At 41.4% G+C, this 140,284-nt stretch overlaps 11 protein-coding genes across 20 annotated transcripts in view; 6 read left to right on the top strand and 5 right to left on the bottom strand.

Annotated features, from left to right (window-relative positions):
• The window catches only part of slc25a51b (solute carrier family 25 member 51b), a 4,187-nt gene extending 499 nt beyond the window's left edge, over positions 1 to 3,688 (bottom strand). Inside the window, exons 1-2 of the mRNA XM_030738866.1 lie at positions 3,563 to 3,688; positions 1 to 2,082 (exon numbers count right to left, since the gene is read on the bottom strand). The exon at positions 1 to 2,082 is cut by the window's left edge and continues 499 nt beyond it. Coding sequence (XP_030594726.1) covers positions 1,095 to 2,030 — 936 coding nt within the window. The 5' untranslated portion in view covers positions 2,031 to 2,082; positions 3,563 to 3,688 and the 3' untranslated portion in view covers positions 1 to 1,094. The remainder of the gene's footprint in view (positions 2,083 to 3,562) is intronic.
• Positions 3,689 to 3,695: 7 nt separating this feature from the next.
• Positions 3,696 to 12,573, top strand: ints10 (integrator complex subunit 10). Its single transcript, XM_030738865.1, has 17 exons — positions 3,696 to 4,351; positions 4,452 to 4,519; positions 4,599 to 4,702; positions 4,796 to 4,935; positions 5,031 to 5,112; positions 5,191 to 5,331; positions 5,529 to 5,703; positions 6,799 to 6,968; positions 7,095 to 7,234; positions 7,397 to 7,550; positions 7,711 to 7,793; positions 8,918 to 9,073; positions 9,832 to 9,940; positions 10,406 to 10,485; positions 10,694 to 10,856; positions 10,955 to 11,048; positions 11,986 to 12,573. The coding sequence occupies exons 1-17, from the start codon at positions 4,223 to 4,225 to the stop codon at positions 12,140 to 12,142; spliced, it is 2,145 nt and encodes a 714-aa protein (XP_030594725.1). The 5' UTR covers positions 3,696 to 4,222; the 3' UTR covers positions 12,143 to 12,573.
• Positions 12,535 to 16,605, bottom strand: tlr1 (toll-like receptor 1). Its single transcript, XM_030738864.1, has 2 exons — positions 16,494 to 16,605; positions 12,535 to 15,189 (listed from the first exon to the last, which is right to left on the bottom strand). The coding sequence occupies exon 2, from the start codon at positions 15,181 to 15,183 to the stop codon at positions 12,775 to 12,777; it is 2,409 nt and encodes an 802-aa protein (XP_030594724.1). The 5' UTR covers positions 15,184 to 15,189; positions 16,494 to 16,605; the 3' UTR covers positions 12,535 to 12,774.
• Positions 16,606 to 18,071: 1,466 nt separating this feature from the next.
• klb (klotho beta) lies at positions 18,072 to 24,311 on the top strand. The gene is made up of 6 exons (XM_030739345.1): positions 18,072 to 19,015; positions 19,913 to 20,426; positions 20,532 to 20,800; positions 20,911 to 21,167; positions 21,289 to 22,220; positions 22,609 to 24,311. Exons 1-6 carry the CDS (start codon positions 18,251 to 18,253, stop codon positions 23,028 to 23,030), a joined length of 3,159 nt encoding a protein of 1,052 aa, XP_030595205.1. The 5' UTR covers positions 18,072 to 18,250; the 3' UTR covers positions 23,031 to 24,311.
• Positions 24,312 to 26,170: 1,859 nt separating this feature from the next.
• On the top strand, positions 26,171 to 32,575 carry ube2ka (ubiquitin-conjugating enzyme E2Ka (UBC1 homolog, yeast)). Its single transcript, XM_030739346.1, has 7 exons — positions 26,171 to 26,528; positions 27,069 to 27,162; positions 27,332 to 27,390; positions 27,508 to 27,590; positions 27,939 to 28,038; positions 30,991 to 31,119; positions 31,222 to 32,575. Exons 1-7 carry the CDS (start codon positions 26,466 to 26,468, stop codon positions 31,294 to 31,296), a joined length of 603 nt encoding a protein of 200 aa, XP_030595206.1. The 5' UTR covers positions 26,171 to 26,465; the 3' UTR covers positions 31,297 to 32,575.
• Positions 32,576 to 34,240: 1,665 nt separating this feature from the next.
• LOC115787170 (neuronal acetylcholine receptor subunit alpha-9-II) lies at positions 34,241 to 43,203 on the top strand. The gene is made up of 8 exons (XM_030739749.1): positions 34,241 to 34,326; positions 34,582 to 34,649; positions 35,025 to 35,170; positions 36,738 to 36,892; positions 38,258 to 38,438; positions 38,777 to 39,128; positions 40,057 to 40,821; positions 43,061 to 43,203. The coding sequence occupies exons 1-8, from the start codon at positions 34,241 to 34,243 to the stop codon at positions 43,201 to 43,203; spliced, it is 1,896 nt and encodes a 631-aa protein (XP_030595609.1).
• Positions 43,204 to 45,860: 2,657 nt separating this feature from the next.
• Positions 45,861 to 68,026, top strand: LOC115787056 (putative methyltransferase NSUN7). Its single transcript, XM_030739630.1, has 13 exons — positions 45,861 to 46,191; positions 47,502 to 47,882; positions 53,733 to 53,791; positions 56,091 to 56,221; positions 56,745 to 56,897; positions 57,555 to 57,738; positions 58,362 to 58,596; positions 59,063 to 59,206; positions 59,647 to 59,748; positions 60,936 to 61,071; positions 62,104 to 62,227; positions 66,624 to 66,873; positions 67,317 to 68,026. The coding sequence occupies exons 2-13, from the start codon at positions 47,531 to 47,533 to the stop codon at positions 67,739 to 67,741; spliced, it is 2,295 nt and encodes a 764-aa protein (XP_030595490.1). The 5' UTR covers positions 45,861 to 46,191; positions 47,502 to 47,530; the 3' UTR covers positions 67,742 to 68,026.
• A 55-nt stretch (positions 68,027 to 68,081) lies between these two features.
• Positions 68,082 to 102,176, bottom strand: apbb2a (amyloid beta (A4) precursor protein-binding, family B, member 2a). Of its 7 annotated transcripts, XM_030739407.1 has the most exons (15): positions 101,980 to 102,176; positions 98,063 to 99,339; positions 97,349 to 97,551; positions 96,779 to 96,931; positions 96,338 to 96,423; positions 96,118 to 96,178; positions 94,563 to 94,709; positions 93,911 to 94,038; positions 78,071 to 78,076; positions 75,177 to 75,291; positions 72,612 to 72,687; positions 70,547 to 70,627; positions 70,328 to 70,443; positions 70,039 to 70,221; positions 69,623 to 69,799 (listed from the first exon to the last, which is right to left on the bottom strand). In XM_030739407.1, the coding sequence occupies exons 2-15, from the start codon at positions 99,306 to 99,308 to the stop codon at positions 69,623 to 69,625; spliced, it is 2,778 nt and encodes a 925-aa protein (XP_030595267.1). In that variant the 5' UTR covers positions 99,309 to 99,339; positions 101,980 to 102,176. The 7 variants fall into 7 exon arrangements, with proteins under 7 accessions (XP_030595268.1, XP_030595266.1, XP_030595270.1 ...); XM_030739408.1 differs by lacking the exon at positions 78,071 to 78,076 and having other exon boundaries at positions 68,082 to 69,799; XM_030739406.1 differs by lacking the exon at positions 101,980 to 102,176 and having other exon boundaries at positions 68,082 to 69,799; positions 98,063 to 99,308.
• A 396-nt stretch (positions 102,177 to 102,572) lies between these two features.
• Positions 102,573 to 109,020, bottom strand: dele1 (DAP3 binding cell death enhancer 1). Of its 2 annotated transcripts, none has more exons than XM_030739392.1 (12): positions 108,840 to 109,020; positions 108,182 to 108,299; positions 107,066 to 107,168; positions 106,487 to 106,631; positions 106,113 to 106,319; positions 105,924 to 106,006; positions 105,699 to 105,792; positions 105,419 to 105,591; positions 104,930 to 105,088; positions 103,964 to 104,056; positions 103,540 to 103,693; positions 102,573 to 103,411 (listed from the first exon to the last, which is right to left on the bottom strand). In XM_030739392.1, the coding sequence occupies exons 1-12, from the start codon at positions 108,868 to 108,870 to the stop codon at positions 103,176 to 103,178; spliced, it is 1,596 nt and encodes a 531-aa protein (XP_030595252.1). In that variant the 5' UTR covers positions 108,871 to 109,020; the 3' UTR covers positions 102,573 to 103,175. The 2 variants fall into 2 exon arrangements, with proteins under 2 accessions (XP_030595252.1, XP_030595253.1); XM_030739393.1 differs by having other exon boundaries at positions 105,419 to 105,561.
• Positions 109,021 to 112,297: 3,277 nt separating this feature from the next.
• Positions 112,298 to 122,132, top strand: LOC115787473 (protein bicaudal C homolog 1-like). 3 transcript variants are annotated; one of them, XM_030740199.1, is made up of 19 exons: positions 112,298 to 112,574; positions 113,685 to 113,731; positions 114,130 to 114,199; positions 114,318 to 114,397; positions 114,518 to 114,679; positions 114,761 to 114,814; positions 115,068 to 115,283; positions 115,365 to 115,616; positions 115,738 to 115,869; positions 116,165 to 116,354; positions 116,493 to 116,626; positions 116,714 to 116,922; positions 117,522 to 117,627; positions 118,106 to 118,145; positions 119,540 to 119,703; positions 120,816 to 121,020; positions 121,115 to 121,281; positions 121,455 to 121,554; positions 121,666 to 122,132. In XM_030740199.1, exons 1-19 carry the CDS (start codon positions 112,298 to 112,300, stop codon positions 121,794 to 121,796), a joined length of 2,736 nt encoding a protein of 911 aa, XP_030596059.1. In that variant the 3' UTR covers positions 121,797 to 122,132. The 3 variants fall into 3 exon arrangements, with proteins under 3 accessions (XP_030596059.1, XP_030596060.1, XP_030596061.1); XM_030740200.1 differs by lacking the exon at positions 112,298 to 112,574 and having other exon boundaries at positions 113,605 to 113,731; positions 116,517 to 116,626; XM_030740201.1 differs by lacking the exon at positions 112,298 to 112,574 and having other exon boundaries at positions 113,701 to 113,731; positions 114,130 to 114,215.
• A 3,922-nt stretch (positions 122,133 to 126,054) lies between these two features.
• The window catches only part of LOC115787475 (testican-1-like), a 43,439-nt gene continuing 29,209 nt past the window's right edge, over positions 126,055 to 140,284 (bottom strand). The window contains exons 6-10 of the mRNA XM_030740206.1: positions 131,006 to 131,125; positions 130,405 to 130,626; positions 129,902 to 129,964; positions 129,194 to 129,331; positions 126,055 to 127,424 (exon numbers count right to left, since the gene is read on the bottom strand). Coding sequence (XP_030596066.1) covers positions 127,228 to 127,424; positions 129,194 to 129,331; positions 129,902 to 129,964; positions 130,405 to 130,626; positions 131,006 to 131,125 — 740 coding nt within the window. The 3' untranslated portion in view covers positions 126,055 to 127,227. The remainder of the gene's footprint in view (positions 127,425 to 129,193; positions 129,332 to 129,901; positions 129,965 to 130,404; positions 130,627 to 131,005; positions 131,126 to 140,284) is intronic.

Here is a 140,284-nt window from a genome sequence, read left to right as displayed (position 1 = left end):
TGGGGAGAGATACATAAATAAAATAAATGGCAGTAAGTTTTAAAAAAGGAAACAAACACTGAGGAACACTTTGTTTTATAGCCAATAAAAGAGCAGTAGTGATGCAGAGCTCTACCACAGGTCGAGCATCCAGATTAACCCCCTGTATTCGAATATTATTTTAAAAAAATGACAAGATCTGCAACTACACCACAGGGCACTTGTCAACACACACACACACACACACACACACACACACACACACACACACACACACACACACACACACACACACACACACACAAAATAAAAAACAACAAACAAACAAATCCACTGGCAGTAGCACTTCAGAAAATAAATCAAGACAAAACAGTATTTAACAAAATATTTCAATTAACCAAATCATGTGAAAACAGAGACCATTAAAAAAAAAAATATATTGTCTTCCTTTTGTTAGAATTTGCGCAACACTGATTTCAACAGCCACTTCCTTAAACATTCGTCTTCTGATGTCTTAATTTACTCTGAACTTGTGGAGAGTTAGCACAAGAACAATTCTCTGAACGTTTCAAAGAGAAAAAAGAAAAAAAAAAAAAAAAGCACAAAGCTGTTTTAGTGGCAGAGCTTATCTTCACAGAGGAGGCGCTCTTGGTCAAACAAACACCACAGCAAAAAGCACATCTAAATAAAGGGCTTTGTTCACAAAACAATGACTCAGTCAAGTTAAAACTTGACTCAAAGTTTAAAACTTTGAAAAAGATCGCAGGAGTTTTGTTTGCGCCCTCAAACTTTACAACACGGAGCGAACATGGGTATATCAATTGGACCCTGGCACAAGTTCTGTGTGAGCCCTGCTTTTAATACTTTGACAACAGCAGAAATGAACAATAGCAGGTAGTTATCTTACAGTGACTGTTGCCCCCCCCCCCCCCAGCAGAAGTGCAGCTTGACTCTTATCTTTCAGTTCTGGAAATGTTGGACAGCAAGTGCACTGGCTTTACTTTACAACCTCTCGTCACTTCAGACTGGCTCTGTACCTCCGTTCATTCCCCTCCCACACTTTAAACACTTCCTCTTCCACTCTAGACCTCCGTTTGTCCTCTCCATTCCTCTTCTCATAAGAGCTTCAACAGCAGCTCGTAGGTGGCGTTGATGATCCCCCAGGAGAGAAGAGAGCGGTGGTAGTTGAGGTGGGCTCCTCTGAACAGCATGGCTATGCTGCCACCCCTCTCTCTCCACACTGTTAACAGCACCTCTCTGCAAGGCTGGAAGGCTCCACCGACCTGAGACTGAGCCCGCGATTTGACCACATTTAATGGGTAGAACATGATGCCAAGGGCTGCCCCCAGCACTCCTCCACACACAAAATCATTAACCAAGTTACCTGCCTTGCTTGTAGCTTCAGGTAGCTGCTCTTTAATAGGCCCCCTGAGCCCAAAGAAGAGAACATTGCTAGGGCCATTACGCAGTAGTATGGGCACGAGGCCACGGTAGCACTCTGTCATGCCATACTCTGTCAGGAGTGTCCGAAAGGTGTGTGCTGTGTTGTTGAAGCGCCCGTGGTGTCGGTGGTCTTGTAGGAGAGTCTGCACGCGCTCAAACGGTGTAAGGATGGCCTCTGCAGTTCCTGCCAAAGCTGCAGCAAAGCTTCTTGTAATCAGCTCTGGCACACCACTATTCCCAGCCTGGTCTAGTAAGACTCTAGAGAAGTCCTCATACAAGCCAAACATGATGGCTACTGTAGTGCTCTTTTGGAGAAGTGGGGGAAGCAGGCCACGATAAAGATTCCTCAGCCCATCCCTTTGGAGCTGCCGCACCGCGTCAATGACCAAGACGCCATGCAGCTGTTGGCGGAAGAGCACTTTCTGGATAGGAAAGGTCACCACAATATTGGTAAACGCTGCAAGGGAACCGCAGACATAGTGCTTCCCATGAGGTCCCAACCTGGTGGTTAGAATGCCAGCAGACAGCAGGGAATGGCCTCCTTTTCTCAGGGCAGCTTGGGTCTGAGGTGTCCGTGCTGACTCGGAGTCCATGGTGCTAACAGCCATTGGAGGCCCAGTGCACCACAGCCTTATCCTCCAGCATCACATCAATGCACTCCTGAAAGTTTATAAACCACATAAGAAAGAGGAAATATCAGAATCATTGTTTTGTTTTTTTAAAAATCTAATTTCACCCAAACAAATACAAGATGCAAGATATTAATGATAATGTGAGGTTTGTCAAATACCAATCAAAAATAGATCTGCAGCTCAGACTCACTAAATGTGGCCTAAAGCTGGCTGACCTGTTCTTGACTCAATAACCTGCCTTAAACTTGTACAATTACACTGCCCCAACTGCCAACTGATAAGAGTATTACACAACTTAGTGGCCTGATACGTGCAGGCTAAGCCACAGGGGAGGCAAACCTGTTACTGTAATGTGCATTGTGTGTACTGACTATGCCCCTGTATTCGCCACGACCACTGTATTAACTAGTACATCATGTGACATACAACAGCAGTTAAAAAAAACAAAAACAAAGTGCCTAAACAACTGCAAGGTCCTACCAAAATTATCAGTAAATGTCTAAACGTCTTCAGTATATAAAACCCTGTGAGGTTATCAGAGGTCACGCACATCAACCAAAGAAATCTTGTATGAAACCGCATCATGGCATTTAAAACACTTTCGAGTTTAAAGTAAAGAGAATTTTTGTGTCTCAACCCCTGTTGATTTGCCAAACCAAACCAAAATACACCGCAAAAAAAAAAAGATTGTATATGTAAGTGTACAGGTCAATGCCAGAATTTTGGCATTTAATCAAAAATACAGGGTCCAAAAATCCCTTTTATTATAATACTTGCATGTTAGCACAAAACTATAACAGAGTGCGTTAGGTTATTTATTTTGGATATTTGACAACACCTCCTTCCAGAAGGTTCTGCACTTACATTAAAATAAGTACAATTCTAATACAATAATAGGTATTATAGTCCCATTACATATAACGTTACACAAAAATATTATTGATATTTTCCACTCAAATTGGAGCAGAAGCTCATCATCCTATCACAACTCAATCTTAGGCGAACACGCCCTCTGTGCACCCATTTCTCAGGATTCACTAACGTGTTGTGCCACGTTTGTTGTGCCAAAACAGTTTCTCCAACTTTGACACACATAGCAAGACATCAACAAGACACAAAGACGCCATTAGATGTTTTTCTGTGAATTACTTAGGAAAGATCAACACATCACTAACGTGTTAGCACGCTTAGCAACAGCCACATACACAAATGCTAGACTGGTTCGCTAGCTGAGCAGAGCTAGTGCCTGGGTCTCCTCGCTTACGTTTGTATCACATGATCGGACTCATGTTTAAGATAAATGGAGAAAGAGGTGCGAGACATAATGACTGCATGCTACGCACAGACTTCTGTGCAACTAGCATGCTAAGTGACTAGCAAGATCAGAGTCAAACGGACAAGTGTTGGTCCATGTTTGGTTGGAGACATGGTCCGCAGCAACTGAAAGTCAACAGGCAAAAAAAGGTCGCGCAGTTTTGCTCACACAAAGCCCACAATGGAGTCTTTACCTGCAGTGAAACCAGCCGCTGTCTTGTCCCTGGAGAAGGTAGAGTACTGTTTTCTGCTGTAGGTCGTGTCTGCAGCCCTAAGAAACGCAGGTGTCAGGAGAGCGTTTGTGCGCATGCGCACTGCTGTCGCCCTTAGCGCGTAGACACGGAGCAACGGCCGATTTGGAGACAGTTTTTGGATTTGTTTCGGAAATTATTGTATTTAACAGTTAACATTTAACAACAAAAGTGAATTTTTTACATTGTTTAATTGTTCCACATTTTTTTGAAGTACAGCATATTAGAATATTATTTTTTTTTTTAAATTTTTGTACAACTAGCTGATCCGGTAGTAGTTTTGTGTAACTGTCGTAAAACAAGACGAAGCGTCGTGACTTTTTTATGGTAATGTTAGCGGGTGCGTCGATAAATAAACGTTTATCTTTCTTAATTGCTTGTGCGTGTCTTCGCATGCATGGTTTTTATATTTGAGTAGGATAGATGGATCATAGACGGCGGTCTGGTGATTAGTTATTGCAAATATGTCAGCTGAAAACCACATAGCTGACGCTAGCTAGCTAATGTTGCTATCTGTAGCGTTACATTTTCCTGCTACGTTAAAACACACATGCATATGTTGACATTTTGCTACATCCGGCACAAAGACCCTAAAAATATAGGATGTCAGCTCAAAAGGACTGTGAATTTTTGGTGAAAAGAGCCCGGGAGCTGGTCTCTGATGATCCCTATGCGGCCAAAGCCTGGCTCATCACTGCCCGGACCCTTTACCCTGCAGACTTCAACATACAGGTAATGCTAAGCATCTCCTTCAGCTGCTAAAGCACGTCAGATAAACGAGTTTCTCCCAGCATCTTTACACATTGCGCTTCTGGATCTCTCGTTTTCGCAGTATGAAATGTACACCATTGAACGCAATGCAGAAAAGACAGCTTCAGCAGGCCGGCTGCTGTATGACATGTGAGTTACACTTTGCAGCGTTAATGTCAAGTTGCCTATGCTTAGTGTGAGCTCTCACTTACCAGTGATTTTTCTTTAGGTTCATAAACTTTCCAGATCAGCCCATTGTTTGGCGTGAGATCAGTGTCATCACAGCTGCCCTGCGGAGTGACTCTCAGGACAAACATGCACAGTTTCTAAGAGGTGAGAGGAGTTGAACCTCACATTCCTTGCAGTGGAAAGTGTGACAATGAACAGTGCTTGTGTTGGAAATCTAACAGATGCTTTTGTTTCCAGGACTTTTTGAGACACTGCCTGGTCGCGTGCAGTGTGAGATGCTGCTGAAAGCCACGGAGCAGTGTTTCAACACTTTGGAGAAGGCAGAGATGCTGCTCCTTCTGCTGAAGCGCTTTCCAGAGTCTGTGGTCCAACATGGGGTGTGTAATATTACTATGAGTGCTGTCTTTTGAGAACTGAACATAATGTAAAAAGCTGTTAAACAGTGAGTACTAACAATCTGATGTACTGTTAGGTCAATTTGGGAGAGACATTGTTGGAAGCAGAGGCATCAGAGAATTTGGAGACTCCTGTCAACTGCTTCAGGAAGCTTTTTGGTGAGTAAATATTTTATTTAAAGCCATTTTAATTTATTTGACAAAAGCACTTGCTTCATATAATTTTTCTTCCTACAGTGTGTGATGTGCTTCCTTTGGTTATAAACAACATGGACATGCGCCTGCCAGCCAGCCTAATGCAGAAATACATGCTGAAAGCAGCTGAATTCTATATTGGCTATGTTACCCGTGGACCCTCACCTGATGGACAGATACAAGGTAAAGATGCGCTGTGATGAACTTGTTCTTCCTTTTCTATCTCAGTGCTAACCCAGTGGGATCATTTTGGCCATTAAAATGTCTTATTCCACAGTCAACTCTTACATCTTTTTTTTTTATATATTTACTGCCTGCCTCATTGATTTTTTTTTTTTTTTTTTTTTTTTTTTTTTGTTTGCTCTTGTTTTCTGTTTCAGGCTCTCAGGAAGGTGGGACTCTGAAGTCACCCAGCGTATCCCGTGCCTCCCAGCGTTATGTGATTGATGGCCTGACAGAAAAATCGTCAGTGGTAGCAGAACCTTGGGAGAGGCTGCTGGATATCCTTGCTGTGGTTGGGGCACGTTGTGAGTGGCAGGGAGACAAGGGACAGAGGTAATCTGTCACTCTGCTTGTTACATCGTTACTGCTGTTTTTTTTTTTTTTTTTTAGGGATTTTTTTTAACACAGAGGTGACATACAGTTTAGAGTAATTTGCTTAAGGATGCCGGATGTCGGATATTAAGCAGGGTCAGGCCTGGTTAGTACATGGAGAGACTGCCTGGGAATACCAGGTGCTGTAAGCTTGGGCAGCTGTGGCTCAGGTGGTAGAAAGGGTCATCTACCAATCGGAAGGTGGGTGGATCGATCTCTGACTCCATCAGTCTGCGTGCTGAAGTATCCTCGGGCAAGATAATAAACCTTGAGTTTCCTCTGATGTCTCTATCGGAGTGTGAGCCTGTATGAATGCTAGACAGCACTTAGGCATAGATGAAAGCATCTTAAGAGTGTATGTGCGATTTGAGAAAACCCTTTGAGTGCTCAGCTGGGTAGAAAGTCGCTGTATAAGTACCAGTCCATTAGGTTATTAAGTACACTGACTGTAGCCACTGCCAATACAAGTTTTGTGGTCATTTTTAAAAGGAGTTTTTATTATTTTTCACATTGTGGAATTTTATTAATGCATGAAATATGATACAGGAATGCTCTTGCACATGTTGATTATGGTTTCTTTTGATTGTGGCTTTTTGGTTTTCTGTTATAAAGTAGTTTTTATGTTCTCTACATAATTTGTTAGAGGATTGTTTTTTATGTTGATATGTTGTGAATGTTAGATTGAGTGGGTAAGGAAGAAGCTAAGGCCGTGGCCAACACTAATCCTAATTAAATAAACAAATTTACAGAAATATAGGATTATTCAAGGATGATTTTTGATTATTCAAGGATGATTTTTTTTGTTTTTTTTGTTTTTACATATTTGATACATAGTGAGTAATTAGTAAAAATCTTAACACCTTAATTTAATCAAAAATACTTAATACAACAAAAGTATGGCCAAATGTAAAATTTTAAAAATAAGAAGCACTGAGAACCATATATTCTTTACAGATTTTACAGATACACCCAACAGTTCAGTGACTTTGAATGTGATGATTAAAAATGACATTTTTTTAAAGGAATATGTCAGGAATGTGTTTATTTGCGCTGCAGGAGTTATATAGACATGCTGCAGAGAGTGAAGGAGCTGTGTCGCTACCTGCCCGGTCTAGAAGGAGAGACGAGGTCCCGGTGCTGCAGTCAGGTGGTCATCTGTGCTGCGCTTGTCCTCTTCCGTAGTGCCTTCTTCTATGTCTCAGCTGTACAGCCTGCACTGTTCCAGGGTCAGCTTCTACCTTTGCAAACACTTGTAGATCTCATTTTCATTTAAGCATATACATTATCTTTTCAGTCAGGTGTTGTGATCAAATTGCTTGATTTTTTTTCTTTTTTTTTTTTTTTTTTTGTAGGAATCAGTGGGTTGAGTTCAGGGCCGTGGATCCTTGTAGAGGATTTGAGCTCAGTGTACAGTGATGTGGAGGTGGAGCGAGGAGCACTGAAACATGCGCATAAGAAACGCAAACTAGCAGATGGAAGAGAGAAGACTATGGTGAGAATAGTTTAGAGATCATTTATGGTATGATACGATAAGACTCATTTATACCAGATTTGGAAATTCTTTAGATTTTAATTTGGGTGTGTGTGTGTGTGTGTGTGTGTGTGTGTGTGTGTGTGTGTGTGTGTGTGTGTGTGTGTGTGTGTGTGATTATAGAGCTCAGATGATGAGGAAGGTTTGGGGAAAGGCCGCGGTCGACACATTTTAGTAAACAAGAATGAGATGCCCAACTGGTCAGAGACCTTGGAGAGCTTTCGCACAGCGAGAGAAAGCTGGGATCTCCTTCACTCCCACGATGGTCTAGAAGCTGGTAAGAAACTTTCATGTCCAGTCATATAAAGGTTGCTGTCAGAACAGCTGCATTATTTGTAGATGGATTCTTAGTGTTCTATCTATTCAGGAACATTATCTAATTCTGTGTAAGGATGACAAGTTTTAATCATTTTATTGAACTTTTCATTTTCTTTCAGAGTTCAAGAAGATCTGTGCTGCATGGAAGACAGACAGCTGGCTGTGGTTCAGAATATTCCTCACCGACATGATTATATACCAGGCAGGAGTTGTTTTTGATTTACCTTTTCTATTTACATCACCGTCAGCACCTGTGGTCCGTATTACCAGCGTGTGCTTATGCCTCATTATCTTACCTTTAGAATCAAAGTATGCCATCTTTTTATACTGGATTGAATCAAATTGTACTAATTAATGTTGGGAAATACAGTCATTGCAATAGTAAAGAACAGATTATACAAATACTGACACTCACTGGCCACTTCATTAGTTACATCTTGATAGTACTGCATTGTACAAGGTACTGGAAACATTCCTCAGAGATTTTGGATCATATTGACATGATAGCATCACACAGATTTGCTGGCTGCACATCCATGATGCAAATCTCCCATTCCACCACATCCCAAAGGTGCTCTGTTGGACTGAGATTGACTGTGGAGGCCATTTGAGTTCAGTGAACTGATACTGAGCTGTCATATTCAACAACCAAGTATGATATGATTTGAGCTTTCTGACATGGCATGTTATCCTGCTGGAAACAGCCATCAGTAGATGGGTATACTGTAGTCATAAAGGGATAGACATGGTCTGCAACAATATTCAGTTAGGCTGTGGCTTTTAAATGATCCTCAGTTGGTACTAAGAGGACCAAAGTAAGCCAAGAAAATATCCTTTACATCATTATACAACTACCATCGGCCTTACCATTCAAATGCCACATCAGAAATTGAGACACAGCAGACCAGGCAACATTTTTCCAGTCTTCTGTTGTCCAATTTTGGTGAGGCTGTGTGAACTGTAGCTTCAGTTTCCTGTTCGTAGGTGACAGGAATGGCGTCCAGTGTGTCCTGCTGTAGCCCATATGCTTCAAGGTTCAGAGATGCTCTTCTGTATACCTCAGTTCTAACAAGTGGTTATTTGAGTTGCTGTTGCTTTCATATCAGCTCAAATCAGTCTGGATACTCTGTGTCTAATAAAGTGGTTGGAGAGCATACATTTTAATTTACAAAGTATATAGAATGAGGCAAATGAAGACAAGCACAGCCCAACTGATTACACTTAAGCCAACACATGAATCAAAGTTTGGATATATTTTTACTTAATAACATCTTTCTAAATTGCGTGTGCTCATATACTGATTATGTGTGAATGTGTTGTCTCCAGGGACAGTACCGTAAGGCCCTCTCTAGCCTGCACCAGATGGCTGCAGTGCAGCAGCCTCAGCCTGGGCCACAGAGTCCCTCAGGTCAGGCCAGTCTGGAGCACCACAGGGCCCTCATACAGCAGGCATCCTGCCACTATGCCCTGGGAGAGTACAGGGTACACATATGCACACAAACACACGCTTAGTATATATTGTGTTGGTAGGTGTCAGGAGACATGCATATGCTTACATGCCTTTCTGTCTTTTTTTTTTAATCATATCAAATTTATTTATATAGTATGATTAGTGTGTATATATAGTATATGTTTAGAGAGTGTGTGTGTGTGTGTGTGTGTGTGTGTATATATATATATATATATATATATATATATATATATATATATATATATATATATATATATATATATATATATATATATATATATATATATATAATTACATACACACTGACCATTTTTCCATTTTAATTCATTTAAAGCTGTCAAAAAATATACTGTATTATACCAACATATTGATTATAGGTGTTCAAATATTCCCACTTATTTTTTCTTCAGGCATCATCTAGACTGTATGTGTTTGCATGTATTAGTTTGTTGTTTTTTTAACATGCATATTTAATAAGTGTGTCATTACAGAAAAGTAAAATGTTCCATGCACAGGCCATGCATGAAAAATAAATCAGTCACACCAACTTGCCTGAAGGTGGCAGTATAGTTAAACTGGGTCACAGTTTCCCAGATTAATTTGACATGTTGCTCACAGGGCTCTCATTTATTCAGTTTTGTGCTAAATTCTCTAGAATATGGCCATCAGTAAAAAATGTTGACAGTGTATTGGCCTAACAATAACAATACAGTCTGTTTATTTTGGTGACATTTTGTGTAATAGAATTGTGTGGTGCTGTTTCTATCAGATGGCCTGTGAGAAGCTGCTTGAAGTTGTCAGTGGACTAGTACCTCCAAACCAAGAACCACCAAAAGCCCCAGAAGATCAGGTTAGAGTCAAGACCAAAACAAGGAAAGGTAAATGCTTCCTGTGTTCACTCACTGATTCTGTTTATGAACAGTTTGAATTTGTTTTTGCAAATTTGAAATCTGAATACTTTTTTTGGTCTTTTAAAACTGGCTTAACCTCCTGAGACCCTGCGTCCACATATGGGGACATTACATTTTGGCTTTGCTGCACCTTATACTTCATCTGCTCAATAGTGTTTTATACTTTAAGTCATGTTGTTTTTGTTGTGCTATGCTATAAAATAATCCCATTGTACACATCTGAGGACATTTTTTTTCCATAAAAGTGTGTAACAACCATGTAACAAAATACAACTTCCTGTTCCAAGAGGAAGCTTAGTTTATATACATATCAGGTCCATCTAATCACAAATATCTAGGAGAAATTAAAAATCTCAGGTCTCAGGAGGTTAATGTTGTGTTTCCTCTTGTTGCTGTAAGTATTATTAACATTTCCTCTTTTGCTTTAACCAGGTAATGACCTGAGATTGCTTCCCTGCACCAGCAAAGCTGTGCTGCCGTTCTGTCTCCAGCTCATGCTTGCCTGCTTTAAGGTACTTAGACCAGTAAAATCTGTGGAAATAAGTGGGTGTAAGGGTTTTGATACATTTTTATAGGCGGCCTTTGAGAAGACATGCTCTGTGCAGTAAGACTGAGTGAGACTGAGATACAAACCCTGACCAAACACGCTTTCTTTTCTTTCTTTTTTTTTTCTTTTTTTTCCTTTTGCTTTTTTCTTTTTTTTTTTTTTTTGCCAATCAGCTCCGTGCCTTCACTGACAATCGTGACGACCTGTCCCTCGGTCATGTGGTGGTGCTCCTGCAGTATGACTGGCCACAGGGCGAGATGCTGTTTTTAAAGGCAGTGGACAAAATCTGCCAACAAGGCAGCTTCCAGTATGAGAATTTCTTCAACTATGTCACCAGTATCCTTTTTGCTTTGATTTTGTTGTTTATAGACTGTTTCTTTCTCTTGATCTTATGTGTTGGATGTTGGTTTCCAAGAACTCATGATTTTTCTCAGACATTGACATGCTGGAAGAGTTTGCGTACCTGCGTACTCCTGAAGGAGGGAGGATTCAGCTGGAACTGCTGCCCAATCAGGGAATGTTGATTAAGTAAGCAGCCTCTTCTGCATTCTGAGCCTTTTCAGTTGGCATCGTGACTGCACTCTCCCGTTCTGTTGGTGTGTTTTAAAAGAGGACAGTGCTACTGACTGATCTGCATAGACAAGGCCTGTGGGGAAAATTTACCTTTTAAACTGAAAAAGCTGTAAATGGAGTGGGCATTTATAAAGAGAAGGGGTTTAAGGTTTTAAAAAACAACTGTAATCAGACTCCTTCGTTTATTATTGTAGAAGTTTAGACACTTGAATGCACCCTCACTGACTGTGAGTTGTTGAATGTTGCTGTCCCTCAGGAACCCTAGCCCCGCCCTGGGGGTGGAGTTAAATACTCTGCTGCTACAAGGGGTGCAGACGATGGACAGGTACCCCAGGCCCCTCCTCCCACAGTCCCCATCCCGCTCTCCCACCCCACCCCACCACTCACCCTTCCTTCATCCCCAGCTTCAAGGCTTGCCATCCCCCAGTTTTAATTTGGGCCTGTCGTCATTTTACATCAAGAGTTAGTCGTTCTTTGATTTCTGTCGGCGTTTGTTTATTAGAGCCATTACTCGTCTTTCTGTGGTCATCATTGTTGTTACTGAGGACGATGTTGGTGTTGTTGTACAGTGGATTTAGTTATTTTGCCTTTTCATAACACTTGATCTCATTTCATATGTGGACATGTTTCATGTGGTTTTGATTATTATAATGGAATGTTTTTTTTTTTCTTTTTAAGTTGGAAAAGTAAAAATACTTTTTGGCTGTTGTGTGTGTGCGTGTGTGTGCGTGTGTGTGTGTGTAAGGATAATGTAACGTGCAGTACATATGATTTGTTTTTACTGCGTAGGTCATATAAATCTAAGCCTCTGTTTATTTTAAGTCAGCTCATAAAACCATATTTCTGACCACGTCTATGTTTGCATTTATTTTTTATCTTCTAACTCTTCCAGACACCACACAGTGACTCGAGGAATCACCAAAGGAGTGAAGGAGGATTTCCGTCTGGCCATGGAGAGGCAGGTTTCACGTTGTGGAGAAAACTTGCTCGCTGTGCTTCACCGTTTCTGCATTAATGAAAAAATAATCATCATCCAGTCTCTCCCCTGACACCTGGACCGTAAGCTTGTGATGTTCCAGGCACAATTTTAATGCAGTTGGACGGACTTAATGACTCTGAGCGCTGTTCCTCAGCAGAAACATTTCCAGCTCTCTTGTCTTTCTCAGTCATCATTGAACTCTTAAGCAGAATACACAGGCTTATTCTTTGACCTTCATGGTGGACTTCTCTTTTTAGAGTGTTAGCAACAATACTGATATTACAGCTGCTGTCCTTTTTACATTACAGTATGTGTAGTTTTCTTCTTCACTGGTATACAAAATTGAGACGGTAACAAATAACCATATTTGCAGGAGTCAGTACTGAGAAAAGACTCAAAGAGCATTTTTGATACTATTTGTTAGTTTAATGTTTTTGTTATGATCTTCATCAAATTGTTAGTTTGTTTGGATGTTTCCATTAAATGTCACTTGAATGGTTTAAACAAGTTTACATATTATTTCATAACGTATATATTGCAGTCATATCACATCCTTATCTCCTAATAAAACAAAATTAAAAGGTAGATGGATATAAAAGGTAACCATATCTTCAAAGAAGCAAGATAGCTAAACATCATTTTTAGTGCATTCAAATGCTTTTATGGCCCCTTTTTACTCCGTTACCCAGTTTCCCTCTGCAGTCACTCCTGTGTTTGTGTGACTGGAGCATTTGGCAGGTCAGTCTGTAGGGCAGCTCTGAGGTTAGCCCAGAACAACCTTTGTTTTGCCCTGTCCTGAGGCCACTCCAGATACGTGTGGCGGTTCATCATGGACTTCAGCTGGTAGTACTTGGATGGGATCAGGTATTGAGGCAGAGGCTCGAGCAGTACCAACACAATGCTGTCTGTGCCCAGAGTGAGATGTTGATGGCTGGCGAAGTAGAGCTCATAATGACACCACTCGCTCTTGACAAAGTGAGCAGAGAGCACAAACACGGAGCGTCTGCATTTCTCCACGCAGCTGATGATGTTCTCGATGATTGTCTTTCCTGGCACAAAGTGTTTCTCGTGATGGCAGACTCTGAGCCCTCCTGCAGGGCCTTCAAGGTTGGGAAGGAGGAAATTGTGCACCCAGTCTACATCATGCTGGCTGTAAGACACAAATGCATGGAACTCGAGGCCCACCAGATCTTCAGGTCGAACTTGTTGCATTCTGGCACGGTGTTTGGCTCTCGTCCACTGCCAGATCATACCTGTGTACCAGGGGACATCTAGATGGTAACACAACATCACAACAGTGATAATCAGAATCCCTGCTGGGACCAAAATAGTGGCAGCTAGAAGGCCGACATTGCAGGAGACCTCTGGGATTGAGATGTCTCTCAAAGTTGAGTTTCTAACATCCTCAGGGTATGAGCAGTAATAGCCCTGTGGCCAACCCAACAGCTCAATTCCTGTTGGGCTGCTGGTCGTTTCAGACTTGATGGCGAGCTTTATGAAACTCCTGAGAGCGCAGGTGCAGGTAAAGGGGTTAAAACTGACATCTAGGAAATTAAGTTTGGGACAGCTTTCCAACATGTTCACAGATGGGGCGTGGAGAGCATTTGACCGGAGCATAAGCCTCTGAAGTATAGGGAAAGCATCACATACTGGCAGGTCCCGCAGCCGGTTAGCATTTAGATTCAGAGATGAAAGGTATCTCAGTTTGAAGATGGCTTGTGGCACCACAGAAATCTGGTTGTTCTGGAGGTCCAGTATCTGCGTCCTATTTGGTAGACATTTAAAAACGGAGTCAGTCAGACTATTAGAAGACAGACTGATATTGGTGATGCTTGATGGCCAGATGCACTCTAACAAGCCGTCATATCCTATGGAGTTGACGCTGAGGTCCAGGTTTTCCAAGGACGACATGTATTGAAGACGTTTGCTCAGTAAGTGCAGGTTTTTAAGATTGTTGCCTACCAGAGTCAAGTTCTTCAGGTTACTCAGATTCTCACATTCAACAATCTTTTCACCCACTACACTTGAGAAGATGGAGTCAGACATAGCACAATTAGAAAAATCCAACTTGCGTATGTTACTCTGTGTCTGGGGACAGGTCATGTGTATAAGTGGAGACTCCGTAATTGCTACACTTTCCACTGGCATGCTGATAAAAAACTTGTATAAAGCCTCCTGTGAGAAGAGGAAAGATGATACCGCTGCCCGTCTGGCTGTGAAAGACTTCACCTTTGATGTTTTGGTCACTTCAGTTTCATGTTGAGGAGGATTCATTATGTTCACATCAGAGGCGCCAAGATGTTGAAAAGATGTATGCAGAGCCACATTCACATATTCGGTGAGGTCTGCCCATTCAATTGATATGTTAGTGAGATAAAAACCTGACGTTTTGATTGCCACTCTCTGTCTTAGATGCTTACTTAACTCTTTGTAGCCATATTTCATATTCATCATCTCCACTTCATCAAAGATGGACAGAGCATCATCAGTCAGATTATGGTCAATTTTCTGATTACTTCCAAAGGCTATCTGCAGCTTTTCAGCACGAACACTCTCCAGACTGCCTGCTTCATAATAAAGCTCATCCTCCAGTGATAGGGTCAGTATACGCAGTTTCACCTTAGCAATGTTCTTGAAGTCACCCACGCTGATGTTTTTTGCTCCAACTATTAATTTCTCCAGTTTTACAAGACCACTGAACTCACTCCCCAGGGTCATGGTAAGAAATGTGTTAGAGCTCAGGTCCAGCATCAGGAGGTTCCCTGTGTGTAACAGGTATTGTTGCCCTGACAGGTTCTTAAGCCTGTTGTGTGAGAGGTCCAGATGTTCCAGGAGAGGCGTGTCAAGAAATGTCTCCGGATCGATCTCCTCCAAACTGTTCCATGACACATTCAGGAACCTAAGGTGAGCGGTGTTTTTAAAGTCTCCTTTGTGAAGCTGATGTATGTAGTTGCATGAGAGGTCTAAAAACTCAGCGGTCGGCGGCAGGTCTGTTGGGACGGAGGAGAGGTTTTGGGATGAGTGGTCTACAAAGTTGTCAGGGGATGAAGTGCTCGTCTGGAGTCCCACCAACACAGCTGCTGCCCAGAGTACAGCTGTCGTGATCCTCATTGTTGCCTGCATAAAAATATAGCAATTAACTTCCATGTTATTATTATTTATTTGTATTCACTTGTCAGGCTGTTGGGTACACAACATTAAAACTAGTGCTGCCTACTTCAACAGTCCTCCAGTAAATCCGATGTCTGTGGTGGTTACAATGTTCAGAAACTGCCGTAGAGAAGTGTGGATTTGACTTTCTGATTATTTTGAAGAATGAAGTGTGTAATGCCTTTGAACTGTATTTGCATTAATCAGTTGGATTCTTACTGTGTGGAATCATTTCTAAACATGATCAAATAGGGTGGACAAAAAAGATAAAAATAGTAACACACACATAACAACATTGCGATTAATCAGTAATGACATATGTAACCCTTCTTAATTGTAGTCATAATAAAAATACTCCAGAGGTGTATATTATAAGCACCAAGGCTAAAGAAACATTGGGAACACAGAAAGGTTAAAGAAATATGAGGAAGTCCAGAGAGACGTTCCCCTGGCCCAAGAATTTTTTTTTTTTTTTTTTTTTTTTGGTTTGTACCCAGAAGAACACACTTCTGAAAAAAAAGGAACAAATAGTTTGTTGGTATTTTTGGTTTTTGAACAGCACTAACATGAGAACAGAAAAAACCAAAAAACCAAAAACTAATACTACAGCTTACACTCTAAATAAGTCAAAGATATAAAAATATAAAATCTTCCTCTAGAAAGAACAACACATAAACTGAAAGAAAAAGTGTTTCAGGGCTCTTTTTGAATTTTTTAGGGGAAGTGGATCTAATGCAAATTCAATTTGAATAACTATTTATTTTCAGCTATTCAGTTTTATTTTGTTGTTTTAATTAGATTTGGTTTGTTTCTCCTTTTTTCAGGAGAGGACTTATGTTTGATTTGAGAATATGGATTTTGTTTTCTTCCACAGGTTTACTTTGTGTTTTGTCTTTTTTTCAAATTAATCTTTGTTGTTGATGTTGGTGTTGGTGTGTGTGTGTGTGTGTGTGTGTGTTTGGGGGGGGCATTAGTTTCTGGTGACATACACATTTACTATGTAGTTGTGTTGGACCTAATTAAAAAATAAATTGACCTTGATCAGTTATGAAGTTAGGATTATTTACACATTTACAAGACCCACAGAAACTTTAAAAGCAGACATTTGAATTTGTTATTTTCATAGTTACATTTCAAACTGCTTTCACTTGAGCCTGTGTATCATAAGTGGCGTAATCTCAATCTTAAAATAAATCAAATCCAAAATCACATTAAAAAACCACAACTGAAAACTCCATTTAGTTCACAGAGAGATAAGAGAGTGCACTAACCTGTGTTGTGGTCTGACGGTCAAATTTTTAAGTCTCAAGTACAAAAATATCAGAGACACAAAGATTCAAAATCTCCGGATATGGAACAAAAAAAGAAAATCAGACAGAGCTGACTGATGGAGAAAATTGCACCAGCAAATATAATGTGGATCAGTTATGAGATATGCTGCTGGAGTTGCTGCTAGTAGTGTAAATCACAGTAAGGAAAAAAAAAAAAACCATGAAGCTGAGCGGAAACCGGCACAGAAATGAATTCCCAGACTATTTATGCTTTTCTCATAACTACATCCTCTTTTCACTTCCCTTTTTATGTAACAGTGTATTTTATAGAGGGAAACTGTGATGATAATGTGTAAATAAGTGGATATAGTGAAAGTGCTAAAATCTGTTACTTGGATTCGATATGCTTTATTATAAGTAAGTGAATGCTCGGGGGATTCTGATTCTTCTTTGTGCCCTGAATTCAGAAGACATCAAACAGAGTTCTAGAAATCCATGAAATGTGCCTTTTACTAAGTAACACCAAGATAATATGTTTATTATGTTCTACTATGCTGTGAGATGTATGAATGAAAAGGCTGAACTACAGCTCATTGTTTTTGAGGTATCTCTCTCGCAGCATCATAGTGACCACACTGAGGTCGCCTGGGTGCTACATGAACATTTTCTGACTCTATTGACTTAGCTCGCTAATGCCTTGAGGCAGAGTGGCTCCGGTCCACTATGTTGTTTACTCTAGACAGTGTGTTAATGAAGGAGGATGAGAAAGGTGTTTTTTTTTTTTTAAGTTAACTGGCTTTTTATTGTGATAGGGAAGCTGTGTGTGCACAGACAGATGGGCAGACACACACACACATGCACGAACCCACTTCCAAGCAATGTTTTAGTCTGACAGTGCCAATCTTGCCTTGGGTCAGCGACAGCTACGCATACAGCAAGTGGAGCTTAATTGAATATTGTCTTATAAGCCAGTGTCACAAATCTCACCTGGCACAGTTTGATCAAATCCTAAAAGAACACTGCTGATTCGATTAGGAGCTTCTGGCTGTAAGATAACAGAAAACAGCCTGTTTTTTCAGCATCGTGCTCTTATTTAATAAATGTGTTGAAAACATGCTGATGTTAATTTGTTAGAAAGCTGAAACCCATTAACTTAAGTGATTTAAAAAAAAAACTCATCTGTGTGTGTTTGCAGTGTGCAGTACGTTTTGGTTATGAAGGTAAGATCAGAGTACAAGCTAATTATTGACACAAATGTTCTTTACAGCAATCAGCATGTGCCTGTGAGCTTTGTGCCGGGCTCTATACACCCTCACAAAGATAGCTCACTAATATCCACCTGTGTTGAGTTGTGACTCTATTTTTTGAAATCTGTCAGTAAGATCTGAGAATAATGAAGTGCGTTTTGAAGGACGGGTTAAATTAATCAGCTGGAATGGGCCTGGTAGTAATACAAGCATGTGAGGACGTGAGTCAACCTTTTTATGTGTGAACATTATGTCGTAGGGAGGGGTTGAGCGGGAGCAGAAGTACACAGAGGGAGAGATAGGAAAGCAGGGTGTCAGATGGACACTGCAACACCTCGGAGCTGGAAATGTTCCTCTCTGCTCGCTTTGATCATTTCACCCTCTTCATTACCCACGTTATGGATCCCTTTTCGGTCGTAAGAGGATGCATTATTTTGACAACTGCGCTGACTGACTGACATCAGCTGTCTCCTTAAAGTGGATTTTGGAATCAAGATAAAAACCTTCAGCATGATGAACCATCCTTCTCTTCCCACATGTCACTTCCTCTTGTTCTCTGTCCTGTTATTTATATATTGTTGGAACAAGGCAACCTGTTCTACTGGGGAGGGCAGGAATATTTGGCAGCAGCCCAACATGGACCCCATCCTCAAACAACAATCTTTCCTACATGAGACCTTCCCACCAGGTTTCCTCTGGGGCTCTGGGACTTCTGCTTTCCAGACAGAAGGAGCCTGGAATCAAGATGGGAAAGGTGCTTCGATTTGGGACAGTTTCACTCACAACTATGTCAGTGGCAATTTGGCCAGCCAGGCCGCCAATGTGGCAAGTGACAGCTACAATAGATGGGAAGAAGATGTGAAGGCACTGGAGTATGTAGGTGTAAGATCATACTCTTTTTCTCTCTCCTGGCCCAGACTCTTTCCTGGTGGAAATGCCAGAGGTCAGCCCAACACAGCTGCTGTGAAGCATTACCGCCGCCTCATAGAGAGGCTTCTGGAAAAGAAGATCGAGCCCATTGTCACTCTCCATCACTGGGACCTGCCACAGGTGCTGCAAGAGGATTATGGAGGCTGGAAGAATGACACTCTGGTGGAACTTTTTGAAGCGTACGCTGCTTTTTGTTTCCACACTTTTGGGAGTCGTGTGAAGCACTGGCTCACAATGCATAATCCATACCTGGTGGCTGTGCAGGGATATGGCACAGGTGCACACGCTCCTGGAGAGACAGGTGGTCCTGCCGCCTCTCTCACTGTGGCACACAATCTGATAAAGGTCAGTTATTCAGGGGAACCTAGCAGGTTTTGTCTAATTGGTCATGAGTGTGTTTTTTTTTTTTTTTTTTTTTTTTTACTCTTAGTGTGCGTCATCTCTTTGGTTGAAACAGCAGTGACATGAAGAATATCTCCAGTTATACACATACACACACTGTGTAAACTTTGAACTCTCACAGCTTTATCACTTTATGATAGTCAGTGAATCTTTATATCTCTAGAGTGATTTTAGGTCACAGGACAGTGAGGCAAAAGGAAAATGTTCCCTGATAGTTTGTTGTAATACAATTAAATTTGTCACAAAAGTCTAATTTTAATTAAAACATATAAATAAAACTAGTGCAACCAGGTGCAAAACCTTCCTGCTTCTCTTTTCTTTTTAGTCTCCCTGATGACTAGTCAATGTTATTTATATTGATAGACTCATGATAAACAAGACAGTTAAAGAGACATTGTGGTCAAAGTCCACCACATCAGCACTTGTGTGCTGGGGAGAAATGGTGTGTGTCAGGAAGTCAGGGAGATATGCCTCATTAATAATCACTTTCAGTTTATGCAAACAAGCACAGATGGTGTGCCTGCAGCTCCAAGTGAGCAAATAAAATTAACAAATAGTCATTTATTTGTAATTGTTGTCATGATTACTTCCTTACATTTTCTATTCCCACTCCTGTTCCCATTTGAACTTTCTTGTTCAGTCATGCTTGATTTTATACATCTTTGAATGTGTGTATGAACAGAAAACAGAAAATCAGTATTTATACATGTGCTTTTTATAAAGACACAAAAAAATTACTAAGTCAAAACAGACTTATTATACAGAGAATATGCTGAAGATAAAAAAAAAACAAACAAACAAAAAAAAACCATCAACTAATATGTCTGCTGTTATTTCTAGGCTCACGCCAAAGCATGGCACACCTACAACACCAACTTCCGCAAAGCTCAAAAAGGTAAAGTGTCCATTGTTTTAGGGTCCCACTGGGTGGAGCCTCAAAGAGGTAAAGCTGCTGATGCAAGTGTTGAGCTCTGCCAGGAGTCAATAGAGGCAGCTCTCGGTTGGTTTGCCAACCCCATCTTTGTTGATGGGGACTACCCAGTCTCCTTAAAAACCAAGTACGGGGCTCTTCTGCCCACATTCACCTCTGAGGAGCAGCTCTGGGTGCAGAAGACAGCTGACTTTTTTGCCCTGTCCTTTGGGCCTAACAACCTCCGTCTGGGACAGAACATAATTGGCTATGGGCAGACTGTGACCCCAGACCTGCGACAACTCCTGGGTTGGATAAAGCTGGAGTATGGAAATCCGAGCGTGCTGGTAGCTGAGGGAGGCTGGTTCTCTGAAGCCACTGTGGGAATGGAAGACACAGTTGGCATCTATCTGATGAAAAGCTTTGTCAACCAAGTCCTGCGAGGTAAGCAGAACGCTGGGAAAAACAAACAAAAAATGAGTTAGACAATAAAATCATTATGAAACAAAAATTTGTCAATCTTGATCAGTAATCTGTTTCCTTTCATAGCCATTAAGCTTGACGGTGTACAGGTGTTTGGATACATGGCCTGGTCATTAGTGGATGGATTTGAGTGGAATTATGGATATAGTATTAGACGAGGCCTTTTTTATGTCGACATCAGCAAACCAAACAGAACCAGGAGCCCCAAGAGCACTGCTCAGTACTACAGACAAATAGTTAAAGATAATGGATTCCCGAGTGATGAAACCTCACAAGAGGTGAAAGGCCATTTCCCCTGCAAATTTCAGTGGGGTGTTGCAGACTCCACTTTACAGGTAACAAGAGTTCATTTTCATACCTATGGGAGAAGTACAATAATGCTCCAAACACCTAAAGAACACATTTTTATTATGGTTTTTTTTGTTTATTTGTTTTGCTTTTCTAGGTCCAGTTCTACCCTTTCTCCCCACAGTTTACTGACCCTCATCTGTACAGCTGGAACCTGACAGGCGACGGCTCGTTGCATCAAGTCCCAGGTGTGAAGCTCCACACTAGACAGGCCCAGTGCACGGACTATTTGGCTATCCGTGATCATCTTCGCCTGTTGGCATCCACTGGGGTGTCACACTATCGCTTTGCTCTAAACTGGTCTCTGATTTTACCCCAGGGAGACCTCTCTGATGTAAACACTGAAGCTCTGAGGTAAAAATGCACACACACACACAAAATCAAAATTCAAACAACACAATTCAGGTTACAGCTGTAACTTCACCTGCACCACACTGACTCGGTCTCTCTGGCTACACTCTTTACTTCTATAAAGGTACTACCGATGTATCGTGACCGAGCTCAAGAAGCTGGACCTCGAAGCTCTAGCTGTCATGTACTACCCAACACACAGATCTCCAAATCTGGGCTTACCTGTGCCACTGCATGCCACAGGTGGTTGGCTAAATTACAGCACAGTGAACGCTTTTCAGGAATATGCAGCACTTTGCTACCAGGAGCTGGGTACCTGGGTTCAGAACTGGATCACCATTAATGAGCCAAACAGACTTATAGATGCTTATTCCAGTGGGGAAGACAAGCATCAAGCAGCTCATAACCTTCTTCTGGCTCATGCAAAAGCCTGGAGGTTATATGAGAAGGAACATTCTGGTCAACAGCAAGGACTGGTATCGTTGGCACTACATGCTGACTGGGCCAAACCTGCAAACCCCTTCCTGGAATCACACACTGCAGCAGCAGAGAGATTCCTTCTGTTTGAACTTGGCCGGTTCTTAGACCCATTGCTGGGGACTAGAGATGATGATGAGGAGAACAAGGGGGACTACCCACAAGAAATGAAAGCATACTTGGAGGAGAGAGCTCGAGTAATGGCCCTCCCCAGATCCCCTCTTCCTAATTTTACTGAGACTGAGAGGAAGGAATTGAGAGGGGCATTGAGTTTTATCGCACTGAACCATTTTACCACCCGTTTGGTCTCCCCACTTTCCCACACACAGGACAGTTTTCAGCAGAAAACATCCCCTGATCATGACTGCTTGATCCTTTCTGATCCCACGTGGCCCTCCTCTAGCCTGCGGCAAGCTCTTGTGCCATGGGGCCTGCGTAAGATGCTGAACTGGGTTAGTCAGAAATATGGAGGAACTCTACCTATCATTATCACAGGCACTGGGATTGATGATCAGGCTTCTGTTGAGGATAAACTCAGGCAACACTACCTACGGAGTTACTTGCAGGAAGCACTCAAAGGTGGGTCAAACATTTTAGATAATTTTCCTCCTGAGTCCAGGATGTGCTGTGTCACAATATTTGGCAAGGGACAAAACAGTCTGCAGTGTTCAGGATGTTGAGCCAGAGGTACAGTCAAATGACCTTATTGCTTCCTATTATAAAACGCCATATATACTGAGCAACCATGAAGACCATAAATACAGAAAGGAGGGACAAGGAAAAACAATGCAGTGACAGTGTTATGTTCATGAGTAGTGAGCCATAAAGGTTAGTATGCCCTTTATGGCTCACCTGTATTTGCACATGCAGGCAGTCTAGTTTTCTAACACAGTCAAAGGTGGTGTTTCAGTTTTTGTGTGGTTTTGTTTTTTAGATTCATCTCACTTTTACGTCTATTTGTTTGCAGCTTACCATCTCGATGGAGTCAACTTGCAGGGCTTCTACGTGTGGAAACTCCAAGATCATCATGTACCGCAATATGGCCTCTTCACCTCAGCCCAACACCAATCCAAACCTAAAGCCTCCATCGCTGTGTACAGAGAAATCATTGCTAACGGCGGTTCCCTTAACAATGACTCAGTGCAGCCCTGCAGGTTTAGTGAGCTGCATGAACCTTGCTTTGTATGCGCATGGATGTTCAAGAACAAAGCGATGCTGGTCTTTGGGGGCTGCTTGCTAATAACAGCTGTAATGCTGGCAGCACTGGTCGTTTTTGTCACAGTCACCAAAAGAAACCGAAGACGTAGCAGAGGGAGAGGGAAGGTTGGTTTGAGCAGGAGGAGAAGAAAGGAAGGAGCGTGTTTGTGTCCACCTGGTGTTAAGCGATAACACTAGGAAAGACTGACTCATTCATATGTCATAGAAAAAGTGCGTAGCCCATTAACAGGGAAGAGCCACAGCTTATGTTTGCTCCGTTTGTGTTTGTTTTTGCTCTTATGACAAATGTGTGATTAGTTGGGACACTGTGGAAAATGTAAATAAAAGCAGAATTCGTTGATATGAAAAGCTCATAAATCCATATTTTATTTACAACAGAACATAGAAAACATCAAATGTTTAAAGTGAGGCAATATACCTTTGTAAAACAATATTCACTAATTTTGAATTTGATGTCAGCAGCATGTCTCTAAAAAGTTGGGACAGGGCCATGTTTACTGCTGCGTAGCATCCCTTTTTTTCTATTAACAAGATTTCATGAACATCTGGGAACAGAGGAGACCAAAGGAATGTCCCATTCTTGTCTGATATTGGATTCTGGCTCCTCATGATGGGCCAAATATTTTCAGTTGGTGAAAGGTCTGGACTGCAGGCAGACCACTTTAGCACTCAAACTCTTCTACTATGAAGCCATGCTGTTTATAGCTAAAGTATGTAGTTTAGCATTGTCTTGCTGAAATATGCAAGAACTTCCCTGAAAAATATGTCACCTGGTTGGGAGCATATGTTGCTCTAAAGCCTGCATATAACACTGATGGTGCTGTTCCAGATGTGCAGGCTGCCAATGCCATAGGTACTAATGCACTCCCGTACCATCAGAGATGCAGGCTTTTGGTCTGAATGTTGATAACAAGCCAGATGGTCTCTCTCGCTTGCTAGTCAAGAGGAGGCAGTGTCTATATGAAAAATAGTTTCAAATTTGGATTCGTCTGACCACAGAACAGTTTTCCACTTTGCCTCAGTCCATTTTAAATAAGCTTTTGCCCACAGAAGACAGCAGCATTTCTGGATCATGTTCACATATGGCTTCGCCTTTGCTTTAACCTGGCTTTAACCTGGATTTGCAGATGGCACGTGAACTGTGTTCAGATACTGATTCCTGGAAGTGTTCCTGAGGCCATGCAGTGACTCATGCCTGTTTTTAATGCAGTGCTGCCTGAAGACCCGAAGATCACACGCATCCAGTGCTGATTTTGGGCCTTGCCCCTTGTGCGCAGAGATTTCTCCAGATTCTCTGAATCTTTTGATTATATTATGTACTGTAGATGAAGAGATATTGAAAGTCTTCACAATTTTACCTTGAGGAACATCATTTTATTAACATAAATAGCTGCAAAATGTTTCTTTGGATGTTTCTTTTTAGTTCCACTTACTTTTACAACCTTTTTTGTCCCTGTCCCAACTTTTTAAGATGTCTTTTAACATTTGCTTTCTATGTTTTATTGTGAATAAAATATGGGTTAGGAAATTTGCAAATCATTGCATCCCGTTTTATTTTCATTTCACACAGCATCCCAACTTTTTTTTTTCAGAATTGGGTTTGTAAAAGCTGTTTTGTTTGTATGTTTCTACATATTTAAAATACTATGAGATTGTGTATCAAAGTGAAAGGCTAGTGCATGCATCACTGTTTTACAAACTTATATAAGTGAGCTTTGAGGTTTATAATAAGTAAATACAAAAAAATACATCACATAAATATAAACTCTCATAAAACATGAACAACATCAGTTTTATAAAAGTGAGTCACTTTTCAAAGTTTTAAAAACACATATTTTAACATGACATGCTTTGACCACAGAGTGAACGTTCATGGGACAATGATGCCCCCTAGTGAGACTGCAGGTATGATGAAACGCTATGAAACGTTCGTCTGTCTTTTGTTAGAAAAAAAATGTATATTTTCTCATGTGTGTCCTGTGATAAAGCAGCATGGCTACAGAACTATGTGTCTAATTGTTGCTGCAGTTTAATTGATTGATTGAGTGACTGATTTAATTAAAGTATACAGACTAAAAACATCTGGGACCTTCCTAACATAATGGCCTGTCTTTTTCTCTTTTTTTTCACAAAAATTTTCTTTCTTTCTTTTTTTTTTGCCTAAATCACCATATTTTCGATATTTGGTTCAGTTTTTGTGTTTTCTGGAAAAACCTGAAAAAATGACTTCAATATATCAATATATGAATGAAGACCATTCATATATTGACACCCTTGTTATTGGCTTGCGCATGCAAGCCAATAACAAAGTCAACTAGAAAGAATTAAAAAACAACAGCCAAAACATTGTTTAACCATCATATCAACTTAACACCTTGTCTAAAAAACACAATGAAAATTATGTAGGAAATTCACTTTCTACAATGGTTTGGGCACAATATCTGATTCTTTCTCCCTGTGGTTTAACTATCAAAATGACATATGGCAAACAGGTAGTGTAACCATGATAAAAAATTGAGAGAAAAAACACCCCACAAAAGTTTAATGGTGCTGTGTGTGTGTGTGTGTGTGTGTGTGTGTGTGTGTGTGTGTGTGTGTGTGTGTGTGTGTGTGTGCTACGTGCTGCATGTGTGATGGGTTAAATGAAGAAACTGAATTTCAGTGCATGTATGTGTATGTGACAATAAAAGTTGTTCTGTTCTGTTCTTTAATAACAGATGTAGCCATGGTGCAAAGTTATGCCTAGGTACTATACATTATCAGCTGAGCTAATTTTAACTGAGTTACATTTGACTGACAGGTTTATGACTTTGTTAAGTTTTTGGTTATTAGTAAAAAGAACCCTTCCCTAAATGAAGTTAAAGCTTATTTTCATCAAGCCAAAGGCTAACAGATTCTTCCTAAGAAAATTTAAGGTCAATATCCTTAGGACCACCCCCCTCCCCAACTAACTATAAGAGCAGAATTAGAATACAACTAAGCAGGACCACATCTGGATGACAGCTGTGACCCTTTTCTGGTCATTTCAAAGTAAAGGATTATTTAAGCATATCTTTGTGTCAACAAAATGCATATAAGCTGTGATCTTTACTCTGATGATCAGATGAAAAAAGTCTTACTTTAATACTAAAAACTGCTAACAACAATGTTACTTAATTTTAAAGTTTTTGATTAAAACTAAGCTTTCACACGGCCCTGATTAAATGTAAACTTAAATACATATACCACCCTACCCTAATATAGTCGTTGTAAGCAGATGAACCAATAGGAGGAGGGATTCAGGATGGCAATACTGATCACATGACCCCTCTCCTCCAGACTGCATGCAGTTTGGTATTAAAATGTTTTCAGAACCACCAACCATTGTGGTCTTACACATTTGAGATGATAGATAAACTTTGAGGCTTTTTTTTTTTTTAAGCGAATTATAACTTTGTATAAATAGCGAGGACTGACGGCGCTCGGCAGCCAGCAGCGTTACTGTTATTATTTTTCAGTGTATTTAAAACGTGCAGAGCTACTGTAGGCAGAACAAGCTAGCTTTAGCTAACGTTAGTCAGGTCGGACGGCGACGAGGCCCCAGCCGGACGGGAACACGGGTGAACCATGGCTAACATCGCAGTTCAGAGGATAAAACGGGAATTCAAGGAAGTGCTTAAAAGTGAAGAGGTCGGTTGTCATGTTTGCCAGTCGAAGCTGTGGCTTTAATTTTTTTTTCCTCTTTCCGTGACTGCGGGGGCTGAATGAGAGTGACGCGTCGCTGGCTCAGCTGTCAGATTGCTAAATCACTGAGCTGCTAGCTTGAGCTAACAGCCTGACTGATAGTTTCTAATATACCACAACGTGGAAGCTAAAGTCGAGAAATTAACTTCTGCTCCAATTTGGGAGCATTGCCGTTTTAAATGAGCCCCAACTTCATGTTGCTAGCAGTACTCGATAGCTTACCGTGCCTTCAGTTGTCGCAAAGCTAACCGGGATAGCCATAGCAAAGAGTGTTAGGTGTTGTCCTCGTGTATTACTGAAGGTATTCTTTGCACATGTACCCCCATATAGACACGTCCCTATTTAGGTTAGAGCGTGTATTATATATAGATATATAGGATTTGTGCAACAAGTTGATCAACTTTGGCTAATGCTGCGGGGGGTGTCCAACTTGTGCTGGATAGTCTTGGTTTGTGTTTAACGCTCATGTGGTTTTCAACCTTTCAGACTAGCAAAAACCAGATAAAGGTGGATCTGGTGGATGAAAACTTCACAGAACTTAAAGGGGAGATTGCAGGGCCACCTGACACGCCATATGAAGGTGATGTGCCTTCCCTGTTGTCGTGAATGCATGGTTGTGAAACTTTGTGATATTTGTCATCACTGACAAAAAGTTGATTCTAGAATCACACTAACTGTTTCAAGAGGCTTTAAATCTGCATGCTTGAATGTTATTTTCCTTGTTTTGATAACCACCTAATTTCTTCCAGGCGGTAGATATCAGCTAGAAATTAAAATTCCAGAGACATATCCATTCAATCCACCCAAGGTAGGTATTAATGACTCGTACTTATAATGATAAGTTTCTCTGAGCGTATTTGCCCCAGAAGTTCATTTTACTGTAAGAATCCAGTAATGATTTGCTTGGGCATGTTTCTCGTCTCAGGTTCGGTTTATCACGAAGATCTGGCATCCCAATATCAGCTCAGTCACAGGTGCAATATGTCTGGACATTCTTAAAGACCAGTGGTGAGTAAATGTGCTCCAAGATTCTTGACATTCTTCATTCATCATGCATCCATTATGAAATACTTTTCTAGAAAGTAAAGCTGTGGCCAATTCCAGGTTTTTTTTTCAAGCCCACACACACAACAGTTAGGTGATAGCACAAATGAAAAAGTGGATTAGGGACCTTGATAGGTTGACAATACATTTGTTGTCATTATTAAACCACTTTTAAAAATGAAAGAATAATGTAATTGTTTATTTTTTGAATCCGAATATTTAAGACTGTCAAGAAAACTCGTCTGTGTCAGAGGCCGTGTTGTCAGAGCACTATCAATAGTGGTTGCTTTAAAAATGTGTATGTGGTTTCAGGGCAGCAGCTATGACACTGAGGACGGTGCTGTTGTCATTACAAGCCTTACTGGCAGCTGCAGAACCAGATGATCCACAGGATGCTGTGGTAGCCAATCAGGTGGGTGTGTATTTGTTTTTACTTGGAACTTCTTTTCCTGTTTGAACATGGTACATTACTACTAATGATTGCAACTAAATATGAATGGACATGTAATACTATGATTATGATTTAGGAGTTATACTGGCTGATAAATATACATTATGTTAGAGTAATATTGAAAATGAAAAATGTTGGAGTTATTGTGTAACTTTGTAGCAGTCTATTTCACAAACTCTTTAGTGACTTACTGGGAAGTCTGCACTCCACTCTCTGATCAGCTATAATACGTGCAGTGCTGTGAATATTGTGAAGTCACTCTGGACAGGATTTACAGGATGCAATATTCAACACACAACTTAGAATAATTGTTAATTTTTGAATGAGCTTCTTTGGTATTTTATCAGTATACATGAGATTTTTTGCTTTAGGCATTTGTGTCAGTTTCACAGTCGGAAGCCCCTGGATTGGTCCCACAAATGGCTATACACAGTTTGATGCATTATGCTTTCTTGCTGGTTGAGCAATAGAGAGTGGTGTACAAGTACTGCATGTAGGGCTGCTGCTATTATTTATAATAATAATAATAATAATAATAATAATAATAATAATAATAATAATAATATTTTTTATATTAACAGTTTGAATTAGAAAATAATACTAAACATGCCAAGAACAAGAATGGAAAAGGGGGAAAAAAATGTATCCCAAACCCCCAACCATAGGAGAATGCAGAAGGACAAAACTTTAAAAATAAGTAAATGATTGACTTCAACTTATTCCACCTATTAAGATGACATTCTTCACATACAAGATAAATGGCTGCCAAACCCTATAAAACCTAATACGGATCTCAGTTTTTCTAAGTGTAGGAACTGCATTAGTTTTCTGATCCAATGAGTGTGAGCCACTGGGTGTCTCATCTTTCTGGTTTTATAAGACTTAATCTTCTATCTATCAGTGTATCAAAGGCAGCAGGATCCCGCCTGTATTTTCGAAGGCATCTTGCATCTGTCTTCTAGCCGCCATTGCTTCTGTGTCAAAACATTTTCATTAATAGTCATGTTTTAACATTTGTGGATGTTAACTTTGAGATTAACTTTGTTCATGAAATTAATAACATGGTAATGCTGGGAGGGGGAAAAAAAAAGCATGACGTCTCTTCTGCGTCAACATGGCTGACATTTTTTTTCTAAGTCACACTGGAAGTCCTGTCCCCTTCACCTTTGCACTGTGATGCATACTGTATCTCCTCTAGTGTGTTAAACCAGCTTAACCTTCAACTAGGAGGAAGTGGAACTAACAAAGAGACTAGTTAAGAAAGCTGTGGCAAGTGTTGGTCCTGGAGGGCAGATTCATGGCATACAACGCTGAATGTCAACACACACACACACACACACACACACACACACACACACACACACACACACACACACACACACACACACACACACACACACACACACACAGGGCAAGCCTTCTCCTGGTTTCACTTCTGACCTGAACTGCTGCCTTCTGTCAGGTTTAGAAACTGGAATCTCATAACCAGAGACCTGACTCTCCTCACCAGCACCAATCATCTACATGTTGGTTGGATTAGTTTAAAAATTGTGAATAAGTACAATGCCAACATTGTACTTATTTATTTTTTATAATGTTTGATATCTGGATAATTTTCTCTTGGCATTGATGAACTGCATACAAATATAGAATTATGAGGCATAACATTATAACTACTTACAGGTGAAGAAAATACACTGATTATCTCTTCATCATATCACCTGTTAGTAGGTGGGATATATTTGGGAGCCAGTGAACATTTTCTCTTAAAAGTTGGTGTGTTTGAAACAGGAAAAATGGGCAAGCATGAGGACTTGAGCACGTTTGACAAGGGCTAGACAACTGGGTCAGTGCAACTCCAAAACTGCAGCTCTAGTGGGGTGCTCCCAGTCTACAGTGGTCATTGGTTCAAGGAAGGAACAGGGGTGACCCAGCAACAGGGTCATAGGTGGCCAAGACCCACTGATGCACGTGGGGAGTGAAGGTTGACCCATGTGCAATCCAACAGATCAGCTACTGTCAGTCTGATCCATGGAGGCCCACCTCACAACTTACAGGGCTTAAAGTATCTGTTGTGAACATGGTGCCAGATACTACAGCACACCTTCAAGGGTCTAGTGGAGTCCATGCCTCAACTAGTCAGTAGGGGTGTGCGATATACACAAAATATAATATTTTGTCCAACTATAATAAATGATATTTTGCATTATTTAAAAATGTGTTCATAAAAGAAGCGCAAGCTAGTAAAATATAAGACTTAGTTTAAAGTTAAAAGTTTGCTGAGTGCGTGCTTTGCCAGACATCTTAGCTGATTTAGGTTCGTCTTGGACAGCAGGTTCCCGAAATTTTTCATGGTCCTCATACTCGATGATGATGGAGCAGGTTCGTTGTTGTCGAGCCATCCGCTTTCTTACAAAGTCTGCAAACTGCCATCTTTTGAGCAATGTCAGTCTTTTCAAATCTAAACCACCTCCTCGCCCAGGAATTAAATCTAAGACTGTAGACGTGAGGCTGGCAAAGTCTGAATTTCTGCCCCTGGCACAGTGTGTTCACTCATTTCCAGCTTTACGTGTGTTGTTTAGGCAGTTATGCTAGCACACAGTATGTGCACTCGCATATGTGAGAGTGCAGCAGCCTATATTCAAGCATAAAGTAGTGAACGCGTGAAGCTGAGGAGTCCCCCCCTCCAGTCATTAGCATACTTGATAATGTCAGCTCGCACATCGGTAACACGGCAATTAAGATATTATTGTGGACGATATATATCACACACCCCTACTAGTCAGAGCTGTTTCTACAGCAAAAGGCGAACAACACAATATTAGGCAGGTGGTCATGTTTCTGTTATCGACAGTGGTACAATTAATTTTTAACACAATGTAAAGCTGTCTTTCACATTTGTTTACCATGCAGTACAAGCAGAATCCAGAGATGTTTAAACAGACAGCAAGACTCTGGTCTCACGTCTACGCAGGCGCTCCCGTCTCCAGTCCGGAGTACACACGCAAAATAGACAAACTCTGTGCCATGGGCTTTGAAAAAGTAAGCTTTTCTAAATCTTTCCTCTCCCCTGCTTTGAATTGCTGTGTTAAACTCCAGCCGAATGAAACGGTAGTTGTGACGGGTTTTTTCCTTTCTCCTCAGAATGCAGTAATAGTGGCATTGTCGTCGAAATCCTGGGACGTGGAGACGGCAACAGAGCTGCTGCTCAGTAACTGAATTCTGGCACCTCCTTCATCTTCCTCTTAATCCCAATCTTGCCCTCCTCACACGCATCCTCTCTCAAATTCCCACTGTCTGAAGGTGTCTCTTCCCTTATCATACCCTCTGTTTCAAAGTGGACTCCTCACATCTACACTTGCCCTCTTCTCCAGCCCCACCTATACCCCTCCGTGCTGCATCTCTCATCTGCACTCGTCACCATCTGCTGTACTACACTCCGATCAGCCGCTCTGTGAGCTCTTATCTCTGGTTTCTTAAATTTCATTCAACATTCCGCTCAGACCTACAATCAGAAATCCACACCTCACCACCTTTGAAGCAAATGCCAGACTTAAGACCCTGCCCACATTCGCCAATCTGCCAGATTTTCTGGCTCTGTGTAAGAAGCGGCTGTCCGTGGCTTATCCTTGCCTATGCAGTGCATTTTGTTTAATTTGTGACCTTGCTGGAAGATGGTCAAGCCATTCAAGGGGACTCTTTTGGACCTGGTCCTGATTTAACACACTTTTGGTGCTGTTTTTCTGAACAAGGATTAAGCTGAGTTTTTGAACTTTCTAATTTCTTGCACTGTCTTCAAACCTTACTGTAATCTGTTCACTACTCCAAAAATAAAGACTTAGTAGTGTTAGGGTAATTTCTAACAAAATGGAGTGCTCAACAGAGGATTTAAAATTTGAGCTTTAATATGATTATTTCCTAAATTTCACAGAGCACCTAATTTACTGGAAAAATTTAGGTGGCAAAGTCAAACATGGATGTATTATTTTGGTTATATTGTGGGAGTTTCAGGGCAGTAGCAGTGCATTATTTAGACACACAAAATTGAGGGGAAAGTCACAAAGTGCAACAAGGCAAATGCAGCCCATCGGCTTATTCTGTGTTCTAGAAATCAGTTCATGAAGTGTAACAAAGGTGTTCACACAGTAGCCATATTCATTTTCATGCCATATTCTCCCCTCTTCAGCTGTCTGACAATTGACCCAAAATCCAAGAAATCTTAAGTTACTATCCTCACACCTCTTCTTCACATGGCTGACTTCATCTCTCCCTTTATCCCCACATTTTAAAGTTTTATTTGGATATGACTTCTACAGGAATACATTTTGATTCTTGTTTTTAAACGGAGAGAAAAACCTGTTCAGCAGTAACACAACTTGTCACAAGTCTGGATGGATAATGGTTCAAAATGATAGAAAAATATTGCATCAACCTACCTAGGTCAACAGATAAAATGTCAGTGATTCATCTGTAAATAAAATATTGAAGTCTGTGTAAATTAATCCACACTGTTGTTTCTGTGTTGCCTGACATACATGCGCACACACACACACTACCTGACCAAATTTAGTATGTCATTTTTTTAATGCATAAACATCAGTCATATATTGAAAAATAGAGGAATTATTTTCCAAGATTTACTCACAAGCTCATTTTGCTCTCTGTAAAATGGAATAAAAATTAGGGTGAGCTGCTTAAATTCCTAGACTTAAGAAATGTAACCTGTTTACATTAAAGTGATCCACTTTAAATGAAGGTTTTTCACAGTGTGTGCACATTGGAGTCTTTCTGTGCATTAGTACTGCACTGCCTATTTAATTTCTTGCTGAAGAAAGCAAATTTTCTGTGCCGCTAAAGCTTCAACAAGGAATGCAGGCATGCTGATAATATTCGGATCAGCTTTCTCACAGTGAGGAGATGCAGAGAATGAGCATGATAACAGGTGGCCTGCTTGGTACCATGTTGTGCCATGTTGAACCTATCCAAGAAACCCTGGCAGTAATCTGAGGACTATTTCAGCCTGCACACTTATTTCAAAAATGGGGAAAAAAGCAACCTCTGATAAGTATGTTTTGTATTGTAGATTAAACTGTACAGCACCCGCTGCACACTAAACCAGCCTCAGGCATCCCAAGTATCTCAAACTCCTCTTCGATTCTTTCATTAAAAATTGACGTGTCTTTTGTATCTACCATCTGGAACTCTTCAGAGCATCGCAGAGTCGACTACAGCGCTCTAATTTGAATACGTGGCATTGAAATAGTATGCTTCCTGGCTCAGGTAATGGCGCTGAGATAATCATCTTGTGTTATTAAAATGACACAAAGTAAAGTAACTCGTTGCATTATTAAAGTCCCGAAGGCTCCAAAGTGGCTGACTTTACCACAGCTACGTCACTTTCTGTCAGCCACACGGCAACAGATAATGATCAGCTTGATATTCAGGTGCATTGGAAGCAAAAAGCCTTTTTAAATATTTTATTATGGAAAAACTGTGAACCACACAGCTTTAAGAGTTAGGTTTATAGCTTATATAGGTCAGTATTTCCGGTGTGATCATCTACTTTGAGTGAAAACTGCAGCTTTTTTTTTCATGGTGTATGAAAGCCCTGTACCATGCTTTGTGTGGATGCCATATTTCTGGAAAAAGGCCGTATCACATCAATTCCACCTAAGTATTAGCAACATGAAAACTGTAGGAAACACCTCTGTTGAGTGAGAGGTGACTTTTATTCATTGTGATGTTTGGGTGGGGTCAGTGAATACTAATAGGACCTCAAGCATCATTTCAAGAGTGTTAATAGAAAAACATGAAACATTTACACATTTTTCTGTAATCAATAATGAAAAATCCCTATTTGTATTGTAAATATTTGTTTAAATTAAAATGAGTATGCAGTTCCTATTTAAAAGGTGCCTTCTCCATATCTGGGTCTTACTAATCTGTAAGCTAGTATAGCTTCAATCAGCTGATTGATGCTCATTTTAATGTAGAAAATAAAACTCAAACTTGGGAAAAAAAAACTGGCAGTTTATTTTTAAGCCCTTATCACTTATTTCATTATGTATTAATTTATATCAATGAAACGCCACACAGTACTTTGCTTTATCGAATGGTTGACAAATCCAAAATCCCATCTTTTCTCCTCTGTATATTTCTCATAATGGCCTTATGTTGCAAGAGCAAACCAGCAGCCCACCTGACTCCGCAGGTGAATAGCCCCGTGTGTGGTGAGCCGATGATTCGCAGGCATCCTGTTTCTCTTTGTCTGCTGCTGCCATGTGATAGCTGGAGTTTTATTCCATGTCTCAGTCAGCAGACATGTTGCCTCCCCTGCCAAACATTAGGAGCTGGCCTTGCAGCAAAGACGACCAGAGGAAACGTCTTCCTGCTATCTGCATCTGAGTTCAATTGGGGTTGAACGGTCATCGTGTAGATCTCAGGGAATGAAACCAAAGCCTGTTAGATTACTGGTTGAGGTTACCTTTAATTTCTTTTTTGAAGATATGAGTTAACAAGAAGCTTGCTAAAGATGATCCCAATAATCTTTTTGGTGATGCTGCTTCCCAAAGGTGAGTCAAATTTAAGCCTGTCTTCCCTTGCAGAAAAATATGAACCTCTCCATATTAGACTAGATTATACCATTATTTTTCATGACTTTATAGTCATAAATTCTTGCAGTATTACCAGTCATGAATGCTGAATTTTGCATGCGACTTTTAAACTGATCGTGACAAATAAAAAATATATTGTTAATGTATATATATTTTTCAATTGATTATACTGAGATAGTTTGACAGTTTTCTTCACGTGGCCTTAAAATATATTGTTTTAACAAATGGCAAGAAAAAGGAAACACATCATGGAGACTCATTAAAAGCTGCAGCTACAAAGAACTACTTTAACCTCCTGTATAGTGACAGGTGACCACTTGTTTCTCCCCTCAGTGCTTCTCTCTGCTCAGGGTCACTATGCCCAGAAGCTCCTGAATGATTTGATGGAGAATTACTCCAGTGCCCTGCGGCCAGTGGACGACACAGACAGAGCCCTCAACGTCACCTTGCAGGTCACCCTCTCTCAAATCAAAGACATGGTGGGTGCTCGTTCATTAGCAGGTCTTGTTTCATGCGCTGGCGCAGCAAGGTTAGAGGCAAGTTGTGGATAGAAGAGGTTAATTATGTCCAGTCATGTCCACAACTAAGAGTCAGAGCATTTCTTTTAGCTGCAGAAACTTAAAAATTTACTTTCAAAGATGATATCAACGTCTGATTTATGTCTGATGAATGATATGTGAATATTGCTTTGCTGCAATATGTGATAACCAGTAAACATGTTCCGCTTACAACATCATTGCACAATCAATAGTCTGCATAACATGTATTGGCTAATCCATTAGCCACACTGCAGTAAAACTGCCTGGTAGTAAACTCTAATGACACTGATTTAGCAGAAAACATGAAATGAACTGTGTTTTATAACTTGGCACTGAACCGAACATGAAGCAAAACATGGAGATGAACAGACCTGTTATTTTGAACACTGTCCCTGAATGACAGGCAGAGCTTTTACTGTACAAACTGAACTGACTGTTGGCTTTTTTCAGCTGGTTCAGGTTCCCATCTGGGTTCAGTGTTCTGTCACCTCACAGTGAATCAGTAATTGCCTCGTGAGTGTATGTTTGGGCGTAGCTGAAGAGAGAAAAAATCAGCTGGTGAATGTAATGTTTCCGTACAGTTCCGGGGTATTTGTTGTCGTCAGTCTGTCGTATCAGGGGAGAAACGAGTGAGAGCCAGACAGCAAATGAGTGTATGTATGTGTGTGTGTGTGCGCACTGGAGTGTCCTGTTACCTGAGTGGATGTGTGTTCCCCCAACCTGCTTCACTGTGCTCATCCACCTGATATTTACAGCCGGGTCTGGATTTCAGACATTGTGAGGCTTTGTATTTGTCCACATGGTGTTGTTGAGCAGAGAACTGAGAAGATAAAGAGGTTTTTTTTTCTTCTTAAACTTAAGGTTAGCTCATGTCTGTGTGTAGATATACAGTGGTATAGACCTTAAAAGGGGCTAAGATTTGTGGATTTGACAAGTGTGGCAGAGTGTGGTTAATTCTTTGACTTTTGGTGATGCTCCACAACAATGGGTTCCTCTAAACACCTGAGTGAGAATGCTGTGAGAAATTCACAAAAGAGGGCAGTGACCATAAGCAGGCCTCATAATCCACCACAAATTACTTCAGGAAACCTAAGCTGTAGCTGGTGGAGAGTTTCTCACAGCCGCCCTGACATGACCATCAGTGGAAAAAAAAAAAAAGTGTAGGCAGATCTTAAAAACATCGTATCACATGGTTTAAAAATATCTCAGAGCTTTAAGTGATATGCAACTATAACAGTGTGAGAGAATTATGTCAACAGGGGAAATACCACATTTCCTCTTGTATCTGTAAATGTATGTGTTTTGCATTATAAATCATAAACGGAAATTGTGAATGCAGTAGCATTTAATTTCTCAGTGTGAGCTGCAGAGATTGTTGTGTGTTTATTTCCTTACAAGAAAATGTGCAATTCTTCCAGCAGCACCAAAACTGTTGCATGCAATTTTGTATTTGCATACTTTTTTTTGACTAGTACGATTGTGACTGTGCATGTATGTGTGTATGAAGGATGAAAGGAACCAGGTGCTGATTGCCTACCTGTGGATTAGGCAGACGTGGCACGATGCTTACCTGAAGTGGAATAAGGAGGACTATGATGGACTGGATGTCATCCACATCCCCAGCAGCCTCGTGTGGAGGCCTGACCTCGTCCTCTATAACAAGTACGCCCACACAGATGACTTTTCTGCTCTTTCTTTCCATAAACAAATACAAAATTTGGGTAAACCCTTTATTTATTTATTTTGTTTAATAACTACATGGTTATTTTAAGACTACTATAAAGAAGCACCATTGCACGCGACACACATACACTGATCAGGCATAACATTATGACCACTTAAAGGTGAAGTGGATATCACTGATTATCTCTTCATCATGGTACCTGTTAATGAGTGGGATATATTGGGGAGCCAGTGAACATTTTGTCTTCAAAGTTGATATGTTAGAAGCAGGAAAAATGGGCAAGTGTAAGGATCCGAGCAAGTTTGACAAGGGACAAATTTTTATGACTAGACGGCTGGGTCAGAGCAACTCCAAAACTGCAGCTCTTGTGGGGTGTTCCCAGTCTGCAGTGGTCAGTATCTATCAAAAGTGGTCTAAGGAAGGAACAGCAGTGGTCAACCAGCGACAGGGTCATGGGCGGCCAAGGCTCACTGATGCACGTAGGGAGTGAAGGCTGGCCCGTGTAGTCTGGTCCAACAGACGAGCTACTGTAGCTCAGATTGCTGACAAAGTTGATGCTGGTTCTGACAGAAGGGTGTCAGAATACACAGTGCATCACAGTTTGTTGTGTGTGGGGCTGCATAGCTGCAGAGCACTCAGGGTGCCCATGCTGACCCGTCACTCATTGAAAGAACCAACAATGGGCACGTGAGCATCAGAACCGGACCATGGAGCAATGGAAGAAGGTGGCCTGGTCTGATGAATCACGTTTTCTTTTACGTCACATGGATGGCTGGGCACGTGTGTATTGCTTATCTGTGGAACACCTAGCACCAGGATGCACTATGGGAAGAAGGCAAACCGGCAGAGCCAGTGCGATGCTTTGGTCAATGTTGTGCTGGGAAACCTTGGGTCCTGCCATCCATGTGGATGTTACTTTGACATGTAACCCTACCTAAGCATTGTTGGAGACCATGTACACCCTTTCTTGGAAACAGTATTCCCTGAGAGCTGTGGCCCCTTTCAGCAGGATAATGCACCCTGCCAAAAAGCAAAAATGGTTCATGAATGATTTGAGGTGTTGACTTGACCTCCAAATTCGCCAGATCTCATGTCAATCAAGGATCATAAAAAAATGATCAGAAATACAGAGATTATGTAGAAATACTTGATAGCTTTTATCTTAAGAAAATTCCTATTTTATTGGCTTGGCAGAGTGTACAGGTGTGTAAATCAAATTTAAAATTTAGCTTAAATGCTCCATTCTCATCATTTTAGCAGCATCAGAGACTGAATCTCACCACCATTTAACCAAATGACACGTGACTCGCACGTTTCTCTCAACTTGTTTCCACCCCCTCTAGAGCTGACGATGATTTCTCAGGGCCAATGGACACCAATGTGAAGCTGCGCTACAATGGAGAGATAACTTGGGATGCTCCTGCCATCACCAAAAGCTCCTGCGTGGTGGATGTCTCCTACTTCCCCTTTGACAGCCAGGAATGTAACCTCACCTTTGGTTCCTGGACTTACAATGGAAACCAGGTCTGGAGAAACACTTGCCCATACAGTATGCGACCATGCTCAGTTTAACACTACAACACAAAGTTGAAACTGTGACATGCTGTGGAGGACAATTGATATTAATTCTGTCTAGTTTACATTTCTTTAAAGTGGTTAAATGACACAACACCCGACTCTTGCTGTGACTCTGACCTCTGTGTTAGACTGGTGGTAACTGAGATTGACCTTTTTGAACTGTAAATCACATGCACATACAGTTTTGCTCATTGTATTTGTCTTCATACATTTGTGTGTACATACATTTTTCTTGGTAAATGTGTCCTGCCCGTCTGACTACTCCTCCGTTCCCATATTTCCAGGTAGACATCATTATGGGCATGGACAGCGGTGACCTGTCAGACTTCGTGGAAAATGTTGAGTGGGAGTGCCGTGGAATGCCTGCCACCAAGAATGTCATAATGTATGGCTGTTGCTCTGACCCGTATCCAGACATCACCTATACAGTTCTCCTGCAGCGCCGCTCCTCCTTTTACATCTTCAACCTTCTCCTGCCCTGCTTCCTCATCTCCTTCTTGGCCCCTCTGGGTTTCTACCTGCCTGCAGACTCTGGAGAGAAGGTTTCCCTTGGAGTGACAGTTCTTCTAGCGCTCACAGTATTCCAGCTAATGGTGGCTGAGAGCATGCCACCCTCAGAAAGTGTGCCTCTTATAGGTAAGAGAGGTTTTTTTTTAAGGACCATATTTATTAACCTTTTGTTGTTGCATGTTTTATGTTTCTATCACTCTATCACTTCCAAAAAAAAAAAAATTGTACTGACATCTATGGATCTATGGTCACAATGCTCTATAATTAATCTATGATCTAATGATGCAAGGGCATGCTACTGTAAAGTTAACATTTGTGGTTTTCAATTTAAATGTATCCCTGGGAATTCACTGTTTTACCTTAGGTGATATTTATCTAATGTACCGTATCACTGGCTATACCTTTAACATTTAAAAGGGTCACAGAGACAGACATTTAATGAGTGGCAGGCATACATGCTGGAGACGTTGCCACTCAATTACAGGACTAATACACATGTCCAAATATTTATAGCACATCCAAAAGCCTGACCTGGAATAGCAAATCTTAGACTGTGGACATAGTTAAAGAGGGTGAACATAGTACACATTACACCTATTAAACATCAGCCTTCTCAATATGATAGAGGTATGCAGACATTAGTGTTTAGCTCAGAGACGTGCTGGCATTACATTTGAGTTAAATCTCTGGTTCCAGCTGTTAGACAGTGATAACCTGCACCATCCTACAGAGAAGCAGGGGGGTGTAGTTATTACTGTCACCTCATAGCAGGAATGTAGTTTAAATGTCTTTGGTTTCAGAAAGGGACTCTGGCTTCCTCCCACAGTCCAAAGACCTACTTGTTAGGTTAATTAGTGATTCTAAACTGCCTGGAAATGTGGATGCAAGGTTGATGAAGTGCATAGAATTAAGTGGCATATGAATGTGTGAAAAAGGTAAAGTGCTTTGAGTGCTCAATAATATTAGATGAGTGCTATATAAATGCCAGTCTGAAAGTACCTATCTTAACAGTCAGCTTCTCTTCCATCTGTTTTTGTTCCTTTCTATTGCACAGGGAAGTACTATATTGCTACAATGACAATGGTCACAGCCTCCACATCTCTCACCATCTTCATCATGAACATTCACTTCTGTGGCGTCGAGGCCAAACCAGTTCCACACTGGGCAAAAGTCCTCATCATTGACTACATGTCGAAAATTTGCTTTGTTTACGAAGTGGGTGAGAACTGCGCCTCCGCCTCTTCTTCGTCTTCTCACACCCCCCAAGACGAAGTCCGTCACCAGCAGCTCAACAGCCACATTCATTCAAACGGAAAACCGGGGAGCCAAAGTAGCCGAAAGGATCGGAAGAGCGACAAGTACCCCAGACCGCAGACTTCCAAACTGCAGCAACATCCAAGAATAAAAGTTCAGCACCACATCACCAGAGATGAGAGCAGCCACCTATCTAGTTTTGAACCTGGAAAGTATGAAAGCTCTAATGGTAAAATCCTGATAAACGACTACTTTAAAGAAGAGCATAAGGTCCCGTGCTATCCCGAGGACCAGAAGATTCCCTGCTGCCCTGAAGACAAAAAGCCTCCGCCTCAAGGGCCCACTGTAACTTTTGGCCCCTGTGTCTTCTGCACCCATGGCAGTGGCCTCCCTGGTATGGACACTAAGCTTGTGCGCAATGTTGAGTATATAGCAAACTGTTTTAGAGAGCAGAGAGCCACATGCGCAAAGGGAGCAGAATGGAAGAAGATAGCAAAGGTCATGGACAGATTCTTCATGTGGATTTTCTTCATCATGGTTTTCCTAATGAGCATCCTCATCATTGGTAAGGCACCATGACCAAGCAGTGGTTCTCCAGATTTTTTTTTTTTTATTTGCTTATTTATACAGAAAGTTAACCGGGACTATTTTTATAAACAAATGGAACATTGACACTTACATGAACTTTGCAGTTTTTCTTTATTAATCATCAAAAACAACTTTCAGTTTGCATTCATTGTTTTGTCCACATACATTCAAGCCACTCAGCATCGGTTTGCTTTAAAAACATGTTTAATCTATTATGTCTTAAGCACAATAATATAGTGTACTGTACATAGTGACAAAAGTTCTTTGGTGTTCATCTAAAATGTAACAATATGAGCCAGACCATGACATATACAATATGTGCAGGCAATGCCAAATGAGGGATCTATTCAAACCATAGTTCATAAATCACTGTTTTCAGTTTACTTCATCTCATTAATACATTTGATTTTACTACTTTTCCAGCTATACAGTCGATAGGATCTTAGTGTGCTGCTACAATCTCGATCAGTCATGCTTTTGATGTAAGAGTACTCCATCATCTGACCATTGAATACATGTGAGGGGATCAGCTGTCTAGTTAAAATATGACCAGTGGAGACAGCGCATGTCTTATTCACAACTGTGTAATCAGACGCCTGGGGCAGAGAGACGCAGCATCAGTCAGTGCTCGCTGTGGATCAGCAGAATCATTTTTCTGTTCAAAATCATTCAGTGAATAGTTAATGAGCAAGCTTTGTTTGTAGCACAGCCAGGGCAGGCAGGATGTAAGGTAATATGGAGCATCAATTATGTAACACAATGTGCACACTCTGACACCCCCATTCTCCCAAAGGCCCCATCCCTTTAACTTTGAAAGTCAAGTGAATGCGCGCGTGTGTGCGCGCGCGCGTGTGCGTGCATGCGTGTGCATGTCTGCACACAGGAAAGAATAGTAGAAAACGAAGAAATAAAAGTGGTAATGACAGAAGGAATGCAAGAACAATGAAAGGAGAATGAAAAGCAAAGATTTCCAGTAAGAGTTTGAATGCAAATAATTGTATTAATTTTCTGAGCCTTGTGCACTTGTATCATACTCGTTTAAATTTTTGTGCAACATTATATTTCCTCACACTATACATGGAAATAGTCTTCCAGAGTTCTCTCCATAATAAGTAGAAAGTATTATGGTGATTCAATATTTTAAGAGTTTCTAAAATCAACAACTTGTTCTGTCCGAGTTTACTTTTTTGACTTTCCTAGCCTGTGTAACATTCAGGCCAAATTAACCCATTCCTATTGACGTCTTGAAAAATGGTCATAAAAATATAACAGCTTCATTTTTACAATTCATTTGGTTTGTTTTTAAAGGCAAAGTTATTTCCTAAATCAGCTGGGAACTGTTGCTTTTTTAGATAAAGATTTTCAACTGCTTCTGGTAAGTTTTCAGTCTGCTACAGTGAGTATGTGTTACAGCTCAATACAGTATGTGGGATGGAATTAAAATACGCAATACAACATCCACACTCAATACAGTTATGCATTATGTCAGCCAGTACAATGAGAATGCCCATTAATGAGTTTTAATAACTTCTGGACACCTTTAGAGCCGTGGGCCAATATTCCTAATATCTGACACTTTGAAATAAACTTGCACTTTGTGATGAACTTATTTAGGTATGCAAATGATTTCTGCTTCCTTTCCCAGTGCGTTTTCTCATAAGTGTGTTTTTGTTCTTCCAGCTAAGAACCGCAAATATGCAGAAAAATGTGAACAGGATTAAAGAAAAATGTGAATAGCATTAAAGACAACAAATCTTTTGTTTCACATTACCATAAGATCACAGTAGAGGGCGCTCAATTCTCACATACCAAAGCTTACTGCTGAAGCTGCGTGTGGTAACGTAAGTGCACAAGATTTGCAGCTGTGAACCATTCCCATTCATTTTTCATCTTCTGCAGAGATCTGCTCGCATAACTTCACTACTGAGAGGAGAAAACTTGGGGGGGGGGGGGGGGGGGGGGGGGGGGGGGATATTCATTCCTCTAGTGCTCCAGGTTTTTGGATGGCAAGAGGCTGTGGGCCTGTGTCATACTCGCTTCCATTCTGTAACCAATTCTTTAATTTTAATTAACCTGGAGGCTCTTAACGAAATTAATTTGGTAAGTACAAATGTTTGGGCAGCAGGGGGCATAACTTTTGATTGTTCTGTGGGCTGTGTTCGACAGAATTTGACTATGTTGTGTTTTTTTTTTTTTTCCCCTCCACCTCTCCACAGTGATTGTCATGGTGAAGCAGGAGAGGGGTGAACCATGTAATCTGGACAAGCTCAGCAGCTCAGGCACTGTGGGAAACACTGCTTGGGAAATTACCAAGAGCTTGGCAAAATTTCACTTGGAAGCATTACTTATCTGTAGGTAGAAACTGAAGATTGCTGTGAAGATACACTTATTTCACCAGTGAAAAGGAACTGCTTTCATGCAATTTCTTGCTATTTTGAGGCACTTTACAAAAGTCTTTAAATCTTGTGCGTTTTCAAAGACTACAGCGCTTCTTTCTAATAGAGCTGTACACAAATTATGCACCAAAATCCATCCATCCATCCATCCATCCACCCATCGATTTTCTTCCATTCATCCAATTCAGGGTTGCACGGGGAGCTGAATGAAGTCTATCCCAGTTGTCAGAGGGTAAGAGGCAGGGTACTGGTCATTAGTTTATTGCAGGGCTCAATAATGACATATAATACTTTTATTTTTAAATGTTATTCAAAAACACTGATGATAAATAATCCATGACATTTACATCAAAGGAGATAATATGGGTTATATGGGCAACTTATAAAAATGTGATGTGCACAATGTTTTAAATTTATGTCAGTGTAATTTTTTTTCTCTGTCAGAAGGTTATTTGTCACGGATGCAGTATTTGGGTGTGGCACGGAGTATCTGATCTGAGGAAAGGACAGTAATCTGCCTTAAAAATGTTTCATAGTTGTGAGGTTTTCTAAACTTGACGAATGCAATCAGTAGATTCAGATTCAGTGCATGACAGAAGAAAATGGATTCTGTCATTCCGATTAAATAAGATGGTCCTCTTGGTTATTGTCAGGGCAATAAAAATGAATGGTGTGGACCGCTGTCTGACTTGAAGTGTGGAGAGATCCCCCAGATGACAAATGAATGGGCAGGGAGGGATGCTGAGGCTGAGGATCTCTGATAGATGTTCACGACCTCTGACCAAAATGTTTGAACTAAAGTGCAGAGAAAGGGACCAGTTGAATTTAGAGGATGCTGACATGTTACTTGTATCCTACATGGTGCATATTATTTTTGGGCAGTGTCAGCTGTTTATTTTGTCAGAATCCTATACAAGTCCTTCTAGAGGCAAGTCTTGCTGTTTGGCACCCATTGGTAATGTATTTCAAGCTAAACCAAGCATCTATCTAAAAGGCAAAAAGCTGCAACTTTAATGGTCATAATATATAAAAATGTGATGCACAGATTCACCAGACTGATTTAAAATAAATCAAATCTTTAACGATTGAGTGTCTTTTTCACAAGTTGCATATGTCTGACACAGGATACACAGTACTGTGTAAAAATCTTCAGCCACCTCTCATTTCTTTATATTTTGCTAGGAAAATGGTAAGCAGATGCAGTGAGTTATTGAAATGTGCATTCATAAATGGAAATACAGTATATAACGCAAAAACAGTCAATATTTGGTATGAGCATCTTTATTTATCAACAGCCTGAACTCTCTGAGGCAGCTCACTTGTCGTTTCTTTCAGTAGTCTTCAGCAACAGTTCTCCAGGCTTCTCACTGCTTCAATAATGTTGAGGTCTGAGCTCCGAGGAGGCCGATCATTTTTCTATCCAGGTGGCAGTGTGTTTGGGATCATTATCATGCTGAAAAATTAAGCTCCTGGACACTTTGCAGATGGTATTGCATAGTGGATCTGATGGTACTTGCCCGTGCTCGTAATTCCATCAATTTAGACAAGATCCCAAACACCACTGGCTGAAGCGCAGCTCCAACCCATGGAGCCTCCACTGTGTTTTACAGATGGCTGTAGACACTCACTGTTGTACCTCTCATGGTCTTCTCCTTACATACTGACAACAATTTGAACCAGAACTTTCAAATATGGATTCATCACTCCATCAGACCTGTTGCCACTGATTTTCAGTCCAGTTCTTGTGTAATCTTGCCTTCCTTAAGAATGGCTTCTTGACAGCCACCCTTCCACTGAGACCATTTCTGATGAGGCTTCAGTGAACTGGAGATGGATCAGCTAGAGGGCCAGATGCATCTCTCAGATCCCGTTTCAGGTCTTTGCTGGATTTTTCCCCCTATTTCTCGAGGACATGACTTTCACATACTGTTCATCTGCTGTAGACAGTTTTTTTTTTTTTTTTAGGACGGCCACTTCTTTTGTCTTCCATTCATTCAGTTTTCAGCTAATCACTCCTGAAGGAGTCACCTTGTTGGTGCAAAAATACAATCTTATGCCCGTCAAACTGTGTTATCTTTGGCAGTTTTCATAGATTTTAAGTCAGCCTGCTGGTAACAAAGTGCCTGAAGTCCAGCTCCTTAAGAAAATATAAAGAAACGCGAGGTGGCTCAAGACTTTTGCACAACACTGCATCTTTTCTGTGCTTCCGCAGCTTCACAACATTACCAACAGTAATGTCAGGCTCAGCCCTGAGTGCTGAAGCAATCATTGGCCCTGGCCTTTTTTTAATGGAGCTCTTGAACCCATACTTTATGACAACAAAGGAATTTAAATCTTCTCTTTGAAACCAGTGTGAAAAACATACAAAATGACAAAGCGTAAATGACACAGATGAAGCATCGCAATATTAAAAGAGTTAAATAAATGCAGGACGCAGAGGAAAATGGAGTTTTTTTTTTTTTGTATAAACTTCCCTTGGATGAAACAGCAGCTGCGTGCCATCTGCAAGTGATCTAATATTGTTAGCGGCTTTCTGACATAATGCCCTGTAAAATTTTAACAAGCCCATATGCTGCAGATAGATGGAGGGCATCCAGCGCTAAGGAGACTCCTGATCCGTGAAGAACGGGGCTTCAACATTAGCATGCGGTTGCCCTGGTGAGGGAAGCAAGCTACAGTAAGCCAAACCGGCGGCGTAATGTTGATGTTTAGAAAGTTTGTTTTTAAGTGGAGACTCTGCAGTGGATCATTTTTATAAATCATTCATCAGAAGGCTCCGGGAGGACTTGTAGTAAATATCCGGGGAGACGCTCGGGTCGAGGTTTGTGTTTTTTTTTGGAGGGGGAGAATTTGGCAGTTAAAACTTAACTGAACAACAAGCAGCAGCGCCAGTACCGTTAAGCTACCTGCGCAGGGAACTATGGAGAATAACGGGGAGATCTTCTCAAAAGGTAACGAATAACAACCCATTTTCCAGCTCTGCTGCGGCAGAGAGTCAGGTGCGCTTTGTTAAATCACTGCTGTGGTAAATAGGGAAACTTAACTGCCATAGCTCACTTGTTTCAGTATTGTACTGAATGCTGAAATATGCTCAAAAAAATTACCCCTCATTACTTATTTATTTGGACATGAAAAAAAAAAAGAGGAAAGGTTATCGAAACAATATTAATATCATTATGACTTAAAAAATGAATATATTTGTCATAAAACCTGCCCGATGAGGCAAAGGTCTTGTGATTGTATTGTCATACCTATTTTACTTGCCCCTCACAAATACCCAACATATTACATTTGCAATTTAGTGTTGCCTTCCCCAACAGCAAACGGCTCAATTCAACTAAACGTAGCGTCATAAGAATAGGAAATGAAATTAAAAAAAAATGTATATTGATATACTTGTGGCAAAAAATAGTTAAGTATAACTATGACTAGCATTCTGGCTGCAATCATTTATGCCTGTAATTTTATTTACAGATATTCTATTTTTCTTAATTAACCCATATATATATATATATATATATATATATATATATATATATATATATATATATATATATATATATATATATATATATATATATATATATATATATATATATATATATATATATTAGGTAAAGTCATGTCCATTATGTTGATATTGACTCAAATCACAAAATCTCTTAGCCTGAAGTTTAAAATGGTCTGTGCATTATTTAACATTAAAAATTAGAATAGGTTTATTTGTCACGTATACAATTATGCAACTATAATGCACAGGGAAATACTTATGTACCAGTCCAACTGTGCATAAATAAGAGACACAAACATAGTTCAAGAGTGAGTAACTGAGTAATTGTGTAGTGGTAGGGTAGGTAAGTCTAATGGCCTGAGGGTAAAAGCTCCTCATCATCCTCTCTGTCTCGACAGCCAGCACAGACAAGCTTCTCCCTGATGGGAGCACATGGCATGAAGATTATTATAGTGAAGCAGAACTAAACTAAAAATTAAAACCAAGGGTGAAAAAAGACCCAGGCATTCTAGTTACCTTTAGTTACTAAAAATATCATTGTCTTTAGTCTTTGTCAGTTTGATCAAATTTGAGATTTGAGATGTCTACATATGTCATATTAACAAAAACCTAAAACTAACAAAAATCCCATTAAAATAAAGATTTTCAAACAATATAACTAAAATGAAACAAGTGAGCACACTCTGTAAGCTTTCTAAAACTGAACTAAAAAAAATGAAATTATGATAACTATGCATGGTGTGTTTTTAGGTGTCTGAGAGAAAATCTGACCTTAGAAGATGGTGAAAAATAAGAACAGCAGAAGGCTTCACAAGTGCCCTTCCCAAAACAAGACAAAAAAGTCTGTTTCCCAGATTACAAGCAGCAAAGACCTGATCCAGCTGGATGATCAAGCTGAAAGTGACAACACTGCAGCTCCTCCAGAGCCCCAGATCACCATCCAAAGCCAGCGGGGCTTCCCAGACAGAGTTTACCTGCTGGCATCAGTGATCTTTCAGAATAACCACCTGAAGAAACCCACTGCACACCAACTGGTGAATTATGGCAGTGAAAGAGAACTTCCGTTGCCTGAAGTCAGAGATGAGGAGGAACAGCGTGCAGCTTATGAGCTGGCCTTCAGCACACTTAAATGTAAGTTTGTAATTAACTGTTAGCCTAGGGTTGTTTGTTGAACCTTGATTATTCTTTTTTGCCTTTCTCTGCCAGACTTTCATATAAACATAAATCACCAACCTCAAATGAGGAGTAGGTAAGTGGCTGCCTGACGTTTCCTTGCCAAATATTTTGCTTTCATAGTTTGTTTTTACCTTCAGTGGCTTTTTCCACAACTCTACAGAAGGGAAACTTTCTTAATAAACATGACCTTGTACCATTTGAATATTATAACCTGACTGACTTCTTAAACACAGTCATGTGGCAGCCCAATAGAGACCATGGGATGAGTCATTTAATGGCACGGGAACAGTAGAAGTCCCATTTAACCATTAATAAAATAAGTCACTGTTTGTTGAGGGTGGATAAGCAGTCTGTTACATATCAGTGCTTACAGTGCAACACAAAGCACACAGTTTTTTGGGATTCATTTTATGCAGAAATACTTCGAGCATAACTTGCTGTGACTCAGTTTCGGAGAATGCCCTTAGATACAGTATTAAAGCCTCTTCTGTTATTAAAAAGAAATCAAATTGCTCATTTTTGCTTCATGCTTAGATGTTCTATGGTTTGGGTGAATGTGGAGTGACATCAGGAAAGGTTTTCATCAGCTCTTATTTTGAATCATTTCATTTTCTTTGAATTGCTAGCAAAATTGATTTGATTTGTGGCAAAACAAACTTGCGGTTTCAAATTAGAATGGATAGCTTTGGGCAAGTTAATTGACAGGTAGAATTATGTATAGATAGATTGATGAAGGGCAAGTAGAAGAGGGGAAATGGTTGAGTGTCCACAGGGGAATTCTGTGTGATGCCACAAATCAATTTGTCCTATAATCTGTTTGCTGGGACTAGGGTGTGGTCTGGGTGACCGAAGTCACAGGGGTGTGTAATCACCATGGAGATAATGCAGGGGAAGCGAGCCAACTGCCAGGGAATCGATTTAACGTGTTCTCAGTGGATGGTGAGGTCAGGTTGCTGGAACACCCTCGTAGAGGTTTTTTTTTTTTTTTCCTTGTCACCGTCTGTCCACTGGACCTGGATGAATGTCACACCTACATACCAAACAGTTAATGCAGATCACCTCAAAAATATCCATCATCACCAGCTCCAGCACCTCATCTGAGTAACTTATATTAGTTTTATAGCTCTAGGTCATAGTAGCCTGCTTACATTACGAGGAGAAACTGAGAAGATTGTTACAGATAATAATTTTTTCACTCTCTTTTTATCTTTTTCTGAGAAGATGAACTAATATTAAAACTTAATTTGGACAAGAGCATGAACTTGAGCTCTGCTTAAAACAAAAATGACCTAAGAACAATTACAGTATGCGTTTGCAATACTGTGCAAAAGTCTTGAGCCACCCCCTGATTTCTTTATGTTTTGCTTTCAAAGAGCTGCATTTTCTTGTGTGTGTGTGTGTGTGTGTGTGTTTTGTTTTTTAAGTGGTCTTGAGCAATAGTTCTCCCGGCTTTCTGGAGGTCTTTCAAAGCTTTTCTTTGGACATTGGCTCCTTTTTCACTATTTTCAGTCCAGTCCTTGTGCCTGACCATTTTCAGAGTATTGAATTTTTTTTCTGAACCACATTAAAAATGCACCTAACTCAATGGATGAACCACTGTTGTTTCTACACATAACAGACAACTTAGGAAAGAACCAATTTTAAATTTGGGCACTTTTTTACTAGCAACCTGTCACAAAAGCGCAGCATTTGTTTCCATTTCTTTAGCTGAATCTATGAAAAATGCCAAAGATAACACAGTTTGACAGGATAGAATAGTATTTTTGCATTAACATGGTGATTCTCAAACAGCTAATAACCAAAAACCTGGCATTTTTCAGCACAGATTGCAATGTGCCCTTAAAAAAAATTGAGGACACTGGACATGTGAACAACAAAAGAGGCGGGCCTAAAAAACTATCTACAGCAGATGAACAGTATCTGAAAGTCATGTCCTTAAGAAATAGGATAAATCCAGTGAAGACGTGAGACAAGACCTGAGAGATAATTTGGCCCTTCAGGTGATTCATCTACTCTTTACTGAAGCTTCATCAGAAATGGTCTCAGTGGCTGTCCAGAAGCCATTTTTAAGGAAGGCAAACAGGGAGAAAACGCTGAGGCATGCCACATTATGCAAGATCTGGACTGAAAATCAGTGGCAACATGTGTTATGAATTGATGAATCCAAATTTGAAAATTTTGGTTCAAATACAGTACCTTAATCAGGTATGCATTTTAGTCACGTTAGCATTTTTGTGATATTTGCTGTGTAGATGAAATTACACATGCTCAAAGCCATTTAATCTTTCCTCTTCCTCCTGCAAACATGCCAACTTTTGGTGCAGAGATTGATTTTCTAGTGACATGCGTAACATACAGTACAAGCATCCTGGGAGCCACACACAGACACGCAGTTGCTGTAAGGCTAATCCGAAATTGAACCAAGGTCAAATGTTAACCTAAAGAAGGAATGCTTCACGAGTGAAAAGCACGCAGAGCAAAATGTCAGCGAGTATGGACTAGTATTGATCTTGGGATTATAACTTTTTATCTGTCCTGAGCAAAAGGTTCAGTGAGCTCCATGTTGGAGGCTGAGGACACAGACAATCCCTTTTAGGAGTGTTGTTGGGAATGTTGAGCAATACTAAATATTATGGGGTTGGTGTTGAGGATGGTATTTACCCTGGTGTAGATTTGGCATTTCATAAACAAAAGACATGGCTCTCTGGGTTTTCTCTACATCTTCTCCTTCTCTTACACTTCATTGTGAGTCTTTTCTATTTCTGCACCCTCTTTTGTCTCTGAAAAAGAAAAATTTCCAGTGTGGCTCTCTGCTAGATCACTGACCTAGAGGCAGGTTATGTTTTCAAGGTTTCATATCTTGTTCAGTGGTTATACAGTGTGCTGCCACTGCTTTGAGGAATACACTCGTGTTAAGCTGTGTAAAGTAATTTTTGTGGGAATTTTTGCTGGTAGAAATTTAGTTGACCTTGTCGCCAGCCATAAAAGCCCCTCCACCTCCTCCTCCTCCTCTCTTTGCCTCTTTCTGCTGCCTGCTCCTCTGAGTATTTCTGCCTCATTGTCCAGAATGGCCAACTGGGTTGCCAGCCTGTCAAATGACTGAGGCTGCTCTTCTCTCTGTGCTGTGAGAAAGGACCACTTTGTGTGCTATGCTGGATGTATAGCATGAGAAAGAGCAGAAAGATTTTGTCCTTGACCACAATCAGGGCAGCCACCACCACTGTGCCTCAGCAAATATTAAATTGTCCAGGTACATAATATTTAAGATAGATTGACCATTTAGACCAAAGGTGAATGTATAACTTACGGCAGGTACCCTTTCTGGCTGGTCCAGTGTTATATTAGTGTGCAATTGGGTGTACTGATGCAGAACACTGTGAGACAAAGACCTGCTGAAGAGGAAAGGAGACAACATTCAGGTCTGGCTCTTGCACCAAGCATTTGTTTGACTATAGTCACCATCAGTCACTGCTCATTGTGTAGTACCTGGATGGAAGCCACGTGACGCACAACCTCAGTTCTGCATCCTGCAGTGCCTCCTGCTGATTGAGGATACCTTTTTTTTGTTAGGCTCATGTTGCATGTCACATTTAAGAATTTCTGCATCATCCCCCAGGTAAAAAACAGCGTGTTGTCTGCTGTGCAAGGATGTCTTCTGTAAGTGATTTATAGCAGAATTCCCTCTGCATTTTACTCAGATTGCTGTGTGTGAATTTACAGCATGTTAAAGACCATGACCTCTGCAGAATCAAGTATCATGGCCTCCTCAGAGATCTGTTTTGCAGTGTACACTGAGTGGTTATCTCCTAAGGGATTATCTTTAAGGCCTTTTGCAGTAATGGGGACAATTCTAAACCTTATTCACCTCCATCTGCAGTAAATTAGACCACTGCTGATGCCGTAGGCCCCTGCTTCCTCAATTAAAGATAAGCTCTATCACATGAAAACAGTTGTTTGTGTAACAAACAACTGTTTGTGTGTGTGTGTGTGCGCGTGTGTACCTGCATGCAGATGTTTGCTTTGCCCTACACTGTATAGGGGTGCCCAGTGTGAATTGTGATGTTGCGATAAGCTAACAGCATTGTCTGGTTTCCATGGCGGCTCAGTGGATGGGGTCTGGGTTTACCGCTTATTTGCAGCTTTAGAGGTGCGTCTGTTAGGAATAGGAATTAACCAAGAGGCAAACCAACCTCGTGATAGACAAACAGCATTAACTTCAAAACTGTAGTTTCACACTTGAAGAAACACATGCGTCTTATTTGCACCTTTCACAGTTGTCTGTTTTCCAATCTCACTAGACACGCAACCATATTAGGGAAATTATCCTTTTGCCCCATTCGCGCCGTCTGCAGAGAGCAAACACTACCTGCAGAGTAACTTTGGAAGCAGCTGTTCTTTAATCCTAACATGATACCCAGGCAAGTGTTGCTGTCTTTCCATCTCATGCATATCGGAAAACGAGAACCTGCTGTTCACAGATGGGTATGGTAAGGATAAGCCTGTTTGTTTTTATGTATATTTTAAGGAAAAGAGTCCTGTTGGTTTGTGTGGCAGTTGCTGCTTTTATGATATGATAGCATGGATATGGGGGTGGAAAACCACCATAAACAAGGCAAAGATATCTGATCGTCAGCTCTCACCTTTTTTTTTAACAGTTCAAAGTCACCAGTTCAAAGTTTGACAGATAATATATCCAATTTAATTTTTTAAATAATAAGTGCAAAATAAGACAGCCATGAAGTCAGAACTGCAACATTTATTCACCACCCAACGACCAAATCATTTTAGTGATTAAAATGACCGAATGGGCTCATTTATGGCCCTGTTATATTTTACATGTGGATACTTTTTTTTTTTTTTTTAATGAAATTTGATTAATTATTGCTTTCAATAATTTTTATGTAAAAAAGTAAAAAGAAAAAAAAGACAAAATGTACAAAGTACAGAGTATAGGTGAACTGGTACCTCTGTAATACTCTGTGTACAACAAATTGCATAGTCATAGTCAGGGTGTTTTTTCACCCTTTGTTACTTCTGTTTAAAATGAAATATTAACAAAGATCCTGCTTGTTGATGTGTAATATGATGATGATGTGCATAAGCACTCAAAAGTTGTAGGAAAAGTAGACTAAAAGAATCACAATGATGCGTGATAGCTGGGCTCATAAATGATCGCACTTGGTTATTTGAAGGTTAATCAAAGATATGAATAAGATGGAAATGCCTGTAATATTTACCCATACCAATACTAGTCTAGTATGAAAAACACGCATGCCTTTTATATTTGGTTTCACTCATTAGGTCTAGTTGCACCCTGTTCATTATTTCATATGTCATCAGTGTCATTATTCCTTCGATTACCTGCACGCTCTCACCACAGACACAAGAAGTGAAAGAAAAGAATCGGATGAAAAATCAGATCGGGTCTAATTAAACACCAAATAAGCATTAAATCACGGGAAATTAAACCCCTGATCTAATTGAATTATCTTTTTAAATTAAATTGCCATCATTCGGGGTGCCTCTAGGAGCCTCTTTTGTTCTTTGTCTTCATCTCTTTTAGCTCGTTTTGTGTGTTTTGATGTTTTTGTCATTAGATATGCATTCATTAATGGACAGGAGTAATTTCTTGTGCCTCCGTCTCCTCCTCCAAATGGAAGAGTCAGGATTGGTTTCGAGGGATAATTAGACATTGATATAAAAGATGCATTAATATGCATCATCGTCGCTCGCTCACAATTAGTTATTGAAATCCCTGTTATTGCATTTCCATCCTTTTAACCTTGTTTTATTATTTCTGTACAGATCAAGAACTGCTGGAGGACATCATGACTGACAGCTGCTTTTATCTCACTCAGCCGATGGTAAGTCATTTCCATATCATTTTATACGGCAGTAATTTCGGCGTTTACCTTGTTATCCCTCTGTGTATAGTTTTGTTTACCTTGGGGTTTTCACAAACACTCTCTGGTGTTCATGTCTTGCTGTTTATGCTTCACATGTTGTTTGCTCTATTCTGTCTGATCTTATAATCAGCAACAGTAATATTGATTTATTGCACTGATACGCTTCTTTCATCAGCTCACAAAGCACCTTGTTTTGTTTATATTCCCCGCACTAATCAATGACAACGACTCCCTCTGGAGTCAAAATCTAAACGTTACTATGTGGCAGAAGATATCTGGCTGTGTGTTTGCCTTTATTACACCCCATTAATTAGCAAAGAAATCAAAATGTAACAACCCAGGGGCAGTGAGTTTGTACGTGGCATCTGAGTGTATTCTGCACAGTGTCCATCCGGCATCTGTCCTCCATCCAATTTTTTTTAGTTTATTATGATGTTGTGTACTCGTAAAAGAAAGCTTTACAGCACAGCCGTGAACCTGCAGCCGTTAGTAGAAGAACACCTCGCTTCTTAAATGACGAGGTATCCTCTGGCGGAGACTGGTGTGTATTTTGCCCTACTTTTAACACACCACAAAAAAGAATGTGAGCAAAGAGGAGGGCTGCTTAAGCTTTTTCTCTGACATGCTGGATGGTGATAAAGCATGCACAGAATGCAGAGCAATGGTATGGCTGGTGAGCAGGTGAAGGAGACGAGTGATGAAGGCAAGCAGCGGTGAAGGTGTAAACAGAAAACAGAGCCGTCGTGGAGTTTACAGATGGAAGATAGTCAATGTCTATTTCAGCGAGGGCCTGAGCATACATGGGCTCATTAATACACATGAATATATGTGTTTGCAGTGTAATTCCCCACAGGCACACAGACGTACACTTGCATTGTAGCCTTGTGAAATATGGCCCAGGGTGAAATGAATGGCTCTCCCTACGGGATGGTGGCAGGTCGTTACTCTGCATTTCTCCAGCTAGACAATAAAGCCCAGACACAATGAGAAAGTCTTTAGAGCTCACTCTCACCTTCTTTTACACTGCTGGCATCTATAAAGTTCAACCTTGGTAGAGAGAGCGGGGTGGGGTGGGGGGAGAGTGAGAGAGAGAGAGAACAGACTGGCTGTAAAAAGACATGAGGGTTTTGGAGAAAAAAAGTAGAATAAAAAAATGAGCCTATAGATATGCTTTGAGCCTAAAGCACATTTGATCACAATGGAGAAGGAAAATGAAGCCTAAATTCCATGGAGGATGGAAGTAACCTGAATAATACTAGTCAGGAAGACAGATAAGGTAGAAAGCGTTTAACATGACAGAGTCTCAGTCCACGTGTAAGATGAGTTGTATGAAACTTTAATGACATCTCATGTAGTAATATGCATTTACCTTGAATTTGTTCTGTTTATTTTTAAGAGTGTGCATTAATGTTGTATCAACAGTACATGCATATGTATTGGAACTGAATTTAGCCTTGCTGATCCATAATTTACTGTAGCCTTGAAATTAAAACCAAGTCAGATCAAGTCTGATTAGGATCAGAGTCGCCAAGCAACATGTTTACAGTTTCCCACCACGGGACACTGTTTCTAGGCAAGCTCAGTGACTGGGAATTTTCCCACACCCGCGTGTTTAACCTTGGTAAAGGACAAGTGGAATTTGAGGTAATGAGGGAAGACGAGTGAGTAAAAAGCAGAGTGCCACAACCTGTTTCCGAAACCGACCTTTCCAAATATGAAATTAAACTCCTCTGTGCTGAATAATAAGTACAGGCTAATTCCTATACTGCAGCAGAAACCTTTGTAGCGCTCTAACTTCTCTGCCCATTAGCCCAGTTGTGAGGATGTGGCAAGCTGTTTGTGCAGTGGAGCACCATCTGCCACTAATGCGGCTGGTGCCCTCCCACCCTCAGGGGGAGAAAGGTGGAGTTAGAGAGAGGAAGAGAGAGAGACATGGGAAGAAGGGGAGGGAGCGAGATAATTGTAGGAGAGAGGTGGAGACATAACTCAGACTTCCTCCTAGTTTTAATTAAGTAGCAAAAGCTGGGTCATGGCAGGACATCCTTGAGCTACTGTGTGTGTGTCAGTTTGTGTAAATGAGATACAGTTTAGTCACTGAATCGATACAGATACAGGAAATAGCATCACTGAATAGTACTCCTCATTATGTAACCAAAATGGAGCTATTTAAAAACAACCCAACTCAGGGTTCTGTTCTTGTTCTAGCTTTTAAAATGAAAGTCACCAGTTAACTGTGCCTTTTGCTCTTATGTTCTAGCCAGACGAACAGATGAGCCTTGCTGCCGTCATGCTCTATGACTTCCAGGACAGGAAGTTCCTCCCTCGTGAATGCAAACTGGAGGAGGAGATCGTACAGGAAGTTAGAGATTTAGAAGACTACCTCCTCAGGTGGGAAAAGAAAAATAACAAAAGCTTAAAAAAGAAGGACCCACTAAGGGTGAAATTAATAAAAACTGAGGAATTTTATAGATAAGGTAGTTAAAACCTTCACAGCCTGGCTGGGATTGTCATTATCATGTGTGGGTTTGTCATCATGGCAAAATGTTCTCCAAAGACAGAGTTTTCAGGATATTGGCAGGTTGTGTGAATGTTCTGTTTTTCTGTTTGCATGTCTTTGGAGAGATTTTGTAAAAAAAAAAAACAAACAAACATGACAGCTTTGCAAAAACTGTGCAAAAACCTCAGTTACAAAACTTTACAGAGATCAATATGAAGGTCGAGTTTGAAGATGGAAGAAGTCCTTTGGCTTCCTTTCACACAGTCTTTTTAATTTGTAAAGTATTTGTTTACTTCCCACGCAAGGTATCTGGTGGATAAACATAAAATATGTTCAAAGTTCAAAGAAAAATCAGGGCTGTGTGCTCCCATCACAAAGTTGTCTCTAGAGCTCTTTTGTTTGTCTTGTGTGCAGGTTTAAAACCAGGCTGGCTGCCTCTCTGGCCCGCTGCAGGATCAAACATGATCTCTTGTCCATTGAGTGTATCCTGCCAGAGAGTGTGAAGAAGAAGCAAGAGCGATCGAGCAATCTTCCACTTTACGCATGGGTCAACACACTGAAGAGCAGGTCAGCTGAGCACCTCCCCAGAAGCAGATAACACACAGTTGCATGTACACCTGTACATAAACACAGACATGCACTGTAAGCATACCCAGGATGTGTGCAGGCGTCCACATGCACCTGCATTTACACAGACATTTAACTTTGCGTGCTATCCAGTGTTTTATGGGCCAGGTACCCAGCTGACATCCAATTAAATGTCTGGACTACACACTGTGTGCGTGCGTGTGTGTGTGTACACAGGCCTGACAGCCTGATTCAGTTAGGTGTAAATCCTGCTGCTGTAGACAGATTCAATCAGCAGCAGCCCTCAGTGAGCTCTGGGACTGTAAAGGTCACCTGTTGGGACTAATGGTGTGTGTGTGTGTGTGTGTGTGTGTGTGTGTGTGTGTGTGTGTGTGTGTGTGTGTGTGTGTGTGTGTGTGTTTATATGTGTAAATGTATGAGTGTGTTAATGGTTTATAAAGGCCATATTACTATTAAAGTCTCTTAAGAGGCCAAATAGCAACTAGGCACACTATTATTATCTAATAATGGGAGATAATAATAATGAGAGGAGAAAGTCTTCCTCTTTGTCCCACCTCTGACCTTCCTCCTTTATCCCTTCTCTTGGGTTTCCACTAATCTGCTCTCCTCTCTCATCGCTCCTCTCCTCTTTTGCAGTCTTGATGAGGTCCAAGGTGTCCTGAAGAGCGCTGGCTTCTCACAGGTGAAATCGATTGGGCAGTTGGAGGGCCAGACCTTCTGCCAGGATCCCCACTGTGGGGATTTACTTGTATTCCCTGCTCAGCTGAAAGCTCAGCTGTACTCCACCAAGCTGCTTAGCGAACACAAACTCATCATCCAGGTACGAGCTGCACCGAGAGACGAGGTTTCTGATGAGAGCGGTCCCCTCTCTGAAGACTCTAATATAACTGTGGAAGTCTGTTTAGCTCTATCAGTCTTCTCTGATATTTATGATTTCACTTTGGTAATGGACTTTCTCAAATTGATTGTAAGACTGAAATCACTTATGCCAAGTAAGATTAGTTTGCCCAGATACAGATATTTCACAGCACTTCAACTCATATGGCCGTGCTTCACTTTGAGCCATAAAGAATTATCCCGTTTGGGAAGATTGGACAGTTTAATCATTTAATTTCTGCTCCATAAAAGTCAAGCTGCCACATAAACTGTGAACAGTACACAGCACCACAACACAAGTAAATCAGATTTTTGTGGCCAGATTCAATCAAATATTCACTACCTCTCCCTAATTAATCATCTTTCCTTTAAATGTCTTCTCTGACTCTCCAGCACTCTCTGCTATTTTTCTGCTGCTGAATATTTCTCATTCCTTTTCTCCTCCCTGCTTTGCCTCTTCACAGTTTAGGTCTCACGGCATTTCTGCAAACTTGGATCCTGAAGATTGCAGCTTAAGTGTGTTGGTCTCTCCAGCAAACTTAATACTTTTACTCGATTTGCCTGTAGGATAAGTCATGCAGCTTGGGCCCAAATGCTGTGTGCTCCCTGCTGCCAGAGGAAGGACATGTCCTTATGGTGGGCTCCTTCTCCGGCCTCACCGTCTCCCACACCGCTTCCCTAATTGCAGAAAAGTATAAAGCCAACAGCAGCAACCAGCCCCAAGTCTACGTTTGTGTCAACAACTACACAGAAGCTCAAAGGGAGGAGCTCGAGCTCACTGTCTCTGCAATGGGCTGCAACAGTAAGACAAAGCTGATGTGTCCTTGAGTGTGTTGTCAGCATCAGTTTGTGTCTTTGTATTAGAGACAAAGGAGGCAACAGAAAAAAGATAGCCCAAAAGAAAGCACCTGTCTGTTAACTGTCTCTTTAAATGAAGAGAAAAGTTAATATAGACTAACAAAGATTTGGTGAGTTCCAGTGATAAAATGGATGTTGTTGTCAGCAAAAATCCCAGAGACTCATATAAACTCAGAGTGCTTTAAACCAGGTTATTTTGCTGATAGTGGCTGCCACCTCAGCTAGTCATTAGAGAAATAAAAATGGGGAAGGAACAAAGTTGACATTTTTATGATTGCAAACGATGCCTTCAGGCGTGGAATTCTTCTATAAAGAAATATAGTGGGACGTCATTGGATAGAATTTAAGAACTGAGAAAATGTGTGTTCCTGGTGCTGGTTATCATTATACTGTCTGTGTCTGCTGCTTAGATGTGAAACTGATACTGGAGGAATTTCAGTCTTTGCATGCCTGTAACAAGCAACTTCAAAAAGTGTGCGTTATCCTGTTGACCCCCAAGTGTTCTGTGTCTGCAATCAGCAACCCAGTTGATTTCATACTGCAAGAAAATGGAGGTAATGATTTAAGCAGTGAGCCATACAATGTAGACTTATTTACTATACTGAAATAGAACTGCACATACAGTTTAATATACGCAAATCAGAATATTGCGCACACTGGACATACTGCAGGATGTGAATATGCAAATTTACATTGTTTAAATGCAGATTATGCATATTGATATTCCTGTGCAGTTTTTAACTCTTGCATTCATAAAAATTCAAGCACGAAAGCATGCACTTAATGTTTTTATGCAGCGGCTTTTAGTGAAAAGCACTAATCTAGTCTTAAAATTAAAAATTGAACATTTTCCCCTTGAACAAATGTCTCACAGAAGTCTTTTGTAGTTGCATAACACAGAGTGGATAAAAAAGTAGCTTATATACCCTCTTGAAGACAGCAGTTAATAAAGCTAAAGATTGTTCTCTTCTGAAGCACTTCTTTGTTTTCTCAGACACAGACCTGCTGCAGGACCTGTCCCAGGGCTCCATAGCCCAAAGCAAACTGGAATCCCTGGTAGCACAGCAGAGGAAGGATATTGATCATGCCTTGATGTGTGAGCGTACAACCACCTGGTCTCATACATGCACCATACAATCTGAGTCTCAAGCATGTAGGCTCTCTCACTTCTCTGATACAATGTTGCTTACACTCCCTAATTATCTAATCTCCTATGCCATTAGACTGAATCTTGTGGTGGTCCTTGGAGTTTTAATTAGGAATGCTAATGTTGCTCTGTGCTGGTCGTTCGCAGTCTTCTGCAGCGGTCCTTGCACATTTCACACAAGTGTTTATTAATTCTGCTTTTTTGTTGTATACATTTTCTAGAACTGGTCGTCATTGAAGTAGAGTTGCATCATACGCTGTTTTATGCAGATGTCACTGTTTTAATCTGTTGTCAGCGTGTTTTTTGCTCAGTTGTGTTCTACTGTATATACTGTATTTCCCTCTATTCAGCAGATCTGTATCAGTGAGTTACACGCCATTAGCATCAGTCCATTTTGTTTTGTTCAGGGATCCTTGTGTGTCTGCTCGGGGTTGTGTTCATCGAGCAGGTGGAGTCTGTAGGTTGGGGGGCGGGGGGGGGAATGTAAACCAGCTTCTCTAATTAAGCTGCTATTGATCAGCCTTTGTACGTGGGTTTTGCCAGTGTAGATGCTTTCTAATAGGACTGGTAATTAATGGCGAGTACATATTGAGTGCCATGGTTCAGCTGCATCGGTGGTCTCATTTCAGTGTCTCCACTTAGACACTTGCTCAGCCAGACACACACACACACACCTCCAAAGCCTTTCATGTCTGTTGAGGAGCAGCGCATCGCAGGAAACCTGAACGGTATCACGGCCTCGCTCCTCTCATCTTTTTGTGCCAGCTTCACCTCTCCAAGTGATATTTTGCAGTTGTTTGGAGCCAATTTGCCACATCTGAACTGATTTCATTCTTCATCAGCTGAGTGTTAATTATTTCTGTCTGGCAGTAATTAGACAGCAAGAAAGAAATCAAAGCTCAAATGAAGGAAATCAAACTGCCAACGGCCAAACAAATCTTCAAGCCAGCAGCAGTTAAATAAAATGAGCAATGTACATGCATGAGAAGTGTAAAGAAATTAATATTCAAGAGCGCATTCCTTCAAAGGGAGCGGCTGATGAGGAGGACGGCTCAGCTTGAATAATCAAATGTAATTGTTGTAAAAAGAGATGAAGGAATGCTTTTCAACTGAATGTGTGTGTGTTTTGTGTATAGTCCCCAAAGTTTTGGCTGTAGTGTATTCCACGTGTTCATCATACCCAGAAGAGAATGCCGACGTGGTTAGAAAGGCATTGCAGAAAGCTCAGGCCCTTTCAGACCAGGAGGGGGAACCAAAACAAGCAAAGTTCAGGTCAGCCGCACTCTCTGCACCCCGGTGTGCTTTCTGCTTCTCTCTCCATCTTTGCCTTTCTTCCTCTGTTTGCCTTGCTGTCTGTCTGTCTGTCTGTCAGCCTTGTGAGCTGTTTGTCTGCCTACCTTTAGATGGGCTTCTGTCAAAGCCTCAGCAAACCTCTGACAGGAAGAGAAGGAGATTCAGTGAAAATGTAATCAAAGGTGCCATTTCATGTCTCTAAATGTTGTGTAAAGGCCATGGAAGAAACTATTTTCAGTCAGCTTGCCTTCCTGTTTTTTTTTTTTTTCTCCAGGATTCTTTTCTTTGTATGATTGTGGGGTTAAGAACTAAAGTCTGGTTGAAGTTTTTCAATTCTGTTGAGTTGAATGCATGAAGACAGAATCCTCTCTGCAGTGAGCTGGCCTGGTGTGCTGGCAGTGCCTCAGGCTAGCGTAAATAAAACAAAGGTAGTATTACTGGTACGGATCATACTGGTTTAACCTTGACATCTGCTGCATGTGTGTATTGTTTGTGGATTTCACTGAGTAATAAAAAAATTCATTAGACAATATAAATTTATTTTAGAACAGAAGCTTGGGCTCTTGGAACATGCATTGGGCGTTCATTTTTAGTAATGCTGCAGGCTAAACAACTGCTATAATGCATTCAAGTATTATTAGTATCAGTAATCATAAGTTGGAGCCCTACTTCATTTTGTTACTGTTATTACTACTACTAATATTTGTAAGCTGTATTTTGCTGTCTGCATATATCATCCCCTTAGAATTATTAGGTTTTACCTACATTCTGACCAGTTTTGAGATATTAAATAATAGAACTGTATAATACTAAGTTAAAGCTTGATTTTACAGATAGCACCTTTTTGTTTTGTGAATAAAATGGCCAAAGTTGCATATAATTGAAAAAAAAACTGTTACATATTGTTGATTTAGCAGTCAATGAATAAGAATACAACAATAAGTCAATTTCATCAGAAATGTCAGATAGATCCTTATAATTCTAAAGGGACAATATGTGTGTTTCATTCAGGTTAGGCCTTTCGCCTTTCAGCTCCTCTGAGTATGCAGAGGCCACAGATGAAAAAGACAATTTCTTCATACTGGAGCCCACGGAGCACACAAATGGCTCCTTTCTGGCTGTTCTTACTAGAGAGGTAAGCATCACTTTAGCAGAAACCTTAAGAGCAAATAAACAATGACATACACACACCTGATAGTACACATGAACTTAAAGTACATTTACTTAGAAAACACTTATCGTCATTACTCATCACAGAGCAGCACAACTTCAATTGCTCCTTGATGAAGCCAGTGTGAAATCTTACTAAGCTGCTTTTCTTTTTTGTTGTTGTTGACCTCTGGGTGTTGCATCCAACCTGCAAAAAGGAATATCTGCCTTCACATGCAGAGTCAACACTTTATAATGTTAGTAACAATTTTACAATGGATCAGTGATAACTAAGCTCCGTGAAAATGAAATTCCACCAGACCACTGGTGCTGCTACTTTTAGGCAGTGCATCCCAAAGAGATAAATAAGGGCAAATTGAGCTCATTTGCAGTACTATGCTCACCATTTCTTTATATTTTGCTTTCCAGGAGCCAGACTTTCTTGTAATTATTTAAAAGTGGTCTTGAGCAATAGATCTCCAGGCTTTCTGAAAGTCATTTTTCAATCCAGTACGTGTTCCTGACCATTTTCAGTGTAATGTGTATATATATATATATATATATATATATATATATATATATATATATATATATATATATATATATATATATATATATATATATATATATATATATATATATATATATATATCAAGCATAAAAAGGCAGCTAACTGAAGTGATTAACCAGTGTTGTGTCCCTATCTTTAGGCACTTTGTTACTAGCAGCCTGTCACAAAAATCACATAATTGTTTCCCATTTTTTTAGTTGAATCCATAAAAAAAATGCCAAAGATAAAACAATTTGACAGGCCTAAAACTGCTGTACAGGTGATTCACAAAGAGCTAATAATCAAAAACTTAGCATATCTCAGCATGGTGTGACTGAGGTTGAGGTATGTCAGATTACTGAAAATGGACTGAAAATCAGTGGCAACAGGTCTCACGAAGTGTTGAATCCAAATTTGAAAATTTTGGTTCAAATTTTTTGTTCAGATCATTGTCAGAATGTACAGAGGAGGTCGAGAGGCTCTGTCATGGTTAGGGGCTGCGTTTTACCCAGTGGTGTTGGGGATATAGATGGAATTATGAACACAGAAAAGTACTGTCAGATTTTGATCCACCATCAGATTCTGGAAAGAATCTGATTGACAATGGCTTCATTTTTCAGCATGACAGTGATCCCTGCCAGTGCAGTAAAAGCATATCTGGATAGAAAAACGCATAATTTAACACTATCAGTCATGGACTGGCCTCTCCATAGTCCGGACCTCAATGTTACTGAAGCAGTGTGGGATCATCTTGACAGATAAAGGACGAAAAGACAGCCGACATCCAAAGAAGAACTTTAGATGTCCTTCAAGACGCCTGGAGAACTATTCCTGAAGACTGCTTAAAGAAATCACAAGAAAGCTGCTTAAGAGAGTTCAGACTGTGCTGAAGACTAAAGATGGTCACACCAAATATTGACTTTCAAGCTCGTTAGAATTTTGCAGATTCAGTTTTTGCCTCACAAATAGTAATTCCATGTATATTTGCAGATGTTTTAATAAATCACTACACCTGTTCCCCATTTTCCTGGCAAAATATAAAGAAATGCAGGGTGACTCAAGCACAGTACTGAAGTATCTGCCCCTGTCAAGCTGTCTGGTTTCAAGTGACAGAAAGGTTCTATCATTAGTCCTGGACCTGACTGTGTGCTTCACCAGTGTGATACCAGGGTGTCATTTTGCTGACTTCTGTAAGACTGCCTGACAGTTTATTCAGCCTTCAAAATGAAAATGCTGTGTACCCACAGAGTTTATGTGTGTATGTTTTTCGCCAGCACAGACAGGATAGATTGGGTGATCCCTTATTTATGTCTGCAGAGAAAATATCTTGTTCTTCTTCCCCTGAGCCAGTTGGCTCTATCGTAGATAAACACAGACCACGGTGAAATAAGTTTAATTGGTGGAGCTTATTAGTGTGGGGAATTGTAATTAAGTAGACACACTGAGCTGGCTGCAATCTGTCAAAAACAAGCAACTTCTGGGAAATTGAAGCATGAAGCCTTTGAGTTATTATTATATTTGGAGAGAAGGCAGACGGTACACAGGGACAAAGCAGCAGAAGTTGAGATTGGGTGAAAATGAGCATCACAGTGTGTGACAGGCACTGGGTGAGACCCTTGAGGAAAGGTAAAGAAGGGGTAGAAGGAGGTCACAGCGCTAGAGGAAATGAGAATGTTGGGTCACGGGTGTGGGTGTTTTTTTCCTGGTCTGCTCAGCATCTGGACAAAAGGTGTGAGATTTAGGTGAAGAAAAAGAACATTGTCTGAACCTGCTGTAAAAACACAAACACCCAAGTCGGAACATGAGAGGAGTGAGAGAGGCCAAAGTCAGCTTGAGAGCAAGCTGTTAGACACAAATCTTGGATTTTGGAGCCCAAAGGAGGAAAAAGAGGAAGGAAAAGGGATTGTTGGGTTTGTTGCCGCAATTTCAACAATGTCTTTGAGAGGAGCTTTGATAATTTTTGGATTTTTCTATGAACACTAGTAATTGGGATGCACTCTGTCTCTCTAACTCTATTGTGGTTTCCAGTCACAGGCTTTGATTGCTTAATACAGGCTCTGATTCAGACTCATCTGCTCTCCAATCCACTTTTATCTTCCTCTCTTTGCCTTTTTCTGCCGTCTTCCTCGCCCTCTTTTATTTGTGTGGGTGGCTCTTTAGAGAGACTCTCTATGCTCTGCCCAAACTGGCTGCAGGTGCGCCGTGTTGCACTGGATCTTCAAGGTTGGTTAGTAAAAGTGCATCAGCAATTCTCATCAAGTGTTTGTGACCGGTCTTCCCCACGTTCTCATAATTCACAATATAGCCTCGTTTATGACGTACCGCCCCCCCCTACATTATGAAATCTGCTTTTATGCTTTTGATGCCGGCGCGTGGTTATTAAGCCATCTTACCCCCACCGGGTGTGATCTCCTGCACTGTTTCTCACTGACCATCCATCATGTTTTATACCTCCACAGATAGGAATGAAAAGATAATCAAAGTGCTGTAATGGTGCCTCAAACATGATTTTTTTTTTTTCTCCATACCTGCAATAAACTCAGCTAATCAAAAGTTATTGTGGCACACTGAAAAGCGTCATAAAAATAGCAATTATATAAGTGTTTGAATGCTGTCTGGCATATATTGGCTGTCATAGCGGTGCCCAGTGAAGTTCTTTACGAGCAGGAACAGCTGGGGACAATAAAGACGTTCAAGTGATGTGTTTGTGGCCTAATTTCCAGAGAACGCGACGCACATCGCAGGTAGACCTTTCTCTAAAAAAAAAAAAAAAGCTACTGCTGAAGGATTCATTTGGACAATATCAACAGGAGATTCAGGACCCTACATTTTTTACTTTGTCTTTATTTTCTTCCTGGTTCATAAATTTGGATGCTGTTGCCAAGATATATTGGATGTGATGATTCTGGACATAAATGTTAACAAAAGAGCGGGTTCAGATCCAGGAACTGCTGTGGCAGCTAAGTTTGGCAGAGTGTAGACGGAAATGAGAGATTTACAGAGTGTGGCATAGTTGGTTAGTGAAGATGGAGGGGAAGTGAGATTTACAGAGGTGAGGGGGAAGAAACGGAGGCACGGGAGAGTATCTGTTGAATAATTCAGCGCCCCCCTGTCTGTGTGAGTTAGCGTCAGTAAAGTTCAGGGCGTCCACCAAAGACTGCATTACAGAGGTGCTTCTAAAACAATGTTTACCTGCATGTGTAGAGTGCATCGAAGCACACGGGATCGCACGTGGAAAATTCACACTTTCACACTGTACGTATGCAAGCATACATAGAATATAGGTAGAATTGTGGACAGCTTGAACAAATGCCTAAATGCATTTGCATGCAAGTACAAGCAAGTGCTCAAAAAACTAAATAGACCCAAAGACTCATGCAGGCTGTGTCCCTGTAGTGTGCCTGGTGCTTGTGAATAATTCAGGCATTGAGGAGAGCAGTGGGCCGCTGCTGAGACAGCAGGTGACCCCACAGCCAGCAGCAAGGACATGGTGGCTTCCTCTCCTCTCCTCTCCTCTCCTCTCCTCTCCTCTCCTCTCCTCTCCTCTCCTCTCCTCTCCTCTCCTCTCCTCTCCTCTCCTCTCCTCTCCTCTCCTCTCCTCTCCTCTCCTCTCTTACAGTATTAGATAAGGTCCACACCATCCATAAAATGTATTTGTAGAATAACCATGAAATACCATTAAAGAAGTACCATTCAGTGCTTAAATGGTACTTCTTGAGGCACCCAAATGATTTTTCCCCTCATCATAATCACTTAGAATAAGAATGTTCATCAATAAATTTTTAGGACATTTTTAAACTTCATGTCTGTGTGCTTTGTCAATTCTCAAAAGCCCGAGGCACCACACAACGTAATAGCCAGAGCAAATGCCAGAGGCATACTGGACAAACTCGGCTCCAACCACCTTACCAGAAAAGAACACCACGGAAACGCCAGCAGGATGAAAAAAGCAGCCAGTGTACGCACCACCCAGTCCCACCTCTCTGCCAGCATTCAGCCCAAACATCAGCAGACCAAGAGCAGTGACAGTGCTAAACTCTGTGGACACCAGGCTCTTAATAACATGCAGCAGTCATCACAAGGTGGGTGTGAGCACAGAAGTCATATAACTCAAGCCAGCTGAATGTGCAGAGTTGCTTTGGAGAGGAGCGATAGCTACCCGTCATGTGTAAAAAAAAAAAAGTGGAGCTGAAGGCAGAGCTTGCCTACCTCTCTAAAAGTTGAAAATAAAAGAGAGAAAAGAAACAGCCTGTGGACACCTCTAAATCTCACTGATGGCTGCATTATATCTTGTATGTTGAATACATAAAAATTGGACTTTTTTGCAGCTGAAGAGCCAAGCTGTGCATTTCTTACAGTTTTGAGTCTGCCCTAAGCTAAGCACTGTAGCTTGACATTTTACAGATGTTGTGTACCAACAATAATGTTTACTTTGCATAGTTCAGCATGTTATATATTGTTCATTTATGCCTTATCTCCTTGGCTCTGACGCTTTTTGTCCCATCTTATTGTTCTTATCCTTTAGGAAAACCCAAATCACTGTACCCGCATGCCTTAAAGAGCACCATAACAAGCTCTTTCTCTCACTCCAGACAAGAATGCACCAGATCCTCTTGTTCCTCTTCCAAACTAGAAAAAAGTGCTACTCCCATCACCACTGCTCTGCATGCTTCTTCTTCTCCTGCCACTCCTGTGGTCCCAGCGGTCCGCTCGCGTGAAGCTCATATGGAGGTGCTGAAACCTGCGCTGTTCGTCCTGCCTCCTGTTCACTTCCCCAACTTTTTTCCACCCCAGCACAGCCAATCAAGATTCAGCCCCAGCCTCACCAACAAGTTTAAGAGACCAGCTCAAATTGTTTCCTCCCGCTCCAGTGGTGGTCTCTCCAAAGATGCTAGGGAAAAGCCCTTCCTGTGTTTTGACTTCACAAAGACAACTATTAAGAAGAGCTAGCTTTTGTTAAATGTCTATTTAAATAAAGTCAGCAGGGCCTGAAATGTACATAAAAAGTTCTACTTCATGACACAGAGCATGTGAATGCCAAGTCACCCTAAATGCTTGTACTAGCATTATTGCTTCTTGTTATTTCAATGTCATTCCTGTGTGCCATAAAGAACAACCTTGCCAGAGTCAAGACCAGTCAAACTGTATATATTTATATTGCTATGCCATGTCATTTCAATGTCAACACACGATGAATAGCTCTTATCTGCAGTTCCTCTGCCCTGAAAAATTAAAAAGGACATATCCAAGAACGTTCTCCATTTTTTTTTTCTTTTGGTAATGCATTTATTGTCACAACAGATTACATTTACATGGTGTGGAGATGGGTGAAGAGCAGAAATGAAATGATTTATAGCATCTCTCTAGTTTGTTTAATGTGGTTTTCATTTAGATCAGACTGCATTCACAGAGTTCACACTGAGTGCAGGTGGTGGCCCCGGGCCAAAGGAGCCCTGAAAAAACTTTTGACAGCAGTGACAGCTGACTTTCTTTTTTTACTGCTAAATGTGCATATTTGTGTGTGAATATTTGTGAGTGGGAGTACACTGGCTGGATTTACTGAATTTATCCTTAGGTTATCGCACAAATTTGAGCTTTTTCATGTCCAAGCACAGCGAACACGCTTTCACATCTGCCAAGTCAAGTGGAGTTTCTCGCTTCTACATAAATTTCAGGTATATGCCATAAAGATTCCTGAGGAATTTGTAAAGTTGAAAAGAAGCACTACGTTATTCCTTTTCTATAACATATGCACAAAAAAAAAAAAAAAAGCTGCAAAATACATTAAAACATTCTTTTGTTGATGTGCCCATTCTTTGAAGACGGAAAAGCAAAAGTCATTAAAATAGTGTGTTTGTAAATTAGACAGAAAGTAACCTTTCAATTAGGTTTGGTGAAAGGCCAGATTTTTTTTTTTGTTTTTTTTTGTGCCAGTGTGTCAATCCAGTTATGGTCAAGTGGAAATGACTTGTGCTGAGAGCATCTAGTTTTCTGTGTGTTCACCAGTCTTCCCATCGAGACCCGCAAATCATCAAGATAAAACAAACTCCATCAAGGAAACATGCAAAATCAAACCCCACTTCTGTGATTTTTTTCACCAATATCTTACGTCACTCTAGTATGCATAAGGTTTATGCCCTAAATGATCTCTTCCTACATACAATCATTTACATACGCTTGATTATTACAATCACTTCATTCGTCATTAAAGGAGATGGCAAGTTTTTTGCCTTTTTTTTTAAAGTTTTCTCATTCATTGATGGGATTGAAATGTTTTTATGCCACTTGGTGGGTAGCTGCTGGATCTTGGTGCTTTACTCATTCATCTGTCAAATATCCATGACCGCAATCCTGGGAGGCTACAGCAGCTCATCCAGTCCAGGAGTTCAGAAGGGGACAGAAATGGAAAGAAAAATGAGTAAATCGACGAGGGGCTCCATTGCTAGTCTTTAAATAGAAATGTGATTTTCTTTTCATCTTCTTGGAAATCCTATATCCTGTCTGTATAGTGCATGATCAAGTAATCCATCTATCTCAGAATTCCGCATACAGGACGAATTAGGTTCCACATGGACAAAGTTCAAAGGTCAAAGTTCAACCAGTGATACCAGCTTTTCCATTCCTTCACACAAAACAGATGAATTTTCTCTTTTTTTTTTTTAATCATCAGGCATTTTCAAGAATTTTTCTTCTTTCCTTTAATTTGTGGTGATGTTTGTTATACTGTATGTACATCATTGGTTACCATGGCTGGTACTGATTAAGTGCTGTTGTGGCAAAAGTGTGAGTGGCTTTCAGGCTGGGGAGGGGTGCAGTGGTCAGTGGTGACGGTCATTGCTGGGGGAGTTCTGATGGCTGTTTCTTGGGTTTCAGAGTGTCTATGAGAGACTGGACGCCACGTTTCACGCTGGTGGTCACCCGCCGGGTCACTGAGTCTGCAGAGGGCGAGGAGGAAGAGCCAGCACGCTGAGAGGGCGGTCGTGCTACCAGGCACTTCTGGTACCGAAGCTGAGGAAGAGGAGGAAAGGTTTATGTGAATAAATATTTGGGCATTCACAGCCTTATTGTTAATGGCTATGGGATATAATCCAGCCAATAATCCATGTCAACAGTGCCAAACAAAGAAGAAAGGAAATATGACAGAAGCTAAATGACTGAGTAAGAATTTAATAAAATCCACCACATGAAACGATATTTTGCCATAAAACCAAAATGTGCCATTTTTACACCTCAGTTTCAGAGCTTACCACACATGCTGCCTGCACAGCCTCAGATACACTGCCTGCATTGGGTTCACACCAGAACACGTGACACTGGAAATGCTGGTTTCCAGTGTCCATAATGAAGGCAAATGAATGAATATCCCGTCCCACGCCCATGAAGGACAAAAAACGGACACGACACTCCACCAGTACCTCCTCTTCCTCCTCCTGCACAGACATCAGAGAGAGTTGGAGTTCAGTAAGGCTTTCCTCTATAACTAACATGCGTATTCACATTATTTTTCAGTCCCCAGGACAACAAATATTCCCATGCCTTTTCTTTGATGACTGCCACAGTGGTATCAGCAATGCTCAGTATAACAGGAATCCAGTCCTCTTTGCCTGTAGAGGTCAGAAGGCTGTCTATGGCTCCATTTATGATGTCCATACCTGACGACATAACACAGGAGAGTATTGACAGTTTAGGATCAAAGAATTTACTGCAGGAGGTCGTACGATGTGTGTTTGGATATCAGTATGGATTCAAGTTTACCTATGGGTCGAGTCACAGATGTCATTCCAAGATAGAGCACATGAAACTTCTGCACCAACTCAGTCTTTGGCATGGGAAACTCTGCAGAGAAAAACACACAAACATTTGAACATGTGCACACACAGATTGCCCCCAGGAGATTTAATCACACGACAACATCTGAAGCACATTTTCAAAAGAGAAGTCCACATATGATAATTGGCTTAAAGTGAAGAAATAAACAAACACTGCTGAATATTTTAATATAGTGGGGCAGTGTTGACACGATTAGGGCACGAAAAAAACCCAGAAGCATGCAGAGCTTAGGAGGGCTGGAGTGGTTTCCTTGAGAAAGCTTAGCTTTTCCTGATGGCCTATAGGCAGAAAATACTGCTGTACAGAGTGTGGTTGTATCACCTGCATCTCAATGAGTGCAGATGGTAGCATCACCTACCCTTAGGACCTGATACTCTGTACAATTAGCTTTAGAAGTGAGGGATGATTTCTGATAAGACACCAGATGTTTGACTGTCGACACAGATAGGGTAACTGTTTTAAAAGTGTAATGCACAGTACTGTACAAAAGCCTTTATATTTTGTTTGGAAAATTGAGAATAGGCAAAACAAACTTATGTGGAGATACAGTATATAAAACACAGACAGACTCTGCACACCTCTAACAAGCTTGAAAGTCAATATTTGGTATGACCACCTTTATTCTTCAACACAGCCTGAACTCTCTCAGAAAGCTTTCTTCTAATCTCTTTAATTGGCCTTCAGGAATAGTGCTCCAGGACTTCTTGAAGGATGCTTCTTTGGATGCTGGTTGTCTTTTGTTCTGTTTTCTGTGAAGATGATCCCACACCGCTTCAATAAGACCTCTTGTCACTGATTTTTAGCTCGGTTACATGTGACCACACTAAGCTAAATCAGTCAGAGTTGTGCGTACAGTATCTGCACCATCAACCAAACCCAACAGTGATATCATGGACTCAGTAGAAATCAGACAACATTTTAGTAATTCAGAACTCTGAGTGCACAGGTTTACATAAGCACGAGTTGTCTCACCTATTCAGGGTATACTGCTAAAGCTCTCCGAACTGTAGTCTCATGAACAGTGGATTGTGAAAGGTTTTTCATACATTAATTCCATTTTAAAGCAGAGCTCAGACAGTCCTGATCCGATAAGAACTGCGGGGCGATTATCCTAGTGTTGGTGCTCATCCCAAATCATTTGGTGCTAATCTCCTCAATTGTATCCCAACACAGGATTGTGCACTACCAGCTACCCTAAAAAGAGCTCTAATCCAGGTGAGAACTATGTTCCACGCACAAAAATTAAAATAAAAACACAGCCAACCTTTAAAGCTAATGGGCCGTTCTATCCAGTTCAAGGGCAACACCTCACACTGTTTTTAATGAAAAGTCTATGAGTTCAATCTCTGAGTTCACACAAGTTACAGCTACAAAAGATGTGAGGGATCTTCCACCATGACGTTCTTTGATCCCAGGTTTGGGATGGGGGGCTGTGGAGTACCAGGCCTCACCTCAAAGAAACACTAATTGGGTTTTAATGAGGTCGACTGCCTCTGCAAGTGAAGACCTGATATACTTCTTTTATATTCTGATGCCAGAGCATTTTCCCCCCATGCTCAGCAGATATGCATGGCAGCTGGAGTTATAGCAAAGGATGAATTGTGGCGTGGCTTTTTTCGCTGTCTTCCTATAATTATCTGGGACTGAAAGGAACAAGCAGTGGGAATTAGTAAAATGGAAACCAGTGAATAGAATTATCACTGTGAGGATAAAGCTCTGTTGAGTGAGGGGTTTATAGTGAGGAGTTATTCTGGAGTCAGCATTATCTGAATGTAAGTGAACCAAACGCTGCTATCTTTTCTGTTAACAAATGTTCACAGCTGATCCTCAGGCAGTGAGGTCATCTTTTAAGAATCATAAATGTGGTTTTAGATGTGGAGAAATACTGTAACAGAGGACAAGAAATCACAAGCTAAAATCTAAATCTTATAAAAAGACAGAGATGCCAAAAAAGCAGACGTGTGATGAACACGACTGTGCACGCATCTACCTTGCAGGGGTACGTCGGAGCCGTTCTGGGAGGAGCTGCCAGCTGCAGCTTTGGCACTTTTCCTCTCAGCCATGATCTAACGCGAGAAATAATGATGAGAAGTTGGGTGAAAACACAGGGTGAGAAGAACAGAGTGAAAAGGAAGAAAAGGGGATTTTAAAGAAGGGATGAAAGTGATGAAAAGATGAACAGGGATAAAAGAAGAGAGGGTTTGGTGAAAACAGGCACAGGAGAGAGCAATATTAATATAAGATTAGACTGACAAATAAGAAAAGACTGGCTGTTGGTTAGTAGTACTCTTTATCTTTTTGTCTTTAGCTGTAAACTAATGTTTCTACCAAAGACTGTCCATTAGTTTGTGAAACCAAACATCAAAAGCAAGGTGATGATCTGAGTGAAAAAAAACAAGAGGCATTTCATCTTCATACTGTAACCACCAGCCAATCAGAAGGTAGTCACTCCCTAAATCATACTCACCTTTATTGCCTTTTTTTTTTTTTAAACTCTAAATGGGATTACAAACACCAAAATAACATCACGCTGTATCAAATAAAACTTGAAACCACCAACAGAGACCCTAAATTCATTGAGACAATGTTTACTAAGCTCACAAAATGCTTTTAATTCTGCACTGGCTTCACCTTGGCAGCATCCTTCTTTTATATACAGTCTGTGCAGAAGATGTACTGTGACTCTTTAAAAACAGGTCACAAAAGTGCAGTTTCATTTGTTTCAAAAGGCCAAGAAATTTCCCAAAACAATGGAGCACCCTTATTTTTAGCAAAGTCATCGGCCTGTATTTAGGTAGACTTGAGTATTTAGGTAAACCAGGGAGTGTATGTGGGACCGAATCCAAGTAGACTGCAGTGCTCATTTGATTGCAATGAAAGATTTCACCTCAAATAATAGATTAGCACAACGGTCTGTTTTTAACATATTTTGGAAAACAGTTATAGTTTTATGGACTAATAGGCAATATCAGATTTTTTGGATAAGCGGAATAATTATATTAATTATATTTCAGTTCCACACTTAAAGATTGATCTTTTCTCTCTAGTTTCTTGGTTGCTCTTTTGCTGCAGTGGACGCACTCTTGAAAGAGTGTTGAATATTTTGCATGGCCCCTGCACTCAGCTGCTGCACTCTTTTCCTGCTACAGATACTTGATTAATTGAAGGTGTCATTAATCAAAGTCTATGGTGAGTCTGCAACTCTGCTCACAGGGGAACATGCAAGAAGGCACGCTCACACCCAACCTCTCACACACACACACACACACACACACACACACACACACACACACAAAGGAGGGCCATTCAGTGTGCTGCACAGCTGCAAGACTCAGGTCACCAAGTTTTTCCCCTGCAGTAAAGAGAAAACTACCGCTGTGTTTAAAATAGGCAGTGTGAAGGTGTGAAGAGTCATGGTCACATACAGATGCACTGATACACACTCTTCCTGCGGTTTGTGGTTAGAGATAAGAAGAAATTAAATTTTCTCTCTAAATGGGTCGACGTGCCTCAAAGGGAGTTGATCTGTTGTTCCAGGCAGTCATTCTTCACAAGGTCAGCGTGGGCCTGAGGACACACTGATTTCTTTTTGTATATAAAAGGCAACGATTCAGTGTGTGCGTGTCAAATTCAAAGAGTCTCTAAACAAATGAACTATGTACTGACTTTAGAAAAAGTGCTGTGTTAGTGTAGAAAATAGTATTTGCTCTTTATGCATTACACTGCAGTAAGTATTGCAAGAAAACACACCACTCTCTAACCATACACTCCCTTGTGGAAGAGCACACCTTTGGATACAGATGCGTAGTTGTTCTTATTATACTTCTTTCTAGTTGGCTTGGGACACATGTGCACTTGGTGCCCTTTTAGTGAAATAGCTATGCAGGCAGCTGGAGAGTGTGCAGTCCCTTATTTACCCTCTGAGGTACAAATATGATGCAAAAACAGAATTTAGAACTCTAAAGTTTCAGAACTGTATCGTGTCACAGTGGGTGTTTACATAGTCATGACTATGACAGTTATCAGTTTCCCATTTTTGTGTTTGTACATGTAAACATTAGCATCCATAGAGTAGATTAAGGGCACGACTTACATTGGATTTTGATTAGGTGTAGCTCAGATCCACAGAGATCATTTTTAAGGACCAAAATGTGTCCTCAAAAATGAATCACAGACTGCGGATCAAGTCCTACAGCTTTGCACCATTAAAGGATCAGTGTTTAAATATCTGTTCTCATCCCACACATACACACACGTGCACACATGCTGAAAACTAGCACTAAAAGAAACACTGCATATACTCTGTAGCTGCAATCTTATCTTCTCACTGCTATCTCTCCACACAGCCCTACTTCTCAGTAAGAGAAATCAGAAATCTTATCAGGGCACTGCAACATGCATGTGCGAGTATCAACTAAAATACAGCGTTTTTTTTAAATGACCCCCCCCCCCCCCCCCCTCTCTATCACAGCTGAACTGATTAAAACTTGCTAGCTTGTTTCCTAACAGAAGATAAGCTCATTCATGTGGAGGCAGGAGCAGCTATGATACAAACCTTGGAACAGATTTCGTGGAGACTTGTGGCGATGGCTGCGGCAGGGGTATCACATCGGAACACGTGGCACTTCAACACCCGCGTGTTTTTGTCTCTGGCCACATAGGCAAAATCCCTGAAGCACAGACAGAAGACACATGTAGATGTGACACTCAAAATTCATCTCTAACAGCAGGTGAACCAAACTCTTGTTAAAGGGGTAGTATTTAAAAACCAAAAGTATCCTGTAATACAGATGACTCAGAAATTATAGATAGTAATTTGCTGTTTTTTTCCCATCCTGTATATCTTTAAAGTTTCTTTACAGCTGCTCTGTAGCATTTATGATTATTCAAGAAGGGAAAAGATAATATTGAGGTAAAGAAGGAAGGAGAATCTAGAAAAGCAGGTGTTTTCCCCCGTAAGAAGGAAATTAGCGAACTGTAGCACAAATCTTGAGGTGAGCAATTCTTTGTGTGATAAGGGAGGAGAATGAATAACTGTGGGATGCATTTTGTTTATCTACCTTTTGGCTGCAGTGATATTCCAATCTAATATATCTTAATTCCAGATATTGTATGCAAGAAAGTAAGGGTTTCATCCACTTAAGTTTAATGCACTTGATAGCTCCTGCTAGATGGAGTTTTGCCAAATAGATGATCGTTTTCCTCTCAAAGCGTCCTGGTATTACTCCTCAGAGATCCACTTTTGAAAATTGTTGAATATGGTGATCAAACACTCTGTAAAGGCTTCAGACATTCTCCTAAAGTCCCTTAGCTCAAGGACAATATGCAGTTATAGGACAGTTTTTGCTGAGTTTCTTAGGCTCAATCTTTTCTTCATCTATTCTGCAAAAAAATCTTGTTTACTTTCTATTTTCAACTTTTCCATCTGTGTTTCAGCCCATTGTTTTCTTTTATTGTTAACAACAGCTTTTCTGCTGGAGTGGGTTTTGCATCTTTTCTCCACTCTGTATTGATTGTTAGGAGGTGATGTTTGTCCTTGGACCTGTCCTCTGTTGTGAAACAAAAAACTTTTCAGTCCTCTCTCTGCATCTGTTTGCTTTCTCATCTGTTCAAAAATGTAGAAAAAGAACTAGGACAAAAAAAAAAAACCCTTTCAAGTCACAATACATGCTCAAGAAACAACATCCACAAAATTATTACCCCATTTTGCATCATGATGTATTTACATCCTCTTTACTCATTTCTTTTTTGGGGGCTGTGCTCTAATTAGCTGAGTCATAAATTACAACTTCATTATTTGTGTCATTGTGCCATTTACATGTTGCCTTAAGCTGTGCAGGTATGTACAGTATCAGCTTTAGTATAAAAAGAACAGTACAGTCATGTTAATGTGCAACATGCGATGTTAGGCCCATAAAAACAGTCCCTTCTCTTCATAACAAAAACTGTATATAAAAGATGGGCATAGATTCTGGGGTCTGAAAAGTGAAACCAAACAGGAAGTGCTTTAAACCCGCATTCGTTCTATTGGCCAGCAGGAACCAACTCTTTTTGTTTACTGTATGACCTCAGTAAACATGTTTTGATGAGTTTATGGTGTCAATCACGTCTAATTTAATACAGTGTGATATTAATTTTGTAAATTATAGCCCCATTGACTGTTAAACCAGTGTATGATTTAGGGTGTGGCTAACTTGTTATTGGCTAGTTGTTGCCAGATGCTCATGCAGTGTCCACAGTTTTGTTGGTGAGATCCACACCTTGCTTCTGATGTCTAGCACAGCAGCCAAAATGGTGACAACCAAATGGCTCACTGTGGCCTCGCCCATCCTTGATATACAGTCTATGGTTCATATTCATTCCTGAACTGGAAGTGGTGGTTGCCAATTTTGGCTACCATGACAAACACGTTCTTATGCAAATATGGAGGCAGATGCATGTGTGTCACTGTCCCCAAGGAAAGTACATGGCAAGAGCTTCACAGCGGTGCCACACTGCAGCGAAAAATGAGGAGATTGAGGGTGATATTGAGCGAGGAAGCGCGACTAAGAAAGAAACTTTATGCAGTGTGGGTGGCAGATGAAAAACAGCTGCATGTGGGAGAGGCACACATACACGCACACGCACACATATGCACGCACAGGCAAGATGAAAGACATCTCTTCCCCATTAACAGGTGAGACAAGCTGAAGAACAAAAGGTAGGTGGATGTGTTTCCAGCTAGGACAGAAATGAATGAGTAATCGGCGAATACAGAGTGAAGGGGGAGAGTGGGGGCATGGAGAGAAGCCAAAACAGATGGGAGTGTCACCAGATGCACACACACATACATTGAACACTCTAGAATAACCACAGACACAAACAGAAATATGTCAAACACAGATGGCATTTATCACAGCAGGCTCTTTGTGTTTATGAGTCCATTATCTGGCCTGTCTCCTCTGCTTAATTGTGTGCTCACACACTATAAGTCGATAATGCTCTCTGACTGTGGCCAGGAAGGAAGACGCAATACGATGTGTGACTGAGGGTGCTTGTGTGTGTGTGTGTGTGTTTGGTGTCCAGTACACTTTATTCAGGGACATTTGAGCAGTGCTTCACCAAAGCAGCATGAGTGGCCTTGCCTCGCATACTACAAATGGTTCTTTTATGACTTCTGTATCCTCTCTGAGGGATCAAAATGCTATAAAACAGCATGCAACTCTTAATAGGAAACAGCCCGTGGCCAGTCTGGCTCGCTGATGATTTGACACCAGTGATTTAGATTTTCAGTAGTTGGTGCTGCACTCTTGGAAAGAGCAACAGTGACTCTAGGCGAAGCAAAGCCACTGAATTGAAGCCTGAAGTGACAAATGTGATTGCACACAAGGGCAGGAGTCCTGACACAACGATTACAGAAAACAGCTGAAAAGCAAGATCACATCTGAGTGCAGCACAAAGAGCAGTTACCTTTCTCTGTGTCCCCGGAAGCAGAAGGAGGTAGAAGGGGGAAGAGGGGTTGTTGAGGAGATGGTGGTTAAAAAAAAAAAAATTAATAGAAAGAAAAAAAATAATGGTTACAAATGAAACAGGAGGAAAAAGAAAGAATGTGAAGAGTGCGGGATATAAAAAAGATGGTGAGAGTGGTAGGATGGGAAAGTTATTTTATGGGAGCAGGTGTAAAACCAAAAAGCAAAACAAAACAGAAAGGTGAGGGTGAGATAGGGAAGGCAAAGACACAACAGCAGCGTTAATACACAAAACCTACAGAGTCAAAAACGCAGACAGTGTTCTTTTACTTCAGTCATTGCATTCCCGTGAGGTACTTGTTTGTGCTGTATGTGTGTACTTTTCATTTCAGTGGATTGGCATTATGAAACATTATACCACATGAAACCTTTCTTGTTGCTATATACTTGCATACCGCACACACGCGCGCCATTTCCCTCTATCTTTCCTCCTCCCAATTGCTTTCATTCATCTCTTTGCTTTCGGTCTCTAATCTTCCTTTCGCTTTCCTCAGCTTTCTCCATCTCCCACTCTTCCACTCACTCGATTTTTTTTTCCACAACAGGAAAAGCCCCCCCCCCCCCCCCAAAGAAGGAAAGAAAGAAGATGCAACACAGAATGATTCATATCGACAGTGTAACTCATCACAGCTGCACACAATATAGGCTGTGATACTCTACTATCAGGAACACTACAAAGTGGCACAGGCTGAATAAAGAACAGAGGGCTAATTCAAACATCGACTGCCTTTGATTCTTTGATGATCCACTTTGTAAGAAGCTGTGTGTCTGCATGTGTGCATAGGTATGTGTGTGTCTGTGTGTGTGTGCATGTGTGTTAGAACAGCTGGTAGATTATTTCAAACAAGAATTTTATCTTCATTGTCAGAGCATCAGAACTGCTGCTGTTCTCCAAACAGCCTTTATTCATGCAAACCCACTAACACACATGAGTAGGGGCACATATGGAAACTAAATCAACACTAGTATAAAACTGGCTAAAAGCTCTAACTTGCCATATGTAAGTGCATCTGCACATTTTAAAATGCATTGCTTTTTCTTTGTGTTTGAATTTCATTCATGATTTTCCTCCCACTGTGTTTCCATTATCTCTGATTCTACATCTTTCTGTTCCATTACAAATTCAGGCTCCATCCCTTATTCACTGTCTGTCACTTTGGAATTGCATTTCAGAGGTGGAAATTCTGAATGGCCCAAAAGTGACTATTCTCCACCTCAAAAAGAAAGCCTATTGTTCTCTCTCCCGCAACTAATTAATGTGTCAGTGAGAACATGTTGCAAGTGTTTTATTACTGATGAAAGAACTACATGAAATTCCAAATAGAGTCTCACATTTTACAAAAGCCTACAGTATTGTCATGATTGCACCAAATGTATTGGACTTTTACAGCCAGTCTAAATCTGCCTCAGCTATATCTGGAAATACATCTTTTTCCCCCTGTTTTGTAATTCCATCAACACTCAGCTTCCTTTTTAACACCTGAACACATATATGTCTTTTTTGAGGAAAATGAGGGGGAAAAAAATTACATTTTCTAATATGACTTAAGCCTTTTTGCTGCCTCGGGTCGACAGTCATTATTTGAAAATGTCAGTCTTGTCAGCTGCTCACCCAAAGCGGGTGTTTTTCAGTTTGACAGGTGACTTTTGGTAACATTTATAAGCTGTAATCACAGCACTAGTTTTAAATTAGACATTTTTTAATTGTATGGCAAACAGAAGCAACTAAAATGTGAACTTGGTTTCCATGCAACACTGTTTGGGTCCCCAAAGCCAGTTTAAGAAGCCGGATTTGCCAAAGCCTCTGCCTTTGACTGCTACTCAATCCACAGAATTGGCACCACCAAGTCTGAAGCCATGATTCTCAGCTTAAAAAGGGTGGCGTGCCCTCCTGAGAATGACTTGCTGCCCCAAGTGGAGGAGTTCAAGTATCTCTGGGCCTTAATTATGAGTGAGGGGGAGATTAATGCAGTGTCTGCAGTAATGAGGATGCTGTACTGGTCAGAGACCTGAGTGTGAAAGCAAAGCTGCCAGTTTACAGGTTGATCTCACCTCACCTATGGCCATGAGCTCTGGGGAATGAAAGAATATGATTCCGGACGCAAGTGGTGGAAATTAGTTTCCTCCACCACTGTCTGGGTTCTCCGTTATACATGTTATACACAATCCTCCACATCCAAAGGAGCCAGTTTATTAGGTTGCCTGCTGGACATTTTCTACCTGACTTTCAGATATGTCCTGCTGAGAAGAGATCCCAGAGTAGACCCCAGACATGCAGGAGAGATTATGACTCTCAGCTGGCCTGGGAGAGTTGAAGGAGGTGGCTGGGCACTGCAGAGGGTGGTCTGGGCATGCTTAGACTGCTGACCCTGCAACCCGGCCCCAGATAAGTGGCAGAAGATGGATGGGTGGATGAATGACTTGAAAGGGTTTAGGTTTAGAGCAAGACAGAACAGAAAAGGACAGTTTTTCAAACATTTCAAGTATTTATGTATTTCAATAAATAATACTACGGTATCAGTCAAAAGCTTGGACACCCCTTCTCATTCAATGTTTTCATTTATTTTTTTTCCTAGATTGTAAATTAATACTGACGTCATCCAGACTATGATGGAACACACCAGGAATCGTGTAGTAAACTTAAACGTTTTAAACTAACCAAAATATGTTTTTATAAAAATCTCAAATTTGTACTCATTAGACCAATGGACAGATTTCCACTAGTCTAACATCCGTTCCATGTGTTCTTTGGACCAAGCCATTCTCTTCCTCTTGTTGTTCTCGATGGTCTTTGCAGCTGCAATTGAGGATACTTTCAAAGTTCTTGAAATTTTTCAGACTGATTGACCTTCATTTTTTAAAGTAATGATGGATGATTATTTTTCTTTACTTGAAATAATATGTTTGCCATAATATGTATTAGGACATTACTCAAATAGGGCTATTCACTGTATACCAACTCTACCTCTTCACAATGATGATGGTCTCAAACACATTAAGAGGGCAAGAAATTCAAGAAATTAATGAATGACACACGGACTTCATAAATGTTGGAGGACATTTTGGTGGGAAACAGAGAGGATAGAAAGCTAAAATCTCAAGAGAGGAGAGTTATTAGGACACGAGGCCAGAAAGACAAAATGAAAAGGTGAGAGTATAGCAGAGAGGAATGGAAATGGGGCTCAATGGTGAAGAAGAAGGTACAGAGGGGAAAAAAAGAGGAAAAAAAGAGGTAAAAAAGAGGTACGAGATGAAAGGTGTGAAAGCACCAAAGCAGAAAGATGAGTTAAAGCAAGAATCCCACCACTCGTGCGTTCTTTTTTTTTCTCTCTCTTTGCTGCACATATTTTCAGAGCTCAGTAAAGGATGACTGACTCACTACTACCAATCTCTCTTTGATCCTGATGGCTGTGAGGCAGCCTCGGCTGGAGAGGATGCGTAGAACTCTGAGAATAAATGAGGTCACGGCTGCAGATGTGTGCTGAACTGGGTTTGGGAAAGTCACAAAGAACCGTCAGTTTCTGCAGAGATGACAACTGTCACCTCCATCATGGTTCTAAGAGCACTATGTGTAGTACTAGTCTAAAGCTGAAGGAGAATCCCATCCGGGCTTGCTTAAACATGGTTTAGGTTTGTCATATTAATGCTTGGATCATTTCTACATTTTACATGATAGCATTCTGATGACAAATGTAAGAAAAAATGGGGACTGGAAATTTATAATGCAAAACAGTCTCTAGGCCCAGCTGCAAAGGATCAATGTAAAGTTGGTATCTTTGATAACCCTTGTAATGGGATAATAATCTGTAGTCAATATCATTATTGATTGTAAGGGTACATGCAACCAATACAAGACTGGGTGCAGTCAGCACCTAGAGTGTGATGGGTTGTAGTGAGATGAGATGAAACATCTTAAAACTGCATGCAAAATGTCCAAAAAATGCTTTGAGGATTCTTGTCAGTAGCTTTCTTACATTTTAAATGACATCTTAAGCCAACTTTGGTTTCATCTGGTCTTTCATCAGCACCTGCAGGCTTTAAAGAAAAGTCATCACATGGCTCAGAGAAATGGCGATATGTATTTTTCCACTGTTAACATCATCATCAACCATACTGAATTATTTAGATTAATGGGTCAAATTTAACACAGCTTTATATCGTGAATCTGACTACGCATGCACAACCTTTCTTATATACACTAATGCACGGACGAAAAGCAGATCAAGTACTGGAGGTAAATTTGCAATAACAGTTTTTGGGTGTGTAATTTCTTTTGATTTTTTTCACCATAAGCAATCCAACTGCTCAATAATTTTGTTTTCCCACTTACAATAGGATATTAATTAAATTTAAGTCATTTTGAGAACTTTATAGAAAACAACTTCACAATTCATCTTCCGTTGCTAAAATGGTGTAATAAAATGAAATTGTCCCACTCCTGGTGCAGTAAAAAAAAGGAAGCTGTTTAAGAGGCAGTCAAAACAGCACAAATGTAACTAGTCCCCAACCTGCTCTGCAGTTCTTTCTTCTGCTCTGTAGCTTCCAATATTGCTCAGTAGAGACTCATGTCTCCTCTGAACCATCTGTCACTCACACACACACACACACACACTCAAACGCACCAAGCACTGTGGCATCACACAGACTTCAATTATCAAACAGCTTTACAGAGTGTCTGGGTACTGCTGGCCGCTATGCTAATGCACTTACATATGCTAATTGCACAGCCAAATGCTGATTTGAAATGTCTGGGAGGAAGCTCTCCTGTCAGCAAAAAAGTCGCCGAAGAGCCAGAGAGGACCAGGTGTGTGTGCAACGTATGTGTTCTGTGTGTGTGCTACTCTTCCTATTGACTGCAGCAGAAAAACTACCTTTTATTATTGATAACTTGTGACTTTGGCTGAAGTCCAGAGTGGATGTGGATCTGATCCTTTTTCAGCTCTGAACTGTGACAGGTGTGCGACACGGAAACAACGGCTACATAATGATTTAGAGGATCGCCCTTTCATCATGCTGCAAAGAGAATAACAAAAGAGCTGTCAGGAATATTGATGTTTAGAAACAGTTTTCTTCCAATTATTCTATTATTTTTTTTTTGTAACTGTTGAGTGAGACTCTTTGTTTACTAGCTTACTTAAAAATCTGATGCAAGATGAAATCATCCTCAGTAAATTAAACCTGAATAATTCTATCGGTACAATGTGAGTCTGTGAGTATTTACAGTTATAAAAATATTCTTAGCTGTCATAAAATAGTATTGATGCTAATACTAAAAGGCAAATTTAGAGATAAAAAGTTCTGCTTACATGCCTACAATGCTTTCATATTCCTTCAACGCTGTTTGACAGACCACTGTAATCTGCACATATTAATCCAAACTTAGTTAACTTTCTGGTATACTGCTGTGACAATCCAGTTTTTTAAAAAACTAATAAATAACGGACCCCTGAGTGTTGATAATTGTGTTTGGAAAAAAACAGTAAGTGTGGCTCATCACTGCAATAAATTGTAGTTTATTGTAATGGAATGCAGAATACGGTGATTTAAAAAAAGACATAAAAATCAAAGATAAAACCAGAAACATGAGGCACAAAGTGCACACTTTACAGAGCCATTAATAGGACTGTACTGCGCTGCTGACAGTAATTAGCTTAGTTTTATTGGAGTATTGATGCTGTGTTGTGGTGCATAGTCAGGTATTTACTGCACCGATTTATCAACACAGCATCAGCATGGGCTGATATTCACCTTGTTGACTGCCATTTACTGATGGCAGAGGCAGCCATTTATTTGCTGTGTCTATCCCGTTTTTTTAATTCATGTGAAGATTATGAAAGTGTGAGCACCTTTATAAAAGCACAGGCTTTGTCAGTTTGTTGGTCTGAAATGTTCAGGCTCAAGTTCAAGTTTGTACTTTTCCTTTTGTCATGTGCCTGTAGTCATTCTGTGTCTTCATGTTGGATTTCGTTGGACATTCTGCCCCATAGGCTCCCCATGTCTCCACTCTTTGGAGAAAACACAACTATGTCTTCAGCATATTCTTTTAACTGCAATTTACACCTGTATATAAACTGAAATAGCTGATGTAATGAGCAAAACACCAAAACAGCATCAATCTTCTTATTCCAGAAAACGTGGAACTTCTCCTTTAATACTAAGCATCAGACTAATAAAGGTGAATCCATGTTTTGAGCTCATTAGTAACTAAGTGGGAGCAGCATCACAAAAACCTCTTCCACAGTTGCACTCCAACACTTAAAACCTGTGTGACAGCTGAACAGGGTAAACCCCTGTGCGACCTGGTGAATTAGTCATGACCCACAGCCATTAAGCCTAATGTAAAATGTCTGCACGTAATTACCATTCTACATCGTAAACTTGTTTACAGCACCAAGATGAGAAGCAAAATGAGCACCCGGGGCTGGAGGGAGGGCTCCCCCCCCCCTTCTGCATCGGAGGTACCACATGACACATACTCCTTGTTTCTCTACGCACACACTCACTGGCAGACAGACAAGAACACACTATCACCAATATTGCCAGAGGCAGCAAAGAACTGGGACAAAATCAAGTCAAAATAAAAATAAAACTGTTGTCTACGGTGTATTAAACAGCGCACGCAGCACACGACGCTGCCTGTGTGCATTGAGCAGCCAGTTGATGTTGTTTACAGCAGCAGCTACGCCTGCATTTGATTCATCCTCAAGCAATCTGAACACATGTAAGGCATTTTACAAATGCACAAATGACAAACGGAATAGTTATTAATATTTTACCCACAGAACGCTAACTTCACAGATCTTCAAAAGGCTTCCTGTATTCAAATGTCTCAAGATATTTGTGTGTCTTTTGCACTGACAGATAAATATGTGTGTAAATCCATACGTGCATGCTCACAGTCTCGGCTTCACGCAGATCCACAAATGTATGCTGCGTTTAAGTGCTGAATAAAAACCGAGACATCTAGTGTGGATTCTGGGGTGTAATTTCTAGGAAAAGACGTTTTTTCTAAATAATACATTTTTCTCCCCCTTGATTAAAGCTCAGACATTTCCCCTATATAGACTCTATACAGCACTCTATGGTTTTAAATGACTGATCACAAGGAAAACTCAAAATACATTTGAGACCAATTTCTCTCCACAAAAATGTTTTACTGAGAGGAAGGAAAACACGCAACCCCAGTTTATTTTGAAGCAGCTTTGTGACCCAAATCCGAGCAGAGAGGCAAACGAAGGAGGGAGGGGCAACATGCAGAGGAAGCACACACAGTACCCGTGTGTCAACACTCGTCATTTTTCATTACATATTTAAGAGTAGAGTTTGGTGGGTGGGCGAGAGATAGACAGAGAGAGAGAGAGTGGGGAACAAGATATGAGTGGGGGGGGCAAAAGAGGGATTCTGGGTGGGCGAGAGAGCAGGGAAAGATGATGTCCTGCTGTTCTCTCTACTCTTGATCATTTATACATCACAATGCACTAGTGTGTGTAAGTGTGTGAGCGCATGTGTGTGTATGTGTGTGTTTTTGAACATAAGCACAATATTCTCGACAAAGCTTCAGTGAGGTGTCACTTCAGTGAGATGCCCCTATTCATGTATCCTGCTAACATGTGTCAGAAAGTGTGGGAGAGCGCCGGGATTCGGTGACGAGTTAGAGTGGAGTTATTCACTGTGCCGTTTGGATCATTTGCATGTAACCTAATTAGCTGCATGTGCCATAAATCACTATGTTTCCTGCACATGCAACACGGTTATGTGCAGCCTTTCATTGTACGGTGGATTTGCTGAATTCCTTCAAGGGGAAAGTGCAATGCAGATAGTTGTTTTAAAGCTACGGCTGCTGTGTTCTGTGGAAAGAAATGTTGCTGCTGTTGAATTTTTCAAGTGTATTTTTTTTTTTTTAAAGAAAGGATCATCACTATTTTATTCCCATCTTTTTTGGCTGCAGGCAGAAATATCTGAGACGTAGCTCTTTAAATCACTGGTTCTCAAACTGTGAAGCGGGACCTGCTGGTGGGGCGTAGAGCCACTGCAGGTGGGTTTGGACTACCAGAGAAAAAAAATACAGAATAAGACTGAGTTGTTCTTTCAACTGCTCCCTTTAGGGGTCATCACAGCAGATCATCTGCCTCCATCTCATTCGATCCCTTGCATCCTCCTCTGTCGCACCAACTCTCTGCATCTCCTCTTTCACTACATCAATGAATCATCTTTGTGGTCTTTCTCTTTTCCTCCTGCCTGGGAGCTCCACACATGTCCAAACCATCTCAGCCTTATCTCTCTAACTTTGTCTCCAAACTGCTGAGCTGTCCCTCTGATATATTTCATTTCTAATCTTGTCCATCCTGGTCACTCCCAATGAAAATCTTCAAATCTGCCTCCTGTCTTTTAATCAGCTACCATCTTCAAAACCATACATCACAGCAGGTCTCACTACCATCTTATAAACTTTCCCTTTCACTTTTGCTGCTATCCTTCTGTCACAAATCACCCCGACACTCATCTCCACCCACTCCACCCTGCCTGCACTCTCTTCTTCACCTTTCTTGTGCACCGTTCTTTGCACTGTTCTCTTGTGCACTGTTCTTGACCCCAGGTATTTAAACTCACCTACCTTCACCTATCTCCACTCCTTACATGTTCACCTTTCCACCTGTCTCCCTCTCATTCACATGCATGCATTCTGTCTTGCTTCAACTGACTTTCATTCTTCTCCTCTCAAGAGCATACCTCCACCTTTGCAGGCTCTCTTCTACCTGCTCCCTACTCTCACTATAGATCACAATGCTCACAGACTCCTGCCTGACCTCATTAGTCAACCTGTCCATCACCACTGCAAACAAGAAGGTGCTCAGTAGGCGAAAAGAACAAGATTTTGATGTTGAGGTTGGGCATGCATATAGAAACCACCGAAGCTATATCTGTGGTAACTTTAACAAAAAAGGGTCCAATAAATGAAATAAAATCAGGCATTATAACTGAAACAATTAGTCAGCTAATCAGCCACACAACAGACAAAACTGACATTAATTTTGATAATAAAATAAAAGTCCTTTTTGAAGCAAAGAAATTGTTTTATGGAGTAGTGAAGTAATTGTTTTGGCTGTGAATTATTTTCAGAAAAAAAAAGCCACCAGACATCAGAAGATGTCACTGTGGACATAAAGAACACTGTTACCATTTTACTGGCACTTTATAGATAAAAAGATGCATTTTAAAAAATAATCAGCACTCTAATTCATTACGAAGAGAATCGTTAATTACAAACCCAATGAATTATTTGAGTTGTACAATTTTAGAGTAATTAAAACTACACTTCATTAGAGTTTCTTAACAGTTGGCTCGTAAAAGTCCACACAAACAACGAGGGAAACAGACTCTAAACTTTCAGAAAGCCAACCAAGCTTCCAGTTAGTGTTCACATTAGAATCAGGTGTGGACCACAACTGGTTTACTGATTAGAGATTTTAAATCATCTCTTTGAGTTCTTTGATTAGAGGAGCTGCAGTAATGTTTCTAAAAAGTGCCAAACGTGTTAAGTTATTTGAAAAAATTACAATAGAGATTCTAAACGAAATGACAGGGGGTTAATTTACTACCTGATATAAACTCATCCTTGCAGACATATCTTCTGCAGGCCTGTTGAAAACATAATCAAAAGCCTACACAAAACACTCAGTGTTAAAGTATTCAAATATATTCAGCTTAAACAGTGTCTGGAGTCTGAATAAATGGAAGAGCTACAGGCAGACACGGACTGCACAAGGGTCCTGCTGCGTTCAGCCTTGTATGATCAGCTAACATCAGCTCACATCTGTGCCCACCGTAGCTGGGACCAGAGAGGGTTTTATCTGTGAGGAGATTTATTGGCTGGCGGGGCCAGGGAGGGAATCTATAGGGGGAAGAGGAGGAGTAATCTGTCAGGAAGACAAGGATTACAGCAGGTGTGCCTAACAATGCTAATGTAAGAGAGGGAGAGAAAGCAAATGTGAGAGAGAAGGAAGAAATGTCCTTTTGTAAAGCTTTTTGTTTGTGTGTGTGTGGATGTGTGCGTGTGTGTGTGTGTGTGTGTGTGTGTGTGTGTGTGTGTGTGTGCAAGATATTTGACTCTAGGTTGGAGAGAGATGAAGGGACACAGTTTCCTACCATCATAATGACACTTTGGAGAATGAGGGTTTCTGGGTGGCTGGGTGGACATATCCTGGCCAGGGCTGCATATGTGTGTGGAGAAATGGGAGTGATGGATTGTGGGTAAATGGAAGGAGCTGACACAGAGGACCGATGACTCGCCGGGAAAGAGAGACGTTGGTATAAGGCTCAAATCGGCGCAGGAGTGGGGAGGAAACGTCATCAATCACTCTGGCATCTATCGAGTGGGTCTAGGTGTTCGGGCTTTGTCCCTGTGGGCCATCAGCGGAGTCTTGCATGTTAATTAAGGTTATAAAGGCCTTGACATCAGCAAATAGGCTGCGGTTACACTGGGGCATCATGACTGAAACTGCTTGAAGAGCAGATGTGACAAGTCAAACACGCACATACAAACTCATTTCACTGACATAAATGGAGGTGAACGCAAGAATGTGTTCAGCGTTGAAAAATTTATGATACTACAGGCCTGAATTTCTCTTCTCTTCTCTTCTCTTCTCTTCTCTTCTCTTCTCTTCTCTTCTCTTCTCTTCTCTTCTCTTCTCTTCTCTTCTCTTCTCTTCTCTTCTCTTCTCTTCTCTTCTCTTCTCTTCTCTTCTCTTCTCTTCTCTTCTCTTCTCTTCTCTTCTCTTCTCTTCTCTTCTACATGCCATGGCTGTCCATAGAAGGTCAGCAGTGGGGGGAAATAAGTGAGATCTAGAGGGAATAGGCAAGCAGGGTCTCACTGCTGCTCACTAATGAATATGAATGAAATGTGGAATCACTGTGCATTTGTAGGAGTGTGTTAGTATTATATGTTTGTGCTTGAGTGTGAGTGTGTGTGTGAGGGTGTGAACTCAAACATTTGCTGTTGAGCCATTAGTGAAACCAGGTAACATTAGTCCATTTAAATCATAGAAATGAGGACAAAGACAGCAGGCTGCTGCAAAGATACTATTATAAATGCACATCATTGGGCTTTCAGCAGTGTTATCTCAATCCTAACAAGTGGCACATGCCAAGAAAACAAGAAGAAAGGACCTCTCTGATGTCGTAAATCATTTCACTGTGGCTTTTTGTTCTACGCTTAGCGCTTCCCTGCTCATCCCTCATCCTGCACTGTCCTCCTCATCCTCTGCTAAGAGAGAGAAAGGGAAATTCCCTATATGCATATAGTAACTCCTACACACACACACACACACACGTGCGTACATACATTGAAACACACACCTAGGCATTTAAACTAATTCAGGTGGCAGCTCATGATGTATATGTCAAAAATAGTAACATCTTGGCTTTGCAGAATGCGCGCGCACCCCCCCCCACGCACACACACATAGACATATCAAACAACTCCAAACAGCCATGACAGGCACTTTAAAAAATCCCTGCAGCATATCCAAACCCGTTAATCCCGTCTTTCTCATCCCTCCTTTGCCTACTTCATCTCTTTCTTTTCTCTTTCGCTCTTATGGTTTTTCTTTCTGATCTGACTCCCTGAATGAATGTCGTGCTCTTGTCTCAGTGACACTGGCTGCAAACCTGCTGCTGACAGCCTGCATCTTTACACCTGCTGGCAAGCCAGAGAGAGAGAGAGAGAGTCAGAGGGACAAGATACGCAGCTTGAAGTCAAACACACAACAGGAAGCTCAGAAGTAAATGAGTGAAAAAATAAAGGGAAAGCTAATTAGAAAAAGTAGGGCCAAGAGACATGTGCTGTGACCTTTAAACAAACAGAGCAGTTAGAAATCCACAGAAAAGCTCGAAAGAGTGATAGTAGGGTAGAAAGAGAGACAGCAATGAGCGACTGTAAGTGGATAGATGGATGGATGGATGGATGGATGGATGGATGGATTGATGGAAAATACTGAATAAACTACAGAAAAGAGTACTCACACAAGCAGGCATCCTCGCCCCGTTACCAACAACTACTTCTCTGCCTCGTTAGCTCCTTCGCCGCGGTGACATTGCTACAGCCCCTTCGCAGCAGTACCCTGGGGTAAATCTCTTCCTGTCTGCCTCCTCTCTTTTTCTTCTTATCCTTTTTTTTTAATCCTCTGGGGCTTCTTCCCCCTACTCCTCTCCCTTTTTCTTTCCCCTCCCCCTTCCTTCTCCCTCTCCTCCTCCTCCACTTTTCTCCACTAAACCTTTTCTCTCTCTATCTTCCTCTACAGCCGGCTTCCCTCGCTTTGCTTGCCTGGTCCGGAGAGTCTATTGCGAGGTCCTGCTGTGTCCAGTGCAAGCAGGAAAGCATGCCTCTCTCCCTTCCTCACTGGCCTTCCATCACTCTGATTATTCCCAGCACACTCTCAAAAGCAGTGCCGCGCTTTCTTTCCCATTCTCTCACTGTTTGTCTTGAGTATCTTCTCGCCTTCCTCCTATCTTTGTCTCTCCTTCTCTTGCCTGAGTGAAACTGGAGAAAAAAAAAGGGGGGGGGGGGGGGGAGGAGGAGGCTTCAACCCCACTAAAGTGCAGCGGCGGGACAAACAAAGAGAGGCAGAAAGAAGAAGCAGAGGCAAAGCTGTGCAGCCAATGGCACAGGGAGGAGGAAGAAAGAGCGCTGGAGACAAAGAGTGGAAATAGCACAGACAGAAAGATGGGATGGAGAAGTGGGGGGAAAACACATGCACACCCACTCATTCACTATCACACACAAACAAAGTGCTCCAGATTTAGACCTATGACTTCATCAATTCAAGTCTGCATGCAGACACATTCATGCAAACATGTGCACGCGCAACTTGGGCGTGCACGTGGTCAGACTTGCTGAGTGCTCCAGATATAGCCTCATGACTTCATCGAAGAGCAAACCCCTCCTCCACCATCGTCCCGCCCTGCTTAGGAGACGGGGGACTCATTCATATTGAATCAAGCTAAAGGAGAGAGAGCGAATATTCGGGACAAAACTGGGAATACTCCACAGATAGATGGATAGAAAGGGACAGATGGAAGGAGAGGTGATGCAGAGAGCAAAGGGCGAGGTATCCTCGCTTTTAGAAACATCCTTTATCCTTCACCTCTGCCTCCTCCTCTTTCTCTGCCAATTTGTGGCCTTTTAAACATAATTAAGAAAGACATTTCTCTTCTGCCTGTCTTTCACCACCTACCAGCTTCAGTCAGTTAACAATATCACCGGCTTGACTTTAAACAAACACACACACACACCTGCACACACATATACACAGTGTTCGGGCAAGTCAGTCAACCATTTAGGCAACACACTGAGCTGCCAATCATACAAAACATAATGTGGACTACCAAAACCTGGGAACTGCTACATTTTTGCCATTACAGTCTCAGGACCTACGGGGCCTTTTCAAACCTCACTGCAGGAGTTGCTCCCATTCAGGGGGTACCCTTATCAGACCTGGCTCCAGTTTAACCACAAAGGGATTAGATGGGATTGAGATCAGGTTTTGTGAAGGTCAATCATTTTTTTTTCCAGCTAGACCTAAAACCATTTAATTTTTCTTAAGTTGTTTTGTTTCATTTTAAAAGAGCACATATATCTACAATAACCAAGCAGCACATCACACGAAGAAGCTGACATCAGCACCATCTCGCCAACGCTTCACAGTATCACAACGACACTGTCACAAAATAACTGAACAAATGCAAAAATATTAATGACTCAATTATCACAGAAAAAGCACACTCATACAAGAATAAATGCAAATCATAATCATAAAACAAACAACTAAGTCTTTTCATTTACTGCTTTTTCATTAACTGCGCAGCTCAAAATTAAGCCGATGACAAGAAGTAGGGAGAAAAAAATGATCATCGCAGACCACAGATACACTTGTGCAGGGGTGCCCACATACTTTTGAGGGTTCAGTTGCATACTAATGGCTCGTCTCCATGAACAGGCTTTGATTACAGTGCACTCTAGTGGCAGGAATAATAATAAAGAAAGTTCACCCTCTGGCAAAATAAATTTGTCTCAGATACAATCTCACAAGCACAAAGTGTGATGGGGGTTGCTGTAAAACAATTTGCTGCATACATGGAAAACCTCCATGTGGTTCCAGAGCATCAAAAATCTTCTGAGTCACCATGTCTTTTCTCACCTTTAACACTGTGTCCTAGTTTAAATCCCTGACAGTCAAAACAAGGCCAAACTATCCAGTCCAGTCACACAGGCAAAAAACAACTTATCACCATGAAAGTAGCTGCAAAAATTGTAGAGGATTCATGTGCTCCCCTGGACCACATATTAATCACTTTACTTCTTAAATGGATATCAAAAGTATTAAAAAATATTATTTTATTTGCTACTTATGTGTGAATATGTGTCTAATAGAGTTCATTCAAATGTTATGCTTCTTGTTTTTTGGGATGTATGAGAGACAGAATGATTCAGACTTATTCATTCAGATTACAGCACAACCAAAGTCACAAGCCTGAAACCGCACAGAGGAATGCACGCTGCACATTTTGAAGAGCTGTTGGGTGAGGTGGTGGTGGTGGGGAGCTGTAATGTTATAAGCGGGAGAAAGAGATGCAGTGAGGGAATAAAGGATAAGAGGGAGAGCTATCCTGGGCTGACCCTCCCCTCTTCTTTCCACTACACGCTTTATCCATTACCACTGAGAGACGCAGCCACTGAAAGTTTCTCAATCCTCTGAGATGGAAGAGGGTGGAGGGACTTTCTTTCTTTATTTCACTCTCTTTATCTCACTCGCGCACATACAGCTAATGTTGCTGTAGTGTTGTTGTTGAGGGAAGTCAAAAAGGAGAAAGACAGGAGGGATGAAGAAGAGTGGGAGGATAAGAGGGCTGCTCTGAGAGAGAGACTATAGCAGCACTTAAAAGAGGAAGACAGAACTAAGATAGACGGGAAGACACCGAGACAGGAAAAGAGAGAGAGAGAGAGAGAGGGGGGAAAAAAGGTAACAAGCGTGGCTGAGTGAGACTGAGCCTTTTACACAGATTCTATTTTAAACTCCATTTTCACCCGATTCTTTAACAGCTGATTACACAGCACCGGACTGCTTCTTGGACTGAAACCTCCAACCCCTCTTCTCATTTGAACAGTCACTGTGAGGCACATGTTCAAAGTAAATCTTCAAAAAAGTCTCTAAGTGCATAGATTTTTAGCATTTAGTGTTCATAACACTTCTGTTCTGTGTGTGCTAAGCTTAAAGAGATGCATACATATTTTATACATATTAACTCCATGCATGTCATGCATCAGCACTAACATTTCCATGAGTATACGCGGCTTATAGGAGTGGTTTCTCCCCATTTCAATGAGGGCTTAGCAGCTATGTCACCTCAGCACACTGACAGATCAACAGTGGGCGGTGAAGACCAAGATCATGAGATATTGACAAATGACTAAAGGCCCCATAGGTCCTTAGCGTGGAAGTGAAACACTAAGAAGAACTGTGGAGTTTTAACAGTTAATAACGAGGCTGATGCTGCTCTCTGATGATTAGTTAAAACTCCTGATCCCGCAGCGAGAGCGTCGCACACATGCATGTTCCTGTATAAGTAGTGTCTTTGCACATTTATAGAATGTGTATATGATCAACATGTTTGTGTGGGTTATTTGTTTCATTAAGAATGTCATTCATTTAAAAAAAAAATGCTAAAAGCAGACAGAACAGCAACAAAGCGGTTTCAGTAAAGATATCGATAATGTCCTCCCTACCTGTCATGGTCTCTGCCAACGCCCCACACACGGATGCTGCTGATTGGCTGAGAGTGGAGCAAACTGCGATCATCGGGGTCAACAAGAGTTAACATGCGATCCTGAAGCACTAAAAGCATCCCTTTTCCCTGGAAGACCGCAAACAAGGATACATCAGTGCTGTTGTTCACACGTTGGACAGAGGTTTAGGCAATGCATTTTATATAACTTGTTGTGACATGATTGCTTTTTTTCAATTTGTCAGGACTCTTAAAAACTATAGGAAAAAAAAGGTTTTACTCATTATTGTCATTTTAAATCTCCTGAAATCCAGCCAGGAGCAAAAGTCTACTGACTTCACATATGCTACGCTGGAGGCTGAGCCCTCATAAACCTTCCTCCTACATTTAAATGCCTTTGTGTCCCCCTGACAGCTGTGGGTGGGGGCATTTTCAGTTGGACTCAGGGATGAACTATTACAATTTGATGGTCAGCAATCAGATCACTAAGGGGATTAACATAATTCAGAAGGTCAGAGGTCAAGTTTGAACAGACCTGGCTGTAAACTATGGCTAGCAGTAATTCCAGTGGTCCACTGCCACACAGTAATACTGACTCACAAATACGCAAACAGTGGCAAGCTGTATGCTGTGCCGGTCTCTGTTGGACTGACCTCTCCCCAGACGCCGGCTGAGTCTCGTATGTCTCTCCTGCAGTAGGACAGCTGTCTGATACAGTGGTGGACGGCCACACTGCTCCTCCCTTCACACAAATCCTGCTCTGCCATCTCCACCCAGCCCAGAGATCGCACTGGAAATGACTGGAAGAGACACACACATTGTTTACCTGTATTTTTATATATTCACCCTTTCCTAATCTTTATCCTTAAGCAACTAGTCTGTATTTTTTTTTCCTTTATTTCAAATCAGGTCTTGTTTTACTATTTTTTGACATTAAGTCCACTTACATGAAAAACTGCTAAGTTCTAAGAGTCTATTAGTTACTCCACAGACTATCATGATTGAGTTTACTGGATATATTTGGTGATAATTTAAAAATAGATTTAACCAGTTCAGCAGTTTATTTAAAACCTGCATGACTGCTCATGTTTCTTGTTGTTGAATGCTATTATACTAACATGGTGAATATAATCTTATTACAAATGAGAAAAAAATACAAAGGTACACAAAATACAAAAAAAAAAAAATCAAATTCTGATTTTAATATTAACCAAAATCCAAACATCACATGAACACGAGCCACACACAGAAAACTTTGTTTTAATTCAACTTCTTAATGCTCACAGAGGAACAGTATAGTGCGCAGTAACATCTCCCCACAAATGAGCCATCAGAGCAATAACTGAGGGGTGTTTATGAAAGGCACCACATGAACTATGAAAGACTGTGTGTGTGGGTGTGTGTGGGTGTGGGTGTGTGTGTACAACTTTGTGTGGACTGCCTCAGGTCAGCAGCTATCACCATCCTCTCTTCTCTTCCTCTCTCACTAACATATCAAGGAGTTTTTTTTGTTTTGTTTTTTTGCTGAGGAGAGGAGACATTTCTTAAGCTGTCACACCCACACAGTCTCTCTCTGTTTTCCACTGGCCATAATATTCTCTTCTGGTTTCTTCCTCATTAAACTTTCACACTTTCTAAGTTCATCCCTGTACTTCTCATTTCCTCTGAGATATCTAAATGAAGTCAAGGTGGAAAAATCCTTACAACACAACAGCGTGCACATAACATAGTTTTGCTCTAATATGCCCAATTTTGCTCCATCTTGGTGAATGACTTCCCTCCAAAAGACTACTCCCTCTGTTGTTCTTTATCCAAATCTTGATATGTTAAGTAGTGTCCCCTTCTATTAGACTATAAACCTGCCTGCTCTTACATTCAGTGATCACAGTGGCTCTATGGTTAAGCGTGTGTATATAAGATTCTTCCACAGGGGGGCAGTTAAAACTACTTTTGCTGTAAATGCATCCAGCATAGCTCAGTTCACAAAGTGACCACTGTGTGGCACTGCAGCAAACAGAGAGAGCAGGGAGCAGGTGCGTTACATCACTGCAAGAAAAGCACCTTCCTTTCATTAAGAAAAACATATATTTTTTTTAAAGGTTAATATTTTAAATGTCATAAATGTTACCATAGAGTTTATATGTGGTACAAGGTGTTAATGAATGATTTTAAGCATGTGTTATTATGTGGTTGTTATTTTGAACTTACCATTGCCTCTGGGTCAGAGAATGTGCTGTTGAGGTCCACTGTCTCTAGCTGGGCTGGAGGGCTGCAGAGAAACATCAGACATTAAAAAGTCACAATAAAGTCACATTTTACATTCTAAAACATGCAAAATATCATGATTGAGTCCTTGCTATACAAAAGGAAACTCTGCAGCACTAAGGATTATCTGAATTTCTTGTGTAAGCATATCTGTGACTATTACTTGAGTTTAAGTGAAGCATAGCGGAGGGTTGCGCCTTCAAATGCCTTAAGACTGGGATCAGGATAGACCGGATAGTCCTTCAGATCCTGGAGCAAAAAAAAAGACAGATATTCAGAACTGAAGGGTATAATCACTGGATTGAGATAACTACCCATTTTTAGTTAATAAATGCAGCAGTAAAATTTTGATTAGAGTGAAAAAAAGAAAAAAAAAATGCTGCCTTAAAAGAGCTCTGGGTGTAATAAACCAGCTCTTAATAAGACTGATAAGAGATTTAGACAAAAAGCCAAACATGTTTTGTAGCTACTGAACATCACCAATGTCTCTATTTACTGCACTGAGAGAAAACATAAAGCTTAAGGTTGAATCACACCTTGGTAACTTCTCTTCAAATCAAAAGAGAGGCAATTTCAACAAATGAACACAATAACTGGGACTTACGTTGGCTGTGCAGGTGGTGGTGGTGTTGGGATTTTGTCCAGAAGCGGTGATGTCATTGAAGGGGGCAGAGGAGGTGGAGGACGGGGAGGGGGAGGAGCCAGAGGGTGAGGGGACTGGCTCCACGGAGCTGTCAGATATCAGGCTGCTGGGGCGCTGTGGGAGAGACAGATGGGTGATGATAAAGAGACTTTGAGAGATCCGGGGACACTGAGATGGGCAAATAGATAATACATAAAGTAACAATTTTTTTTAAATAACTTTGTAAATGTTAAACTGAAACGTTTTCAGACCTTTCACCCACATCTTACTGTTCAGGAAATGTTTTTTTTTTAAAGTACCTATATTTATGCGCTATATTTAAGAATCTGTATCTACATCTGTTTGCTAATCTTTAAACTTAAAGAATAACTGCCACTAACATTCAGCAGCATTAAATCCTCTTTGGTGAGTGAGAATGCAAACACAAAACATTTTCAACACTTTATGCATATAACAGCTTCATGTACTTTTAAACTTAAGTATGAATATGCTTTTAAGCCTGAGGTGTGTTAGGTCTGTGGGTCCTCTCACCTCATTGGGTGGCTTGAGGGAGTCCTGTGTGACCTGTTGTGGGTCATTGCTAGTGTCATTGCTAGAAGCGGTGTGTTGGTTGCTCGAAGCAACGGGTCGGTCGTACTGCGTAGTGCCGGTGGGCACGTGCCAAAAATAGACCTCTGATGAGTCTGAGATCTCCCGCCAGCCTGGGGGCAGCTCCCCTTCAACCCATACATCTGCTGCAGGATGACAGTGACAAATAAACACATTCTGAATATGAGCGCATCATACCCATACATATAATCTTGCACACAGACGGGCTCTGCAAAAAAGAAGACCCCACATATAACAAACAAACTGGTGTGGCCAGGGTAAATCTGGTCAGCCTGTCCCTACCAATTGCTTTGTTTTACATCCGTGACAATTATGTTTTACTACAACCAGCCCATTTTTACAAAATGCTCTCTGCGCCATCCTACTGTACCATTCTGTCCATCCTAATCACTCTCTGCACCACAGGGCCTTTCAGGGCATTAAAGGTTACAGCAGCATTTCACTGGAGTCAGTGACTTGCTTGCTTAACAAGATGCTTTTGGTAAATTTCCAGACAGTCTATAGGAGGTAGAGAGCTGGAGAGTGGGGAGGAATGAAAGGAGGGTGCAACTGAGGTATGATTAAAGGCTGACACAGATATGCAAATTTTTCAAGCAAGAGATCAGATAAAAAGACAAACACACACATATATCGAACCTGTCTCCTGTGGAGTCTGTGGAGAGGGCGTCTCCTGAGACAGGGTGGTCCAGCTGGAGTCTTCATCTTCTGATGGAGTGTCAGGAGTCATATCCATTCTTAAGCCCACTTTTGGGAGGCCGGTTTCAGGTTCAGGAGCCAACTGAGGAGGGGACACCCGATTCTTCTCTGCAGCTCTGGCCTGTTTAGGGGAAGAGGGTGGGTACTGCTGCAAAAACTGATTCTCGTTGTTGGGGTGCAGTTCCACCTTGATCACCCTGGGCTGGGTGCTTCGCGGAGGCTTTGCAGGACTACGTGGGCAAGTCTGAACCTGGGCACAGAGCTCCTCTTTGACCTGGGCTGGAGCTTGTTTCTGCACATGGTTGTGGTTGTCTGGAACCCACTCTGGGCTGTTACTAGAAGAAGAAGAGGTGGAGGAAAGAGGGGCCTCAACTACCACTGGTAGCAACGGTTGTCTTGGTGTTGGTGTGGGCTCATCATCTTCTTCGTCCTCCTCCACCACGGGCTCCACCTCCTCTTTCTCTTCCTGGCAGGTCTGATTGCTGCTGGGCTTCTCCTCCTTCTGACTGTCCCTCTCTTTGACAGGGCTGACCTGTTCCTTCTCTGGGGAGAGCTGCTGTTTCTTTTCCTCCTTGTCCTCTTTGTTTCCCCAGTTAAGGTCCAAATCCCAGCCCTTCCCATGGTACTCCAAGAAGCTCTTGGTCCTTCTTCGAAAGGGTGGCAGCTGTGAGTTATCTTTCTCAAATTCTAGCCAGTCCGAAGTGGGATTATTGATGAGATCGTTGTGAATTTTGCCCTCTGTATTGGCCCTGCTGAGCTCCAGCTGCTGGCTCTCAGCTCGTCTCTGCATGTTGGCCCCATTCTTTGCCAGTTTGGGGTTAGTCGTATTAAACAGTGAGGAAGAGGAAGAAGAGGAGTACAGGGCAGAGCTGGAGGAGGACTTGGTGGGGAGGCCCCTTCCTCTGGGTACAGTTTGGTTTTTAGATGACAGAACCAAGTTGTCACTTATCCCCAAAGCGCTGCGCACACTGGTCATCGTGTGCCTCTGACGGCTCTTCGGCAAGGTGGCCGAACTTCCAGTTTCCAAGGACTCCTTGATGACATCTCGCCCAAGCAGCTGGTTGTACGAGGAGCGAAGGCTGAGAGAGGTCGGAGGGGTGGTGGAGGACCCGCTGCGATTCGCCAGTCCCACAGTGGAGGGCGAGGAGCCAGAGCGGGAGAGGGGAGGAGTTTTTATGGACATCATGGCTGACTGGAAAATCACTGCAGAGATGGAGCTGATGGGAGATGAGATGCACTGTTAGAGGTTATGTTACACTGCATAAACTGACCTGCAGCTTTATATCAAATTATGTTTACCAGTACTGATTAAACATGAAGAAAGGCTACCTTCAGCGCCTCCCTCATTTAACACAGCAGGTTTTTACACCGGATGCTCTTCCTGCCGCAACCCTAAAGGGACCTGCGTCTCCTCCCGGAATCAAACCTGGGCTCTTTTACTTGTTAGGTAAATGTGTAAACCACTGAACTACTTCTAAAAACTAAATGCTTACATTGTTGCTCTCTGGTGAGGTTTTTGTCTTGCCAAATGAGCTGTGTAGTCTAAGTTGAGAGTTTAATAGGTCAAGTAATATAGTAACTGATATTAAGTTTTTAACATAACACGTCATAAACTCGTATTTATGATACACCTCTTTTATATCTGTTTTTATATCTGTAGCATTACCAGACTGACATATTTAGAACTGCGCCACTCATCGGCATATCTCCCATCTTTAAACTGAAAACATCTCTCTGGCTGCAGCTTGACCAGTCTCAGAGGCTTTGATCAATGCACGATGGTGCAGATCCTCTTCCAGCCTCGCATCCCTTTTACACATAAGGTGTCACTGCCGAAGTGTCAAAAAACACTGCATCAAAGTCATGTAGCTGGAATCCATTTGAATTCAACCAGGACTGACATTCAAAGTCTGTCTGTGGGGAGGAGAAGTGCCAGCTAACTCCTGCTAACTAGCTAGCCATGTCTCTTTTATCTCTGGGTGGATCAGCTTTGTGATGCAGAATGCAGACAGGCGGATAGAAACAAAGACAGTGGCAGAAAATCATTCTGATCTTAAGAAGTGACACATACATGATTTTTTATGTAATGTAATTAGGCTACAGCCCAGTGGAAACCTGGAAAACAACCTATAGAGGTGAAAAAACATGCTCAGACATGCAGTCTTAATGTATAAACATCCTTTCACCCACTCACAACAACACACATTTCAAACAATGCTGGTGTCATCACTAGTACTTTTCTGACAAACATGGAAAAGTCAGACACAGCAGATTTCAACGTGTGACAAGGTCTTGGGAAAAAACAGAGGTGGTAAGTTAAAGCGAGCAGAATCCCAGGACAGTGCACTTTGTTCATGCGGGAGCCCCTGTCTGCTCTCCTCCCTCTGGGTGGTTGTTGTCACCCCTGTAACTGAGCCCACACCTGTGACTCAGACACAAACACACAGTGTCAACAGGTTCAAGCTACCTGCATTCACCTGCCCTGTCTCAAGCAACGCTTCCCTCTACTCTCATGCCCATCCATCCAAGTCAAATCCAAGGTATTTTCTAAATCCTGCCATCTCTATGTGAACCTACAGATGAACCTACAAATGTACTGGTGTATGACTAAAACGCAGAAAATGTGAGATTTGAGAGATACAAAGATTTTACCAGATGGCAACAAAATATGCCACAAGCTACTGAATCTTTAAATCGCAACAAAAATACTGAAAAACTCGACACAACCCTCAAACCCATTGCCCCTTTCATCCAGAAAAACTGGATCATCTTAAACAGAGATGGGGGCCTTTTTCCTCCACAACAACGCAGCCAGGTCTCTGTCACTTAAATAAAGTGGGGCAAAGAGAATATGTGAAGGGAGTGTGGAGGAGAAAGGATGGTTATAAGGTGGATAAAGCAGGAATGACACAGCAGTTTGCAGGACAGCGGGGCACAGTCAACACACAGAGGTGGTTAAACTGTTGTCTTCAATAAATCTGTTGTGCTGTGAAACAGCAGAGGACATTCATAGGATGCACAAGATGTTAGCAGCTGGTCAGCAGTGTGTATCCTTATTAAACAATTGGGTCTCAGTCTATTTTTTATTTATTTTTTTATGCTGTTGCTGTTTGCCGGGTGCTGCATTGTCTCTTGTGTTTATGCAAATTTGAATGTGACACTAAGTTAGGGAGAAAATAAGCAGATTTATCTGAGTGACACAAACAAATACTAATTTTTTAAAAATAAAAGCACTGACAGAAAAAAAACAATGCTCCCACACTAGCTTTAGAGATAAGAGTTAAAACTGGGTCCTGCGCTGATAATTTGTTGTCTAAACGGGGATTACATAAAAGTGTTTTCACCCAAAGGTCAGCCAAAATAAAATAAAATAAAACAAAAAATAATCAGTTTCTTGTGTTTTATAGCTTTAGAAATTAACCATCAATTAACTTCTAAATATTGAAAATATGTTGGACAGAGGAAACCAACTTGTTATGATAGGCTCCCTTTCCACAGCGCAGAAACAAGTGCAACAGATGAAAGCTCAAGCAGGAGGGGAAATGAACTTGAAAAAGTCGATGATGTCATGGGTGGAGTATTCTAGCCCCCCGCTTCTTGCTGCCTCCTTAATAAACTCCCTCACTGACAAATCGAAAACAGTCCCATCTTTAAATCTACCGAAACACCGCGGATGCATCACTGGAAATACCATGATTGCGGAAGATGATCTGTCAATATGTGAACAGACGCAGTGAATCTTTAGCATCCAGTCCCCCTCCCCTCTCTCTCTCTCTCTCCAGCCTCATCACCACCGCCGCCGCCGCCGCACTGGGAGGGGAGCGCATCCCATCGAGAGCATATTTACATCCACTCACCGCTTCGGTCAGCCTCCGGGGCTTCTGCGCTTCCCTTTCCCCCGACGACACACACACACACGGAGTAGTGAGCTGGGCCGGTGTCAGCGGCCGCTTTATAATTGCCAAGTCCTCCTGTAACTGCAGCCAGCCGCCCGTATTATCAGATCACATCACATCATAAGCCCTCCCAGCCCGGCTCCGTGCTCGCAGGCGGCCAAGCTGCGCTTTCTCTCTGCGCCAGAGGATCCCGGAGTGGCGCTGCGTTGTGGAGCCCTTCACCCAACCGACCAATCAGAGCCGCGAACGCAGGACGCTCCGGTGCACGGAGGAGACGCAATCGCAATCAATATACCGGTGTTATTTTGCGACTCAGGTAATGGAATCACACATCATCGGACTCTTACGTCATGCAGAAGTCTGAAGAAACGTGAATGGTTTAAGGTGCTGCACCCCCCCCCCCCCCCCCGTCTCACATCTGATAAATATTGCTTTGCACTGTTGAATACAGAAGAACTGCAACTACGAGCAACATGAAACCATTTTTACGTTGAGTATTAAAATAATGATAAAAGAAAGCAGACGGCCTCAACACAGCTTTTAGGATTTTTTCCTTTTATTTTAACGTGTGCGTTTCACAACAGGACATCGTCCTCACAGTGCATCATTATTCCCTTTGGCACGCAGGTTAACAGGTTGGCTTGTCACAAGCATGCAGTCATTCTTTAATAACTACAAGCAACACTGAACCATTTACCCTAAAAACACAATTATATCACGTTCTTTAAGGTTAAAAGATAACATTAATGTAAAGCACTCTCAGTTTCAGAACTAGCATTATTGTCTGCAGGAGACAAAATACACCATACCTCTCTGCATGGGATAAATTCCTCATTAGTAAAGAGGTCCACCCAAAAGGCACATACTGAATAACGTTTATCAGAGGGAAGAACACAAACTGTAGTGTACAGAAACAAATGACAGAAAGCTTCTTCTCTCATTCTACGCATAATTTAAGAACTTTTTCTCCACAGCTTTTCCAGACATAAAAAAATAACTCACATTTTTGAGAAATAAAAACATTTGTTTTGTATAAAAGCATTTCACTCTAATTCATACCTCACACACCTAACACACTTCGACCTCTCCCCAGTGTTGAATACTCATTCACACTTTGAAATACATTCCTCAGACTGTATCACACTGGGTCTCAGTATTTATCCTACTCCCACAGTCCACTGGCAGGTTCTTCTCTCATCACTCGGCGAATGGAGATGGAGAGGTGCGGAGGACAATGATGGGAGCCAGCAGAGGTTCCCGGTGCTCCAGGAGTGAGGCAGGGGAGGGAGAACGGTGGGCTGACTGGAGCAGGGAGGGACACAGCTTGGCAGAGAGGAAACTGTCTTTGAGAAACATGGAGCTGAATGGATGGACCGCAACACTGATTCTTTTGCTACAGAGGGAGACCAAATAGGGAAAAAAAAAAATATTACCACTGCTGCTTGACTCCTTTAAACTGTATTACATATAGTTTAAAGAATGCCGTGACTAATAAAAATGCACATCTTTCTGTATCCTTACTATAGGTTTCATTAGGAGGCCTTAGCAATCTCTTAGCTTGCTTGTTGCCTGCTTTAGCGGCTTGTTTGTAGAACTGGATAGCTGTCCTCAAGTTGTGTTGCACAACAAAGCCTCTCTCATAACAGTTACCCAAGAAAAGCAGGGCAGTGTCATCCTGAGAACAAAAAGAAACATACAATTCAAGTTCCAGGCCAAACTTCAAATGTACAGTCAGCAGGACTAACTCTAAAGTGAATTGTGACAAAGTCACTGATTATAATCTTTAACAAACAGCAGGAAAACATTTTTAATTACAGCTGTTTTAATTAACAAAAAGCAGGAGATTGCCTGTGGGATATCCCAACAATCTCCAGCATGATGGACTGAGAAGGGAGGTGATCTGTGAGATGATGAAAGTCTAGAAACATCTAAAAGAAGCACTCACGCCACTCTCTGCTGCCATCTCCAGGTACTGGATGGACTTACAACCATATTTCACAGAATCCTGGGCGTACACAGAGGCCAGGCAGAGCTGAGCCTAAAGAGAGGAAATGGAAAGTTGATTGAATTCCACAAAGGAAAGCCAACATCAGCGAAAAACTGCTATACACTGATAGCAGGAAGTGTGCTTAAATAACAATAAAAGAGATGCTTAAAGATGGAGGGAAAGAAACACTTTGTTTTCAGCACATTTAATTTTAAAAGGCAAAAACAAAACCAAAGGGAAAAAAATAAATCAGGCTTTAGGCTTCTAATACAGACTTGGGATATAAGTAAAAAAAAAAAAAGCTAAGCAAAATCATCATATTAATATCAGTCTACAAACACATGCCTTCTTTTCTCAGAGATGTTTAAGGACCCGTTTTATTCCAGAGGGAAAGAAAAATCTGAAAAATGCCTTTTCCTCTTCCTAAATTTAACTTTAGATTGTGAAATAACACCTACAGCTGAAAAAGCAAAAAAAGAATAATATCAAAACACAAAGCCTAGTAATATGGCTAGTGTTTTGAGTAAATACTATTCATCAATCATCTTTAATTAAACAAAGTGAAACATCTAATTTTAAACAAAGATGTTACATTTTCATGCATTTACTCCAGTGACCTAGAAAGATGAATATTTTTACTGAAACATCTACAATAAATTACTCTGTTCTACTGAGGTGTACAATACAGCATGAAAATGCCCTAAAAACAACACAGCTACACTGAATTTAGCCTGTTTACTTTATCGTGCACAACTTTCCTTTTCCAAACACAGCATGCTGAATTCTTCTGTGAGAAAATCCTTTTCAAGTTGGTTTTTAAATGCCTCAGATTAAATAAAGCCCATTATTTCACATCAAGATCAGACTAATGTGATAGAGAGCGGCTGCAATGGTATTCTGAGAGAAATGGGTCATGATTTCTACCTTGGTCAGCCCAGCTGCAGCAGCTTGTTCCAGTAAGTCGATGGCTGTGGTCAGCTCCTCTGAACTCTGGTGCCCTCTGCTGGTCAGGAGCAGCTTTGCATAGCGGTACTGAGCTTGTCTGTGGCCACTCACCGCTGCCTGCCTATAATAGTACAAAGCCTTGAAGAGAAATCACAGGAGATATCACAATAATGCAACTAGAAATTAAATATAATAAGAAGGCAGCTAATTTTACACATTTATATGGTTCACAACAACACAAATTGTTCGCTACACAAGTGATGTGCTAAAAAATGTTTAAAAAACAAACAAAAAAAAGCTTACAGAAGCATGTACATATGACATTATGACAGCTCACAATCATATTCTCCAAAAAAGTTATAACTTTTTTTTTTTTTTTTTACACCTTTGTAAATTAAATAAAACCTTCTGAATTCAGTGTTACACTCAGTGCTGCAGGTCTTTTCATGACTGTGGCTGGGGTCTCACCTTCTCCGTGTTCTTGCTCACTCCTCTTCCTGTCTCGTAGCACACACCCACGTTAAACTGGGATTTGCTGTAGCCCTGCTGAGCTGCAGCTAGAAAGCAGGTGAAAGCTTCCTGGTAGTGTTTCCTCTTTGCATTTTCTAGACCTGTTGTATATAATAAGATACAGATATGAGCTATGAACAGAAAAGAAAAAAAAAAAAACATGGGGGGGGGGGGGGTTACAAATGCCATTTGATTTGACTCAAATAGTAGTATGAATGTGTGGTTGATAAATAAGTACCAATTACGTTGAGGATAACAGGAACACTTTCATGTTCCACATGTCTGAGTTTCTGCGCTGCTGTGGCCAACCTCTCTTCATCAGACAGCATTTCCTAGAAACATTAAGGAGGATAAACATAAAATAATAAAGAAAAGGTCAATCTGTCCTTTAAAAAAAAAACAAAAAAAAAAAAACATTTTCTTTCTTTGAAGTTCATACTAAATAATTGATGACGACTTTCACCTCATCACTGGCATCGGTGTTCTCTGGATCGTCTTGGCTGGCATCATCCTGAAGAGGACAGGAAGCTGACAGAAGTTCTTCCTCTATAAATCAGGGAGGAAATACTTTATGGTTTTCTACTCCATAAAATAAAAAAAAAAAAAAAGTACTTTTAAGCAATCTTTAAACTATGACTAACACAGAACCAACCAAGTGTAAGCAAATCTTGGATCAGGAGTTCCCTCTGGGGGTCAGAGATGGCAGTATGATGGTCATGCCTCCTGCTGCTCTGAGGACTGTTGCTGCTGCTGCTGCTGTCACTGCTTTGAGCTGGGGATTGATCTTGGTTCTGTCTCTCTAGCACCCCCTGCAAACACAGCACATTCCTTCCTCTGGGCAGGACATCATGTCTTGATACTGCATTAAGAGAACAGAAGCAACAAAACAGAGTCATGATGCAAGATAAAAGGTGAAACTGGTTTATTGCTGGACATGATCACATGTCCAATGTATTAAACTATGTAGGGAAGACATTTGCCCCGTGCACATCTACTGCACAACTACAATAATGCCAAAGAACTCACAGATCTCTAGCAGGATGCGGTAGCCACACTTCTGCAGAGTGGAGGAGGCCGACAGGGCTCCGGTGGTTGGACTGGGCTCAGTGTTTGAGGAGAACTGAGAGTGGATCCTCCTGCAGACCTGCATGAACAGAACTGCTGCTGCACCCTGTGGACAAACATCACGAGAACGTCTCACGTAGGAGTAGAGAATAGCTGGGTTGGACCTGTTGGTATACTGATGTCTGCCCTCGCTGTATCTTTTAAAGTGGTTACAAAGTGAGATCGCTCAGTCGTGCTAGAGGAATGAGATTATACGCTATGCACACATTGTGTATATCAGCGGTAAAGAGCCGTTGTGTGCAGCAAACTGTGGAGCTGTGCAATTGATGTTTAGCACTTGTTTTAGAGGCTTTTATTTTTATTGCCATCTGAATCTATTAAATAAATAACGGCTGTCACATGTTGCCTGACTTTCTTGTAACAATATGAGGATAATTTCTGATCAACTAATGACACAGGAAAGGTGATGCTGGAAATGCTAATAAATAAGTTCGATCTTTTGGATGCACATTTATACTTAAAATGCACCACAAGACTTACCCATCCCACAGCATCCAGGGCTGTGTAACGTGGAAACTCAGCATACTGGGACTGAAAGGTCCTCCGCTTCCTCCTCCTCTCTCCATCTTCCTCTTCCCGAGACCTACAAGAAACAAAGCACAGAGAAAGTCTAAGTATTATATCTACTTTTACAGTCCTGTGAAAAAAGAAATTCATAGGACTCTGTGCAAGCCTGTGAAAAACTAAGTACACCCTTTCAGTAGCTTGAAGAACCACCTTTAGCAGCAATAACTTGAAGTAATAATTTTCTGTATGAATATCAGGCTCTCACATCACTGTGAAGGAATTTAGGCTCACTCTACTTTAAGATGTTGCTGCAGTTCACTGAAGTTTGCAGGCACACAGCATTCTTAAGATCCCGCCGCAGTATTTCAATCAATTGAATCAATCAGTGGAGTTTGACTGGGTCACTCCAAATCCTTGATTCTTTTTCTTTTGTAGCTCTTGGGGTGAATTTGCTGGGACATCTACTCCTGGGTGACATTGTTTTACCATAAACCTGAAGGGTCCAGACCAACAAACTGACAAAAATTCTGCTTTTATACAGGTGGTCACACTTGCTGATTGTCAATTAATCAAGTGCATTTGATTTGGTTTTCTATGGAAGCAGTAAAGGTGTACTAATTTTTTTTTTTTCACAGGACTGCACAGAACCCTGTGAAAACTTTTTCACATGACTGTATTTCCAGTCTACTGTATTAAGGCATCACATTAATTGTCTGTTTAAGGCTGCTTTGTTTCTGTTCCCTTGACTTGCACTGTTTGTTCACACACACGCAGAGCAGATGCTGCTGGATGATGCAACCAGCTGCAAGGGAGGCAGCAAGGACAAAATAGGTTCAAAGTGGGGGTACAGAAACAGGAGAGGACAGAAATGAGGGCAGTCTCTAAAGTTAGACCATATTTCAAAGGTTATCTTTTCGTTACATGATGATACCGCCTGCATTTTGAGGGCAATGAAGTTTGGACATCAAAGGGAGATGCTCAAAGCTTGCCTTGTGCATTTCTTTCTCCTTACTTTTTTATCTTCTATCGTCCTGGTGCACAACTAAAGTAAACAACAAAGCAGAAAGGTGGTGCGGAGAGCAGCCTTACCTGCTGTCAGAAGGGTATGGAGAGGTGGAGAGGACAGCGGAGCTGTTGATGACCTCGTCCTCCACATGGTGGTTTTGGGGCAGTCGCAGGGTGTTGCTGCCATGATATCGATGCAGAACTGAGCAGAATTTAGACAGAATGTTCAGTATTCACATTTAGGGGAAAGACGAGTTACAGAGTATCCTCAAAACTACAACGCATACTCTGTAATTTACGAAGTAGTGAGAAGAACGGGCTAATATTTAAAGCTGGCATTCTAATTACTTCAGTAGTTTATAAGTATTTGCACTGCAGCTGGCCAGCTCTGCACTTTAACAGTAACAATACATTTCTAAAGGATTGACCATAATAATTATTCTGAAACATTTCTGAAGATTTTGAACCAGTAATGTCAAATTAAAGCAAACGAAGACATGTACAGTTGTGTATGTTAACTCTGGACACTAGCACGGCCATAAACAATAAATTAATTTGTTGTTACATCGAAATGGTCCGCAACAGGAGCCAACCTCTGCTTTCAGCTAAGCGCAAGAGATGGGTAACTTTAATAAGTAGCGCTTTCTAATAATAAACGCTTGGTAAATTCTTAAAAATTGATAATAATTAACCTGTGTGCAGAAACAGAAGGAAACATGGGAGGTGTCGACATTGCTCTCACCTCTTCCGACAAAACCTTGGAACCGCCACATGGTTGGTCTCTAACAGCGCCTTTAACTGAAGGGTCGTCTCCGCACTGGCATGTTTACGTTAATCTGGGGCCCGTACGGCTCCGTGTCGGTGACGGTTTCTTTTTGTGCCGCCGGGAAACAAAAACCTGTCACGAGTTGTGTCAGAAAGAAAAAAAAAAAAAAAAAAAAAAAAAAACACGACCCGGAAGTGGAGGGTGGGGTTAACGCAACCGACGCGTATGCAGTTAATTCACAGCACCCTCTTGCGGTGCTCAAGGGTATCACAGCCTCACGTTGCACCTCGAGTTTGGAAAGTCATAATTTATTTAAATTCAGCATGACATTTAATGGCGACAAAAAAAAAAAAAAAAATCGTATTCTTCATGAACTGAGTCACCCACGCAGTGTTTGCAGGAATTGTGCACTGATACATACTTTGTTCATTCATTGTTAATATGTTTCGTCCCTGTATAAATAAAATACTGAGAAAAATATTTTGACTTTGTGATGAAAGGTGGAAGGCTTAGACCACAAACACTGATCTGAACAGACACGCATTTATTCGGCTTTGCTTAGCTTTAGATCTGAGGTGATTTTTCTGCACACAGAATGGAGAGTGAGAGCTGCTGCTGGTCTTTGCATCAATAAGCCTGCAACAGAAATTAGGATCTGCTACAAGAAAAGCATCAGTGTTAACTCCATCCAAGAGGCTGGCAAAGAAATGCTCTCGTAGAATCCAGCAATCAGTGAGTAAATTAGTTAATTATTTAACACAACTTTAATTACAAAATCCTCCTGTCACTTGTGACGTTAACTAATAGACCAGAGAGGGCATGAGAGTGACATGTGTATACTAGCTGATCACCCCCCCCTTAAGTTTCACCACTATTATCTTTGCATTATTATACTAGAAAAGTAGGATCACACTGCAGCAGTGCTAAAACATAATTCTAAAATTTACAAATTTTTTAGCAATCCTCCTCACAAGGGAAGCAAAAATGGACTTTTAAATGGAGCCCCTGCATAAGTGATGGTAGCTGATTAAGGATTAACTGCAGCACTTCTCTCACACACATCAACACTTGTAAGACCTAGTTAGGATTTCCAAGGATCAGAGTGCCAGCTTGGTAAGGTGGTCTCATGAATAAGGAGAATAGGATGCTGCTGATCTGAATCATTGATGAATTGAGGGGCTGATCTAACCAACCATCCAGAGCTCATCCTCATCAATCACTCTGCTGGAGCGTTTGGCCTCCTCTGCCCACCGTGTTGATCAAACGGTGACGCACATCCCTACGCTTTACTGGAAACCCACACCCTTCCCGTCAGATGGGACTGAACGGGGGGGGGGGTGGTGGGAAGAAAAAGCTCTGCAATTGTAAAGACAGATTAAACTTGGAATAACTCACTCCCTGACCAGCTGCCATGGTGACAGAGTCATCATGTCTTTCATTTACGATCCACCTCAGGCACATAAGTCTAGCCTGCAGTAGTTTGTAATGTTAGCAAGATCGCTGCACTGCCAGATAATGTTTGCTGCTTCGCCTGGGGCCAGATTTGTCTAGGCAATATGGAAAAACATCGGAGTGAGCTGGAAGCACAGTCCCACAAGAGCCGACTAATTGAGCAGTTTGTTTTTACTCAGAATAAAGTCCCTGCACTTCACTTCTCAAATCTGCAAAATTTAAAGCAAGGAGACTGAATAAGTGCTAAACTAATTCTGAATCTCATTTGCTCTTTTTATGGTCCATTTTAATCATTTTCTGCTGTCGATTCAGTTTATGACTACTGGGCTGCCAGCGTGTTCTCTTGTTCCACCGCTGCCACCACTGTATTTATTTTACAGATTCACGCTTCATGTTAGAAAACAATCACTGCTGAATGGCCTAAAGGAAAGAGAAGAAGGAGGCTCAGTGGCTAAAGCTTGGGTTCACTATAGCTAAGAAGGTCATAGTCAGGCAAAGCCAGAAGAAACCTGACAATTTTAAGTGGTTCAAAGCATTGTCAGAAACAGGCTCCTAAGAGTAGCTGATAAAGAATATTTGAGCAGTAGTTCTGCAGGCTTTCAGAAGGTCTTTCTGTGGTTTTTCTGTGGACATCGGCTGCTTTTTTACTCATTTTTAGTCCAGTACTTGTACCCGACCATTTTCAGAGGAATGTGTTTTGTTTGTTAAGCCACTTAACACTGACCTACGGCTCATTCAAGCATAAAAAAGTGTTTTGTTCCCATTTCTTTAGTTGAATCTATGGAAAATGCCAAAGATAACACAGTTTGCATAAAATAGTATTTTAGCACCAACAAGGTCATCCTGAGAGCATCCTGGAGTATCTCAGCATGGTGTGATTGAGGAAACAGGACAGGTAGAGGAAAAAAAAAAAGAAGAAGTGGCAGGCCTAAAAACTATCTGCAGCAGATAACAGAATCTGAAAGTCACGTCCTTATGAAACAGGAAAATATCCAGCAAAGACCTGACACAGTATCTGAGAGATGCATCTGGCCTGTCAGTTGATCCTGTTACTGTTCACTGAAGCCTCATCAGAAATGGTCTCAATGGAAGGGTGGCTGCCAAGAAGCCATTCTTAAAGAAGGGAAACAGGGAGAAAAGGCTGAGGTATTTCAGCCGGTGGCCTTGGTGTTGTCAAAATTGATGGAATTAAAAGAAAAAAGTGGACTTTATGCTTATATAGATAAATGTACAGATAGCAGGACTTCCTCCAACACAGACAGAAATTTAAAGCTTTGGTTGAAAGTTTTACCCTGCAATCCCCCCCCCCCCCGATCGCCTTCACCCTGACCTGTGGAATCTGAAGCCCTCTGTGTCTCATTTAGAGGATGGGGAGGGAGGGCAGACAAGATCTGAGGTGGGTGGATGACCTGCTTATTTTGTTAGCTGCATGCACTGATGTGAAGCTGGATGTCAGGATGTGTGTGTGTGTGTGTGTGTGTGTGTGTGTGTGTGTGTGTGTGTGTGTGTGTGTGTGTGAGAGTGAGAGTGAGATTTGTATTTTGACTTATCATGGACCTTGACTATCAATCCAGATAATCTGTGGACACTGAACTGAGGATTACTGAAGATTTGCTCAGAGAAAAGTGAGCCTTATATGAAGTTGTATTGTCTTAGCCTTTCTGCAGTCACTATGACAGAGAAGACACTGCGCGTGGTGCAAAGAAGCAATTCTTATCGGTCTGTGCAATGAAAGCCACAGCAGCAGATCCTTCAAGACTCAAACAGCCTGAAGGGGCAGAGAAAGAGTTTAGATTTGTGTACCAAATTAAGTGAAGGGGGCGGGGGATTTTTTTTTTCTTTTTTTCAAAGACACAGGGGGTGTTTCTTGCCCCTCTCTCCCTTTTTTTCTCTCCCTGCTGGTCTCCTTGGTCACACACATGCACACATACAACTCACACACACACACACAAAAAAATCACTGACAAGGGCTCAGTCCTGCTATGGCCACTACTACCCCAGAGGAAAGCTCTCCAGTCCAGGCCATTGTAGCACCAAAGCAACATGACTTGGAAAATGGCCTAGAACCTAACTCAGAGGCAGAGACTGAGCTCAGAGAAACCCAGTGTGACAGAGAGGAAAAAGAGGATGAGGAACATGAAGAAGGAGGAAGAAGCTGTGCTGTGGAGCAGGAGAATGCAAAAGGGAAGAGTTTGGACCCAGAGTGGGTGGAGGAGAGGTTCAGGATTGATAGGAAGAAGCTGGAGACCATGTTGTACGGTGAGTTAAATGAGATGATCTATTTTTTTAATATAACTTTCAGTATGTCTCTATGTGTCTGAACTCCAGAACTTATCAACTTCATTCTCACGATGTACCCTTTCCGCTGCAACGTCTGACATTTATTTTATTTTGATACCATCACGGCCTCCTCGTGTGCTCCTCATTGACCTTGTTATCTACCTGACCCTGTGCACCTGTGAGGACCTCCAGCTGTCTGCGCCCTTGTTGCCGACATCAGTAACTGCCATCCACTAAACCCCTGTTGCTGCATCATTGTGATTTATGACCTGCAATTGCTTATGCATTCACGGGTCCTTTTGGCTATTATCATTCCTGTCTGTGAAGCAGAGGTAACTGCCTCTGTTAGTTATAGCTGCTTGGCAGGTTTATGACAAATGCCTCCCCTGTGTCACTGGGGAAACTCTTTCTGACAGTGAGCCACTGCTGCAGACACAAGCTGATGTTTGCTCTTGATGGGAAAGTGCTTCAGCACTGATAGCTGAGGATTGGTTTAATGCAGGTGCAGCTGGGACTTTTGCTTTTACTGCTGTTTGAACAGCCCCAATCAGGCAGTAAACAATCTATCTCAACCCTTTAGGTAATAATCTGTCACACTGCATTTAGAGCTTCACACTGATTTTTATAAATTCTCTCTTGGTTTTGCAGTTTGAATTTCTTTTTTTTTTTTTGCTAAAGTGGGAGGTGTGTTTGCGTCAGCAAATGCCATTGATGTTATTAGTTGTCTCTAGGCTAATTTGAGGCTGCCTTTCCTAACCACCACCTTATGCTCCACCCCGTACTGTTTCCTACTCATTCCTCAGCTCTGGCCAGCGTAACCCGTAGCGATGAAGAGGGGGTGAAGGCGTTCCTGGGGCTCCCCCTGAACCCTGTAAATGTCACCATGGAGCGATGGCCTTTTAAACTTTTATGTTCCCAGCAACCTCTTGTTCCACTGGCTTGACAGATTTCAGCCGAGTCAACATTTAAATGTAGACTTTGTGTTCACATGCGTCATACTGAACACTTGTGCTACCGACCGATACAACCTGACAGTTTATTTAACTTGATCTGCCACATTTGTACAGATGCCTACTTTGTGTCTTTCAGCTCCAAAGCGCGACGGTGTCGAGACAGGAGAAGAGTTTTTTGAGAGAGTGAGTGAAACTCCCAACATTAAAACATTTTCTTCATGAACCAAAAGATGAAACAACTAATAATATTTAACCGTTTTCCTCTGTGAAAGCCACAGACAGCATAATCACCAGTGTTTAAAGCCTCGTGGCTAAATTTATCTTAGATCAGTGAAAGCATCTCTGCTACAGTTTTATTACATGTTGGATGCTTCACATCCAGTGATTACAGGTTTTATGGAGGTGATAATTGCATGGAGGTGGAGGTGGCTTTGTGTCCAAAGATTGGAGAGGTCTGCTGGGTCACTGCATCTGTTTGTTCTCATTGTATGTGTTACGAGTTGTCTGTGTGTGTCTTTCCTGCATACAGCGGCAGCTGCTTCTTTGTTTCTCACTCTCTTCTATTGTCTGCGCATCCACAGGTAATGAGAGAAACTAACACGCAGGTGAAATGGCCATCCAAGCTGAAGATAGGAGCCAAGTCAAAGAAAGGTGGCAAATTCTTCAGGTTGCGTTCACACCAAAATCAATGCTCTTTGTTTTGTGTTTTTTCGGTGTCGACGGAGATTTGTCATTTCCCATTTACTGTGACATATTGATTTCCTCCTAGATCCACATGTGAAGGTGGAAGGAAAGAGAGCTAGTGTCCTGGAAGCCAAAAAGAAGATACTAGAAGTGTTGGAAACCAGGGTGAGGACATGTACATTATGCTTGGTTTGAAATAAAAGTAGTTGCATGTTTTGCAAGAATGTATGAAGGCCAGCATTGAAAAGAAATCTGCTTGAATGACCAGTGTTTATATAAAACCAGGTAAACAAGGTGACTCTAAAAATGGACGTGGCCTATACGGAGCACTCCCATGTGATCGGAAAAGGTGGTGGAAACATCAAAAAGGTAATGGAGGTCACATCCTGTCACATCCATTTTCCTGACTCCAACCGCCACAATGCCACTGGAGAGAAAAGCAACCAGGTATGCGGCATTTTAATTCCACTAACTGCTGCAGTGACAGGAAACAGAAAACAAGTTTGTTATTTATTTATATATTAACAGGTCTCCATCGCTGGGCCCATAGAGGGAGTAGAGGAAGCCAGGAGGAGGATAAGAGTGAGTTGTCAATGTGTCATTTGAGCAGAGACTGCACAGAATAGATTTTTATTTGTCTCAACACTCAATATTTTCACTCCTGTCAGACGCAAAGATCAATAGAGTGATTAAGAGGATGGCTGACACAAAGAAGACAGGTATATCTGTCAAAGTACTGCCTGTCTGCTCTCCCTCTTTGTTTCTCTCCCATCTCTTCAATTACTCCTCCCTTCTGTGTCTCCTTATCATCGAACCCTTTCCTTTCTTGTCCCAGGACCTCCAGCCACTATCCATGACCTTTGACCTGCCAGTAAGTCTTGTGCCCCAGGCTCTGCCAGATCCAGGTTCACCACTTATCCAACAGGTAGCACAGACTCTGGGGGTCAGCGTAAGCTTCAGGGCTGTCCCACCCCAGCCTCAAGCCCAGCCCCCTCTTTATGGAAGCTGCTGCACAGTCTGGGGCCTGCAGGGCAACGCAGATGCTGTCAAGGTTAGCATTAAACATTAAGGAGACTACCGGGGAATGAGGTTTAAGTATCATGTCGTGACTTTATATACCATCACCTCACAGAAGGCGACCTGTATCTTGATGGACCTCCTGCTGGGACCAGAGGTGGCAGGCGGTATAGTGAGCAGCCAGCTGGATGTCACTTCCCAGCAGCACCTATTCCTGCTGGGACAGAATGGCGCTCATTTCCTGAGCGTCATGCACCAGACCCAGACCCAGATCATCCTACCGGACCTCAGCGCCCCTCAGAGTCCGCCCTCGCTGCTCATTCAGGGCAGCCCTGACGGAGTTTGTCTGGCTCGGCAGCAGCTGATGGTACGCTGGAGTTGTTTGTTTTGGTCGCTAAAAAAAAAACAATGCTGAGAAAACTTTGCTGCTTTTAATATTTTATCATTTTACATTCTGTGTGCTGTTTGTGCATTTGTGTACACAATAGGACTGTCTGCCTGTGTGTTTGATGTTTGACATGCGTGAAGATGGGGAGGCAGATCCCTGTAAGCTGGCTCAGATGATGCAAAACCTCGGAGTCTTCATTAGTGTCAAGCCCAAAGTAAAACAGACCAGCAAGGTACATGCTTACCATGCGGCTCTGATGCTTATTATTTGAGTGACAAGCTCAAAAGAAATGCTAAATTGGTTGTTTTGTTGGCTACCAGTCCCATTTTAGACATTCATTCCAGGACTACACTATAGCTTGTGATTACTTTTTTCTTAGGCTCCCTATTAATAAAAAAAAAAAAAAGAAAAAAAAAAAGCTTGCACTGAAATATTTATTTGATTTTGAATCCAAATCTATTTTCCCCTGTAGTTTTCTGCTGAGTTGAATACTGATCTAAAAATCTGTTTTGGCTTGTATTTATCAGTCAGTGGTGGTGAAAGGTCTGGAAAGGAATATTTCCTGCCTGTATGAGACCCGCCGTCTGCTCCTAGGGCTGGATTCCAGCGAGACTGTGAAGGCAGCTGACATGCCTCCTGACACCATACTACCTGGCAGTGGGCTGACCAACTACTGGCTCAGCATGTTGCTGCAGCAGCTTCGCCTGTCCGAACAGGGTGAGCATTCACACATTGTTATTTACAATGAGAATAATTCAAATGCAGCTGGAGTTTTCTGCTTCATATTACCCATATTTCATTCCAGTCTAGTTTGACTTTTTACCCATTCATAACATGTTCCCTCTCGCTGATCAGGCCCTGTGCCTGCTCCTGCTACAGAGATGCCAAACGGTACAAAGCCCCGCCCGTCACCTCCACCAGGCCTCAGCTCTCTCGGTGAGGAGGGTCGGACAGGACCGAAGGGAACAGATGGTCGACCTCTGGAGAAGGTGTTTCACTGTTAATGTTCAAAATGACAAAACACATTGAATTCCTCCTGAAAATCTCTGTGTAAACCCAAACTGACTCTCTCTCAGATCCTGGAAAATGACGACCAGCTGGACCAAGCGGAGCACGAGCCCTCTGAGGTTGTAGCGATGCCACCATGTGAGGCGCGTGATGCAGTGAACAGCGGCATCGGCAGGGTCGGGCTGAATGGGCGGAGGGGGAGTCTTCAGGGTCCGGAAATTTCCAAGGTTTTCAGCCAAGGCAGGCGCCATTCAACAGGGCAGGTGTTAACATACAGGTGAGCGTTTGCAGATACTGTTTGATAACTCTCCGTAATCTTCAAAGCCTTAACTTCAGTTAAATACTCAGTGTTATGTGGACACAGATGTTTTCTCCAAATTGGAGGTCTGCCCAGTCACTCTGAACTGATTTTTTTTTTTTTGCCCCCCGTCTCATGATTAATATGGGTGCATATACACACGCACACGTGCTCACACACCTGAATGTGCCTGCTGAGAATGTACAATCTTGCTGACAGAAAACTGCAGTAAACAAAGGAAAGACTTATTTTATTATTATTATTTTTACCTCATTTCTATTTAATGTTCACTGAGTCTCTTATATTGTTTTTTGCTTGTTTTTTTATTGTATAAATCAGCTCTAAAGCGCGGTGCAATTTTAATTATGCAACTCTCATTTAACACACTGTATATTTAAACTGCATCACTGAAATCATTCTAAAGAACTGCTGCAGCCAGGTTAAAGATGGGAAATAAGCCCTTGAATGTTGTACAAAACCATCACAGTTTCACTTAACCTTGCTTGTGTGTGTGTGTGTGTGTGTGTGTGTGTGTGTGTGTGTGTGTGTGTGTGTGTGTTTTCTCCTGACTGTGCCAGATTGTTGAACGCAGACACAGAGGGAGGGAGGAATGAGCGGAGGAACAGCCTGAGGAGAGATGTGACTGTGGCTCAAAATGTTTGCGCTGACTCATCCAAGGCTGAGGTGAGAAAAGCAGGAGCTGCAGGTCTCTTCTTTCCCTGTTTCTTGACAAAGTTGTCCACTGAATCTATGAAAAACATTGTGGTTATGGATAATCCTCAATGGACAAATAATCCTTGCAGGACAGTGGATGAGTCAACACCAGAAATGTCAAGTTAGACCGAAAAGCAGAAGGATCATTGTATTTGTTGTGGTCTATAATCTATTGATTTGCACCTTCCCAAATTTGATTATGAGAATTGAGTTTTTTGTTTGTTTTTCTCCCCTCTTATTTTTTTTCCCATCTCACATTCTCAAAGGTTATGCAAAGAAGGATTAACAAGTTTACTGCCACAGCAGCAGGATGTGTTATTTTATGCATGTGTTTGTTCCTGCTGTAAATTAGGTGCCTGCTATCCCCCTATCTCTCAATAACCAAAGAGAAAAAAAATTCAATTTCATGCGTTATTTACCTACTCCATTTCCTATTTGTACTTTGTAGGATTATGACTATGAAAAGAAGAAACTGCTGGCAACTAGAGGTTAGTCTTCCTAAATGTTTAATATTTCTTCCCATCTCACTGTGGTCTCAGAAATGTTCTGCAACAATGATTAGCACTGCTATGCAAGCATTCCTTTTTTAAAAAAAAATATTGATTCATAGTTGCTGTGCTGCAGATAGATGCATTAAAATTGATTTTGGTGAAGTGTATTGCTGCTTTGCTCACCAGAACATCCAGTTTTATACAATAAGTTGTTTTTTTGGAGTTGAAAAGGAGAAGAAATAATTTAGTTTGCTGTTAACTATCACTTGTTTTGGTCGCATTATTGCTGGAAAAATACATAATGTCTATGGATTAAGCTAGATGAAGTAGGCTTTTAAGTTTATTCAAGCGTGCCATGCAGGAAACACATTAATATCCTACGTAGAAGCAGGGATTTGATAGAGGAGTCCCATTTCCGCACCACTCACTGCCAAGACAACTGATGAAGGGGACCTGTTTATGGGCTGCACTGTGCCAAAGTTATAATAGAGTAGCACTGGCACTCCCACTTAATTCACAAGGGGTAGATACACAATGCAGACAACACACACACACACACACACACACACACACACACATGCTAACGTGAATCCAGAAAAAGCGCGTGCGCTCTCGTACACAAGCATGCATGGACACACATGTAGCAAACACTCCCGAATCCCTCACGCAGAATGAGGGATACTGAAGAGATCTGCAGCCAAATGGTACCAAATTCCCTCAGTGTTCCTTTATGGGATTATGAATTAGCAGTTTGAATGGGCCATCTGCCTCCCAGCCATTAAGACACCCATATGCCAGTATATGAATGGGACATTTACTCCACAAATACACACAAAGACACCCGAATGAAAACCTACCAATAATAATCCTGTTGATATCGCACTCTTTATGGAGTACTGTTGCAGTTTTTATCACACATTCACACATGGAAGAGGCCCAGGGTCACTTGTTTGTCGACTGCGTGCGTATGCCCATCTAAGTCTTAGCACTCGGAGTTTTATTAAGTATGCCACATGCTGGCAAGGGGTAGCACTGTGTGTGATTCATTATTTAACACATGAACCCAGCTTGCTCGCTTCAGAGTACCAAAGAAGACGTGGGAAACCTGCAAAGCATTTTTATGATAGACAGACTGCGGATATGAGTATTGATGCTTGCTGCAAAATCCATTTATGTGAATTTAAAGCTGCAAAGCTTTCTGAAAGTGTTCTCCTATTCAAATCTCTCACCATTTTGGCATTAAACATGCAACATACTGCACTTATGTGAAAGGTGGCACTCAAATTTCAGATAATATCACAGATGGTGATGCTTGAGAAACCAATCGGTCAAGAAGTCTCTGGATGAGAAGTCTGCATTTCTCTTACTCTGTGTTTGCGTGTTGATGTTAGCCATGCAGAGGAAGCCTGTGGTGACAGAGGTCCGCACGCCCACAGACACGTGGAGTGGCCTTGGCTTCTCCAAGTCTATGCCAGCTGAGGCTGTACAGGAGCTCCGCAATATCAGCCGACGCAACTACAAACCCTACCTGAGCACCGGTAATAACCAGCAACAGGTACAAACGAGCCTACTGCTTACTTAATATCTGAAAAGAAACGGTCTCACAGATTAACATTTTGACTTTTCATTCAAAGTCACAGAATGAGTTTCTGATGTATAGTTACAGCTACTTTTGCTGAACTGAATTCACTTGAAGCTTTTACCGCAGTGCAGTGAAACAAGCGTCGCCCTGTGGCCGTCTAACACAGTCTCATTTATTGGTATTGCCCCCTAACAGTTTGAAGCATTTATCTCACTGTGTGGTAAGCACTGCCAATTTGTACGCTCAATTACCTGAGCTCTGATACCATCACTATGGTCAACACAGCCACTCCTTAGTGACCTGTTTACCTGAGCCGGTTCAGCTCATCTCCCCTGCTCTTTTAAAGCCTTTTGAATAGCTGCTCTCTGGCTGCCCACTGGCCATTGATGTAGAAGCAGACTCGCTTAGGATAATGAAAGCAAGAGGCATTTCTCCAATGAGTTCAATTTTCCTCTGAGACCCAGGCAACTGGGAGGAAGCATTTGCTGTGCCCACTGCATTGATAAATTCGAGTGAAAGCCTTATACTGTCACAGATCAGCCCGCGGTGGCAAATAAGCTGGTTTAGAGACATGGTAAATGGATTTTGTTAAATCCTTGGATCTACAGGCATTAGAAAGTTTATGACCACTTGCAGCTATTTGTCTTAATGATCTCTAGGACAGAGATAGGGGAGAGATAAAAAGAGGGGATGGCGGCAAAGGTACACGGTGCTGCTATTGTGCAAAATGTTCTTAGATGAAAGCAACATTAACCAGTATTTAAAGGGGACTTATTATGCATTTCATTATTTTCAGCTTGAACATGAGCACAGCAGTCTCATCCACCTGCTGTGCAAACCTGTTCTGTTTATTTATTTATTTATTTTTAAGCGTCTGGCTATCAGAATAAAGGCAGCTTAAAGGAATACAGAAGGCAGCTAAAACATCTTGTTTCAGACAGTGGATGAACTGAAGGGCTGCATCAAGGCCCAGTACACGATAAATAAGGAATATATTTAACCTTGAGTCATGCAACGTTAATAGAGTCCAAGAACAAAAATAGGTCCACTTAATGCTGTTACTATTTTCCTTTGTCTCCTTCTAGTTTCGGGCTGCTCAGACAGGAAAGGTGGTGAATGGGAGTGACTCTGAGAACTGGAGGGATAGACGCGGATCCACATCTTCATCCCAGCCTGTCTCTTCCTCTTCTTCCTCATCCTCCCCATCCTCCCCTCCAACTACATTCTCCTCATCATCCTCCTTTCCTGTGTTTGCCTCCTCAATGAACCGCACCAGAAGTGACAAGCCCTGTAAGTCTCACCTCTGTGTGTCCAGCTAAACCGAGATCACTTCCTCTCTTCTACATTTAACCTTTTCCTCTAAACTCTGACGTCTGGTGTCCAGCGGAGAGCTTCGCAAGCAGCGGCAGCTACTTCGAAAGCGCGTGCTCACAGAGGCGGGGGTCGACCTGCAGTCAGCGGTGCCCCAGCCCCTACTTGACAGATGACCTGCCCGAGCTGCTCAGCCAACTTGGCCTAATCAAATACATCGATGTGTTTGAACAGCAAGAGGTAAATGCGCACAGTCGCACTTCTTTTTTCATTCAGCTCGGTGTGAAGTTGGGTTGCCTGTGTGGGAGAACTCGCCACAGAGCCTGAAATGCACAAATACATGAAAACAAGCAGAAAGAGTGAATGCATTATGAATGAGCATCATGATGCAAACTCTGTCTGCACTCCTCCAGATTGACTATCAGACATTCCTCACGCTGTCTGATGAAGATCTGAAGGAAGTGGGTGTCTCTACCTTTGGAGCCAGACGCAAGATGTTATTAGCAATCTCAGGTGAATCTCTGAAGTCTCAGCTTGGATTCATGCAGTATCTGCTTCTCGCTCAGTTTTAGCAGACTGTGCTCTCTTGATCTTGTAAAACAGATTATTTTCCCTCTGATACAGACCTGAACAAAAGCAAGAGGAGGCTCTCAGATACACCTGCTGTGAAGCCTGGCTACCTGGAAGGTGGTGCTAGTGGTAGACTTCCACGAATCATGGATGTGGAAATTGCAGCTCAGAGTAACCGCTGGTGAAAGGAGACACCAGCGAGCTACATCTGAAATACGTGGAGATATTCTATACACGTGAAAGTATACAACAGTGATGCCAGTGCAAAGTCTTATCTGCTTATTATTTACCACAATTCGACAAGCATGAGATTGCCTTAAGGAGGGGCAAAAATTAGGTAAAATATTTAAACACAGTGCCTTTCTTCTACAGCATAACCCAAAGTTTTTTTTATATAATAATTCAAGACAAGAAGGCTTTCCTTCCAAAACTCATACTTGACAAGAAACAAACTCCATAAAGCACAAACAAACAGGAGAAAATATTGATTATAGATGTTTCTGGTGTTTTTTTTTTTCTTTCTTTTTTTTTGTATTGCCTTTCTTATGCAAACTCTATGCTTTGACCACATTAACCACTACCTTTATGCAACTGTAACATTTACACAAAAAGTGACATCACAATGTCATAGTGATGATAAATAAAATGTTGCTGTTAAAGTTTATTCATCAAGACTGTTTTCTTGTGAACTTCTTGTGAAGCTTTTATGAGTAAAAAATAATGAACGAGATACAGAAAATATCTACAGCCATGCTTGGTCAATGCCTTAAACCGATAACCTGCTAAGCCATCACTCAAAGTAGTAATTTTTTTATTATTTTTTTGGTTAAAAATCACATGTGACCACATGCAGTTGAGCTGATCTACAGGTAAAAACTGGGAGCACACCACAAGAGGGCACTAGTGTCACACACTGTTTTCACAAATTCACGTCACATTTGTGCTGCATGGAAAACAATGCAATTTGTTTCAAAGTAACCGCAGCATTACAGCTCCTGCTGGACATGGTGGAGTTCAGTTTTGAAATATATATGGGCAAGTATCAGATAACAGAAATGAATTAGAAAACCTAAATACATTTATTTGTCTGGGGGTAATGTGAAACTCCTTTTATTGTGGTTTGCATGCGTCTTCTGTCTTCTCCACAGAAAGTTTCAATTCATTTTTATCACTGCTGCCTGGAATGAAGCCAGAGCAACCACTTTTGTTATCTGTTTACTTTATTTGCAGAAGGCTGCACCCAGCAAAATACGTGCCATCAGGGAGAGTACGCTGACAGAAGTGTGCACATTTGGAATAGCAGTGCTGGTTATCACATGGAATTGAATGGGCCAAGATAGCTCCACCGGAGGGCACGAGGGGGTCTGATCTGTCTCGAGGCTCGACAAGCCGGTTGGTACAGTGGCAGCCAAGCATGAAAGAGAGCGTGAGTGGAAGTGGTGGGCTGTGACAGATTAGGGAGAGATGATCCCTCCTTATTACAATGTGACTGCCAATTACATAGGCAGGCTTTAGACCAGTGATCCTCAAATCTGGTCCTCAGGCTCTGGAGCACTGCTGAATTTCTGCCCTGTCAGGTAGTTAGTTGCACTCCCCTGGGGTTGTGAACCTAAATTGGTCCTTGATCGCACAGCTAGAATGAAAACTAGCTGGGAAAAAAAATGAGCAGTGTTCTGGTTCCTGAGGACTTTGGAGAGCCACTTTTGACTTTTAACCTGGACAGTGGCAATCTTGACACATGGCTCAGTTAAACAGGTAAAATGAAGGTATGAGTGACTTCATTTGCAGCTTGCCATGTTTTACAGAAGTTCGGTTTAGTGCTAGAAAAAACTCGTTGACATTAATAACATAGTACACTCTGGAGCTTTTAAGTTAAAGCTAGTGGATTTAAGTTGGGTGGTGATGTTACCACATGCCAACAAACTATCTAAATATATCTGGGGTTCAGTAAGGATGCATCCATACATCACCACATCTCTCACTGAGTTACACGCGTTGGGAAGCACTGAGCATCACCTTCAAACTACTTTTACTTTACCAGTCTTTGTCATTACCACCATATTCTGCCAAAATCTCTGTAGCTTCTGACTTTGTCGTGACTCGTTATTGTCCTCACCAGGTACAGCAAAAGATGGTGACATGTCAACCTGCACTTGACCCATGATGACAGCTTTACCTGCTTTCTTCACAGCCATTAGATACAAGTCAGAATTTAGAAATGCATCTATGCTGCACTATTGAGTTTTGTAAAGTGGAGCAAATCCAAGTGGGAGATTGTCTCAAAATGTGGAACGAAGGAAGAAAAGTGCAATGCAGTCCTACATAAATGGTGACACCTTGTCATGGATAAGTCACATGGCCATTTACTGAATATATCTTGTGTAAATGAATGGTATGGGGGGGGGGGGGGGGGGGTTTGAAAAATATGCTTCTTTACATTCCTGCCAAGGGTTAGATATAACAATCTCTCAACTCTGACAAGAATCTCCATACAAGGTATACATATAATGTAGGTATTATGTGTCAGACTAGATCCTGACTACAAGAAATTCTGTTTTTGCTTTAACGCTTAAATGACAAACTCCACCAAGCAGCTCCATTTCCTCACAATAACTACAGCCAACTGCATAAAGCCCCACAAGTCTCCATGGAGACCCTGGGTTGATAGGAGGATCCACCCAACAGGAAAAGTCATTTGGGGATAATAGAGAAACAGCCAATAGCAAAACGAAACAGAGCAGTGAAGAGCCCTGAGGATAAAATGCAACCATGCTTTCCCCTTACTGAGATGAAGACAGAACTCACTCCAAGAGAGAGAGAGAGAGTGTAGGAGAGCAGAGGTAAACAGAAACAATAATGAGACAGTATGTGCGCAGCTGAATGTGAGCATTGGTGTGTAATACAGATGTGTTAGCTGAAATTACTAAATAACCTGCTGTGTTCAAAATATCCATCATATTCCATGTTCCTTAACTCACTGTCTGCTTATTCCTTTTACTGAACTGGCATCTGCATGAATTAGAGGTCTGCTGCAGGTGTCTGGACAGACCCATGCTGTGATGGAAATTTCATAAGCAGGCTATCTTGTGCAAAAAGACAGCTCAGTAGACCAAGATATCTTAAAGCAAAAGTACCAAAGCTAGACTGAGTAGAAAGGATGCTGAAAACAAGCCGATGTCACCCTAATTCTGAAACTGCTCAGGATATAAACGAGCCACCCGTGTGTATTTCCTCTTAAAATGTCACTCTAAATAACAGACAGTACATACTGTATGTGAGAGGTCTAAAGAGGGAGACGTTTTGCTGAGACAGCAAGGTCTGTCTTCTAAAGACAGACAGGAGTGGACTTGGTGCCACAGATGCTTAAGTCAATACATTCCTACTAGTGACTACATTTGTAAATTACCTTGGAGACCATATCAACAAGAGGAATCCCTGCACACAGCTGTTTCCCCTTCCTCGCTTTGCATTATGTGACTAAATGAGCTATACCCTATTTTTGATATTAAGGTGAATAATTTTTCTTTATGACGTAATAGGATGTGTCCTCACTATTCATTGCCCAAAAACATAAAAAGCCTCAGCAAAATGAATATCTGAGCACCACACGGTTCATGCAAAGCATTGCGACTGGGAATAAACGTGGATACAATGTAGAAACAAGCAGCAGGCAGAGCTTTTCTTTCCAACTTTTCTCATGTAGCCGGATGCCAGCAGAAGACACATGAGCCAGGGTCCCAGAATTGGGTGATTATGCACCCTCCACAGCTTCGGGCATAATTTGATGCACATAGTTAAGCCCATTGTCTACTCTGTGTGACAGAGAGTGTTGTGAACTGCTGAATAGGCTTTTTCAAGCCAGAAGATTCAGTTGTCCTTTTAGCCTCTGATTGTTGGTACAATGTGTTTTCAAAGTGCTGCGCAGGCTGTTTCAAGCCAGTGGGGTCAGCTGTCCCATTAGCCACTGATATTACAAAAACATTCATTAAGCTTTTATGTTCTTATGGGCACCGCTAGCTTTGTGATTCTCCTCTCTCAAAGGCAAGTGATAAGAGTATTTTCTGCAGCTACCATTTATGTCTGCTTCTAACAGGGACGATGCTTTCTCAAGGTTGGAAAAGGTCAGTATTGATGGAGGGCTTTGATTGTAATACTGCAGAGAATTTTGGGCTTCAGAAAAAAATAAAAGCAAAAAAATCTCATGCAAATGTGTTTGTGGTTTCAAAGAGAGGCAAGAGATGCGTTTTTATTCATCACTTTTTTTCCCCCCCTTTTTTTTTTTTTAAGCACGATTTGGTGAAATAAGATGAAATACGTGACGCTGCTGCCAAAAAATAGTTTCATCGGGGGGAACAAGAGACACATGGACTCAGACCTGTAAGGTTCAAAAGACACTCAAAGTGCCACTTTACTTAAATTTTCAAAGTTACAAATAAAGTTCACGTAGTTGACATGGTGAATATTTCCATTTCAAATCACTGAACATAGCCAATGCTTTGACACACAACTGAGCCTCTTCTCTGCATGACTTCATGTGTCCTCCCAGCTCAGGAGCAGCTTAGTGTCCATGCACAGTCAAAAATCCTCAGCAGCCCTACTGACCAATTAGTAAAGGAATAGCTGGCTGAGAAACAACCAATTTGGACTGTAGGCTTTGCAGTCTGCTTTTCTAAACTGCTATCACACTCTGCAGTGCAACTTCCTACCTCCTGAGATTGGGAGAAGAACCAAAAAGACACTAGACAGCATCAACATAGCAACAAAGTATTGTAGCAGCCAAATAGGCATCACTTTCTGTTCGAGATGCATAGAGCTAGACCTGGCCAGGTATATCTCTCTTTTATAGAAACACGATGAGAAACATGCAACAACAACGACAATACATCATTAATCTCATTGTTTCCTGGGCTTCCTGGAACATTCAAGATCAACAAATATTTTACAATCCTCCTTAAAATAACAGAGAGAGAGAGAGAGAGAGAGAAGGAGCATCTCAGAGCTTTAAACTGTGGCAGCAATTTGCAGAAACATCATTGAACACCGGAAGGAGCCCGACGGTGGAACACAGAACATGAGAATGAGCCGCTGATGGAGCAACAGGGAAGGTAATCCACAACCTGGCCTCCCTGGAGGAAACATATTTACATCCAATACATCAGCTAACATACCTGGGCTCACAGACTGACCAGAGATTCTGATATGGACATACAGTGATAGGAGAAAGAGAGAAAAAGTGAGAGAAGATGAAGCGTGTGACAGAGATAATAGAGTCCCCGTTAGAAGGTGTTTTAAGATCACAGGTTTGGGGGAACGTGGAAGCAGAAAGTGGACAGCTCGAGCAGAATTCTAAAAGGGGCTTGACAGCTGTTGAAATCTAATAGTCTCTCTGTTTGCTGTCTGAGGACAGAGTGAAACACTTGAAAATGAAGCGGTCAGATGAGGTTCACTGAAGAGAGAGATTTGGAAGAGGGACAGAGACTGCAGTAGCAGGTTGAGGGGCCAAGAGATGGACTGCTGCCAAGGTAACTGGAGGAAGAGACGTTGGAATGGCTTTAGATCTGTGCTGAGTTAACGGAGTTTCCTGGTCAGCTGATGGCAAAAGAAAATGGAGCGGAGCTACCAAACGTAGCCGATTTCATCATCCTTGTCCTCTTCCTCGTCCTCGTCATCCTCGATGGTCCCCCGGGGGTGGATACGGCCCCGTCTCTTCTTCTGCCGGCTCCGTCCGCTCTGTGATGGCTCCTCCTCTTGATCGTCGAGGAGTATGACCGCGCCGCCACTCCCAAAATCCCCCGATGTCTCCTGATCCTCGTCTGTAGACAGATGAACAAAAACACAATTAACAGATTAGTACACAAAAATCCCTGAAGACCAGCTGCTAGATGGATTAACATTAACTATGATGCATATATTCACAATTCCCCAGATTATACATTCTCATGACTTTGCCAGTGGTTTGCCTTTTCCAGTATCCAATTGATGATCATTCCAAGACATACTAACTCAGATCGAGCTATTGATTCTTTATTTCTGTAATGCCACTATGAGGTTGACACCTGAACCACTTGGATAGGCTAATATTAACTTTAGCGATACTGGAACCTTTCCTCCAGTGCCATCATGAGGCAAGACACAACAAAACAAACCCTCCAGTATAACGCTTTGTTTATGCCCAAACACCTTCAAAAGCAACACCATTCCCATCACCTCCAGCCTCATTTCGTCTTGTACAAACACTCTAAGCCAAAATATTTAGCTCCTTGTTCTCTAGTATACAGGACAGTAACTAATTAACTAGAAAAAGTAAACTAAAGCCTCCTGTTAATGTTTCCAACAAACACCATGCAGAGACGAGGAGTTGCTTATTCTGGATGGTTTTAGTGGTGTTTGGTTAATGGGAGACTAATGATGAATCCAGTGGAGCTACAGTGTAAACAGGAGTCATTATCAGCTTCTGCCTCGGGCATTTTTTTGAAACTCGGACCTTGAAATTAGTCTGTGTTCAAAACAGCCTATTTACACCTGCGTATAACTGTGCTCTGGTTGAGTGGCACTTAGACTGTTAAAATCAGTTTGGTGTCCTTGTGTTCAGGCTATTGAGTGGAGAGCTGCTGCATTGCTACCTGTTTGTTCTATGCAGGCCAGAATGGGAGAACTCCAGGCTACCCCTGCCTGAGGCCACTCAGCCAGATTTAGATGAGCTTGTTAGGAAGCAGACAAAGGACTGCTGCTGTCTACGCGTGTGCATGTGTGTGTGTGGAGGCTGGACAGACATCAATACTGGAACCTGCATTTACTGGTTTTCGACTAGACTGGCATCCGAGTGAGGTGCAATCTGCCAGTGAGTTGGCTGTTTGATTGGTAATCAGTATGTCTGCCTGGATTCTTTCCTGCTAATTATTGTTCTTTTTTTCTGCAGTGCAATTGATTTGTGGCAAAGTGCTTTTATTGGCTTTTTGACCATTTCGTTTGAATTTCCACGGCTGGGTTGTTAGCTATCACCATAACATGTCAGAGACTTAATCTCATATGTTCTTTGTCAAAATATAATGTCAGGCAGTTGTTATTGTTTATTCTCTCCTGTGAGGTACACTTTAGTACTGCTTCAAATTCATATTCATAACAGATCTTTTGACATTGCTCCCCGCTGACAAGTGTGACAAATTTTCTGTCTTGACTTGCAAGATGCTGGTGTTATATCAGAGGTACAGGAGCAGGATATCAGAGGCAGATAGAATCAGGCATATTAGAAACAGCTGAATTGGCTCCAGAGGCATGCCTAATGTTATCTATTTCCTAAATGATAACTCATCCGTAGATACCACTACAGATAGAGACACGTGGGGAGAGTTACTGAGCAGAAAAAGAGAGCAGAGTTGCAGCTGTACTGCTCTCTGTTTCAGTGTACATGGAGCTGTAAAGAAAAGATCTGCAGTCTTTCTCATTTGGAGACTACAAATGAAACAAAAGAGGCAGTCCACCTGGATCAAAGCACTAACTCTGAAAGACAGTCAGAGAAATGGGAGCCAAGAAGGATTAAGTAAACCTAAATCTACTGTTTCTCTGTAGGAAATGGTCTTACCACAGTTAGGGTTGCCTTGTTTTCTAGAGCCAGCGATCTCGTTGCCATATTTGTCCACACACCAACACTGGCCGGTGCTGCTGTGACACTGGGTTGGTTTGAAGTAGCCCTCGTCGGTACAACGAGGGATATAAGAGCCTAGAGACAGAGCAAAGAGAGAGGAGGAAATGAGCAGGGAGGAAGAAAAAAAAAGTTATAGAAAGTTGCTGGAAAGGGTTAGATAGATAAAAAATAAAAACTGCTCAGCAGAGGTTACATAGATATGTCCTGAAGTTGCAACAAAAGTTCTTGTGTATTCACAGAAGGAGGGAGATCAACAATCAATTACCGCTGTGAAGGCTGCAGGACAGGAACCATACATTCTGCTTAAGAAAAAAGCAGTCACTTTCGATAACACACACATACACAAACGCACACACCTATTTTCTCTTACCTTCATTTGACCCTGTCCCAGCTCATTTTTCAAGCTGTTTTGCAGTGAGCTCAAACACTACACGATCTGCTCAATGGGTACAGATGACATGTGTACAAAGTGCGTGGATGTGCTTTATAGTGACAGTTGCAGTGTCTCCTTTTTACCTACTTGAAACTATTTATTAAAAGAAATCCAATTCCCATTTCACTGTGCGGCCATGAGTTTTCATCCAAGGGCATCCAAAGGAGTGAGCAACTGACAGCAACTGACAGCTGTCACTTATTCAGACTGACCTATGAGGCTCTTTCTTCGACTCTGATTCTGGATCCTCCTCTTCTCAGTTTGACAAGGCAGTCCTACAACAAGAGGAGATAGACAGTATCATTAAATTGAAAACTGAAGCAGCCCTATCTGTATCTTACCTTATACTGATCATTACTCTATCAGCTTAGTGATTTTTTTCTATTGGGCACATCCTCCTCTGCTATCAGGCTCCTTAAATAGCCATTATCCTTATATTCACTACTGATTTACAGTCTTTGCCTGAACCTAGTATTGATCCTCGTTAATCCATCAGTAATTAACAACAACAAAAAAAAATGCTGTCATAGCTATAAGCATTACTTACTGGCACTGTTACCAACCTTTGGTTTATTATCATTGTATCAATAATTGGTCTTAAACAGGGAAACTTGCATCACATATCACTTAACACTTCTTTCCTCCTTCCATTCCCTGTCCCATTTTTATTCTCAGTCTCTCTTTTAGCCCCATATCTTTCATCCCGTTTGCTCACCATCGGGCTTCTGGAAACAGTAGCACCACTCGTTGTTAGAAAGCTTGCCATCCTTGAACGAGTCACAGGAATTGAAGAGAGGCTTCATGCACAGTTCATACTTGTCAAGGTAGATGGCACTCAGCTCCGACTGATCCAGGAGCAGGTCAAAGTTCATGTCTAGCTTGTTGAACATCCAGCCCAGTGAGTCCTTACAAATGGGCAGGATGCTTGTATCAAAGTCTAGGGAAGAAAAGAAATGGAAAAGCAAAAAAAAAAAAAAAAAATCACATTTGAAACTGAAACTGCAGAATATACCCAGGCCCCCCACATTTCCTTCTTTTTTAGTAGTAGTAGCACACTGAGATTTCAGCATGTGCGCGAGTGTGTTTTCAGCGGCAGTGCTGAGATGTGTTCAGACATGTTGACATTACAGAGAACAGAGCGGGGTCACTGTCAACATCAGTGCTAGCCCTCATGAGGACTGAAAAAAGTATGACTGTTCAGCAGGAAAAGTGTACACACACACACACACACACACACACACACACACACACACTCACACACACACACACACACACACACACACACACACACACACATTGTGTAGGGATGTACTCACGTCCGGTGGCGGAGTCAAAGCTGTCAGAGGATTTGAGGTCTCTGTTGGCATCGAGGTGGAGAACTCCGAACCAGTCCTTCAGTCTGGCAGCCAGACTGTGGAGCTCTGTGTCAGTGCAAGCTGCAGAAACACACACAGACACACACACACACGCACACAGACACACAAAATAATGAGGAAAGGGGAAGCTGTCAATCTACTGCTGTCATCGGAGTAAAAAAACAGCTCTTTTCTTGCTCCTTATCAAACTTTCATTCCATTTCTGCTGTGTACTTCTCCTTTGTATTCCTTCGTTTCTTTTGTCTCACCCAACTTTTCTCCTTGAGCAAACACAGTGGAGTGATAACACATACTCAAATACCAGTTTCCATAGGAACACAATCTGACATGCACATGTACAGTATACATATTAGTATTTCCATGACTTTTGTTATTTCTGTCCATTTTTCATTTACAGTTCAGATGAATGATCTTATCACACACACACACACACACGCGCACACACACAAAGGCCTATTTGCAGTCCATGCCGCTTTGTCTTAAGGCCATGTGATTGTTGAATTTTTAAGATAAATGCATGTGTTTCCATCTTTGTGCACGAACACACTCATCTGTGCAAATCAAAAGATCAAAAGAACATTTACCCAGCGCCACCGTCCATTTTGATGCATCCATGAGAGAGAGCACCAACTTGATTTCCCTAATTTAAAGTATAAGCAAGAAGAAAGAAATCTCTCGTTCCTTCAGCCCTGTGGGACAGACATGGTCTGACTGCAATTCAAGCAGACCTCTGCCTCTGCCCGTCTCATTCTGCATCTTTGTCTGTCAATCTTTTGTGTCTGATTGACACATTTGTTTCTCATTTCATTTCTTCGGCGAGTTTGATAAATGCGCCTAGAGGACAACAGCCATTCTCCATCGTGTACCATTATTACCAATCGAAGTTCTTCAGCCTTTGTCATGGAACACACATAATGCAGAGGAAGGTTGTTGACAGTCCTGTAGCACTTGCAGTTTCCTTTGAAACGTGCTTAGCTTTCTAATGTTTACATCTAAACATCTAAGAGTGAGAAAACCTAAATGTTGGATAAAACCTAAACGCACTGAAACACCACTCACATGCACACACGCAGCGGTGCTTATTCAAATAAAGAGAACAGAGGTTACACTTTGCTGTTGGTGGATTAAGATGTCAGCAGCATGAGATCAAAAGGATACGAGCATGTCACACACATAAGCAACACTAAACACTCCTCAGAGTCAGTGGGAGTTTTTAAACAGATATTTCCGTGTTGGCCTAAGAGATGTCGGCATCTTGCTTTTAGCTGCGCCGTACTCATCATCCTGTATTCATGCATGCGTGCCAGGGTAAGCACACATGGGAGATACACCTGTGACATTACCTGTGGAAATCAAAGGTGGTCTGTGCATGTGTGTGTGTGTGTGTGTGTGTGAGATGTAATCCTTCAGGACTAGACAGAGAACATTTCACAGTGCTCTTCATTTCCACAGTCTGGAGCAGAGAAAGAGAGAGCAAAATACCAACAGCTAAACATTATCTGTCTTTCCCCTCCTACAGACAGAAATGCAGTTGGTAGCATGCTGCCTGCTCAAACCTCAAACCTCTGGAAGGTTTGTCCCTCTCTTCATTTCTGTGTCTGTACTGCAGCCCTGCATCATCTCTTCCCCTCATTGTCTTGCTCTCTGTTCCCACTCTTTGCTTTTGTGATTCTTTTGTTGCATTTGAGGACTTCCTGCTCATTTCCCTCAATTGCTCGTTCATTTCCAATTCCTCTCTCTCCTCTAATTCTGTCGATTTTCGAGATTCAATGTAAGCCACTTATCACACCTGGCCGTGCCTAATCCAGTTTCTTTTTATGACGGAGAAGACGACCACTTTGATATGTCCGACTCTCTTTATTTCTTTCTCTCACCTAAATTGCTTTGAGTGCTTCATTTCCCATTTCTCTCCTTGTACATCCCCCTACAGACTCTAAAGATTTAAGCGTTTCTTTAACAGTTTTTACCTTTGATATCCACTCCCTCTAACTCTTTCCTTCTTATTGTACTCTTTTCTTTTTCTGACTTCACTAAACTCCTCATCTTTGCATCTCAAGTTTCCAGACTTTGCACTAGAGTGAATTGAGATGGACTCTTATCTTTTTATTTTTATCTGCATTGTAGAAATAGTTTCAGATGGTTCCAACACTGCTGAGTGTATAAGGAGCCCTTTTACAAGGCAGTAAGTTAGAAAGCTGAAAATATTCACATGCTTACGCACCCAATGCAGAGAGTTATAATGGCCTGTTCTCACACCCCTTTTTAATGTTAACAAATACGGGACTGTGCAAAAGTCTTGAGCCACCCCTCATTTCTTTATGTTTTGCCAGGAAAATGGGAAATAGGTGCAGCGATTTATTGAAACACGTGCAAACACAAATGGAAATACAGTATATAAGACAAAGAGTTTGTACAGTTCTAACGAGCTTGAAAGTCAATACTCGGTATGACCACTATTATTCTTCATCACAGCCTCTTAGTCAGCTTTCTTGTGATTTTTTTTTTTTTTAAGTAGTCTTCAGGAATCGTTCTCCAGGCTTCTTGAAGGACATCCAAAGCTCTTCTTTGGATGTTGGCTGTCTTTTGTTCTGTTTTCTGTGAAGATGATCCCACACTGCTTCAGCAGTACTGAGGTCAGTGGTCTGGTGAGGCTAATCCACAAATGATAGTGTTCTGCTGTGCGTCTTTCTAGGCAGGTATGTTTTGTTTTGTTTTTTTTAACTGCATTGGCAATGTGTTTGGGGCACCCTTCCACTGAGACCATTTCTGCTGAAGCTTCAGTGAACAGTAGATGGATCAACTAAAGGCTTGGATGCACGATGGATCTCTCAGGTCCTGTGCCAGATCTTTGCTGAATTTTTTACCCTATTTCTTAAGGACAAGACTTTCAGACATTGTTCATTTGCTGTAGTTTTTTAGGCCTGCCATAGCTTCTTTTATCCTTCATGTGCCCAGTTTCCTCACATTTTTTTTTAAGGACACAGTGGACACCATGTTGAGATATGACAAGTTTTCAGCTAATAGCTGAAAATTGTATTTTATGCCTGCCAAACTGAATTTTTCATTGATTTGCCTAAAGAAATGGGATTTTTGCCTAAAGATAGAATTAAAATTTGTTACTTGCTAAGGTGTCTAGCTCGTCCCTGGAGTTAGGTCCCTTTTTTATGCTTTCATGCTTCTAAAAATTTCAGGTATAAGGACTGAAAATAAGCAGAAAAGCAGCCAAAGAAGGACAAGAAAGTCTGGCTCCTTGAAATGAAAATATCCAGAAATGAGGTATGGCTCAAGACTTTTGCACAACACTATACATTATATTAACTTTTGTATAAAGGTGAATTTCTAACAGGTTATTGATGTAGTAGTTGTATTTATTTCTTCCCATTTACAAAATCAAAAACTTGTTTTCTAACTGTCCAAGATTCTCATCTTTGCACCCCCCCCCCTTTTTTTTCATTAAGCTGTCAGGAGTTTTCCATTCGGTGTGCTCATAAAGAAAGTTCTCTGACAGCATCAATCCGTTCACTTAGTTTGCAGAGTTTTGTATGTGATACTGCAGAACTATGACTAAGCAGCGACGCAGACCTTGTCAAATCGTAACTGATGCAACAGGTGCAAGAAAAACAAAGCTGAAAAGTTTAGCACCTTGTCAGTTTCAAGGAACTGGAAGATCTTTGGTGGCTTTTAGTTTTAGCAGCAAATTTAACTCTTACTTATCACATTAGAGAGTGACAAAAAAAAAAAAAAAAAGCTAGCAGTGGCCAGAATAAATAAAAGCCTTTGGGTTAAAAAAAAACTACTCTGTCAGATCTCCAAAACTAAGAGCTACTTTAAATAATAAACGAAAAATAAAAAGCTTCCCATCTGTTCTACTGGAGGTAGAGAGACTGCAGTGCCAGATTTGTCAAAGCTCCACTCTAACCCATCAAAGATAGTTTGGCAGTGAACCTTTACCCAAGATAAAGTAGAAACAGGCAACAAGCCAGCCAGACAGACACACATACACACAGACACACAGGCGGTATTCTCACATGAGAAGCTATCGATCATAGCTGTGGGTCAAATATCAAACACTGAATCATGGCTTAGAATCACCATCTAGCCGCCTTCCTTCCTCCTGCTTCGCCTCTCACCCAACACCTCCCCGCATCTGCTGTCTTTCATGTCTGCGAACTTGGATGAGCAGAATCTGGCAGCTAGATAAAAAAATAAAAAACCCCACAGTCCACGAGTTCTTCACAGACTGATAGAGAGGAAATCTGCCTGCTGTACGTGGAAAAGCAAAGTTAAACTGAATTCCATCACACGAGACAGAGAAATGGATACATGAAAAACACAAGTCTTAACTTTCACTTAGACTCCCAAAACACACTTTAAAAAAGCACAGCCTCTCTATAATGTACTTTATATGGTTGTAGGCAGTATTTATAATAATGTAAAAGTGAAACTAAAACTTTAATTGACAGACAAGATCATTCTGATAACAAGCATATAGGTCATAGTTCTTCATTAGACAGTAAACAAAGAAAATCATATGCCATTTAGATACCATCTAGTTACGACTATCTTAGACATCCATCTCTTATTAGAAACAGATTTCAAGATTTTTTCCTTAATTTTTGCATTATTGCTTTTTTACATTTTCAAATACTGGAAGTGAAAACAGTCAGAAAATGTGAGTAAAAAAGAACAGGGGATAACTAGGATTAAATCAGCATGTGCCATCAGATTAAACACTCAGTCTGGATGTTTTTAATGTCTCACTGGGAATTATTCATCTTTCTTTCTATACCTTATAAGTGCAAACATCATCTGTCTTTTAAATTAAACCGTAGTGCACTACTATTAAACACCAGGACAACAGTGGCAATAATGTTCATTTCCTTTATTTTATTAATTTCCCACTGCACATGCAAACATATAATACTCAAAAAAATTAAAGGAACAATTTGAAAACACATCAGATCTCAGTGGGAAAAAAATCATGCTGATATCTACACTGATATGGACTGGGTAATGTGTTTGGAATGAAAGGATGCTAAATCGTTTGATGGAAATTAAAATTATCAACCTAAAGACACCCTGAAAATCAAAGTGAGAGAAAAGAAAGATGCAGCAGGCTAGTCCATCTGCTGAAATTTCATTCGCCTCACAGATCTGGACCAGAGCATCACTGAGCTCCTGGACAGTCTGAGGTGCAACCTGGTGGTGTTGGATAGTCTTAAACATGGTGTTCTATTGAATTTAGGTCAGGCAAGAATGGGGGCCAGTCAGTGGTATCAGTTCCTTCAGGAACTGCCTGCATACTCTCACCACACGTCAGGCATTGTTGTGCACCAGGAAGAACACAGGACCCACTGCACCAGCTTAGGGTGTGACAGTGGGTCCAAGGATTTCATCCAGATATTTAATGGCAGCCAGGGTGGCGTGGCCTAGCATGTAGAGGTCTGTGCATGTCTCCATGGATATGCCTCCCCAAACCATCACTGACCCACCATCAATCAAGTCATGCTGAATGATGTTACAGGCAGCATAATATTCTCCACGGCTTCTCCAGACCCTTTCACGACTGTCACATGTACTCAGGGTGAACCTGGACAGTGAGCACAGGGCCCACTAGAGGACATTGGACTTTCAGTCCACCCTCATGAATTCTGATTGGTTGGTCAGAGACATTCACACCAGTGGCCTGCTGGAGGTCATTTTCCAGCTCTGGCAGTTCTCATCTTGTTCCTCCTTGCACAAAGGAGCAGATACTGGTCCTGCTGATGGGTTAAGGACCTTCTACAGTCCTGTCCAGTTCTCCTAGAGTAACTGCCCATTACTGGAATCTCTTCCAAGCTGTTGAGACTGACTTGGACTACCTGTGCAACCTCTGTGGGGTCCAGGTATCGCCTCATGCTACCAATAGTGACACTGACCCAAGCCAAATGCAAAACTATCAAAAAAAAAAAAAAATATGAAAAGATGAGGAGGGAAAAAAATGCAGCCTCCACCTGTAAAGCCATTCCTGTTTTGGGAGTTGTCTCATTGTTGCCCCTCTAGTGCACCTGTTGTTAATTTCATTAAGGCCAAAGCAGCTGAAACTGATTAACAACCCCCTCTGCTACTTAATTGACCAGATCAATATCACAGAAGTTTAATTGACTTGATGCTAGACTCCGATTAAAAGGTATTCCTTTCATTTTTTTTGAGCAGTGTACACTGGATGAACAGAGAGAGAAGCCTCCAAAGAAGCCTGACTTGTGGGTATTCTCACTGATGCCACTTTAATCATTTTCATTTGTGTTTACAACTGTGCTACAAATGATCCCCTAAGAAATGTATTATGTACCTGACAAAAATATATAATCCTGGAAGCTTCCATAGCCAAATGACTATGACTGCTACTACTATTGAAAAACTGTGGGCCTCTGTTAAGCTAACAATAATTTCTCTAGTATAAGAGAATCAAAGATAGCTTGTATATAATTAGTCAGGTAATATCACAATGCCCATGATCGAATAGTTAGTAATTTGTCAACAGATGTACTAATTAACCAGATAAAAAGAAAAATAAGCTCAAATAAAGCCAAATAAGCCCTGTATGGATGTGTGAAATTGCAACATTTACTGCCTTCAGACTTTACACTTTCAAAACTGATGCATCAAACTACAAAATACAGTATGTGTTTTTCTGTGCCGAACATGCCTTTAAAATGTCACTTATGTAATGAAAACAGTGAAGACAAAGCAATTCAATTTAGGTTTATTTATATAGTGCCAAATCACAACAACAATAGCATCAAGGTGCTGTATAATGTAAGGTAAGGGACCCTACAGTATTCAGGACACCCCAACAATCAAACAGCCCCCTATTCCCACCATTTAGCAGGAGGAACCTCTGGGTAAAGAGAAAAGGAAAAAAAAATGAGAGCACGGGTCTCCTAAATCTCCTAACAATTCTCAGCCATATTCATTTGTACACCTAATTATTTGTCGGATATGCCAGTTTCAAAAATACGTTTTGTAAATCCTAAATTTTAAAGAAACAGCCTGTTTTTCTTTGAGTTTGGCATGAATATGTAACATCCTTCACCATCAGCAGATGTTGTGGCTGAGACTTCTATTAGAAGGCAGAATTTTCCTAAATTACATATATCAAGGCCTCCAGGTTGGGTTGGGTCATGAAATAAATGTGTTCTGCAGACTTTCTGATATACAACTGAAATATCAGGAAACATTAGGTCTTGAATTCCTCTGTGCGTCTTCTTTATCACCTGTAAATAATTAACTAAGCGTCTCAGTGGCTCTAAATTCAGACAAAGGAAAGGCAGGTGGTGATCACCTTGAGACATCAAGAGTGGGGCCTGATCGAATCCAAATGAAAGACAGATGGAAAGGGAGAGAGGAGTGGTGAGAGGCAGTGGAAGGAGATGGCATTTCTTAACAAGGCAACAGAAAAAAGAAAGAAAGGAAGTGCGACAGTAAGGTGGGCGATACAAGGAAGATAGAAGGTCAGATTCATTAAAAAGATACAAAGGTATGTTTGATTTCCTTTGCCCCCAGCTATCAGCGTTGCAGAATGATTTCACTGGCACTGAGTTAAGTTTCGCCCAGATAATGATCAGTAATACACTGTCTGCACAGGCAGAGAGACAGGTAGAGATAGAAGTTAGCCACATACACAGACACAGGAACAGAGGCAACCAGTTCAGGTTTAATCTTAAGAGTCATTTTATTTTTGGCAAAATTAGCGTCTCTTCTATTTTTTAAAGCCCATTTTTCAAAATTGAACTTTTCTGTGTAATACAAGAACATTGGATATAAAATAGTTCAGAGAGGGTGGAGGGGAAGGTGGGGGGATTAGGCAATGAATAAGAATAGCAAACCAAAAGCAAAATGAATCAGTTCAGTAATTATTTTACTGATTATTTAAACCTGGTGTAGTCTGGATATGTCAAAGCATGTACTCCAGATATCCAAACACGACAGAATGCAGAGAACACGGCATTCCTATTATCCTCATTTTGGATTGTGCATGCATTACTCTAAAGGTTATTTCCACTGTGACCCGTGTGATGATAAATAGCCCAAATACTTCTGCTATGTTTCAGAGCAGCTCCACAAAACAAATACAAAGAGTGCATGTCCTCTTATGTTAGTATTTGTGTTTATTAAACTACTGGAAAATGCAACTATTTCCCCCCAGTTATAACCAATCATTCTTGTAATTATTATCTCCAAGTGTGAGCTATTGGAGCAGCCACAAATTCTGGCATAACTTAGCTGTTTATGTTCGTACAATTCTATTTTTTCCGCCTGAGATGACTTTAATTTAGGCATGAATTACATGATGCAAATGCGCCATGGTTAAAAAACTATGACGCACACCACGATCAAAGCTTACACTAAACTCTGCAGGTGACCCCCAAAATCACACTGATGCAAAACCGTTTAGAAGTTAAGCGTCAACATAAGAGCAAGGTGTCCAGTCAGGAAACTCAAACATGGACAGAATAAGTGATTAACCCAGCCTTTAAAAAGAAAAAAAAAATCATGAAGATGGTCTCAATAAACTAAAACACTCCACAGACACTCCTCATGCTGGTCAAGGCTCTGGAAAAAAAAAAATCCCTGCAATTGGAACATGTTACGAGAGGAGAGGAAGTGTGGAGGCAGAAGAAAAGAGAGCACAATCTGTTCTCCTGTGTGCTCTCAGTAGAGCTGTGAAGACAGAAATGCCAGGGAAAATTTAATTTAGCGAGGGGATTTAGCCTGTTCAGCATCTTACAGTGCTCTTTGTTTTCTCAATGTCTTTTTTTTTTTCAGGAGCAGCTGACATAAAATGAGCTATTATTACTTCAAAAATCTCAGTGACCATAACCAGCACTGACTTACGCCTTTATACAAGATCATCTGCTGGATCGCCACATGTCAGTTCGAGTCATCCTTCTACAGGAGAAAGCAATGATGTGCAGTGTCACATAGTGCTGCCGCAGGGGAGATGGCAGATCAAATGAAACCTCAGCACCCTTGTGTCAATGTGTTAACCTTCTCTGACAAACAGGCAAACAGCAGCAATGGATTTGTGAGCGCATCAGGATTAAATGTTCATTAGGAAAACTTAGAGAAATTACCAGTTAACGCATGTAATTAACCTGCAATTATGGCCTAATCCTTGACATTTTTCTAAATTCTCTGCAGTAGACGCTATTTTTCCCCCGAGCCTTTGTAAGTTAC

Source organism: Archocentrus centrarchus, chromosome 10, assembly GCF_007364275.1.
Source record: "Archocentrus centrarchus isolate MPI-CPG fArcCen1 chromosome 10, fArcCen1, whole genome shotgun sequence".
NCBI classification, from domain to species: Eukaryota; Metazoa; Chordata; class Actinopteri; order Cichliformes; family Cichlidae; genus Archocentrus; species Archocentrus centrarchus.
Note: the sequence above shows the minus strand (reverse complement) of the source record. Positions and strands in the feature narration are given on the sequence as shown.

What these genes read in the sequence shown, in the direction of transcription:
- apbb2a (XM_030739407.1), bottom strand. Translation starts at nt 99,308, where the DNA reads ATGATGTCCATAAAAACTCCTCCCCTCTCCCGCTCTGGCTCCTCGCCC. An exon ending in TATGCTTCACTTAAACTCAA is followed by an intron (nt 96,179 to 96,337) that starts GTAATAGTCACA and finishes GTTTCTCTGCAG; the next exon opens with CCCTCCAGCCCAGCTAGAGA. An exon ending in TGGCAGTCATCAAAGAAAAG is followed by an intron (nt 70,222 to 70,327) that starts GCATGGGAATAT and finishes ATGTCTGTGCAG; the next exon opens with GAGGAGGAAGAGGAGGTACT.
- tlr1 (XM_030738864.1), bottom strand. Translation starts at nt 15,183, where the DNA reads ATGAGGATCACGACAGCTGTACTCTGGGCAGCAGCTGTGTTGGTGGGA.
- ints10 (XM_030738865.1), top strand. Translation starts at nt 4,223, where the DNA reads ATGTCAGCTCAAAAGGACTGTGAATTTTTGGTGAAAAGAGCCCGGGAG. An exon ending in AGTCTGTGGTCCAACATGGG is followed by an intron (nt 4,936 to 5,030) that starts GTGTGTAATATT and finishes ATGTACTGTTAG; the next exon opens with GTCAATTTGGGAGAGACATT. An exon ending in ACAGCCTGCACTGTTCCAGG is followed by an intron (nt 6,969 to 7,094) that starts GTCAGCTTCTAC and finishes TTTTTTTTGTAG; the next exon opens with GAATCAGTGGGTTGAGTTCA.
- ube2ka (XM_030739346.1), top strand. Translation starts at nt 26,466, where the DNA reads ATGGCTAACATCGCAGTTCAGAGGATAAAACGGGAATTCAAGGAAGTG. An exon ending in AAGTGCTTAAAAGTGAAGAG is followed by an intron (nt 26,529 to 27,068) that starts GTCGGTTGTCAT and finishes TCAACCTTTCAG; the next exon opens with ACTAGCAAAAACCAGATAAA. An exon ending in GTGCCATGGGCTTTGAAAAA is followed by an intron (nt 31,120 to 31,221) that starts GTAAGCTTTTCT and finishes CTTTCTCCTCAG; the next exon opens with AATGCAGTAATAGTGGCATT.
- LOC115787056 (XM_030739630.1), top strand. Translation starts at nt 47,531, where the DNA reads ATGGTGAAAAATAAGAACAGCAGAAGGCTTCACAAGTGCCCTTCCCAA. An exon ending in GTCAACACACTGAAGAGCAG is followed by an intron (nt 56,898 to 57,554) that starts GTCAGCTGAGCA and finishes CCTCTTTTGCAG; the next exon opens with TCTTGATGAGGTCCAAGGTG. An exon ending in CATACTGCAAGAAAATGGAG is followed by an intron (nt 59,207 to 59,646) that starts GTAATGATTTAA and finishes TTGTTTTCTCAG; the next exon opens with ACACAGACCTGCTGCAGGAC.
- dele1 (XM_030739392.1), bottom strand. Translation starts at nt 108,870, where the DNA reads ATGTGGCGGTTCCAAGGTTTTGTCGGAAGAG. An exon ending in TGTTATCCTCAACGTAATTG is followed by an intron (nt 105,592 to 105,698) that starts GTACTTATTTAT and finishes TTCTGTTCATAG; the next exon opens with CTCATATCTGTATCTTATTA. An exon ending in CTGCAGCTGGGCTGACCAAG is followed by an intron (nt 104,057 to 104,929) that starts GTAGAAATCATG and finishes TCCTCTCTTTAG; the next exon opens with GCTCAGCTCTGCCTGGCCTC.
- LOC115787473 (XM_030740199.1), top strand. Translation starts at nt 112,298, where the DNA reads ATGGCCACTACTACCCCAGAGGAAAGCTCTCCAGTCCAGGCCATTGTA. An exon ending in GAAACTGCTGGCAACTAGAG is followed by an intron (nt 118,146 to 119,539) that starts GTTAGTCTTCCT and finishes TGTTGATGTTAG; the next exon opens with CCATGCAGAGGAAGCCTGTG. An exon ending in ATGTGTTTGAACAGCAAGAG is followed by an intron (nt 121,282 to 121,454) that starts GTAAATGCGCAC and finishes GCACTCCTCCAG; the next exon opens with ATTGACTATCAGACATTCCT.
- LOC115787170 (XM_030739749.1), top strand. Translation starts at nt 34,241, where the DNA reads ATGGCCTTATGTTGCAAGAGCAAACCAGCAGCCCACCTGACTCCGCAG. An exon ending in GGTGATGCTGCTTCCCAAAG is followed by an intron (nt 34,650 to 35,024) that starts GTGAGTCAAATT and finishes TTCTCCCCTCAG; the next exon opens with TGCTTCTCTCTGCTCAGGGT. An exon ending in GACCTCGTCCTCTATAACAA is followed by an intron (nt 36,893 to 38,257) that starts GTACGCCCACAC and finishes CACCCCCTCTAG; the next exon opens with AGCTGACGATGATTTCTCAG.
- klb (XM_030739345.1), top strand. Translation starts at nt 18,251, where the DNA reads ATGATGAACCATCCTTCTCTTCCCACATGTCACTTCCTCTTGTTCTCT. An exon ending in TGTCAACCAAGTCCTGCGAG is followed by an intron (nt 20,427 to 20,531) that starts GTAAGCAGAACG and finishes TTCCTTTCATAG; the next exon opens with CCATTAAGCTTGACGGTGTA. An exon ending in TTGCAGACTCCACTTTACAG is followed by an intron (nt 20,801 to 20,910) that starts GTAACAAGAGTT and finishes TTGCTTTTCTAG; the next exon opens with GTCCAGTTCTACCCTTTCTC.